This window comes from Cinclus cinclus, chromosome 20, assembly GCF_963662255.1.
Source record: "Cinclus cinclus chromosome 20, bCinCin1.1, whole genome shotgun sequence".
NCBI lineage: Eukaryota > Metazoa > Chordata > Aves > Passeriformes > Cinclidae > Cinclus > Cinclus cinclus.
In genome coordinates, this window is record NC_085065.1 from 8,439,727 (window position 1) to 8,583,557 (window position 143,831).

Consider the following 143,831-nt stretch of genomic DNA (forward strand, 5'->3'; position numbering starts at 1 on the left):
AATGGGCAGCTCTGTGGTGTTTGTTTGCTGGCTGGGGTTAGACCATGACAGCAGTTTGAGTTGGCTGGTCCTCAGTCCTGCTGTACACAATATTCTGCATTAATCCTAAATTAATACTATAGGGCTTGAGAGAGGAAAATAATTGAGAAGGTGGTCTTTCCAGAAAGCAGCATTTAGTGCTATTCTCACCCCTCTTTATCAAATGGGACATGGATTCAATTGCCATAGGCTGGTGCTCAGTCACAGGCCTGAGGCATCTGTTCCTTTTCCTGCTTTGTTTTAGCTTCAGCAGGTTTTGCCGTTGGCAGAGACAGCCTGTGAGGAAAAAAGATGGTGTCAAGAAGGCTGGTGGTAAGGATTTGTTGGTTTTAGGGGCTATGCCAAATCTAAATGTGCTGGAATAAAAACACTTGCCCATGGAGACAGGCTTTTAACTAGGGTTCATTTAAATGCAAACAACAAAGCAGCAATCCAGTTAGGATCAAGGAAGGTTTGATTTATTCCAGTAAAGGCTTGGTCACTGGTGTTTCACAGCTCTAGATCATCACAAAGGTAGGTCACCTGTCCAGCAGATGCTGTGAGAAATCAGTTGCTTTGAAAGGAGTTCAAGTCCCATTGTGTATCTGATTGGTAGTGACATAATTTGTCCACTTTGATTTCATGCACTGTGCCTTTTCCAGATAAGGGCAATCACTTGGCAAATCCATTAGAGTGATTCATTCTAAATATTAATGTAATATTTTACAGATGCTGGATCAGTTATAAGAAAACAGCCCAGTGCTTGTATTTCATCTTCTGCAGCTGGAGGCTCTGATTTCATAGGTGGCCTGACAGCCACTGACTTATTTTGCTCACCATCAGTTAAAGTTAATTTTCACAGAAACAAAACTCTGTTAGAAATCAGTAATTCAGCACTGCTGCTTCAGCATGAACAGTTTTTTCAGCATGAACAGTTTTTGCTTTCTATAACATTCTACCTTTTCCAAGCCAAAGAAAGAGACCTAGAAATTTCTTTCAAATCCACAACAAAAGAAGAATGTCTGTATACTGAGGCAAGATGGAAATCTTGGAGCACTTTTTCATTGTCATGCTGTATCCATTATCTTGTAAATATTCTTATGGATGGCAGTGCAATTTTTATGTTTCAGTTCTAGACTCTGAGACCTATCCATGTTTTTCCAGAAGGGGTTCAGGAATGGAGTAGTAATTTGGCCCACAAACTGATGCAGAAACAGTAAGAACTTGTATAGAGTGGAGTTCACCCTCACAATGTTTCTCTGAACCTGTTTTTAGCATTTGCTGTATGATAGATTTGATAGTTAAGGAGTAGCTATAGGTCTTGTGGAGGAACAGATGATCCACAAATCTGAATGCAAAGTCCACTTGTACTAAGGCAAGGTTTAGGACGTAGGACTTGTCCAAATTTCACTTGGATGTCATGTAGGCAAACACAGCTACAGATTCACAGGGATCTTGAAAAAGTAAGGCCAGAGTGGGTGCTGTATCAATTTTGAAATGCTGTGAATCCTCTAAGAGACAGCTGGAATAATTCTATCTGCAAACTATAGTGCCTAGACTTGATAATGCCTACCACAGTCATTGAAGGCAGCTATAAAGGCTGCTAGAACCAGCCTGGTTAAGCTGCTTTTCTGTTGCTTCTCTAGTCCTGAAGTGTCCTGTTTCTCTACAAGCTGGTTGCAGTGTGTCTTTGAACCAGACTGTGCTCACCAGCATTAGCCCCACTTGGCCCCTGGATGCTCACAGCAATAATGATGCTGCACCTACATTCTCCTGTACAAATAGTTTTGTTCTGTCCTTTATCTCCCATTATCAGCCAGCTTGGACTCATCTCCCACAATCTGTTTGGAGACACAGCAAGTGATGACTGACGTTAGCATCAGTATGGTGTACCATGTTCTAATTTTATTATTCTCTCCCGTTTCTCCTTGCTGAATACAGCAGTATCTGCAAATTACATTCCTGTAGTCAGCTCTACTAAAACTGCAGATGGAACATGTTTATTCAGATGTAGTGTAGTCCATCTTGGATAGGACAAAATAAAACTGTAGAAACTTCATTTGAAGTAGTAAAAAATTATTTTTAACAGTTTATATACTGTGTTATGTGTGATTTAGGCTAAAAAAAATACACTGGCTGGTGCATCCTCAGTCTGTTACAGCTGCTAGATGATTTTCTAGATGATTCATTTATTTTTTAACAAATTGATGAAAGGAGGAAAAAAGTCTGGGAGTCTGGGGCTAGGGTGGTCTTTTAATGTGATTTCCTTGTTAGAGCCACAGAGGAATGTCCTGAGTGTCATTTGACAGCCCTATTTGGGGTAGAAGTTGAAAATAGCTGGACTGCTGCTACTACACTGGGTTCACTTTTCACAGAGCTGTCCCAGAGCTTTAAACATTTTACTGCTTTCAAGAGGTTGCCAGATGCCATTTCATGTTCTAATCTGAGGGAAATATAAACCTACCCAATTACTTGGAGCTGGTCAGAGAAAAGTGGGCGGCTGCTGTCCTTCCCCTGAGGCAGCAGAGAGATTTCAGGAATGTACCGAGAGGCTTGGTCCCAGGGCAGCTGGAGGACTGTGGGATGTGGAAGAGGGAGAAATCTTGTCCATTCACCTCGGCTTTACCTATTGTTCTTCTTGCCAGCCTTGGGATGGTGCCAGACGTGCAGTGGAGTGACCGGCCACTCGGTGGAGTAAGGAGACCTCGGAATGCCAGGGGAACGCGCTGGCATCTGCAGCCCTGGTGCTGTCCCTGGAAACACCAGGGAATATTCGTTTGATGCTGTGAATACACGGTGGAATCGGTTTTAGGTGAACCGCGACAGAGGATTGTTTATTTTAGCAGTAGTTTCGGGACAACAGGTAGTTTGGTCTTTGTGTAGTATACGTGTTGCAAAAAGAAACAAATATGGCATTAATGTATTTGAATTTAGTGCAGTTGCTTTCTAGCTGAGCTCATCTGACAGAGTTTTGCTCATGCCTAATTCATTATCTGGTTAGAATGCTGTTGAAATCAAGCAAGAGCATTCATACTGTGTAAAATTAAACCAGGTAAGGTCCTATATAGCACTTAGAAAATTTCAGAGGAAGATCCTTGCTTGAAGAAACATTTCCCCAAAAACTTCTAAGTTTTGTTCTTGTTAACTTTTCATAATAGAAAAATAGATTAGAGAAAATGCAGTAAAAAAAAATAAAGTATCTTGCTTCTGTTCCAAACTTAATTAAGCTAGTCGGAGAAAACTCTTATTACCTCTTAAGTAATATTTTTAAGTTCTCAGGGCAAGGGTGTTAATAAGCTGACTATTTCTGCCTGTTACCTGTTGCTGGTGACATTGAAAGAGGATATCCAGCTGATATAGCACATTTCTTACATTGTTAATCAGATTAATCAGAGCAGTCAATGGGAAACAGGATTTGATTCAAAATACGGTAAGACTATGAGAAGCCAAATATTCAAGGAGGACTATATTGTGTATACTGTAGAGAGAAATTGTACTGTTAAGCTGTTCTAAGGGGCTGGGTCTCTGGATGTTGCTGGAAACCAAGGAGAATTGTAGACAGGGCCATCAGCCCTGGGGAGTGCCCTCCTCAGAGACTGTTTTGACACCATATCACAATTTGCTATGTGAGTGGAACTGACAGTGATGGAAGAGCAGCTGATTGTTAAGAAATCCTGCAAATGACAGCTATGGCCTGTGGTATGCAATTATGTATTTACTCTTGAACTGTTTATTCTTAGCAGGCAAATAGGGTAGCACCACCACTAGTTGTATTTCAAGTTCTAGAAGGAGAGTGGCAGTACATAAAATATTTATTTCACATAGTTTGAGTCAAATGAAGAAGTTGCCAAATATCTCTAATCTCTAGTTAGATATACCAGTAAGGAAAAATGTCCACTGGTGCATGTCCTACCTAGAAGGGGAGAAGCAAGGATGAGCAAGGATCAGTGCCAGCTCTACCACTGGAAATAAAAAATAACCTCCTGGATTCAGCCTTACAAACTTCACCTTGGCAGAGCAGCTGCCCAGCAAGTGGTGGCATGTGTTTGGTTCACTGTCCTGATTTTAGCCCCCATGGGACACCCCCAGGTTTAAGATCACAGACCTTTACTGACAGCATCTCTCATCCCAATTCTCCTGTGTTCAGTGCTGTCAAATCATTTCCCAGCTGTCAGATATTTGCTCGACATATTCAGCTGTCTGTAATGACAGCTTCTACAACCTCTCCAGCTCTCTTATCAGCTTCACTCCAGTGCTTGCTGGCACTCAGGCTCTGTGGCAGTTCTTGGACTTCAGCACTAATTCCCCAAACCATAGTATCTAAACCCAAATCTTCCCCTTCATCCACCCCTTCCAAATTAGTGCAAGATTGACAGAGATTTTAATGCTGGCAATTTTGGTCTTAATCCATGTTGCCCCTTATTTGCATATCTAGACCAAGCTCCTTCATCTTCCAGCACAAGATAAAGGAGAGTCAGTGGAAATTTCATGAAACTGAGCACAACCCTTCTGAGGTGTGGGAGCTCTTCCTCTGGTCATGACAAACGGGAAAATTCTTTTTTATTTATTTAATTTTTATTTTTTTTTTTCCCTACTGCAATATTTATTGTGACTCCACTTCCTAGTCTGGGCCAGCACAGTTGCTCACCTGCACAGAGGGAGGGGAGTCAGAGCAAGGAGTCACAGAGACAATCTCAGCAAATGAGGTGGGACAGTGACACAGACGTGCTCTGAGCCTTTGAAGAGGCTGAACTCACTTCAGAGCAGTTACACTAACAGGAGTTGATTCCACACAGGTGTCTTTCCACAACTCCAAGGGGTACCAGCTCACAGATTTTTGAATAGGTGTCCCCAAGGGGTGTGCTGAGCTCAATCCCCACATAACCTGAAGAGTTCAAGGGTCTCAAGATAAAAGCTAAATATCCCCACATCTTAAGAATCCTGCTCTAACTAGACAGCTTCAGAGAAGTTTGATGATCAAATATTCTGCTTCCCTTTTCATATCTCTTCAGAAACTCTTTGCTTCCCAAGGTTCATATCTGATCTAGGCACTTTGATTTTTTTTTTTTTTCCCAGACTGGAAAGACCATTTAGTACATCAGTGAGGGAAAGGAGAACTCTTCTACGTTTTTTTTTTGTAAAATTAAAGAAAGATCAAAGTGGCAGAGGCTCTGGAATCGGCTCCTTATCTCTCTGAGGGTAGCTATGGGGGGGAATTGTATTGCTGTCACTGTGTTGTTGATTGACAAGTGACTTACAGGCTACAGGACTCTCAAGCCATCCTCTTTCCAAACTCTGAATTTGCACATAAATGGGATGAGAAACTCATGCTCAAAGAAATAAAACTTCCTGAGAACACACTGGTTTCTACAAAAGAGATAAATTTGAGCAGCTTGCTCTAATCATGGAATTTTCAGGGTTGTTAAGGGCCATATGGACCTCTCTTACTGCAAGAAGCAAATGAATGGATACTGTCTCGATTCAAAACCTGCTGCACTTACATGGTCATTTTAGCTGGGCAGCTTTATCAATCACCTACAGGATGTCACTCAGTGATTGATGGTCACCTGCACTCAGCATCTACAGCAGGAAAGGAGTGCAGGCAGAGGCAGTGGGTACCTGAGCCTGACTCACCCAGAGCTCCTTCCTCCCCAAGAGCTGGACCCATCGTGCCTGGTCTGAAAGCACAGTGCAGAAACCAGAACCATCCCCGGTCTCCTCTCCGGCAGCTCACAGCTGTGGGCTTCAAAGGCAGTCCAAAACACTCTTAAGAGAAAGAAAAGGGGCAGAGCAGAGATCAAATTAAAACCCAGCCGTGGTGCACAGCAGTTGTAGGCGGCTTTAACGAGGAATCCTGCAAAGGCAGAGACATCCTGTCGTTACCCGCTCCGGTTAAAGCGGGGGTGGGCAGTGTCAGTGCCCAGCCAAGCCCAGCCATGACGGGATCCTTCCCACGGCTCTGCCTGCTCGCTTGAGCGCAACGGAGCGCGGGGAGCTCCGCTTGTCCTGCTTTGCCTTAATTACCCTTAACTCTCTACACTCGGCTTTTCCCCCCTAGTTCGGAACTGTTCAGACCAGGCTTTTTCTGAGAAAAAAATATTGCAGTGTGACTGGTGTTTTATTTGGGGTGTCGGACTGAGGTATGGAGCAGTGAAGGGGCTGCAAATGGGTCCGTCCTCTGCCGCAGAGCCCCGGGGATGCCGGGCCGGCTGCGTCCCGTGCTGCTGCCGCTGCTCAGTCCATCCTGCCCCGCTCCCTGCCCGTTCCCTCACTCCTCGGGCAGTTTCCCTGCCATCGCCGCTGTTACCACATCCCGCCTCGCTGTCCCCGGGTCCCGCTGTCCCCTCGGCCCCGCTCTTCCCAGTCTCGCTGTCCCCTCGCTCCCTGTCCCCGGTCGCTGTCCCCCCAGTCCAGCTGTCCCCCCAGTCCGGCTGTCCCCACTGTCCCGCTGTCCCCCCGATCCCGGCTGTCGCCCTGTCCCTGTGTCCCCGGTCCCGCTGTCACTATCCCCGTCCCGCCCCCCTGTCCCCGGTCCCGCTCTCCCTATCCCTGTGTCCCCGGCCCCCCTATCCCTGTCCCTGTGTCCCCCGTCCCCGCTCCCGCCCGGCCCCGTTGGGGTCTCCCTGCTGCCGCGGCGCCCCCTGGCGACGGCCGCGCCTCCCTCAGCGCCATCCTCCAGCTCCGTCCTATTGTTCCCCCGCCCGTCGCTCCCTCCCTCCCTCCGCCGGGGCTCGCGTCCTCCCTGCGCTCTCCTCCATCCCTCCCTCCATCCCATCCCATCCTTTCCCTTCCCTTCCTCCTCCTCCTCGCCGTCGCTCCCGCCCCGCTCCCCGGAGCTGATGTCACGCACCCGCTGAAGGCGCGGGCGATCATGGCTGCTGCGGCCGCGGCCGTGCCGCCGGCCTCCAGCTAATGCCCGCGATGGAGCCGGCCAGCCTGCTGCGGTTCCTGCGGAAGCTCAAGGAGGTTTTCGACGTGTGCGACGAGGATGCGGACGGGTTCATCCGGGTGGAGCACTTCGTCGCCCTGGGGCTGCAGTTCGGCCAAGGGGATGAGGTGAGTGCGGCGCCTCCCGGCCCCCGCGCAACTTTCACCTGCTGTGTCCGGCCAGACCCCGCCCGGGCCCGTCCCCGTCCCCCACCTGTCCTGACCGCGTTCCCGTCCCTTCGGGAGCCCCGGGTTCGTGCCTCAGGGCAGCCCGGTCCCGCTCCTTTCGGGGTGTCTCGGGCTCCCTCCGTTCCTCGGGGGTCCCAGAGCCGTCCCCTTGGCCGCCTGCAGCCCCCTTCCCCCTTTCTCGTGGAGCCCTGCCCAAAGACAGCCCGGCTCCCTCCTTCCCCAGGTGGTCCCGGAGCATCCCCCGTCCCTCGGGTACAGGGACCGGTCGCGGTGCCTTTCGAGGGCTGTTTCTGTTCTGGGTTTTGTCCGTCCTGGCTGAACTGAGCTCTGGCCGGCGTGCCGGGCTCGGCGGGGCACTGGGAGCGGAGCCGGGGCGGTGCCGGCGGTGTCTGAGATCCAGGGAAGCGCCTGTCCAGGCATCCCAAAACCTCCCGGGGATGGGCTGGGAGCGAGGGCTCCCTCCAGCCCTGCCTCCCTCCAGCCCTTCAGTGACACAGCGTAAATCTGGAGCCGCGCCACCGGTCTCGGCAGAGCCGTTGCGTCAGTGGGACCGGTGTAAATCGTGACATCAGTGTGGATGGGAGCGGGATTCGGGCCACAGGCCATGAGGGCAACGCCATGCGCTGGTCGGAAACAGTTCCCTTCAGTGATTCCATCAGGGGCTGCACCTCCAGCGGAATGAGCCAGCAAGAAACGCTTTCCTAGGAGAACTCTTGGGATGTTGCCCTGTTCAATGCTTCACAATGTGCCCCAGCAACTTTGGGTGCCAGGGAGGAGGAGTGAAGCTGGGACTACGATGAGGTTCAGAAAACCAGCGGTCAAATAACCTTTTAAACTACAATAAAACAAATTAATGTGAGGACCTAATAAATATGTGGCTTATAGAGGGATGCCAAAGAGGCAGTAAAGCCAGAGTGAATTCAAATAATTGTTGGAGCAAATCGTTTATTTCTAGCTTGCCACTCGTAATGAAACACATCTTATGAATTAAATCAGGAGATTAGGAGACAGAAGGCTTATTACTTACAGATAGTCTCAGTTCTTAAACATTTTCTTAATGAGAAGCTGCAGTTTGTGGTTTTAACAAGCCAAATAAGAAGGAGAAATGATAATCGTTAACAAGTTTTATTGATTTCGGGTTTGTCTCTTGTACAATTTTATATAAACTAGTAGAAGTATTTTTAAATCCTTATTGCCAGATAAATTTTATCCAGTTTGCTTTTTTGCACTACTGTGTTTATTTGGATGCAGATCAGTGGCTTTCTTGTGCAGCACTGAGGAAGACTGATGAAATTCCTCTGGTTGTTTTGCAGTAGGATGACAGTGATGGTCATAACAATCCTTTTTGGTTTTAGAAATCTTTCAGGTTGTGAGGGTGGAGTGAGTGTTCTCTAAGATGAAAAGGAGGGTTTGGGTGATGATCTCATAAGCTTAGAGTGAATTGGAGTATATTAGTTGAAAAATATTTAAATGAAGAGAAAGAAAAAATTGGAAATCCCAGTAAAGACAGTGCTAGAAAAGTACCAGTTGTCAGTGATAATTTCAGGACAGGCTGCCTCACTGAGCAGGCACAGGAGAGAGTGCCTGTGGTGAGGAATGCTTGCTGTGTGTTTCGTTCAGTTGTAACTGGCAGTGTTTGATAAGATATTTGTAAAACTGGGACACAGAAGTCTTCTCTATATATCTTACCCCTTTATCTATCAGTGTTATAATATAACTTGTTCTGGTTTACTCCCCCGTTCCTGGTAGTTACTGTTGGAAGTCCCTTGACTTCAAAGGAGCAGCTGAGTAAATGGGATTTGTAAATCACCCAAAGAGGTTTGCTAGTGAAATACAGAATCAATTTTCCAAGTGCAGATTTAGTCCAGAACAACCACTGTAGGTGAGCTACTCTAGTTCAAAGGCTTGTTAAAAGTGAACTTTTTTTGTGTTGAATCACAGTTGCTGTTTGAAGATGGTGAGAATCTACTCTCCCAAGTAACACAGTGCTGTCAACCTTGCATCTGCAGGAACCTACCAAGTTCTGTGTGGAAATGCATCTCATGAAATTAACCTGAGGAGACAGTGTTAGGGAACAGTTCCCTTTAACACATTAGAACATATTTACTGTCAATGAAAATTAATTATATTTTTGATTATGCTAAACTTCTTGGGCCTCATCCACCTTGGCTCCCTTTACATTCAAAATAAATCTTTCCATGAGCATCAGTGTAAGGTTGATTTGCCCTTATGTGCAATCTAAACAGAATGTTATTCTGTTTATAGAGTTCACTTGGCCACAGGAAAGATCCTGTTTTGTAGCACTGTGTAATTCTCATACTTATCAACAGTAGCCTGGGGTCATGTCTATGAAATGAGAGAATACCTTCAGATGTGCCTGAAGGGTGCACACAGCTTTCCACCTCTTCTCTACCTCCTCAGAGCCACCACCATCCAAAGTTTGGAGTCTACAAATTCCTAATGCTAACTTCAATAGGGTTTGTAGGGCATTTAACCTCTTCTGTTTTTTTTTTTCTTTCTTTCTGTTTTCTTTTTTCTTTCTTGTGTGTCTGTGTGGGGTGTAGTCAACATGCTGAATTTTATTACTCCTGAAAGATAACAACTCTCTGAAAACTGCCCCAAGGCAAAAACGTTGCAGCAAGGCAGCAGCTTTCCCTTCAAGCAAAGCAGTCCTAACCTGCACAGTCAAAATAATAAACTTTAATGTTTCTGGTTAACTTTTTTTTCTATTTTACTTTTAATGGGCTTTTGAAACCTCTGCTTCTAATAGATTCTAGCAAGTTTGCTTGCAAGCTTTTGCTTTGCCCTGCAGAGTGTGTGGTTCAACTAGAGGAAAAAAGGATTTGGTTGTATTGATTTCGCAGAGCCAGGAACAGAATCTCTAAATTCCTGAATTTAGAGCAGAGTTGACTGGCTGTCAAGCACTGCTTGCAAATACAAACAGTTGTGGAACTCGTACTTTTAGGCAGTTGGGCATTCTGGCCTCTGTTCATCCCATCTGACTGTGGGCATTTAACTGAGTTGTCTCCATCAGTCTTTCTCTGTGGGTATTGATGAGCAATTGAACACTCAGAGGCTGTAACTGGACCAAAGGATGAAATAAATCCCTCAGAGATACTTCTTTGTTTCCAGGACAACAGAGACTCCTAGCTGAGACTTTTGGTTCTGTGCTTGGGCCTGACTTTCCTTGTGAATGGGGTGTTTGCCATTTGTGTAGAAATCTGAAGAAAGACATGAAGGGCTGTTTCCAAAGCGACTTAACCGGATGGCATGTGCTCACTAGCTAAAGAAACACTTCACATAACACTGAGAAATGCCAAGAGTCACTCACCATCTGGTTCCCTTTCACTGGGAAGAGTTGCAGTAGCAGCCAAGTGTCTGGGAGCATTGTGAGTGACATGTTCTGCAAGCCCCAGTTCTGGCAGTGGATTGTGTGAATGTGTATTTCAGGGTAATGCCAGTTGATGTTTCATTATGCCAGATTCTACTTAAACTTCGCACTCAGTTTTTAGCAACAACTGAAGTAAGCTGAGCATGTTGGCAGCTTCTTTCTGAGGCAGGTAAACACCTTTTTGAGGCGTGCAAACCATGCAGGTGTCATGGTTTGTCATGGTGAGATCTGGTCATCAGCTTGAAGGAGTGTCACAACTGAAAGGGAGCTTCAGAAGCTAATAAAATGTATAGGCCAGTATCAATTATTCACATGAGTGGACAGTAATTCACTTAAAGCCAATGGTTTATAAGTGGTGTAGAACAGAAGTAGCTAAAAATTAGTTCATATATTTCTCATGAACAGATGAAAATTTCTGGCCAAAAGAAAAGGTTACAGGGAGATGTTTGTTGCTAATTTCAATCATCAGCCCCATTCAGGGCTGAAGTTAAAGGCATCAACCTCAAGTGCTCCCCCAGCAGTAGATTGTGGTTGTGGTTGTGTTTAATAGCACTCCTGGTGCTTCATTTTGAGTTGCTGTCAGATGTCTCCCAGGACCTGAGGTTGTCATCCTCCAAACAGCCCTTCTATTTTAACCACTCCAGAAGAAGCTTCTCCTGTAGCTTCAGGACTGCGATTTCACTGCCTGACAATCCAGAGTGTTTCTGAGGAGTCTGGGTCAATTTCAGGCTCCTGGCTGTAGTGTTGCAGCTCAGAGCTGCACCCAGAAATTAAAGGAACCAAAATTCCTGTCAGTGTGCACAGTGTCAGAGTAGCTCATACCTTCTTGGTAACACGAGTCTGCAGCCATGAGAAAAAGAGACTTTGGCACTGCAGCGTGGAAACAAAAGGGTGTTACCAAGTGATACTACCATTCTCATAAAGGCATGTTTCTTCTTTGCTTTTCCTGGAAATAATTATTAAAAGAAAAAAATAAAGCATTTGCCTAGACATTAACAAGAATACAAAGAGCAGTCCCATGTGACAGTTTTCTAGGCAGCAGCAAGGCTGCCACGCTTTCAGATTCCTTAGAACTCTATTTGCTAATGACCCAGATGTTTAATATAATTTACAATGACTGAGAAAAAAAAATAGAGTTCTGAAATGGAACAGTGGGGTACTCAGTTTATGGATTAGTCAAGGTACAGCCACTGTAGCCTTCCTAATTCAATATGAACTCACAGTGAATATGTTTAAAATAGCCTTTGGGTATATGCTGAAACTAAGCATGTATTTCTAAACAGCTGACATATAGCAAGCTTGGTACTTAGTGTTAATGAAACGTTTGCCAGAGTGCTGTGGTGGAGAGAGGAACTGTAGGTTTGCTGTGCACTCATGAGTTTAATTCGTTATGTAATGTTTGCATTTCAAAGGTAAGAGCTCTGAGGGGTGCAGCTGAGAATTGATTGTTGCTGTGTTTTGCAGTACAAGTCAGTGAACTGAAACAGTATATTCTTAATGCCTGAAGGAAAGGCAATCAGTTTTGATAGCAATTCTTGTTTTTAAATGACTGCGTTTTATCACTACCTCAGTGTTTGCATTTAGCACAGGTACAGTGATATTGCATTGACTTATCATTAAATGCAAAAGTAAAAAAGCATGAATGAAACATAGAAGACAGTACAGTGTAGAAAGTAGCACATGTAAGTAGTGTGTTAAAGCATTCAGCTGCCAGGCAAGGCCATGTGTTTTCTATGTAATTTTTTCTCCCTCCATGCCTGATTCAGTCCATGGTGTTAAGTTGTAAAATTTGTGCTCTTTGTCTGTGATACGCCTGCATGCTCTCCAGAAATTTGCTTTTGCAAATCCTACGGATGATTTTGGATTTCACACATGTATTGATTTTATTCCTCTAATATGATTAAGCTCTGAAGAGCAAATTAAACAAAATTGCTGGAAGGGAAGGCAAGTCTTGGAGGGAGAACAAGCCATTGCCATCTTACATTGGTGGGGATGATCCCCAGTACAGAATTTCTTTTGGCTTCTAAATTGCATTGTTACCTGCAATTTACTACAATTGACTCATACTCAGCAGCAGTGCTTTGTAGCAACGAAGTGGAAACAAATAAAATGCCTTATAATGTTTTAAGTTTTTATTCTCCCTGCAGTTGACAGTATGGTTTCCTATTAATTTTATCTCATTTTAACGCTGATATTCACAAACATTTTAAAATCCTTTATCTGATTTTTTCTTTTTCATCAGACTGTCTGCTCAGGAGCTCTAACAGTTCTTAAAATATGAGGTATTTGGGGACCCACGTGATCTCAGACCTAGATCCTGGCGCAGGCTGCTGAGTAAACACCCATCCCTGAGCCTGGTTAACTCAGTGCAGGGTGTGATTAAGCACATGAATGATAAAAGAGAGCGTCAGACACAATCACTACTACTCCAGCATATGGTTTTACAACAGCAGTGTGAGTGTCAACCAAGCACTCTATGATACCCTCTACTCAAGATACAATTGAAGGGCCTCACCTGGAGATAATACAAGTGTTTCTGTACAGTTATATGTGCTGGTTTCACATTTTGTGTGCAGTTAAAACCATGAATAGCAGGGCTCCTTCCTAAGCCTTGAATCCATCTCAGTTCTAAAGGATGTTCAGCCTCAGAATGAGAGACAGGACTGAACTGTGGGGTCAAAGTGCAGCAAGGGAGACAGGGTTCATGCACAGGACACAAAATGCAGGCACTTGGAAAAATTCAATGTACTCCTTGGATTTTAAAGCTTCTTTGACAGTTTAGTTTGGGTAAAGCATTATGGTTTTAGGGGGTCAAGTGAAAAGCTTAGAAACAGGTGAGGCTTTTCTCTGTTAGGGTTCCTGAAACTAGAAGGAAAGGTACTGGAATGGTGTGCTCTGGAATGCAGAGGATATTGGCCTGGTGAAATGAGGGGTGTTTCAGAATTATCTACATTTCAGTACTTACATATGTGTTTTTTTCAAGCATTCCATAACATCACATATCCATCTGCATTGTCAAACTTGGTTTTCCCCCGTTGGGGGACATTCTGGTGGTGTTCTATCACCTCCAGATGAGCTGACCCTCCCCAATGGGATCCAGATGGCTTCTGGAACATGGGATATTATTTTCCAGTGACACTTGTATTGTTACAAGTGATAAAATATCCAAACAAACATGCAAACAGCTTTGTCCATGTATTTGCATGGTATTAATAGATCTGAGAAACTGTCCTAAAATATTGGTGACTTTTCTAGTTTAGTAGTAAGTGACTATATGGGCAGTTTTAAACTTAATATATAGGATGTGTATATTGGGATATGTTGCTAAAAGCAGTTTTCTCACTGTTGTAACTTCCTGGGAACAGGAGAAACCTGTAGGAGAATTTTGTTGCACACTTTATGCAGACTCCTTAATGATTGTTTTATGAGTCTGACACATTATTTTTGCCTTAAAGAATTAGGAATGTAATTGACTTCACCTTTTGGGGTTTTCTATAAGTGTGGTATCTTGATGGATTTCATTTGAAGCTAGCTTTTTACTGACAAAATTTAAATTCGAATATTTGGCAAACAAGAAATGAAAATGCTCCAAAACATAAAATTTTGCTCAACACAAAACATTTTTCCATCTTCTTCCGAGAAACATAAAAAAGAATAAAATGGTTTTGATTTCCTTTACTTGGTAAGAAAACTGAAAAATCAGGGTTTTTTACGAAGTTATGTATTGAGTGAGTGACTTTGTGGATTGAGCAGAGACTTTGTGGATGTTGGAGGAAGGGAAAATATGTTTTTCAGTTCTCTGCCTAATTGGATTTGTGTTCAGGTTGCAGTTATCCAGAGCTGTGGGGAAAGTAAAGCAACTGGTAAAGCAAAAACATGAATAATGTCAAGCCATGTAAGAGACTAGACAATGTAATCTGCAGGAAAAGAAAATCGGTGAGTTTATGCAGGAAGCAGGAACAGCTTTAAAGTGTGGTACAAGAGAATTTAGGATTATGATCCGTGAATGTTTCTTTGGCTATGATTCATTTATTGCAGCCAGACATGAGGGAAACTTGTGAATTTTAGCCTGCAGCATGAAGAGTGAATTGTGTGTTTCATTCCTCAGTTGTCTTTGGGATTGCTTGAAAATAAAGAATTGAGGAGTGCTTTGGGACGCATCTTCAAAGGAGCTTTGATAATGCCAGTTTTGCTTTTCCTGCTGAGCAATTACAAGCCATGGAAGTTTCCACCAAGGAAAACTGCATCTTGCCTCCTCACCTGGGAATTGAGTGCTCTTTGCCAAACACAAACTCCTCTACACAGTCAGCTGCATTTCACTGGGCAGTGCTATTTGCTTCCAATCAGACAGTCCAACGTGGCTTCTTTAGGGAGAGAATGAAATGGGTTTGAGCAGTCTGCTATTGACAGCTGTCATTTGGGAAGGTCTAAATTTGAAGGTCAATGCATCTGTAACTGCTAGTGTGACTTCAGGGTGGCAGATTATGATCTTTATCAATAACCTACTGCCTCTCTTGTGCCCTTGTACCTTGACTGATAACTGCTGGTACTCAGAGGATTTCTGGACATCTGTCAGCCAGATTGGAAACTTTGTCTCTAACCAAGCTCAGGATGTCTTTCCAATGGGTGAAAGACAATTTGCTATATAAAGAGAATTTGGCACAGGTCAAGTCACTGCCCTGGTGCAAATGCTGGTAGATGCAGATAATTTGTTTCTTGATTTAGACAGTCACCTAGATAACCTCTGAAAAAGGTCAGATATTCACTAATTGCTTGTATTTTGCCAAAGGTCACAGCACAGATTGCTTTTTGTGTGTTTGTGGTCCCATGTGATTTCTCTTACTGTATTTTTCCTGTATACTTGGCCTGACTACTGCAAACTGCACTTCTTTTCCCAGAAATAATTTTCTTGCTCCTCTGGCATTCTAAGTACATTTTCAGGAGCATGACAACCCTGGTGTGTGGAAGCATCCTCATGGTACTCTTGTCCCATTCTCCCTGAGTGGGTGGTGGATGTTGATGATGCTCTGTATCAGCTGTTTCTTTGGGGTAGGCACTGAATATTCGGTGCACTGGCACTGACTGGGGCCAAATTGCTGCTCTCAGTCTGCTGCCTGGGGCCGTGGAATGGTTTGAGGAGGAGGAGGAGGGCACCAGGCAGCAGGGATATTTAATGCAGGAGGATCGATGGTGCCTCAAGGGAGACATTGTGAACAGACTGCAGTCCCCACTGTCACTCTGCAGCATCACAGCCCTGCCTGGGCACTGCTTTTGCTGGAGACTGTCTGAAGTAATGTGTGATGTTCTGGCCTCACTGTGTTATTCTCTGGATTTATTCCTTCATCTTCAGGGACAGCTTTAGTTCTGGACTCACCATGGCTTGTTACATCAAAATAGCACCTTTTTGGAAGGGAATGGAACTTTGGGGGGATTGGTCTAAGTGGTTGTAAACACAAATGATTTACCCAACATTTCAGGTGAAAAGCTTGCTTGATTGAGTTGGTGGGATAATGTGGCTATAAATTACCTTTGTGTTTATTGCAGTTGGCTGCTGCAGCAGATCTTTAGCAATACAATCTGTTTGGTGGCACTGCTCCTAATTCAGTGCCTGACACTGCTTGCATTTTGTAGATGTTGCACTATTCTGTAGAGCTGCTTCCCTGGATTTATGGTACAGGGTGAAGAGTGTAGGAGGGTAGACTCCTCCCAGAGCAAGAAATCGCTGATGTCTCTATTTTAGGGAAGAAGTGGAAAGAGGCACATTTGAAATATCTTTTTTACAAGGGGAAGGATTGCTATGTATAACAGTTGTGAAACATTAGGTCTGATTTTACACCATACCACACCTACCACCCCCTGCCCTGTTTGACTTTGTACTGGAAAGACCATGAGCATCAGGTTCATCTTCCAGACTTCTGGATGGCACAGGATGGCTGAAGAGACACTGGCATTTACTCATGTTGGCTTCCAGAGATGCTTCCCGAGCCCACAAGGACACCAGGCTGAGCACCCTTTGCAGAGCAAAGCTGCAGAAATGGCCTTTTGAGAGGGGTGGTTTTGGGTAGAGATGTCTGTTCTAGGAGTTCTTTGAAGTGCCTGTGAGGTGGAACCTCACTGAGCTGGTACCTCCCTTCCCTTTTCGCACTGTGTAACTGCTTTACAGCTCACAGTGCCTTAGAAGGTTGTGTCATTCACTGAATAACACGTGTGCCAGTCACAGAAGGTATTTATTTAATTAACCAAGTACTATTTCATCTTTAATTTATCTTCTTTTCCCCCTGTGTTTTCTCTCCCGCTCTTGGTGCTGATAGAAACATACCCATTTTACAATCAGACTGTTAATCATCACTCCTGCTTAACTTTGGTCAGTAGCACTGTGTGCCACCATCAGCTCTCACATGTGGTTTCCCTAAATCAGTAGGGCAGAAGGATCCCCATGGGAATGGGGAAGAAGGATGTTGTCTTCAAAAGGATTGCAAACATATGGACAGCAGTGAATGAATGCAAAGGAAATACTGGTGAAGTGCACCCTGTGAAACAGGGTGTCAGTGTTTGAGGGAGTACATGTGTGTATCTTAATGCCCACATGCAAGATTTGATTTCTAGAAGTAAGCTGCCAGCCTGGAATGGAAATGGATTTTAAGACCCAAAGCATGTGCTCAGTGCACACTGTAATTAGATTGTGATTGCAATTCCAGCACAGGACTGAACTTCAACCTTTTAAGAACTCAATCTTTCTTCAGTAGCTCATGGGGCTGTTTATGATATCAGTGATGGACTCAAGGAATATCACAGCTATCAAATGGGGAGGAAAGGAGAGGCTGTCCAAAGATTACATTTCGATGGCATTTTAAATGTTACCCCCAACACTGTATTTAATGACTCTGTAGCTCTGCTAAAAGTCAGTGGCTCTAAAAAACTCCAGTCATTTTCAAAAATGTGATTTTATTTCCCCAAGTACAGCAGAGGCTTTGGCCCTAGGAAAAGACTCAGGAAGTGCTAGACACAATAACACATTGCTCTCCACAGAGCAATTTCCCCCTCTATCAGAACTGGCTGTTGTGCTTTCTGTTATTAATGAGGGAGTTATAGTTCTCTTTAGGAGAGGTTTCCATGTTATTTGCTGCCTGGCACTTCAGAGACTCTTACTAAAGAGCTGATGTGGTTCCCATGAAGATTTTGTGCACTGTCTGTTAAATGGGTCACTCCATGTCAGATGACATGAGCGATGTCTGCACCACTTCTTGGGACCAGCAAGGAAAGCAGGCTCAGTACAGGCTGTGTGTCAGCACTGCTTGAAAGGAAAACCTCACACAATTTTAAAATATTCATCTTTCCTCAATCAATATGACCAAAAAAAAAGTAATAAAATACACTGTTTTTTTTTTTTTTTTTTGCAGGATTAATAGATTTAGGTCGCAGACTGTAAATGAGTGTGACTCAGCTGTGTGAATAAATCAGTTCACTTGATTGTGGGATGAATTTACACTTTCAAAGCTTTTAATAGGTAATGAATATTCAGGGTCTGCCACATGGAAGGAAGGCTTAGACTGCAGCAGCCCTGGCTCTCAGTCAGCAAGTGTTACAGAAAGAGTGTCTTGGAGTGGTAGAGACCAGTGCTGCTCTCATCCCTGCTTTTTTTCTCTCCTCTTTGCTGTTGCTAATAGGAATGCAACAGTGTGATACACCAAGTGTGCAACTGGTAGCTTTAGAAGACCATGGTTTTAGGTTTTACCATGCTGTATTGATGCTCGGAGCTTGCTGGCCTCTTACCACCATTTGTGGACACCAGATACAGTTGAACAAGGAGGTGGTTGGGGATTTGAAATCTCCTGGTAGCTTGCAGAGCAGTCTGGGAGCAGTTGCTCACCCCAGCCCTGTAGGCAGGGAGGCAGCACCAGGCTCCATTTTAACTTAGGGTAAATGGCTCAAATCTGGCCAGTGACAGAAAGTATTTGATGGAGCACTTATCAGCTAAGTTCATGCTGAGGAATGTGCCTCCCCTGGGTTCTTCTGACCACCACAAGGTTTGAGATGGTAAAAGCCTGTTTCAGTCAGAGTGACTTTCCTGGGCCCTTCTTGAGCAGCTCAGCATCCTCTAATAATTCCTGTTTTCTTAGTTTTTAAAATACTGTTCACAAAAGTGGTGGGAAAGGAAAATAAAGTTGCTGGTGCAAAATTACCCAAGTTAAGAATAGCCTACAACATAACTATGAAGTGTTTTAAGTTCAATATTTTTGCTTGCAATAGAGATTTCTTGCCAGAGTTCTCTGTGGAATTAGTTTGAAAATCTGAGTTCAAGGTAGCTGGATAAGAAGAAAGGATTTGGCAGTACTGTGAAAATCTTTAATCAAAAAGGGTCCATCAGCACCTCAGCAAAGTTCTCCTGGGCACAGCCTTTCACTGCTTTTCATGTGCCAAGACTGAATCACAGCTGATGGGGAAGCAGGAGAGGTGACAGGGCTGATCTGGAACGGGTCTGGTTTAGGTGTAGTGTGTATTAACCTGACACAGAAACTTCGTGTATGGGCAGCCCTGGGGCTGGTCCACACTTCCTGAAGTGGGGAAAAAGGAGCAACACATTTGTTACCATGGCTGAGCTTGTAATCCATGTGCAACTAGGACCTTGTGGTGTTCCACTGATACTACAGCAAGCAGTTCCAGAGCTTGTGATGCTGACAAGCTTGATAAGCTTCCTTACTTCTGCTGAAAATTGATCAACTCAAAGAAAACCAAACCAAAGAAAATAAAAGGTGTTAAGTTTATGAAAGAAGAAGAACTTAAACAGCATTGTTGCCAGGAAGTCCCGTGTAACGTGCACAAATTCTCCTCTGCCTGAGTGGAGCCAGGCACTGATGGATAGTCTGAAACATGTGACAGAATTTATACAACTGGTAAAGACAGTGAAGGAGAGGGAAAAACAGGCTTCAGCTGTGCCAAGCACTGAGATGAGTGCTCCCAGGGATGTTAGTAGGGTTTGGATGTGTGAAGATAAAAGCACTGATGGTTTCTGTTGAATAGGAGTGGGGTTGAGTCAAAGGCTCAAATTGAATGCATGTAGCTGTGATTTGTTGCACTTAAACCTTTCTTTATTTTCCCCTCAAAAAGTCGTGGATGATTTGGGTCATCCCTTTTAACAGGATTGACTGGAAATTAATCTGAAAGCATGAGGGATATAAAATTGTCAGTTTTCTAGGGTGTTAACCATACTATAGAATTCTCCAGCAAAGGTACATTTCAATCTTAACTTCTACAAGCAGACTAAAAATCTGCCATTTCTATTCACTACTACAGGTTTTCTTCAATAGGGTGGTTAATTTATGGTTTGATTTTGTTACCTGTAAGAGCTAAGCAGTGGAAAAAGCTACTGAGAGTAGGTGTAAAATGTTTAAGATACTTGAATCAGTCCTCCCAAGCGATAGCATAATATTACTGATGAGGCAAGGGCCACGTTTTTGAGAGACAGCTCTAAGGGCATAAGGCTAGCAAACAAAACGGAAAACCAAGAAATTTTTTTGGCAGACAGAGGGTTTGAACCTGCAGAATTCTGAACTGGAAGTTCAGCTTTGTGGTTGTGCTGAACTGGGGCTAAACTGCTCAGCATTCCTGCAAGGTGGGAGCCTGAATTGCAGAGCAGGGCTGGGAAGGAAATGAGCTTGCTGATCAAGATGTTCTAAAGTGCATCTTCAAGACAGGTCTGAGTCAACACTTTGAGATAATGCTGTCAGACTAGATGGGAACACAAAATATTCTGACAACCTACTTGGTCTGGAAGCAAACACTGTCTGTTCCTGTGAAGTGATTTCTGATTAAACTGGGAGCTCTAGTTGTGAGCAGCCCAGTGCTAGCCATTGTGACTCAAGCCATTGACTTCTTCTGTTCGGCATAAAATATTCAAATATTGAAATAAAATTGAGTGAATTATGATAATCATATTTTTATTTGGAAAATTAAACTGCTCTGTTGCTTTATTAAGGCTCTCTGAGCCTCTACCTGAGGCACAGACAGCAGTGAGGAAGCTCACATACACGTGCCACAAAATGAACTGTTCAAGAGAAGGTTTTTGATATAGGTACCTCTGTATATACTTCGCAATTGTATCTGACCTTTTAAAATAACCCAGGTGCAGAAAACATGCTGGAATACATCACACCTAAAGTGAGCTTCAAATACACTTACTGGTATCCAGAGAGCCTTTCTCTTTGCCGTGAAGAGCAATCAGGTTAGTCAGAATAACTGAGAAACAGGAAATGATATGCAGGAAATTCTCCAGGTGTACGGATTGTATGCACTACCTATGGAGTAAAGTCTGAATCTTGGTTAATCTGCATTGGGAACAAGAGGACATGTGCAAGTTCATGAACCTGATTTACAGTAGGAGGATTAACAATAAACAAGTTCCTCTTCACTAGGGAAAGTCTGTCAACACATTGTGACAGTTTGGTGCATTAGTCAGCACAGCAGACATCATGTGAAAGTGTCATGTCTGAATCTGTCAGGAAGTAAACCAGATTACTTACAGCTGTCAGGACTCTTGCTGTCTTTAAATGGCATTTTCCTTATATGAATTTTCCCCATCCCATCTTCTTCCTAAATCAAAGGTGGGATGTTGTCAGAAGCTACCACCTGAAATGTGGCATCTCACTTTCTCCTGGTGTAAAAAGACTGAATGTGCATTGATGAAGTGGACATAAATTGCTTTTCCATTTCACTCTCTGCCATTAGTGTTCATGACCAGAGCTTGACCAACTGCCTGAAAACCAATCTGTAAAGTCAGAGAAAGATGCTGTGGTCATCTGCCACAGTCTTTGTGGAGCTTGTCTGACATTAGGAGGGTTCCCTTTGTCCACAGAGCATGCCAGAGCAGAGCTTAATCTATTTGCCATAAGTATCTTGAAGAGGAGGGGAAAAGGATCAGCCATGTATTTAGAAGAGCATCCTTTACCACGGACCATAGTGGTTAGGACAGAGTTAAAAATACATGCAAGGAAAATTAGTAAGTGTCAGAATCATTGGGACAGAGTGGAAGAGAATAAGGTACCTTTCCTGGTGTCTGTTCAGTATGTTTAAATCGTGCTTGGATTTTAAAATTATGGGACAGACTCAACAAACAATCAGTCCTGGCACTTTCAAATCAACTAAAGGGCACTCAGCAGAAATGTTAATGGATGAGCTGTAGTGAATGCAGAAGGGAAAAGGATGGAAATAGTCTCAAAGGGTATCAGCAGATTTCTCTGCATTGCTAAATGCAAAAGACTAATGAGCAGTGGCTGAACACTGTGACCACTGCACTTACTGTACATGTCCTTCTGTAGTGTTTACTTTTTCTTGCTAGTGACAGCTGTATCTGGAACCTCTACTGACTCCTTAAAGATAGATCTTCTTGTTCCTGACTTAATTTCTTGCTCAAGAAGAACAAAATCTTACACCTAGCTCGAGTCTGCATTTTCATAGACAGGCTTGCTGTCTGTGACAATGAAGGAAGGTACAGTTCTGATTGTATGCAAAATTCACAATTTTGTCTGAACTGGGATTAGCCAAACCTGGACTTTTGAATTAAAAGTTTTCAATGCAAGCCGAGCACTTGTTTAAGTATTTTCCATGTCTTTGTCCTTGTGGTAAGATTGATCTTTTCAAACAAAAACAAAGGTGTTTCATCTTAGACTGACTATCTTTGGTCTTTGCTGCTGGAAACCCCAGAAGCCTCATACTCTGTTTTTTTACTGGCATGAAAGAGATAACAAGAGGGAGAACCTATCTGTCCTCTGTCACTCTTAAAAACACTGGAACATGAACAAAAGAAAAAAGAGGCTTTAGTGACCTCGTGGAAAACCACCTAGGAAAAAAAATAATTTCTCCTTTCCTGTTAATAGATGAGGGAATTCTCTTTAGGAATTTTATTCCTTCAGATTGAAGGACATTTCAAGGGTCTAACTCTGTTTTCCATTACTTCAGCATTGTTATAACTAAGCATTAATAAAATGCTGATTGATGGAATCAGATCTGTAATGATTCTCTTACAGAAAAAGCAGCTGTACCAGTTTATACTTAAAACTCAGGAGCCCTATTCCCAAAGCAGTTAAATAGCTTTATACAGAAGAAACAAGGAAGTGATTAATAAAAGCTGTTTTAAATATCTACAGGTCTCTGTCTCGCTTCTTAGAGATGTGGTATGAACAGCTATTGTGGAAAAACTGCCCAATCTCTCTGCCTGACCAGGATTTTCCCTGGTTTTGTGCACAGGATGCAGCCAAAGGGGTGGATGCCAGCCCAGTTGAGCTGTGCAGGAGTCTGTAACCAGTCTGTAATCTGGTCCCAGCCCCACAGCCCTCCACAGGGGAAAGCTGTGTCTGTGTCAGTCATCCTTTGGAGACCTGCAGTGATCCCTCTTGTTCTGGACACATCTGGCTTACCTCCTCCCTAACTGGGAGTTTTACTTCACTCACACTCTTGCTTTTCTGGCTGCACATGAAAATAGCAGTTTTAGGGAACTTCTTCCCAGGTACAGTCAGAGTGATTCCTGCCACTGTTTGTGATCTCTGCCCCTTGGTACTAACCATGGGGTTTGGGCTCCATGCCAGGAGCAAGACTGATTAACTCCCATTCCAGCATCATTCAGACCTTTTCCATGCACATTGCAGCTCCCTGGCTGCCCACAGGCTTCTAGACTTGAATATCATAGTATGCTTCTCAGCACTGCCTGGGAGAGTGGGAATGCTGGTGGGATCAGCTCTTCTGGTGGATGAACAGGAGCAGAAACGTCTGCATAAGGGACAGTGGCAAGCAGGTGTGGTCTGCCCTTGCTCGTTCAGTATTCAGACTGTATCAGCAACCCAGTGCTTTAGAAATATACAGCACTTTCAAAGCTCTATTTGTAATATTTTTCCACTTCTGAGAGTAAATACTTTAGATTAATTCCATTATTTTAGTGTCACTGATCCCTGTATGTGCTTGACTTCAGCAGCTCATCCTTAAAGTGTTTTCCCTCATTCCAAATCTTTATTGGTGAGTTATTTGCACAGGATTCACTGCTGTCTTTTCTCTGTTGTTGGAATCTGAGCTCGCTGGCTGTGTGCTGGATGGTGATTTCTTTGGCATATTTCCTTTCTTTGGCAGGTCCTGAGCTTATTCCATTATCTTTATGAAGTGAAAAATGCCAAGCAGAATTTTCAGTGACTTTCACTTTTATCTAATTAGTGCTTTATCTTGAGATTGTCTAGTGTGTAAATCTTGCCCTTTTAAAGACCAGGAGCAGTTGATGTATGGTGGTTTTGGTGCTGGCTGTAGATACCTCTCTGCTCAGCAATTGGTGTGTGACACAGGCTTATTTCTGGGGTGGGCAGGTGGAACCACGACATATTTGATGTAGCGTTCTGTTCAATAGTAATGCAGAAAGTGATGTCCTATTGCTGCCACTTGGCCCTCTGAGCATTCCAGTCTCCTCGGTTTCTTACACTGCACCCTTCATTACTTGCTTTAAACAGGCCATGAGATTGCAATATCCTGTGCCTCTGCTTCCCTCTCTGAATTCCAAAAGCTGTAAAGGACAAAATCCACACCAGTGCTGAGCCTATATATATTCAGAGCTTGCACTGGGCAGTCCAGACACTGCCTGTGGATGTTGGTCTAATGTTTTGGATAAATGTGGAGCATTAATCTGCCATGCAGTGTGATACTCTGGAGAGCACTGAGTGACATCTAAGCCCAAGGGGACTTTTCAGGAGCCCTTGAAATGACAGCACAGATCTGATCAGCTGCAGCAGCAGAGATTGTGTTTGTAATATCAAATAAGCCAAATTATCTTCATTGAACACCATGGTGAGGTGAGGTAAAACCAAATTTTGTAATGCCAGCATGTGTGACTGCAGGATTCCAAGCTTGGCTGCCTGCTTGAACGTGTTTCATCTTGTGAACGAGTGCAGGAGAACTGTGAGTCTGAGTGGACCATGCACACATTGGATATGGGAGAAGCAGTTTACCCTGCAAGGCTTGGGCTGAAGTGTGTGCAAATGCCACCCACAAAGCAGGACACAGAGCTGCAGCACTAACCACAGTCTGAGGCTGTAGGATAACAACTGATTTTCCATGCAAATCAATGACAATGCAGTGAAGGACTGAGACTAATACTGAGGTAAAAACAGTTGGAGCCATTCCCAGGCTTGAACTGAGAGCACAGTTGTCATGTGTTTGCTGGGAGAAAGAAGAGCCTCCAAGCCCTCTCACTCATGCAGTGCCCTTGCTAGAGAAGAACAAGTTAATTGTACATCTGACGCAGCAGGAGCCTTTCTGGGTGTCTTTCAGATGAGTTGACAACTGATAATTATATGAGAACTACAGGCTGTCTGTCCTCTATTACTTTCACTAGGGGAAAGCAGCACAAGGAATGCTAGAAAACCTTTGATTATAGGGAAGGAAGCAAGATTTGTTTTTGTTGTTGCTTGCTGTTAATCATCTCCAGCCAATCTTAAGTCTTACAGCTGGTACAATTGCACAGTGTTGGGTGTGTTGCTGTTGTGTTTCAGATTTTCCTGTAGTAGGTGGCTGGGGAAGATTTGCACATCTAGGCAGACTTCTCTGTCCGGTTTTAGCTCTATCAGGACACACTTTCAAGTTTGCAAGGGCAGAATTTGGGATGTAGCACATCTGTGCCAGCTTTAGTGGGATCTCATGCCTAATCTCCTGCTCTCACTGTAACTGCCCATCTCTCAGCAGTAACCTGGAGTCAATGTCAGTGATAAAAGTTGTTCAAAGTGTTAGATGAAATCTGGGTGTTACATCTGCTTGCAGATTGTTCCCAGGTACTGTATAAGCTTAGCTCTGTGACTGAATGAAATGGGCTGTATGTGCTGGGACTTGAACCTGCATAAACAATTACAGCCCTTTCACTACTTTTCCCAGCACCAGTTATGCAGCACCAGTTGTGCAAGAATTAGAACATGCTGTAGTCAAATGAGAATGGGATGGGGAAGTGGGGAAGAACAATATTTCTTACAGTTTGCCATAAATTTGTGACAGAATGCTGTGACTCAGATCTGAGCCCTGGAATAGTCCAGCAGAGGAGAAAACTTTACATGCAAAAACATGATTTTGGATTGGCTTGGTGGTCTGTTCTGGGGAACCAGAGGATTTTTTTGGTTTTTTTTAAATGGTTCCAATTTTGCAGCTCATATAAGAGAGCTCAAGCTAACCAGGCTGGGGATTAGATCCCTGTTACTGAATTAGAGCCCTGTGTGTTTGACTTAGCATTAGGGTGATGTCCTACATCAGTTCACTGGCAACTAAATTTTGTCTTATGTCAGAGCTCTCTTTTGGCTGATTTGAGAATTTGCCATTTTCTGGCTTGTCTTCAGACTAAAAAATCCATTCTTGCATGTCCTACGTATGTGTTTGGGCCGTGTTTAAGATTCCAGAAGTGGTCTGCCACTGGGATATTAGGGAGTGCAGGGCTGCTCACAGAGCAGGACTGGAACCAGGTGTTCCTGGGCACTGGGAGCTGCTGCCCACTTTGTCAGCCAGGCCAAAGAAACATTTGCCTCCTCATGCTTCTGTCCCTCTCCCTGCACTGGTTATTTTTAGAATCTCTCCACCTCTGCATGTCAGTTGTGGGGCTGTGTTGCAGTAGATGAGAGCAGAGGCCAAGTAGGTTCAAACCAGCCAGGCTAGGTGTTTCTAATGGTTTTTATATAACACTGCATAAGACATTTGCTTCTTTTCATATGTCTGTGCTACATGCCAGCTCCCCACTGGAGCATTGCTCCAGTGCCTGAAGTGGAATAATATTTTATTTTTCAGTAATGACATTCCTTCACACGGAACTTATTTCAAGAAGAAATCTATGGATAGAGAAGCATTTGCTTGGCCTTTTAGGGTTTTTGGAATGCAATTGCCACAAGTAATTGCTTTAATGTATACAAAGCTGTGTATGCACACAGGTTTGAGTCACTGCTGTGTGTCCCAGTGTCTCAGTGTGTACTTAGTGTCACTGTTATGGGGGTTTGGGTGTGGACAAGGAAAAAAAATGTTGACCTTTCCATGTCTAAAACACTGAATCTGTGGCTGAGTTGGTAATTTAACCCAGGTCTGCTCAAAGCTGAGCTCCTCTTTCAAGAACTGAGACTTATTTTTATGGAAGGTGGTGCTGGGGTGAGTTTTGCATACCATCCAGACCATTTCAGCAGAGATTAGCCTTACTAATTACTTGCCCTCCTTCCTTAATTGAGTATTTACTTACTAGCTGACCTCTTTGAACATACTCAAACAGTCTGAGATGGCTTTCCCAAGGAGTTCAGTCTTCAGCTCTTTATTCCGGCAGAATTGTCACTGTACTAGTTAAGCTCACTATGGAGCAGGACCAGCAGATGCTGCCCAGGCTGAGCCATGGCCTTTCAGACAAGGCACAGATCTTTTCCCATACATACCATTAGATGCTTCAAAAGCACTTGGAGAGTTTTGCTTTCAGTGAGAACAGAATTCAGGAAAAAATGTTCTGTTCCTTAAAAGATGGAGGTTTGTTCTAAGTTCAGCAGGGACTAGAGAAAAACATGTCAGAAACTGAATAGAAAACTCTTATTCTCTAGAGATATTTTTCCAGCATCACAGACAGAAGAATCTTGGAGCACTCTGCTTCATGGACACTTGCTTGATGAGAAGTGAGTATAGATGAGATCTGACTGCACTTTGTGTTGCTGTGTCTTTTAGAACAAGAAATCCCTCTCCTCTTCCCACTTTTATTTCCATCCATTTGCTCTTAAAGCTTCAGAGTCTCACCTTCTCTCCAGAGGCAGCTTCTTGGCATTATGGGCTTGAGTGATGCTTGTCTCTTGTGTGAGAAGTTGCTGGTGTTTGAATGATAAGGAAGGAAGACCCTGGGGCAGTAAATGCCTCAGCTGTGTTTGCAAACTTCCACAGATGAGCAGTCAGTAGATGGGACTTAAAATACCAGGGAAATACAACAGGAAAAGAGTGATTTTTTTTATTATTATTTTCATTATTTTTATTTTAGAATAGCATTGTATTACATTCTTCTTTGAGCATTTAGTTTATTCAAGGAATGACAGATTGCCTGTCTGAGGCACTAGCCTGCAACCCAAATTTAGCTGTGGTTGCCACAGATTCCCTTTGCTGTCAATATGCAGTGTATCCAAGCATAAAATGAGCCATCAGACCACAGGTCAGAGGTTCTGTCTTAGGTTGGAATGGCCAGGGTGAGAAACCTTGAAAAGCTGTTGCCTGCATCTCATTCACCGGTCCTCTTAAGGCTTTGGTCTGCAAGGCTTTAATCCAGCACATTGTATTTGCACTGAATTTATATCTTTATTAGATGTCCAGCAGGATATTAGTAGCCCACATAGCAAGTGTCCGCTGGAGCAAGTGGAGGCTTTCCTGTTTTAATCAGCCAAGTAATTGATCCTGGAATACAGGCGCAGGAAAATGCTTAAAACCAGATGAGAAAGGCTAGAGAGAACTCTGAAAGGTCAAAAATGAAAAACTTGCTTAGAGATGTAGTGCAGAAAGGAAATGTCCTAGAAAAAAAGTATCCCATGTTACAAGGAAAGTTTTTTCCACTGCCAAGAGAAACAACAGAAAATCTCAAACAGAGAAACAATTTTCTAGGAGTCTGACACTTGCAGTTTGCAGCTTCTCCCTGATATGCTTCTAGCAGAGCTCCAAAAAGCTGCTGATCTCTGTCAAATCCCATGGTATTTCTCACTTCTCCTGCTGAATGCTGCTGCTTGTGAGAAGTTTGACCAAGGGTGAGAAGGACTTGATGGTAATTGTCTTCTCCTCACTGCCAGTTCTGCACCTTGACCAGGAGGTGTTTGGGTCAGTGGAAAGGATCCTGTGCACTTCTCTGGGCTTTGGCCCCATGCCACAGTTGGCCTGCTCAGGGTTACACTTGTGTGACTATGACTCTGTCCTGGCTGTTGGCCTCTCATAAAGTCTCAGGACTCAGGGCTGTCCCCAAAATACACCCTGTCTGCTGTAGAACCTCTCAGGAGGGTGGGGATCTCAGCCCACAGGGGGTTTGGCCACCTGACACCACAACACTGGTGAGGTGGGCAGCACCTGATCGTTCCAACCCATGCCAACCTCCCCAGTGAGCCCTTGTGCAGCTTTAGGCTGAGGTCTATTGGTGGAAGGCTGTCAGAGTAAAGCTGCAGCTTTCCCTGAACTCAGCACTTGCTGTTCATCTTCCCAAGTCTTTTGTTCACCCACATTCCATAAAATTGACAGCAACAAGGACAGAAATATCACCTCCTAATATTTCATGCCTTTGTATGAGTGTTGCCTTCTGTTTCCTTGGCAGACTGACCTCTGGCTGGAGCTGATGCTGCCATTCCCTGGTGCACCATTCAATGGGCACCATGCTCTTAGATATCTTTTTGCTTAATTATTATTATTTATTCATTTTCATCCCAGACAAAGCATGTGCAGCCTTTATAAGGTCTTGCCATTGTTATCTGCAAGTGCAGCAATAATTCAGTTATTGTACCTTTCCCTAATTCTCACCAGTGCAGCAGCGTAAATACATAGCGAGCAGAGAGGCACATGGTGGGAGCCAGAAGCAATTTAGCCACAAGAATTTATCATCAAGATACAAAGCACCCTGGAGCAGGGAAATTGCCTCCTTTGCCAGCTCGTGGCCTGACTGTTGGCCAAATACATGGTGCCCTTTTTATTTCTCACTGAAAAAAATACTCCTTTTTGTGGAGCCTTGGTGCTTTCCCTGATCTCTCTGCTGGATGCAAACTACATGAAAGAGCTGTGCTATGCTGTTCAAAGAGACACGGAGCTTCCCTGTAGGCTCCATTCTATAAGAGACCAAGGATATCTGCACAGAGCTGTATCGGGCAGGCTCTGATTTGCTTGCAGTGTTTTGAGAGACATTTTCAAGGTTTTCCTCGTGGTCCCTTTCAAGAGGTTTTCCTATTACAGTGTAGAGAAAAACCATTTTGTAAACTCTGGGCAAGAAGCAGCCTATTCTGTTCTGTGGCTTTTCACGCTATCAAAGTCTGCAAAGAATTGGAAGTGATTAATTCCTGTGATGAATTCCCCACATGAGATGTGTGGAAAGTTGCCCTTTGTATGCAGGTTTGGAACAAGAGTCTGTACCAGCATTTCTGAACTCTATAATGATAGACAGCCCAAACCCAAGAGTGCACTGGCCAAAAACCCACAGCTGCTGAGGCCAGCAGGTATGAAGCAGCAGGTTCAAAACACTTCCTGTTTGAAATCCTCAGCACTTCACATTTGCACTGATCCTGCCTATGAAGAGATTTGTTCTGGACCAGTGAAGGTGGAGGATGTCCTCTGCTGTAGGGAGTCCTGACTGCTGGACCATTTCTGAGTGATGGTGGTTGCTGGAAAGTGACATCCATCTGGAGAAGGTCTTGCTCTGAGATAAGTCTGATTTAAGTCCACATCATAATGATGCCTTCCAGCATCTCTCAAATAAGGGGTAAGTGTTGTTTGCCAAGGTTTAGAAATTTACTGCAAAAGCACCTTCTCGAGTTAAAAATCTTCCAGTGGTTTTGGTGATTTATAGATTTTATGGCCATTAAATTCTTCTAGCGTGACTTTCATTGTGCAATACAGTACAAGTGGCTCCTCTGTCAAGTTCCTTGCTTCTGGCTTTGCTCAAGGTCAGGTTTAGAATGGTGCTAAGGGAGTTGTTTCCCCCTCCTGTCTACTTCCCTTCCCTTTTTAACCCTGACCTGTGAGCTTTTGACAATGTGATGGTTTTTTGGCTTCCTCACTACCTTGATACCCACCTCACTTCTTCTCTCAGGGCTTGGTCATTTAATAAAAATGCATCGACCTTTATTTGTGAGAAATGTGAACACACACCTGGAAGGAACAGCAAGGATGAGCTGTGATCAGGTGTAACATTTCACTGTGACTCAGCTTAGGTGTGTGTACTTGAATGGCAATTGTCCTGTTCCGGGTCACGTTCATCCAGATGGCTCCCAGAGCACCACAGAGCATCTCCAGGATCCTCCATCTTCTCCATCGTTGGCAGGCTGTGCAGCTCCAGCCCACTGCAGTCACACAGTGACCTGCAGAGAGCTGTCCAGCTGAGTGGGATATGGTGCCATCCATCCAGGACATTGTGTTTGTCTTTGGACCATCCCAGAGTTGGTGTTGGCAGGGTGCCCATCTCTATAATAGCTGTACACCTTGCCCACGAGGTTGTTATTCCGAATCTTACAGAATGTGCATGGATCCTGTCCAAACCAGGATGATTAAGAGATATGGGAGCTGCTGGCTTTTCAGGGTGAACAGGGTGAGGTTTGCAGTGGGGAGGGAGCATCTCTTTGCTGCTGCTATGGCACCTGCATTTTGTTTGGCACCAGCTCATTTTTCCTTCAGCATTCCCCCCTATGCACTGACCAAGCTGCAGCCCTGAAGTTCACTGCTTCCCACAGGCAGACTCTTAACAGAGAGATTTTAAGACAACATGGACAAAAAGGTACCTGGTCCATGAACACATTAGGCAGACTCAGTCCATCAGCCCTCTCTGTGGGGAGTCCTCCACACTGAGACTGCAGTCAGCAGTGGCAAAGAGACAGATATAAAAATGGCTGTTCAACTGAAGATGGCTACAAACCATGAAACTGCTTTACTCCATGATGAGTAAACCTCACCATGCCCAGTGAGAATTCCTTTATTGAACTGGTCCAGTGAAAGGTGCTCCGAGAAGGCTCCTTTTGTTATTTTAGGCTCTCAGCCTCATGTTCCACCTCATGTTTCATACATGTGCTTTTGCTACAGAGCTTTGCTGAGCCTTATCACTGAAGGGTAAATTACATCCTTGTTACTGTACCAGGTATGTTCTGAGCATGTAACACAGAGCAGAGACTGGAAAAGCACAAAAACCTGGTTTTTGGAGGGGCTGGTACATGTTCAGCTATTAGCAGTGAACTGGCTCCTTTGATCTGGCACTGAAGTGAAATGAAGCTGAGTGAGGGTCTTGCAGTATAAATCTATTGTGATTTCTGCATGCTCTCACCTCTTGATTGCAACTCCTACAAGGCACCTTTATGCTGGAGGAAAATAGATGCAAGCACAGTTTTGGCAGGCTGGGAAAAGGCAGCAGCAGAAGCTCTGAGAATTTCAGAGAAGTTGCACTGTGGCAGGTCTGACAAACACACAATAATCAATTTATACCTATTTAGGGATTTCACAGGTGATCAGTAAATTGGAGTTTTAGTGGGTGTCAAGGGTGTTTAGACTGGTAACTGAAGTGAAGAAGAGCCTGTGAACTGAAAGAATAAGACTTGGGTCAAAGTTCCTTCTCTGACTTTTAAAGGGATTCAGCTAGTTTAGAAATCATGTTTTACTCTGTATGTTCTACCTGGAATTGGGGTGAGGTGCAATGGGAAGGATAAACTAGTGCACTCACCTCTTGTATAGATGCTCCAAAGCAGAACTGCACATAATCTGACTGCTGTTTGCAGGGGATGTTGTACACCAGAGATAATAATTTGACCTCCAGTGACCATTTCTTACCTTATTTCTAGGGTCCATCTAGGAGAAGCTCTCCTGATTCCCTTAAACAGTGCCTGTTTATTTTTACACTGAAAGGGTTGGTTGGTTTTGCTTTCCAAGCTATTCATTTTCACTGTCTGTGACCCTGTGGTGACATGTTGTCATAATAACTGCAGGGAACTTACATTCACTGGAAAAATCAAAATGACAATTTTTTTGGTCAGGCTGTTTGGTTTGATTTTAATGTGGGAAAAAATGAATTCACATACTGATACACAAAGCATCAACAGACAGCAAAAATAAACCAGCATATACCACTGGGAGATAATAAATATATACACATGTTGACAGGAAAGGCAAGCTACATCCCTACTGAAAGACAGTTGGAAAAGGCAGCTGTAGAAATGAGCAAGATCCAAACAATAACTTCTTAAAAGGCTTTAGAAGGAAGCAATTTCACAGAACAGGAGCAGCCCCGTGGACCTCTGTGCTGTACATACACTCATGAACAGCCCAGTCCCACACACAGGTGGACAGAAATGCCTCTCAGGTGACTATTATGCTGAGTGACAGCTGGACTGGGAACAGTGACCTGCTTACCTGAGCCTGAGAGATGTGATTTTCCAGCTGATGAAAGTCACCACATCATTACCCAAATCTCTTTTAGAAAATCTGCCTTTTCCTACTTAGTCCCCAGGCCCAGCACACTTTGCAGTACATCTGTTTCTGGATAAGAGGAGAAGGTGAAATCGCATGTCAGTTGAGAAAATTACCTTTGTGCCAGATCCTATCTTTCCAATAGTGTGTACAGTGAGCCGAGAATGCTGAGTGCAGTTCCTCACTGAGCTTCTTATAAGATCAAGACTAATTGATAGGAGGTTCACTGGGCACACTGCTAAAACACAGAAGTACAGTCCCATTGTTGCTGTGTACCTTCATCTCTTTTTGGGATTTTTGTATTGCTTTTTGGGTCTTCTTCTGTTCAGCCTTGTATCCATTTAAGAAGTACTAATGTTGACCAGGCTGTGATGGCTAATGAGGATGTACAGTGCAGGCAGTCCTATATAACATGAAGCACCCTTGTACAGCTTCTAAGGCTGTAAAGAGCATTCATTTTCTATGCATTCAGGCTTTGTATTTCTGTCCCTTTCTGCACAAAAATGCTGGCTGATTATCATTCCTTCTAATGGCTTTCCCCAGTGTAGATCAAAGAGCAATGTGGATTTCTAGGTGTGATTTTATACAAAGTTTCCTCCAGTGCAGTTTGAATGGCACACTTCTCTATAGGGGAATTGCTCATGACATGGGAATGTGAGGTCTGAGGGGTCTTCTGGGCTGTTGCATTGCCTGGAGCCGGCACAGGGGGGAATTAGAAAGTATTAACACGGTGTGAGTGCTCTGGTCAGGAATCCACCTGCTTGTGTTTCCCTCAGCCTTGGGTACTTTTGCTGTTGGCTGGGGGGCTCCTTGATACCCCCTCTCAGCCCTGACAGCCCCGGCCCATGCTCATGCCCTGCTGTCACAGCCTGCTTAGCCCTGCTTCCCTTGTCTTAACGTCAGAGGAGTCAGCTGCTGTTCAAACCCATCACCCTCATTCCAGACTTGGTAATTATCCCACTCTAATGAGTGGCACTTACTGCTCATTTCCTTCTCTGGTCCTCCGGGAAGGACATTATCTCCCAACCACACTTTTCTAAAGGTTAAAATCTTTCCCTTCAGCTAACTGGAATATTGTTCCTTTAATCATACCTTTCTGCCTGATGTTTGTCATCTTAACTAATGTGTGTCTCCCTGAGCTGGATTCATCCCATACTCATTCCTCCCAGGATTTGTGTCAAAGCATTAATTTGCCATGAAATTTCTTTCATTCGGTTTAATTTCAGGACTGCTGCTCAGGCTTTTTCATTTGAGATCAGATCTCACGGCCCACATTTCATGCTCTGTATCTGTGAGAGTGCCAAAAGCCAGCGACATTCCCTTTAACAGCAGGGTTCAAAACTGATTTCAGGAGATCAGGCTGAGAGACCTGAGGATGCCCAAATTATGCCGGTCTGGGCAGGTCTCTGGCTGACTTTCAGACCAAAACCTAAATTCTTTCTGAAAGTAGATGTGTGTGAAGCACAGCACTGTGTGCTGGTTGCATATTGCTGGGTTAGCTTTGTGCCTTGAGGAGAGAGTACAGCAATAAAGCACACGGTCAAGAGAAGTGGCTGAAGTGTAACACTTGTTTTGTAACTTTGAGGCTAGAAATGCAGCCTGTGAGGATTTGCTGACAATATCTTATGAGTGCTGTTGGACTTAGCCATGTTTTTGACCTGGGAATCAGAGATGAACAAGTGAAGTGCCGTCGTACAGCAAGCACAAAAGTGCCTTGTTTGGATTTTGTGTCAGCCGTGCAGTTTGGAGCCACGGCCTGGATTTCAGCACTGGCTTTTGGCTCTGGTTTGGTGAATTTTCTGAAGCTCCTGTTTGGCTCTGAGCACTGTGGTTTTTTGCCGGTGCATCCCTGGAGATCCCTTGATGTCTGAGCTGCTCCCTGTAAAACCTGTCTGATTTGCTCTGCTCTCCCCATCCTCTCCAGCTCCTTCCTCCTGGCCCTCGGTATTTTGTTTGTTCTTTGCAAACCATGACACCTCAGTTAAAATGCAGATGTGTCAGCAAGGAAGGCACCCAGGAAGTGTTTTCTGGCACTGTGGGCCCCACCTTTCTCCCCAGTTTTACTACAAAACATGATAATTATTCTGAGAGTAGATCCTCTTTGGCTGATATCTTGCAACTGAAAGCCATGAAAAACATTATTCTATGTAAGTTCCCTTTATGTACCAATGAGAATGATCACGCACACCACAAGCTGCAGAGAGGAAGAATATTTTCACTGAAAATCAATCCATGCTGCAGCACTTGTAGATAAGCCTGATGTTATGCAAACATTTTCCTGCTCCTTGTTTAGAGGAAAGCATTCTGCACCCACATGACCAATTGCCTCATGTGTCTGTTGTGATCTGACTATTTTCTGTTGTATTTGACTTATGCTAATGAAGACGATAATGGGCTGTGCCTCGTTTCAGCTTGTCACAGCTTTTGCTAACAGCCTTGTTTTCCCTGGCAGCCTTGGCTTCAATTCTGATAGCTGTGGAGGAGAAGGCGTTAATGCAGCCCTGCTAATTTTAGCGAGTGAGTGAGTGAGTGAATCAGTGGTTTAGGGAAAACAGTTCAACACATTAACCCTTTGTTTCCAGAACAACACCAAAAAAATCACTGTAGAGTGAACCAACAGATGGCTCGGCATATTTTTAGCCTTGCTCTCTGTTCCCATGGTATTCCAGACTGTGTGGGATTCCCCATAGACTGTTGTAAGATTGGTGGGCCCAGCCAAATGCCTTGTTTTGCAACACAGCATCAGAGGGAAGGAGGGAAATGGAATCCTGTTTAAATCAGCAGTTTAAGTAACTAAATGAAAGGTTCTCAGTTCTCACATATCCATAGATTGTGGGGGAGACTGTAGAGAGAGGTTGGTCTTATGATTCTGGCACTTGATCATTGTCAGCTGCTACATTGCATTAATAGGGACAAAATAAATGTGAATTTCTCTTCCAGGGGTGTTCTGTGTGTAAACAATTGATACATCCCAAGGTGTAGACTGGCAGAGGAAAAGCTCACCAGGATTTTGGTGGTTTCTGGCTTGAAGCTTCTGACTTTGTTGGTTTACCCCATAAAATGGGGGAAGGTAATTTTTGTGAACTGTCTTTTTGGGATGTGTACTCTTGAGGAAGTTCCGAAACAAATCACATTAACATAACTATGCATCAATAAAACTTCTCTTAACGTACATTCATCCATCCCTTAATTGTGAGAGCCAATCATCACATTACCCATCTATAACAATACCTAGAATATTGGGATATGTTATATGGCAATAATTCTATTTGTTGTTACCCCAAATTAGGTTTGTGTCATCGTGTGTTGAAGACTGCAAGTGATTTCTCAATGTGGAACAGAAATCATAGCATCAATTTTCCTAACACTGCCTGTATTTCTGTTATACACAAACATTCATTGAGGTTGGTGGAGTATTATGTTCTCTTAATAGCTCATTTGCATATTAGAATGTTTTGAACAAATCCATTCCTAATGTGTTCTCTCAGCAGCACTGTGTGGCTCAGTCTTTTACCATCAGAAGATAATAAAATGCTGTTAACAAAACAAAATGCTGTAAACAAGGTGATGACAAGGGTCTGCATAGTGGGGCAGATTTCACTGCAGCAGAGCACAGTTTAGAAATACCTGTGTATTGTGTCAGATCATCAGCATGCCTGGTGTTTCATGTCCAGTCGAGCAGATGCATTCAGAGATTACAACACCAGCCGTGGACAAGTGAGACAGGGCAAGAAATGCAGAAAGCTACAGCATGGACCAGCTCCATGCAGGTTTCATTGCTGTCTGCAGCATCACTGCCTTCATGGTGCACTCTGAGTGTGGTGTGAGTATTGCCATCACCATTTTAAAAAGGGGAAGCCGAGGCAGATGAAATAATTTGCTGGTAACATCATGCTACTGGAAGACTTGCCACTCTGTCCCCGTGCCACAGCCCTATAGCCACTGGATACCATGTCCTTCCTCAGCAGCAGGGATCTCCAGGTCAGGATAAACCCTCCTGCCCCGGGGGCTGTGATATGGATCCTACAGTTCCTGCCCTTCTCTGCTCCTTGTCCCTCAGTGCAGCGCTGCCCAGCCCAGCCCAGCCCAGCCCAGCCCAGCTCAGCTCAGCAGGTTGGAGCTGTGTGTCCCTGCCTTTGGGAAGGACATGGTATCCAGTGGCTATAGGGCTCTGCCACTCCCTCTTCAGCAGCTCCACTGCACTCACCATCTGCTGCCCACCTGAGCCCAGGTGATGCTTGCCCAGAGCATTAATAACACATCAACACTAGAAACGTCCTTTTTCCTCAGAATGCACTCAGCCACCTGCAGTGCCTCTGGAGCTACCTTTCTTTCTGTGCCTTTGTGATTCACTGATACATTTCACATACTCCACATGGTGGATGTTTTCTTCATCTGGATGACTGGTGGACATTTTTCTCCCCTTGGACCAAGGCCCCATGGCCTCAGGTCGTATTTGGAAGAATATGCAATTCCGTGTGTTGATGCTAAACCCAGGGAAGACAAGTGAATGGACTCCCTTGAATTTGATTAGACTTTTTGTATTGCAGCCATTAGTAAATGATGGATTTGACAGATTAAGGAATTTGCTCAAAGCTGAGGTCAAGATTACTCAACAGATTTGCTTATGTCATTTAGGACACAATCCCAAGATCTGCCTTCTAGCTAGTAGATTGGTTGTGCACAGTTAAAACAGAAACTGAAACAGTCCTTTCTGTTTAAGGAGAGGTCATGGGGAAGCCAACTTTCAGGCATGAAGCCCACAGATAAAGGGGCAATGAGTGATGCTTGAAATTAAAATTCAAAGCCATTGGTTCCAGCGATGATGTATGTCCCTGCATGCTTTGGGATCACGCCGCAGCTGATGGAAATTCATGATGCTGATGCAGTGGTATGAATTATTTACGATGCTCAGGCTGCCAGGACTGAGTGGGCAGGCTGTTTGTTGGACTCGTGACTCCCAAGCGCCTTCCACTCCTTACATGTGTGTCTGGGAACATGTCCTGTGTGCTGTAGGGTCAGGCTCAGGGAGAGCATCAGGTCATCTGAAATGGAGACAGCTCAGATTTTAACCCACTTATTCTGGGATAGGTAGGTCTTCCAGGTGTGTCTCACCTTCTCAAAAGGCCTCAGATTAGGGACTCCAGTTGCTTTTTATAGTTCTAGACCCTTCCTGATTTATAGTTCTGGTAGGTAAACAATCGTGCTGATAAAACAACTGTGCTTTGCTTTTATTTGGAGTCTGTTCAGTTTTATTTTGCTGATAATGGTTCTTAATGTCTTTCCTCTTCTACAGTCTTTTTGAACCTGTAGTTTCCTGCTTGCAGAAGTCTTTATACCTTGTAAAAAATCATCACTTGATCTCCCTTTTGGCAAATTAAACAGAATAAAACTCTCTTTTTTGTTGGTTGCTTAGGATGTTTTAATTGTATGTCAGTTCTCTGCAACCTGTCTGTGTTTCCAGCATCTCATATGACAGTGGGTACCACAACTGTGTGAGTGCTAGTTTCCCCAATGAAATGTGAAATAATTTCCCTCTTCTTGTGTTGCTTCCCTGAAATGCCACAATATCACAGAGAAATCTCATTACTTTCCTCTCCATCTATAAATCCCAGCTCATCAAAAGACAGCTCTTCTGACTGAAGAGTTCCAACATTTGGGACCACATGAGTGTTACGAACACCTGAACCCCAGGGCCAGTGAAAAGGACAGGGGTGGGTCTCACACACGTGGTGGTCTCACTGTCCAGCCCTGCAGCTGGAGCAGCATTTCAAACTGTCGATTACTGTAAATTTACATCATTTTCAAATGTGGGAAAGGCCAGTCTGTTGAAACCAGGGCAAGTGCAAGTGCTGCTCCTTGTATAAATCGTGTGGGAAGTTCTCTAATTCCACCCTGCAGCATTTACATGTTTAATCTCCTTTTGCTGTTTTTTTGAGGTTTCTCACAAATGCTCCTGCCTCAGGAGATCCTGCCCAAATGTCTCTGCTGCAGCACAGCCTGACCTTTTCCTGCAAGTGCTTGTGTTGCCTTTCTCACAGCTCCCAGGTGTTCCCTGCTTGCACTTCAGGGTGAGACGTGCTCACAGACTTCTGCAGCATGAAGGCAAACTGCTGAGACAAGTTGTTTGTTTCAAATGGCATCTTCTGGCTGTGATTTGGATCCTGCTGCAAGATTTCAGTGAATAGAGCTGGTGTGGGATCCCTCTGAACTCAATTACTTCTAAATCTTACAAATTTTTTTGTGTTAACAAAATCTCTTCTTTTTTTCAAGAAAATTAAGTGAGGTCAGTAGAGGTCTGAGTTTCTTCTTCCCTGCAGATGGAAGCAGGATTCAGTTCCAGTCAGAAAATCTTTGCTGGAAAAAGTACTGATACTGTTTTGGCAGCTTCAGTACAAGAGCTGGCCAGGGCTCCAGAGAGGGTTCCTTGGCTATTCAGTACAGGTGCCCCTGTACTGAGCTCATTTGCAAGAAAAGATCAGTTTCAATATATCTCTTCTGAGGTCTGTCAGTGATTTGTTCTCTTTTCTCCCCTTACTCCACTCCCTCTACTCCCTGCTGCTACAAACATCCTTTCCATTCTGCTTTTTCAAGTGTTCCCAGCCTCTTCTTATGTGTCAGAAAACGGCATGGGGCAAACACCCCTTTGCAGGGCACTCAGGGTGGCTGGGAAACCCAAGGGACAGGAGGCAAACACCTTACCTGAAGTGAGCAGTTAGTGCAATGGAGAAACATGTTTGCATTAAAAGGGCAATCACCCATTCATTCCCTGGCGAGTTAAATAATAGGGACTGAGCTTTGGTTTTCTCCAGTTGTTTCCCAAAGGAAAATTATTTATTTCTTCTCTCTGAGATTTATGTCTTCTCTCTGACTATTGGATGCCTGCTGAAGGATTCATTAGAGACACCCTTGCAGCTGCCAAAAGAACCAGCTGGATTACTGAGCCTGCAGCTCATTTTTTCTTCCCTTGTTTGCTTCCTACAGTGAAGAACTAGTTTGCAATCCTTGTCTGTGCTGTCTGTCCCACATGGTGGGGGACTGCTCTGTGCAGAGAAGTGTGTCTGTCCCCAGCCCAAAACACTGCCCCTACTCATTGTGATGGCTTCTGATCTTAAACTTTGGAGCACATGGTGCTCCCTGAGCTGCTTGTATGTATGACAACAATCACACACTCACTTCACACTGAGTTTTGGCAGCAGTTGGTTTTTATGGTCTTGTGTCCCTTGCCAGGGGATCAGCAGAGCCCAGCACAGCCCAGATGTGTGGGGCCCAGGAGTCTGAGTGTGCCCAGGACTGGCACATCCTGCGTGTCCCACATGTGCAGAATTGGGCTGTGCCACCCATTCCATTATCACAGACAGAGCTGCTTTTCCTCATTCCCTGGCAGAGGTCATGGACTCCCAGGGGGTTGTTGACTGCAAAAAAGACTCCCAGGTAGGCTGAGCAATCCATACGTTTGCCAAGACAATAAAGAAATAAAATAACTTTTGATTCATTGTGGGGAGCTAATCCTTTCTGAGAAGGAGGGGGACTTTATTTCTTTACAAAATGAAGCAGAAGGATGGTTTATATAGTGTAGACAGCAGAGAAGATTTAGGGGTAGCCATAGTTTATTTGGCCACACATTGTAATTTAACTTAAAGCAATGCCTTCAGTCTGGAATTAACTAGGAAGAGCTTCTCACTTTAGTCCAGAAAGCTACTGGTAAAAATGCATGATCAAGTGCACTGCAGGATCTTGAAAACTGTGTGCAAATATGCAGGGATTTATGTAGCAAATATGTGTGTCTATTAATGCACAAACCCTGTGCAAGTATCCACACAAAAGTAGGCCCCATTGATTGAAATCCTTTTATCCCCTGACCTGTGCTTGGAGCTGTGTTTATTCCTGGCTGAAGATGTGAGCACTGCTGGCATTAATTCCATCAGGCTATTCTGTAAATTCTTCATCATCTCCTGCAATGATGTCAGTTATTTGCATTGTAATATCCAATTGAAAACCTGCAAATTACATTTAGGGGAAACTGGACATTGAAGCACTTTGCTCAGGTGATAATTTCATTTACTGTTAAGACATTACTTAGACCTAAATGTGAATGTATCCTCTGTTCCTCCATAATACACACTCCCAGACACATAACATCTCATTTAGTTTGATTTCAAAACTGTAATTTTATATGTCTGAGCAACTGGTAGACTAAAATCATTGCATCAACTTTGAGGAATAAACTTAAAGTGCCAGATTCACTGGGAACACCCAGTGACACCACTGTGTTATAGCACAATATTAAATAGAGTAGAGGCTTCCCAGCTGGCTGCAGGAATCTGGGCATTTAAAATTTAAAACACAGTTGTTGCTTGTGAAGGTGACAGGGATAATAATACCAACCTGGATTTTCCGTATCAAGCGTGTCTCTACTTAATTGGTTTCAGTCAGGATTTTCAGCTAGTCTGGTGTGCATTAACCACATACTATTTTCTGATGGAGCAGCTTGTTTTTTGTTTGTTTTTTTTTTAACACAGATGTGTGTTCTGGTGCTCTAAATTAGTGGGGTTACAGTAGTTCCCTGTGATGCCAGGGTGGGAATTTGATCATGAGTCACACCATAGTTGACATCTGCTGCCCAGCTCCTGCAATATGGAAGTTTTAAGAAAATGTCTAACTTGTCATGAGCTCTGAACTCATCATATAGCTCCTCACTTGCCCTGCCTACATGAGCTGATTTTTTTATTTTCCCTAAGAAAAGGAGAGGGGAAAGGATTCAATTTAATAATCAAATTGTGCCTTTCTCATTCAACATCGAATTTTGCATATGACTAAAAAGTCTGTAATTTTTTTATCCAGATTTGCTTGTTCTAAATGACCCCTTTGGCTTATCAATGGTGGTTATTGGTACTGAGGGAATTTATAGCATTGAGAAGTGCCTGTAAGAAGAAGTGTCATGCACACACGTTAGTGCATTATCTGCAGGGCTTTGGGAAGCTGCTGGGGTTTTGCTAGCACATGGGAAAATAACGCACCAGAAAATTGAGAAACTGGGTCATCTGGATTCATTTGATGTGTCTTTCCAGCTGGGCTTTTGTTGCTGCTCAGGCTGACATCTCTGAGCTCACACAGATTGTGCTGCAGCAGGATTCTGTGGCATCCTCCATGCCTGCTGTCCCTGCACTCAGTTTGTTCATACTCCTGGGTGTCTGGAGGGCCCAGGCCAAGGGCAGGGTTGTGTGGGGCTGGCTGTGAGCTCTTATGAGCAGCAAGAGGCTGCCTCTGCCTCAGTGAGGGTCCCTGCAAGGTTCTACAGGCAAAGGCACAGGAACACATGAGGATGTACACAAGCTCAGCAACATGGTTGTCAGAAAGAACAGCCAGCTGTGTGTCCAGGTGTGCACACAGCTCCCTGGGCTGTTCTGCCTCTCACCTTATTCTTCCTCAGCTGCTTGTTCCTCCATTCCTTTTTTTCTAGACAGCACAAGAGCCTCTCTAGTCTAAGCTGCTTTTCTTCCTCTATCCCTGAAAAAGCCCTCCTGAAGAATTTTCCAGACTGTTTTTGGGGCAAGTGCTAATTTGGTGGCTGTGTTTAAATTCTGTATAATCTCATGATATCGGTGAATAATGATCAGAAAGGCTGAACTGTGAATCTGAGATGATAAGGAGTAAGTACATTGCTTGTTTGCACAGTGTACTAGTGTTAGGGATTGGGTTTCTTTCTTTTTTATTTACACAATTTTTTTCCCATAAGTTGCTAATAAACTAACTACTAGGTGCTTATGAGTACTTAAGAAAAAAACAAAAGAAGTAGTCAAGGTTAGGAGAGGAGTGTAGCATCTGGCTACACTTCTTTTTTCCCTGAGAGTTTCTCTCCAAGGGGGGAGATACCACAAGATCAGCACCAATATCATGCAAGACATCATTTCTCCTTGCAGAACCATTCATTGGCTGGTTCAAGTGAACAGTGTGGGTATTCTTCAACTTGTAGTTTTCTGTAGAAGATACAGAGTGTATCAGAGCAACAGATGATACACCAAGATGAACACATATTTTATCATCTTTTATTTTAGGTGGAAAAACTGGCAAAGTACTTGGACCCAAATGATTTGGGAAGAATCAATTTTAAGGACTTCTGTCATGGAGTTTTTGCTATCAAAGGTATGTGCATATTTCTTAAAAATAATTCTGTTCAGTTCCACTAATGTTTCTCTGGTTGCAGGAAATGTAATGATCAAAGACATCCTCTCTTTTAACTGTGGTTATTTGTAGTGACAGTAGAGCAGCTCTGGGAACAGAGCCAGGATATTTTTCCTTTTTGTGCATCTCATGTATCAATGGTGAGCAGTGCTAGAGCTCCTGCATCCATAGATGCTTGGGCATTGGTTTACTGCTAATTTTTGTCAGAGTAAATGTGTTGTGGTTTGAAGAATACAGCAGAAGAAAGAGCAGCTTTGTGGTAACAGGCAGGGCCCAGGTTTAATACTGCCAGATTTGATCTTGTTCTGCTTCTGATTTACCTCAGGGAGTTAGGGAGCCCTTGGGCTTTCAGTTCTCTACTAGGAAATTTTAGACTATCATATTCCTCTTGAGGTATCTGCAAGATACAATTATTTCATGTTATCAGGGTACTTAGGGTCATGTATTGAAAAGAAATGAGTTAATGACAGGTTGGCCATGCAAACCCTGAAGATTGAGATCAGGTGGATCCAATCACCTCCTTTCCAAGGAAACTCCTTGATGGAAGACACAGATATTGTTATGCTTTAGAGCTTAGCCGAAAGGCAACAGCAAAACAGTGAGGAGAGACTAACTTCCCATAGTGAAATAGTCCATGTCCTGTCCTTTTCTGGACAGTGGTGTGTCCTTTGTAAAGTGTTAGGGTGATGTCATAGCCCAGAGGCTTCAGTTCTGGGCAGGGTGAGTGTGTCAGTGATGGTGGTGTGGTTCCAGGAGAAGCCTCTGGGGAGTCTGCTATGATGAGATTATTATGGAGCCATAATGATGCAAAAACGTAAAACCACCGTACTTTTAATTAAAGTTTATGGCAGCCAAAGACAGGGTACAGTTAGGTAAAATTACAGTGAGAAGCTGCTCTCATCAATGTTCTTGGAGACACTGTCCAAGGTGACACTGATGTGTTTGAAGAGAAGACAAGAGAAAGCCCAGGAGGAAAGTTATTTCATTTGTGCACAGACCCTAAAGTCGCTGCTGGGGGTTTTCCCTAAGCAGAAAATGCTGTAGCAAACTGAGTTCTAGTTTAAGACACAAGCTCTGTAAATCATCTGGTGTCTTCTGTACTTCACAGTCTATAAAGATTGCACAAATGCACAAAATATGATCAGGAGGTGATAGAATTGACCCAAAATCTCTTCTGTGGTAACTGTGCCTTGTCCATGCTCCCTCAGTGATGCAGTGAGCAGCTGCATCTCCTTTACTGTGGGGACAGTGTCAGAATATTGAGTTATCAGAGTCATGAGGCCTTGGGGATTTTCATCCTTGCTCACCTTGTGGGAACTGATTCTTATGTTCATATTCTAAGGTTTAATTCTGCAAAGATGTGACTGGATCAAACTGTCTGGAGTACCTTGCACTCCAATTTTATGAATAGCTTAAAGCCCAGGTGTGGAGCTGTAGGGTCCAAATCGTTTATTTGATGGTTGTTAGGATGTGTCTGTGAACAGATGCAAAGAAATCACCCAATTCTGCAGCATCACCTAGAGCTCCCTTAGCACATCATTAGCATTTCAACTCTTACACAGGCTCAGTAGAAGTGTTTGTCATCGAAGCAGCAGCAGCTGTATCTATTTCTGATAAGACACTGTGCTTCATGTTTTCTCAGCATCTCTTTAGAAAAACTGCTTCAGTTGCACACCTTACAGCATGGAAATTTTATTCATCTTTGGCTACCTGCCTTATTTTCCTTAAAAATTAAATTGTTTATGTTAATGTTCAGAAAGGGCATGTCTGCCTTTCAGAATGGAAAGCCTCCACCGTGTTGTTTTAGTGCAGCCACATCCCAAGGGGTGTAGCAGGCTTATTATCAAGCAAAAGCAATTTGTCTTGGCAGCAACAGATTATAAATGTGATTCTTTGACATCTCAGCCTATTACAGTTGCTTGGGGCAGTCAGATTAATAGAGCAAAATGAGATGCTACTGTAAATCCAGTGGGGTTTTCAGTAATAAGAGTATGAAGTTGTGCTATCCTTAGCACTGATAGCCAGATGTTTAAATTCAAGCTTTACAATCCTAATGCCTTACTATATTTCTTACTTATAAGACTTCAAATTAATTTATCTTATAGCTGCTTGCCTTTATAGTATGGTGACAAAATTGTTTGCTGCACAAAGGGGACATAGTGTCAAGGTTTATTGGTGGATCTCTGTCTTGAATTTATTTAAATGATGAGGTTTGAGACATCTAAGAGCAACAGATTCAAATCAGAGTTGAGATCCGATGCTGTTGGTTTGAGCATTTCATATCCTGGGTTGGATTCCAGTGAACAGCTAAATGTTGGAACTTGAAAAAATCCCGAAGATCTGAGTGTTTAATGTTCTGTAATGGGTTGATAGAGAATCTCCTACCCTGGATCTAAAATCTGCAGCTTGGCCTCTCTCCTTCTTAAACCAGGGCGTTGTTTAATGTCGCATGGTACAAATGAGAAGTGTTGTGTTCCTCTACAAACGGGCATCAAGCCTTGTTTCCTCCTCAGTGCTTCAGAGCTGGATAATCCTCATGACATCTGGATCATGTACCTCTGCAGCAGCTGCTGGTACTGCCAGGTGGAAAACAGTTCATTTCCTTCAGCTGCTGAGTAGCAGGAGCTGTGGGTAAGGATGAGCAATTTCACTGACTGTGGGACCTTGGGAAGTGGTGGAGAGGATTTGTTCAAGTGGAGGTAAATATACTAGAGGGCAGAAGTGTGTTGAAGGAGCTCCTTGTCACTGTGGCTCTGGGGTGGAATACTGGACAGGTATGGTGCTTTCTATTTATAGAAAGCTTTGCTTCTTTTGCTGGTCTTTTGTGGATTAAAGCACTTTGCCTCAGCATCTGTGCTGAGTCCCTGCTGCCTAGGCTGCTTTCCTCATGAAATTGGGCTCTGCCAGAGCCAGGGATAGGCTTGCTGTCAAATTTAAAGCTTTGCAGCAATTTAATTGGAATGCCAGAGTATGAAGGTTTTACTTGTGCTGAAGCTGCCCTCTCTATCTGCTGCCTGCAGGGCTTTAATAACTGTCTGCCTGTAGAGCAATTGCCATGAAATAACACCTGTAGCCTCTTGCCTAAGTGCTCTGTGGCACTGCTCAGAGACACCAAGAGCAGCCAGAATATCACTCAAAGGCTGAATTCCCATGAATTTCAGCAGGGTCAGCATGGGAACCATTACTGTTTGCTCAGCAGAACCAATGGCTGTTTTTGCTGTTCTGAATTCATATTGTACTGATTGAGTAAATATTTTCTGCCACTTGTACTTAATGGCTTGAGTGGAGCTGTTAATTCCCTGTGCTCTGCAGGCTGGTGGGTTCCACAGCCAGATGCATTTGCAGGGCCAGGCTCTAACTGAGTCTGACCTGTTCCCTGTATTTTAAGATTTCTATTGTCTTTCCAGTAGTCTCTTTGCTTTGATATTTTGCTTAAAAGTACCCAAACCCTGAGAAATTAAGGGGGAGCTCCCCCTACTGCCCTCGGTGTTACAGCTCACAGAGATGAGAGGGTACTGTATGAACACAGATTAATACAGAATTAAAATACAAAGGCAGATGTATTCTGACTTTATAGCTTATTTTGACCATGAAAACAGCGCTGACTGCTGTGTAGTGTTTGGAGAGTCATGGCGTTTGTAACAGGAGAGACTGAGCCACATCAGCACAGAGCATTTCTGCAATTATGAATCTGTGTGCTTTAGCAGAATCACTGTTTTTTCAGGTGAAATCATACAGACTGTTGTTCTTCTGGAGTAAGGGAGTGTTTCCCTCATCTTGTAGAAGCTTTAAGGACATTTTAGTTGTGTTCTGGTATGGAACTTGAAAATGGAGAGTTGTTGGAGCTCCTTCATATGCATTAACATTGTGGAAGAAGCACAGTTGTGAATTTATACACTTCCCCCCCTGCAGTAATAGCAACCTTTGAATCTTCAAAATAGTAACACAGACTATTATGTGCCTTCAACAATCCATCTCTGTGCTTCCCTAGATCCTGAGGCATCCAATTACTGCAATTGGTTGGAAAGAAGCAGGCTATAAACAAGCAGCTGAAAGTTAAAAAGTAGATACATTTCTCTGTGAGTTCCTAGCACTTTGTAATGAAAATTCCAATACAGGTTTGCCCAAAGTTTCAAAGAAATGTTCCAAAAGGGATGTTGGCTGTTCTTCTAGGTCAGACAGTGGCAGGTTATTTGGACTATGAAATAATATGAAAATAATATAGTATAAAATTTGATGGTGTTTTTTCATAACAAAGTTTTCTAAAGCAGAGTATTTCTGGCCTTCTGTTTCACTGGCGATTATTTTTTTTTCTTAATAGCTTTTATAGTTTCATTCAGATGCTCCAAGAAAATATATTTCTCACAAAACCAGTGCCAAGTTTTGGCTGTCTCCTTCAACTAATTATAAAATCCATTTGCAGTCCCATAGCTGAGAAAATTGTTGTACCAGCTGTGCCCTGAAGATCCAGCATGGACTAAGAGATGGGTATGTTGCAGTCATTTAAAAGGGACTTTATTTGCATATAATATCTAGGACCAGGACAGCTGCACCAGCATGGGAATTTCAGTAAAGCACATCAGAAAACCCCCAGGTCCACATAAACCCATTTAGTTTCATAGCTATAGATCTCAAATTTCAATGAAGCTGTAACTAGAGATGATCTGATGCATCTGTCTGTCCTGTAAGAATAACTTACTGACAGGGGTGGTGCTTGGGATGGCTCCAGGGACAAGGACTGTCAGTGAATGTGAAGAGCTGAGCTCTCCTGGAATTAATTACCCTATAGCTGCTCAATGAACTGAAGTTGGCTAATCTTAAAACTACTTGAGAGTTTTCTAAGACTTAACTAAATTTCACTAAATAGACCCTGAAACTATAAATGAGTCTAATACACCACTGAAGATGCAAGGGCAGAATAAAGTAGCTATTACTGTTAGGAAAAAATGTCAGAAACCAAGTACATTCAATTAGGTAACCAGACTTTATTTCCTAGAGTATTAAAATTGCTTAATTGCGTGTGAAAATTGTCTGATGTGTTACAGGTTATATCTCTTCTTTGGAGCATTTGTAGGAAACAGCTTTGCTAAAATTGAGTTTATTTGTGGCCAGAATGTCTGTTTGCAAACTGATTGTTTGTTAGGGTGTGAAAACCATTTTTAAAATTAAGCTGATTGTAAATTTTCAAAATTATCTCATAAGGGATATAGTATCTAGCAACCTGAGCGAACTGAAAATGTTAAAGTCTTTTAAAAGTTAAAAGTCTTCCCATTCAGTGACTTCTAAGTGACTTTCATAATCATTACTAGGACTGATGATGACCCTGTTCTGGCAAAATGAATTGTGTTTGTTTTTGCATTTGTAGTATTAGGATAAATATTTTTTAACTCAGATAATTTGACAGACCAGACTAGAGAGTGACTCAGTGCTTTGTTAAACTAGAGCTCCTGTACATCCATGTTTCAGAGAGTCTTTTGAGTGGACAGTGAAGCTGCTTCCGTGCTGGCTCTTCAGGTCTCTTTAGCCAGGGAAGAAAATTCAGCAGCTTCTGGCTGCTCTCATTTTGTGATCTGATTGTTTAGTCCTTTCTCTAGACACAAGTTTACCAGCAATCTGTGTCACAGTGATTTACATCCAGTACAGCCTTTCACAGAGTGTTTCTCCATGAAGGACACCCTTCAGTGGAGCTGCAGCAATGGATGCACAAGGACCTGGAACTATTCCTGGGTTACTCTTTGCTCTCTCTCCTGCCTCACTGTTATTGCAGTGCAGCTAAGTCTTCTTGCCAAGTGCTGCCCAGAAATGTAGATGAAATTTTTCCAACTGCAGCAAAGGAGAGAGAACATGGAGCACATTAGTATCTTATGATACAGGTAGACATCCAAATGAATTATCTCTAATCAGCCATGTAAGTGGCTTTCAGGTCTACCTTTTCCAGGAAAATGAATTTATAGCAATAATAAGACATCTCTAATGCAAGAGGTCCTTAAAGTAGCCAGGAATTATTCCTTTGCTTCATTGCAATGGGTTATTTTTGGACAGATTCTAGCCTTGGGTGCACACTGCTGCACAGCTTGAAATATCCACCACGGCAGTTCTGCAGACCTCAGCACACAGGGTTCTGCTCAGGAGTGGTTCTGCTAGTAAAGAACTAGTCTTTGTCCAGTACCCTCCCATTTCCATATTGAGATTTGCCAGAGTAAACCTTGATTTCTTGTTGTTTTTTTGTGTGGACTGTGAGACACTGATTTAACTCACTGCAGGCACTTTCCAGGCTGCAAGCATGTGTTCTAATAAGAACACATCCTGGGTGATAAGAACACACATGCACAGCATTTGAGACACTCCAGTGTTCCCTCTTTATGTTACATCATTGTGTAACCCTCCTGGAATACCTGAAAAATTCAAATTATATTTAGATGAGAGGACCAAAAGGTGAGATTGTATTGGCACTGTTGCAGAAAAACACTGAATAAGAAAGCTGATGCATCGCCTGACTGTGCATAACCTTCCTGGTAATAAGGGGTGGTCCAAGGAAAAAAACACCATCAGTCCTCCAGAGTGAAGAGATTCTGATTTGTGTCCTCAGGGAAGAGGAGAACAGAGAGAACTTCTTAAAACTCAGTTCTTAAGAGGAATAAAAGAAGTGGCACCATCTTGATATTCTTGAAGCCAGTGGCCATTTTTTTCATTGATTTGCTGAATGTTGAAACAGGGTCAGATGTCTGCAAGGTAGTGATGATGTGTTTTAGTAATCTTGGAGGAAATTGGTCTCTCATTATTTCCTTTTCTCCCCTTTTTAATGGAGTATAATGACATGCAGATCTTCCCAAGAGGATGAAGAGAGCCACGCTGTCATGCCAGCTTGCATGCAGAGCAGTGCACAGGGGATGCTGCCTGCTGCACACCCAGACATCTCCCCACAAAAAGTCACCTTTGCAGAAGGAGACTGGCTCAGATCAACTGATAGCCTGAATCTGCCAGCACTGAAGGGAACCTGGCTTGTGCCTACAATAAAAGCAAGACTTGGCTTTGTTCACCTTTTTAAGCGATGCAGTTTGGTAAACAGATTGGATTAAATGCCTGCTAATATTCTGGAAATGGGTCTGGTGCTTGGGCAAGTTCTGGATCAGGCTGTAAAAGCCTGGGTCAGGTGGCTCTGGTGAAGAAGTGATGAGGGCTGCACTGAGTCAGTTGGATGCAAAGGAGGCAATGCTTTTCTCCCCAGTGTTTTTACTGAATAATTGACAGGCCAAGAGCTATCATGAAGTGGCTCTCCCTAATGGACAAGGGAAATGAAAAAATGTGATTACTCCTAATCTTAGATAAGAAATGAACAGCAAAGAGGGGTCACAGAAGGACTCTACATTTCAGATGCTGGAGATCTGGAAACTGTTTGTGACTCTAGCTCTAACAGACCAGTCTGGCTGGCCTTTTGAAAGGAGGCAAGGTAGAAACATTTCTCACACCGTTGTTTTGGGCAGTTAAATAATTTTTTCAAGACCCACATCTTTTGTGACTTTTCCCCACTGAAAATAAAGAAAACAGGGAGAGGAAGCACTGTTGGTAGCACAACTGCATTAGGAAAGTAAGGCTTGAAATTATGGTGTAAAACTACTGTTGTTGAGAAATTTTAGAGCACTGTAAACATACTCGTTCATTACACTAATCTGCATCCATTGCTGAGTAGCACTTGATATTTATTTTTCCTTTTTGCTGGTGTAACTAACTTAAGAGTAGCTGTTCCATCTCATGCAAAGACTTTTTAGCAAAGCAGTTCATTGTGTGAGGAGTCTCATAGTGGGTGCTGGCACAAGGCAATTTGATGCTTTAGTTATGAATGTCAAAAGGTAGAAAGAATAAAGTGAATTTTCCTCTGTGAGAGGACTAGCGAATAACCTTAGGCATGCACAGAGCAGTTTAAGCTAAAAGCAAGAGGAAGAAAAGGATTATGGCTGGGTGGGAAATGTGACATTACAGGTAGGGCAGGTTATGTAGAAAGATGCTCTGTCCAGGCAAACAAGTTTCCTCTAACATCTTTCCTCTATCAGCCAGTAGATGGTTTTTGATTGTTAGTCCCTTAGTCCCAGATAAACTCCTATTTGGAAAATGACCCTACCACACATTCTTGCCCACTAACTTCTCCAGCAAAGTTGGCATTTAACAGCTTCATTTATACTCATTTATGTGCTAAGTACCACCTGAGACTCTCACTTTGCTGGAGAAGCTGAAAAAGGAAGAAAGTCTTGATGCCTTTTGTGACACTTCTGAGATCTTAATATTGTCTTCATTCAGCATGTGCCTGTGTGGGGCAGAAAGGGAAAACACAGTGATTCCTCCCTATTAGGCTTTCTCCATCTGGTCGTTTTTTTTCTGGTTTCTAAAGTACTTCTTTCCTTTGCAAGGGACTCCTCTCCATAACCACAACATGTCTTTATCCCTACAGATGTTATTCTTTGATGTAAGACCAGGAGAGAAGGTCAGCTAATGGTATAAACCTGTTCAGTTCACACTTCCTTCCATCACCCTGTTTCCTCTTCACCTGCTTTGTAGTGGTATCCATGTGTAATGTTACAGCCAAATATATTGCATTAGTGCTGGGATGGAAGGGAGGAATACCTGCTGGGCAATTGCAGCTTCCAAGTAGGATAGTGCACAACACATGCTGAGAAGGTTTCACACAGTCTGGGCCCAAAGCTTTGAGCTGGGTGCTCTAAAATAACCTGCCCTGACATTACTGCCTTCTGCAGCTCACCCTGCCAAGTGTAGTCACTGGTAATTGATGGGGAACGAGGTATTTGGTGATTTCAGTGTTTCTATATTTGTCTCAGGTTTTCATATGAGAGAAGGACCGAGGGAAACAGACATTGATTTTTCCAGCTCTTAATGTGGTTGTTAACAAAAGCAAACACAGAAGCTTAAAATCTCTGGTTTCAGTGCATAGATATTTGCTTGCCAAACACTCTGTGACAGAGCTTTTTTGAAATGGGATTTGTGTGTGACACTTAGGCATTGCCCCTTTGTCTTTTTGAGCAGAGAAAATTAGAAGCAGCTCCACTGACACTGATGTGCTATAGTTGCTAGCTCATGCCAAGCCTGCAAATCCAGTGTTTGACTCCAGAGCCTGAGCTTGGTTAGAGGTGGGTTTGTACCCCACAGTGTAGTTTACCGAGCCAAGAAATGCTCAGCTTTCATTTTCATTGCAGGCTAGTGGATCCATGCTGAGGTAATTGCACTTATCAAGTTCCACATGCTGAACGTGTGCTGGGCAGAACTCTGAAGGCAGAGTTGTGTTACACCTATTTTAATAAATCCCAAAGCTACCTTCCAAGGTTTTGTGCATATATATTGGCTATAAACCACTGTTCCTTCCTCCATTGTCCGTGTAATAGAAGATAAACTCTTGGCCTGACCATTTCATCTTGTTTCTCTTTGCCAGGCTGTGAAGAATTACTAAAAGATGTCCTGTCTCCTGAAAACTCTGACCCCTACCAGCCACAATATGTTGATTACTATTACCAGGTAAGAGAAGCACTAATTCTGTCTCCTGTTAGTGGGCTGAGGAAGCCTTTGGAGTGATGTGTGGTCAGATCATTGTAAATGTTGTTGTTTACTTGGCCTGTTGACTCTTTCTTTCTAGGTTCATGGCTGTTAGCAATGTCCATACTGTTTTAGCTGCATTTAACACAGGTTAACTGGTGGGAAAGTATTTAGCATTTAGGTAACCTTCCTCTTAGAACCCTCAGTATTCACCTGGCTGTGAAGGGAGATCTCTGTACAAGCTTACTGTTTCGGATCTAATTAAATCATTCAAACTTTGTAGGTGAACAAGTCCTCAGGGACCTTCTGCAGATAATAAACAGGGGCTTAACAGCTGTTGGGAAGCAGAAACAATACACCCGTGTGAAACCTTTGATAGTATTTTTGGCTGGTGGGTGTAGCATATTTTTAAACCATTAAAGGTCTTAATTTGTATCCTTAGTTTCCCAGTGTCTGTGCAGTCTAAGAAGCACTGCTAAGTTTTCCTTTTAGCATATCTTTGTCCCTCCTTCACTTTGGTTTTAATCACCTCCACCCAAGTAAAGATTAAAGGTGCAGTTAGCATCGTGCATTCAGAGGATTATGTGTCAGTGGTGTTAAAGATTGAAAACTATACTGAAATCAACAGGAAACATTTTACCTTCACCATGAGGACAATTCTCAGGTATTGAGGAAGGATGTGCTAAATGTGCTGGTGAGCTGGTGTTACATCACTCTGTGCAGTTACACAGAGGTTTCCACTGTCCATACAAAAAATACAGACATTTCTTGCATCTCAGTATCCATCACCACTCTGCTTGTTTCTAAACCCCTGGTTTTTTGTAACTGATGACACAGATACCCACCATGCTGTTGCTTGGTTACCTTAATGGATGCCATAAACCAAACTCCTTGGTTTGCAGTAGCTGATAGAGGCTATAAAATTAAAACAGGCTCTGCACACACTCGATGTTCCCCTATTGCTAGGCAGACGTTGCAGGCTGGTTCTGACACTCTGAATGGTTGGGTCTGTATTCCTTAAAGATTTCACATCTGCTGTCACACAAAGATGTGCTGGGGAGAGCTCTTGAAGACAAACTGCAAAACTCTGCAAACTGCACCTTTGCCATCTGTCCTCCAGGAGAGCCTGAGGGTGGGAATTGCAGTTGCTAATCCTGGTAGCAGCTGCTGAGTTTCCCATTTGAGTGCTGGATTTGTGCCTCTGGGAGAGGGAGGGGGCAGAAGGTGACCCTCCCTGTTCAGGAAGAGCTGATCTGACAGTGCTGTGCTGGAAGCCTTGCTGGTCACTGCTGATGTCCACCAGCCCCCTGGATGGTCCCTGCAGGGGCTGGCACCAGTGCAGTGCGGTCCTGCAGCAGTGTTTTAACGGAGCTAGCCTGGGAGCAGAACCAGGTCCTTTCACACCTGCCCAGGCCAGGTGAGCTGTCACGGTGGGGAGAGGGCAGGGAATGGTGTGCACGTTGTACATCCCATGCTTATCCCACAGCTCCTCTACACTACTGCCCTCCGGAGGGGCTGGTTCCATCTCCCATCCCCAGGTGCAGTTTGTAAACTGTTCGCTAGATGTCAGCTAAAGACTGGGAAAAGGCGTGAACAGCCTCTGCTCCCCCTTAAGGATCCTCTGCTGTAGCAGGAAGTTGGAATTTTCAAGCTGATGAAGCAGAGAGCTGAGGGTCAGGTGGATTTGAGACTATCACCATTCATTGTGATTGTTCCCTGTTCCCAAGGAAGAGCATACTGAAAATGCATAAGCTATCCTTGCATCTCCCAGACCTTAATGAGTGTGAATTCCTGGTGCTGTAAGCGAATTTTTGAGCAGCTCCCATTGGCACAAATGGTAGTTGCCTGTCCAATCTGATTTTCACCCCAGTGTGCCCTTTGCATGTCTCTCTAATTCTCAGGTGCACTCAAATTCCCAGGCAGCAGATGGACATCACCTGCTGTGATGGTACAAATAGATATTTTAAAAGGGAATGCATCTTTTTTTATTCCACCTAAGGGGCTGTGCTTACACAAAGGCAGGTACTGAACTGGTTCATTGTTATGCTGTCTCTGCATTCACACGATGACTTGAAAGAAAGGGGAGATTTATCCTTGTCACAAGTTATTTTCCCCTGTCCTCTGCTTTCGCTTTTCCTTGCCCTCCCAAGAGCCCCCTCCTTGTATTGTAGCTTTCTGAAGCCCAAAGGCAGCAAACTGAGGAGGTGAAGGTAACTCCAAGATGTGGGATGAAGTGGCAGGAGCCACTGTGAGGTGCTGAACTGATCCAGCTGTTTGCATATGTTGAGTCAAATGGGGAAGAAGAAACTGCCAGGCCTCCAACCTTTAATTACAACTGAGTGCAATTAATTTGAAGGGATATATAAAACCCCCTGATACCAGGAGCTTGGGGCATTTCATTTGACATTTTTTAAATAGCCTGATTCTCCTTTTTGTTTTTCTTCAGTGTAAACAAAGAGCAGAAGCCGACAAGCTTTTAATGTCTGAACTTTGTCAGAAAAGGCAGAAAAAAAATCCTATTGTGCATGCAATTCAAAATAGAAAGGTCTTAAAGGCCTTTATTGAGAGGTTGTGTGAGTGATATCACAGTCAAATGGAGAGCTCTGCTTTGAGCTCAAGGGTGTTAAGGTGTCATACACAGAACATAAAGGGTGTAACTTGGTTACTACAGGATATTCCACTAACTTCCATCAGCATTGATTCAGGCTGCAGAATCTGTTTTCTCTTTGGACAAAGAGATTTAGGAGAATGGAATTGCAGTTAGGAGATAGCAGTTCTAGAGCCCTTCAGCTTTGGGACCTATAAATAAAACTTTTCTGTCTGTGAGTTTGAGTCTGTTGATTTGGTTAAAGTTGGAATTGTGCTCTGTTTGAGGCACTGCTTCAGTCAAGTGATGTTTATTAATACAATTTCTGTCTCTCACAGACTTTTAGACAGGCAATAGAAATACTCAGAATTTGCCAGAAGCTAATTTGTCAATCCCAAATTCCTTTCCCAGTGTTTGCTGCTATGGCCTCAACTCTTGTTTTGGCTTCAATTTGAAGGGAGACAAAAGTTCCCTTAGTCCAGTTTGCTTGGTGGTGGGCATCTGCTAGCACTTCAGAGCCCTTGGATAGCCTTTTGGAGATGGTAACCAACACAAAGTCGCAGCTGAAGTTGGTGTGTGAAAACCCAGGCCCAGATTGAGCCAGCTCAAACAAAGCAGAGTGCCTGTGTCTCCTATTTCCAAATGGCTGGCTCCAGGCCTTCCTGGGCACCCAGCCAGCTGGGAGCACTAGCCACAGGACTCACAGGGAATTAGGCTGGCTGCATCTACAACTCCCTGGCCAAGATTTGCATTGCAAGCCCTGAGAAGCAGTGGTGTGGGTCTAGGTGCTCTTCTGTCAGAGCACCTAAGTTTATGGAATTGGGAATCAGAACAGGAGCTCCTTTGTCAGCTCTTCACCTGGTGTATTTTGGCTGCTCAGATTTGAAGGGAGCCTGAATCTAGATCAGCCCAAGAGATGAGAGAATAGGGGGTTGAATGACAGACCTTAGAGCCTTTCACCATCAGCTAGCAGGGCACTTCTGAGTGTTCCTTGTAAAGGGACAGACTATTTTTACATGTGAGTTGTTACCTTTTCATCTGGAATCAATGGCCAAAAGCCATACATGCAAACCAGTGGAAGAGCATGTTGTAAGGTGCACTAATGGCAGGGTCCTTGTTTTAATCAAAGCTGTTTATTTCTTATTAATTGTTGCTGTATTAAGTTGCCACATACCTTTTTTTCTTCTGTTTCCATCTGTAAATAAGAGTGACTCTCTCTTACTGAAGTACAGGACATTCGCTGCATATCAAAGAATGAGCTGCCTTTCCAGTCCTCTGTGTGTTCCCCTGCCTGCCAAGTGATTAATTACACTGTATGAACAGCAGAAAAATTGTTGAAACATGACAAATAAATTGTGTTTGCCTCTGGGATGGAGCTGGGACTGCTGGCTGATCTGCTGCTTTGAAAATATTTTCAGTAGCAATTAGGAGTCCCTCACCAGCTTCTGAAAGAAGTTTTTCTCTGCACTAGCAGCTTGAGGATACCTGCAGACACCTGTGTCAGAGTAGAGGAGGCCTTCTGCACTGTGAAAACACTGTGAGACAATTGGGTTTTTCACTAGGCTGTGGAAGAAGGTAGCAGGAGAGTCTGTAACCGCAGTATTTTTAATTTTCATCTCATATATTCTGTCTTTAGAAGCAATGACTCCACCTTGACCATCAAGTTGCCAGTGTTCTTGGGCAGAATTGAGTTGTTTTTGCACCCCTGGGGATCACACAGTGCATGTTTGAAAATTGCTCCCTTTGCCAAGCTGCTGGAGGGTTCCTGTGTCCTGCTGCCACCATGAGACCTGTACATCCAAAAGTCTGTGTTATATCCTGTGCTCCTAAATCTGGCAGGTTCTCCTTCCCCTCAGCTTCTGCTGCATCCCCTGAGAAACGAGGATGTTCAGCATCTCCAGAGATGGCCTTTTGGGAGGCTCAGCCCCAGGATTGATCCCAGCCCCTGCTGAAATTGGTATAAACACTTCTTAGACCCTGGCAGGTGTTAAATCAACCACTGAGGTTGTTCCTGAAATCGTTGGAGGGGTAAGGTGGGAGAAAAGCTTGGTAAAGTACAGCCATACAGTTAGAGAAAAAAGTGCCTGTTCCTAGGCAGGATTTGACACAGGGACTGTGCACTGTCTGCACCAGTGAGAAGTTTATAAGTTTACTGTAACCTCTACAGGCAACACTCTCAGCAATTCTTTTTTTTTTTTTTTTTTTTTTTTTTTTTTTTTTTTTTAGTATCAAAAAGCAACATTAACTACAACTGCTGAGAAACCCCCAGTGAGCAATTACCAAAAGCAATGAAGAGCACACTGTGTCCCCATTTGGGATTCATTTACATGGAAACTGTCTGGTTTCACCTGGGGATATTCTGAATTTTATTTTTCAGGTTTGTGCATGCATGCAAAAATAATTGTCCTTGGTCAAAACACCTGCATAAAAATAACCTGCCTCTCTGGCTGAAGTGCTCTGAAATGCTGCCCTGAAGAACTGCTGCACTGAGAATGAGCAGTTCAGCACTTGGGGCAAGGCAGACACCTTTCAACAAAATAAATGCCAACTCCTCCAAACACAGCCATAAAAGCGATTGAGGTTTATTTTCTTTTTTGAAACCAGCTTGCATTTTTGATTTGGCAAAACATCACACACTGACATTTTTAAAGGGGAAATTACTTTGTCCCTGAAGTAATTTTTGCTCAATTGTGATATAAAGAACCCACAAAATAACTCAGAAGAAATGAGACACTCTGGCCTGGTCAAAAATAGTTATTCTCTTTCTCTAAATATGTTTTGGGTTTTCTTTAGAGAGAATTCTGAGGTTTTGACTTTCTCATCCTGGGCTGGGCCAACAAAATACCCTGAGATCTTAGAGCCTGCAGCCTGGAGAAATCTTTTCCCACCCAGTTCTTGGCAAAACACCCCAAATGCAACCATAGTGTCTGAGGCCAGCAGGGCTGGGGGGGTGACCTGGCAAAAAAGCCTCAGGACTCAGAATGGAGTTTCTCAGTGCAAAGTGTTGATTCAGGTAGTGCTCTGTGAGAATCCAGCATCTGGGCTGAATTTGTGACTGGGTCTTGTCTGAGTTAGAATTTGCAGTTTTTTAGGACTAAGTTTAGCTGGATGGTTTGAGACAGGGGGAAGTGTGACTGCCTGGTTCAGACATCACAGCTGTGACTCGGCAACAGAGATGAAGCTCCAACTGAAGCATCCTTCAAGGCATGCATAGGAACATAATTTTGTACACTTATTGTTATCTATGTCTCTTTTTTGCAAGTATTTTTTTTCTGTGGCCCACGTAGAGTTTTGTATAGCATTCAGAGCTTTACTATTTTGAAGCCTGTTACCTCTCTCTTTAGCAGAACCACTGTTTAATAGACATTTTCTGTCTCAACCTTAATTTTCTTTCTGAGGCATTATCTTCAACATTTTAATCTGCTGATTTGCTGGCAGAGCACAGTTTTGGGGGTGTTCCTTCTGAAATTGTCAGTTGCCATGGCAAAATATTCCTCCCATCCTTGGATAAACCAATTTAGGCTGTGGCACAGTATTGTCACCTGCTCCTCATACAGGGCACCAGTTGGCAGTGGACTCAGGACTGATGCAAGTGTCAATGCCTTATTATCTTAAAAATTCTCATACCTTTCTCTCTGTAAACTTCCCATGGGCAGCTCCATGCAACACTGGCTCTTTCTCTTGTCCTTCTGCAGGACTGGCTAATTCCTTTCTGTCCCTAGCACAACCACCTGAGCCTGTCCATCCCTCATACATCTTACCCTTTCAATCCCTTGCACAACAACCTGACCCTTCCACCCTGCAGCACGGCCAGCAGACTCCAACTGACTCTCAGCCAGCTAACCCACTCATATTTTATAACACCCATCCTCACTGGACATAGCTGTGACCTGTTAAGGGCCAAGGCTGTTCCCACTGCTAATTTAAAAAAAAAAAAAAAAACCTGCAATGAGATTGCCATCAGCCCTATCTTTACTCTCTTATAATCCATCCTCCCAGAGTACAGTCCTTAGGTAGAAGCTGTGAAATGAATGAATGAAAGCTAAAAGTTGGTCTCTTTTATTGAGGAAGTCACATCCCTATTGATTTAATCCTTCTGGTAAGTATGGCTTTGTGGTTTAGTGCTTTTGCCTTTTGTTTGATGTACTGAACATCCATCCACTTTAAACTTGTGGCGTGTCTTGAGTACAGCATTCTTAGCAACAAAAGCAAAGAAATGTTATGACAGCACTCACCTTGCTCAGTGCAACTGCTTGGTCAGAGGGTGGTGAACAAGTCCTGACTGATCCACAGCCCTTGGGAATACCAAAATACCTGTAATAAAAGTAGCTGTATGAGGGCAGGGCACAGAGCATTCACTGGGATTCTTGACACTTGTGTGACAAAGAAATCTTTGTCCGCCAGTTCATAAATTGGCACTGGCTCTTTCTTTCTTGATTTTTTAAAAAATTTTTTATTCTACTTTGTATAATTTCTCCTTGCTGCTTGGTGAAATTTCTGCTTCATTTATGGAAGACTGTGGGACAATCACAATTGTCTTTTTTATTTTTTGGAATATTTACAGTGATAAGGCTGTGGAATTGAAATACGGGTTTTTGGGTTTTTTTAGTAAATAACATTGGTTCAAATTGTTTTCTTTTTATTTGTGGGTTTAATTTTTTTTGGAAGAAGAAGTTTCTTTGTAAATGTGTAAAAGCTGGTTGATAAAACCAAAATTCCAGGTTACTATAAAACTGTAAAGAGAAAGTCAACCACAGAGGGATGTTCTAGGTGATTAAACGAGCAAAATCCCTCATTGCACAAGCAAACAAAAAGGATCTGTTTCTTTTCTGCCTTTTAACTTCTCTGACAAACCTGAGAGCAGTGTCATTTTTAAAGGTAGCTTCTTTCATTTTTTAAAATGATAGCTGCACATACTGCAAGAAACTTTCCCACAGAAATAAAAACAGGTGAAATCTCACAGGAGTCATTCTGTCACACAGCTATTGCTGTGTGTATTTCAGGGTTCAAATAAATTATTTCAGGAGCCTCAAGAATTGCCACCAAAGTGACCCAGACAGCTGATGAAATTGCCCAATTTTTTTCCCAGTTATGAAGGCTCCAGGACACCTTTCCTACGTTCTTCACCTCTCATGTCAGTCCCAGCTCTTGGCACATCCAAAGTCCCCACAAAACCACGTGGTGTTTGTCCTGCTCACTCAGGTGTTTCCCCCAGGTTTTCCTGGCAGAGCTGTGACCTGGTCCTGCTGTGGGATTCTGCCACAGCAATGTGTCACAGAAGTGACACGGGGGGACCGTGGCAATGTCCTGCATCAGAGGCAGCAGAACTGTTTTAAAATTAAACCGTAGTACTCAACTGGGCTTACAGAGCTAAAACGAGATCTTGATTATCCTGACTGTTTTTAGAAACTGGAGAAGAATCAAAATGTGATTTTTAAAGTTAGTTGTTTGGGTTTGTTTGTTTTTTTTTACACGCTGCAGTGTAGAATGTCTTTGTCTGGGTGGAGGCAGGCTTTGCCAGCACTGTCCCACATCTGGGCTCAGAGAAGCAATTTGTAACTGAACAGGAAGAAAAAGTAGGCCAGCCTACAAGAGACTATCTAGGAATTACTCCTGAGGGATTTGTGCTACACCGCCTCCAGCAGCTGAAATAACAGCATGAAATTGCGATTAAAAATTAAGAAGAGATATGGGCTATTTGACCTTCTTTCAGTCAGGGACACAGAGGCCCTGACTAGGATGGGGATGCAGAGAAATGCAGCTCCTGTTGAGCAATTACGTGCCAGCAAGAGGCTGCTGAGGTTCATCCTAAGCTCAATGGAACAGGGAGATAATTTCTTTCCTTGCAGCACCTAAACCAGTTTTGGCACTGGTTAAAGTGGGGTGAAACTGTCCTAGCTCCAACAGCTACAGATGAGGAATGGGAAAGAAACTGTCCATTGTTACATTTTCTGAGCTTACGGAAATCTAGGCAAGATTAATTAGGCCCCTGAGAGGCCTTGTTAATTAGGATTTAATTTGCCAAACTTGCTGTTCGGCTCACCTTTTTACCCAGGCTGTTACTGTAAATGCCCAGCTGACTCCAGCATCAGCTGGACACAGGAGACAGGCCTTGAGACAGAGCAGTAGTTTGGGTGGATGTGTGCCCTGGATCCCAGGCTTGTTTTGGAACTCGGTTATGATAAGCTGCTAGGAAGTTGAAGTTGGAATAATAATATAACCATGGCTGTGTTGATACAGAGCTGATGCAAACGCTGATGAACCTTTTGGGCTCACAGTGTGAATCTGGTGGCTCAGTCTGAACCACCAGGGCTAGGAAGGGTTTGGAAAGGGAATGCACAAAGTAGAAAAGGCAAATCAAAAAGGGAGATTCCTTGGAGCTTGTGCCAGCCTGTGTAAATAAGACTGTGATAACAAACAGTTTGACTTTGTAAGAGATTTGGATTTGTCCCCAGCTCTCGAGCCTGAGTGTCAGTGAGGAGACAGCCCTGGTGTGAATCCTGCTCGTTTGTTACCTTTGGGCATCAGTCTCTGGCCACTCCACATATTGTTTGGGGAAAAGGCTTTCTCTGTGTGTGTGCAGCAACACTTAGAGCCAAGCAGGATAATGACTGGAGGGGATAAAGTTTGCAGGCTCCGCACCCTTTGGTAGGTCCAGCAAATACATAGATACGGTGTAAATACATCACAGAGTTTTGGCTACCCATTTGTATAGAATAGTGCCATACTTAGGTAAATTGTATTGCCCATGGTAGAAATTCATTCATAGCCCTCTTGCAAAGCCTGACCTCATTTAAAATGGGGAGAGCTTCTCAACTTGTCTGTGCTGCCACCTTCTTCAACTGGCAGAGAGGATGTTTGTCTTGTTTTGGTGACAGAGCAAGAACCTTGCGTATTTTTGTATATTCTCCACAAGAAGTTTCCTATATCTGTAACTGTTCTGCATTTATTACTGCCATATGCATGTTGAAAAAAATTATTGGTGTTTTGTTATTATTTGTTGCTTTAATAAGCTCTTTATTATTGTTGTGTCCTTGAAGGATGATGCCACTGGGGAACGTTTTTGTGGGTAACTGGGGCACGTGTCTTTGATCAAGAGATGGGCCATATGGTTACAATGCCCTAAGGTACAATCATGGAAAGGTCTAGTGCATGGTAGGTGGGAACCTGTCCAGGATGGAGGGGGGTATTGAAGAACCATGAAGAACTGTTTGTCAGATTCTTAGATGATAAAAATCAACTGAAGAACATGAGAGAAACAAGCTTGTGTTCCTGCTGAGCTGGTTGTAGTTGTTTTCCCACCTTGTAAGCTTTTGAGACTGTTACAGTAGGAACTTTACCCATATATATCTTTCCTTCCAACTCTCACAGCTTCACCTTCAACAGGGTTTCTTTTTGGGTTTTCAGAATTTAAAATGGCTTGTCACTCCTCAGAATATTTCACAGACTAGTTATTATTGTGAAAAAGTGAGGAGTCCTGAATAATGAATGAAGTCAGTATTTCACTCCACTTCTGAGATCTGATTTTTATGGAAATCAGTAATGCAGAGTATTTTATGAGACTAATAGATAAATATTGCCTTTCACAGATATTTGTTTTCCTCTGAACTGTTCAGCACAAGGATCAACAACCATCCCACCATGAATCACACTTTGCAGGGTTATCTGGCTGTGAGAGCTGTCACAGGTTTGTCACCTGGGAAGCTGTCAGTCAAGTGGCAGAGTAATTCACCAGCTTTTTCTTTCCACTGTGTTTTGAAACTGCACTTAAATGTTTCTATTTGTCTCACTGCCAAGCCAATGGTGAGATATTATGGGGAATTATAAAAGGGAGTTTTGTGCAGTAAATTCAGAGTTCAACTTTTCTCTAGTACAATTCCTTGACTATAAAGAAACTCTGAGGAAGCCTTCTCAGATTACTGCACCCTGACTAAACACTGCCATCAGGAGACATCCTGTGTCATGTCGTGGTTCTCAAATCAAAGGGGAAAGAGTTTGGGCTCAGATATTGCAGAAGGTGCCCTGCCAAGAGTGACTGATACCCTGCTGGTTTACAAAGAAGTGTTTTAGCAGTGAGATGTACTGAATAACACTGCCCCATGTGCTTCTTGAAGCAAGATCCTAGAGCTGGGGAAAGTCCTGGAGCACTTTCTCTGCAGTTATTGAAGGTCACTAATTTTCCCCCCCCCCCCCCCAAACAAAATTGTCAGATGTTTCCTTACTTAGAGCCAGGGCATTACTTGCTGTACTGTTGAGGGACATGCTTTTCCTCTAGCTTGTGTGTTGTCTTACAAGATCAAAAACCTTCACAGGAAGAGAGTCTCTCTTGATTGTATTTTTATAGTGCATGTCATGTGTTCCTTTGCCTCTCTCCTGGGAGGACAGGATCACTTCATTTTAGAAGAAAATCATTGAAACGGAAGAAACTACCACTAGTAGGAGTATTTCAAGATTTACTGAATCAAATTGTCATATTTAGTTTGACTTAGATACCTGCATTGTGCCTGGACTCACCTTCCTATGTAATGTCTTTTTTCCTTTGAGGGAACTGATACCCAAGAGAGGAAGGACTCAACTGAATAAGCTCCCAGGAGTTCAGATTGTGTTAGGACATCCCCTCTTACCTCTGTTAGCATGGCTCCCTGGGGCTGGCTTTTACAGGTTTGCTTGGGGAGGCGTCACATCCCACTTTCCAGGAGGCTGGGGCTGCCTTGGTGCTCCTGATGCTTCCACGAGAGCTGTGGGTAACAAGAACCACATGGACCACACGCCTTTCTGCTTCCTGAGGCATTTCACCATCTGGAACTGCTTCTCAGATGACTCAGGGGGTCTCAGAGTTTCCCCTGTGCTGACAGTTTTCCCTGCTCACAAGACATTTTTTCCCATGGCATCCGAACACTTCCATACTGAACATGATTAATTAGAAGGGAGAGGTGAGTGTCAAGGGCAGGGATCAGTGTTTAATTTGAGCAGATTATGGAAACAGAAATGTGAAAGGTAACTGGATGTATTTTGCTCCCTGCTGAAAATAAAGGTCATATTTAGCATAGGGAGGGCCCCTTCCATGACCTATTCTTTACAGAGCATGGGGCACTGCAGGCCCTTGGCTGGACTCACCCCACAGTCATGGGGTGTCTTGGTTTTCAGTGGATATTCCCAGCCTGCACTGCAGGTCATGTTGCAGATACTGAGTGAGCATCTTCTTCATTAGCTTCATTTCCCTCTAATATTGTATATTTAGAAGTATTTGTGCAGCACCAAGACATTGACAATACTGCTGATTACTTCACATCACTATTTAATTAGGGTGAAAGACATGGAATGAGCAAGTGGAGATTTTACACTTGGGAAAGAAATTGATTTATGGAACAATCACACTGTTAGCTCCAGCAGGCTTTTCTTTAAAAAGCAAAAGAAGTATTCTTGTCACTTTGGGGTTGATTTAAATCGGGGAATTTGTACAAAATTATTCTTCTCAGCCTGTGATTGCAGAGACCTAACAATTGGGAGGAAGTGGATCCTCTGTTTCATTCTGTACTGTACCTCAGGGGTGAGGAGCTCAAGCCTTCTACAAGCTTGGACTTAGCAATGCCTCAGTGGGACCCCAACCATACCTGCTCAGTCACAGAGCTCTGCTCTTGCTATAGCAAGGAATTTCAGTCCTTTGGCCAGTGTAGAATCACCTAGGAATTAGCACAGGTCTAATCTAAAGGCAGCTAGGGGATGTACCTAGGTGCTGCCCTTCTTCATGCTTTGTATAAATGCAAACGTCACCCAAAAGGTGCAAGTCAATCTTAAAGGTCTGGATGGTGATAACATTGTCACAGCCTTGCCCACACTTGTGAGCTTTATTGGACATCTGTACATTTTTGCTGAAGCTGGGAGTCCTCCCTGAGGCGTCCTGAGATGAATGTTGTATGAATTGAAGGTGTCTTGCCTCCTACAGCAGATCTGCCTCTGCTGTTCCCTGCTCCAAGCTGAGCCCAGCATCACCCAGTCTGGCATCATCACACCCTGCTCTTGCCAACAGCCCGTGTGCAAGGCCTTGCTGTCTGACACCAAATGTCTCCCTGTTCCTCTTCATAGTGAAGCTGAACCAGAGGTCATGTTTTTCCTGGTATGTTTGTGTTTGTCGAGGAAACCTTGCTCTGGTGATATGTGTAGTCTTAGTGCCTGTGAAGGGACCATAATAGAAACAAAAGGCTGCTTTCTGTCATTCTCTCAGGCTGCTGCAGCACTTGTTGCCTCAGAGTTCCTGGGGGGAGCTGTAGGTTTGGCTGAGCTATAGCTGAGTCTTTTTCTTCCAATTTCTCTAGCTAGGAGAGGGCATATTTCTGTGACCAGGATGGAGAAGTTGATAACAAATACTTGGCTAATGAACGTTTGTCAGCCAAGAAAAATTAATTCGAACTTCCCTGTTAATAAAAGGTGAATTTGGAGAGACTCTAATGCTAAACACAGAACCAGGAAAGAAAACAGCTGAATTAATTTTCCTGTTGCTACAAACCTCCTCTGTTTTTGGGAAGGGCAGCTGAACCACACCCTCCATATACCATGCTGTCCTCCTTATCAGTAAAATAAGGATAAAACTCTAAGTTCTGACTGTCTGGGTGGTATGCTGACTGCCAGGGTGCATTCACCTGACCATAGCTACCAGCTCTACTGAGCAGAGTAGCTCCCTCCTCTTATCCCTTGTCCAACTCCAGAGAACTATCATGGAATTAACATGTCCTGCCCCAAGTCTGAGAACAGCAGCCACATCCCTCAGCAAACAACTCCAAAAGGGTTTGACAGTTAAATAATTGCCTCTGCTGCCTGGCTTTTATGAAATTGAAGTGAAACTTAAATGGAAGTTCTGCAAAGTTTGATAGTCCTTACATTCAGCTGCCATCATTCATGGTGGGCGTTCAAACTTCCAGCCTAATGGGGATTTGTGAGAAGGCATCAACTCAAGAAAAAGTGTCAACAGCACCACAGGTCAGACAAGGACATATTATGCACCTTTGAAAACACAGCCAGACTTCACATCTCAGCCCAGCATGCAGCAATCATTAGTCACCCTGCATAATCCCCTTGACCTGGTTTTTTTTTTTTTTCCTTTCACAGTGGTCATATTTGACCATAATTAGCATAAAAAATATTTACAATACTTATTCCATTATTATACTATCAAAGTGCTTCACAGGCTCTAATGAATTCCTGTTGCAGCTTCTCTGGAAGCTAGAAAATTGTTATTTATCCAAGTCTGAAGATATATTGAGCTGTTCAGAGATAAGCCCCAGGTTGGTGGCAGAGTCAGATTGGTTTCCAGTTAAGCCAGGTGCCTGCATACCACTGAGGTCACAGAGGATGTCCATCATCGGGTGGGAACAGGTACCTGGATCTCAGCTGGTGCCCTGTCTGCTGGGCCAGCTTTTCTATCTGAGCATCTATAACAGCAGTACTTCTGTGCATGTAGGTGGAATTTGATACTGAATTTCAAAGGCTAATAATTTTCCAGAGTGCTTTTCCTTGTTCCTCTGTCTGCAGAGCCTCCCCAAATGAAAGGCAGAGCAAAGCAGGGCTCAGCCAGGGAAAGGATCAAAGCTCTGGATGGTGCTGAAGGCACATGCCTGTGTTGGTCACCTGCACTAGTTAATGAAGCTGCTGGTCTAGGGAGATTGGTAGGTGTCAAATCTACTTTACAAAACTGCACAAGGCTAGCATTATAAGTTTGCTGCACCCTTGTGGAAAAGGCATCTTCAACTGATTAGGTCAGGCTATGTTTTGCTGCAAGCAGGCAGCCAGTTTTGGAAATCTTGCTTCTCCCTATCACATCAGCCTTCCTCCCTTTCCCTGGTGTCTCAGAAGCCACAGGTGCACGTTCTGTTTATCCTCCAGTCCCTACAGGCATGTATAAAATTTACAAGGCTTAAAAATATTTGCAATGCTAAAATTTGGAGCTGATGGTCTTGAAGCATGGTGCCTACACTGCCAAACAGAGGTGGTCAGAAATTGCTTCTCTCTTGCTGTAAGGCTGCACACTTGACGTCAGGAGTGGTGCATTGAGTGCATTTGAGGCATGGTGCAGGTGTCTTTGTGAAGCTGTTTCCTTGTCTGGTTTTGACCTACGGTGACAGGATTGAGCTGTGTCAGTCTGTCCTGCATATTCCTACCTTCATTAAAGCCCTGGGTGCTGAGTGCTACTGTCTGTGCTCTTTTGTTGTTCATTTAGGGATTTAGGGCAGAAGTGCTTTATATTGCCATTATTATCTTATAAGGAGTAAAGAACAAATGCAGTGTATTCCCTACATCCAGGATAATCATATCTTGACAGTATGCTAATTAATCATCTCACAATCAGGTAATTCTTTCCCATGTAGCTGTCTAATTACTGTTTAGTAGCCCAGATTTCAGTGTGCAAGTAAATAATATTTTCAAGCAGGGGTTTCAAGGAGAGGAGCACAGTGGGCCACGACTCCTGGTGTAACTCCTCCATCTTCTTTGAATTACTCCTGATTAAATTTGGTGTGTCAAATCTTTTAGTCTACTGAACCACAGAGCAGCCCTAATTATTGCCATATTGGTCACAAGGAAAGAGTGTGCCCAGCTCCACTGCTCAGTGCAATGGGCTGAGCTGCTGCCCTGCAGCTGATAATGTGGTCAGAGTACATCCATATGTTGGGTCCCCAGGAGCTCTTCCTAACCTAGCAGATTATAAGATAATGATCTTGAGCCATGCTTTGGGGATCAATATACAGGATGCTCTTAAAAGATGGGGTTGTATATTAGAGTATGCTGAACGTCTCTGTCGTAGAGATTTACTTGTAAGCCAGGGAAGACAGCAAAGATAAAAATTACAATTGCTTAACATGTGTACCTTGAAATTGCTTTTTGCCTCCGTGTCCAGCTTATTCCCTTCTGGTTTAGGTGGGTTGCCCGATGTTTGTGATGTGTCCTGTGTGTGTGTGCAGGATGAATCCAAATTCTATCCAGCCAATATTTAGACTCATTCAAAAACTTTAACCAAACTTGGAAGACCATCAGAAACTTTACAATATTAATCTTTATGTTTCTTAAAAATAGCTCTTTTTAAATGGGTTTCATTAAAGTAAGACAGACTTTCATCTGTGAGACTTTACCAGTGTAAAAATGATTTCATACTTCAGCACTGTTCCCATGTGTGAAAGAAATCAGTGAAAGCTGATACAGGCAGTTTCCCACTTGCAGAGCTGCCTCTTAGGCTGGAAACATTATTTAGGTGTGTGTGATTTGGGTTATTGCTAGCTATATCCCATAATATCTGTGTCAACATTATAAAACTAATCCCTAAGACATCAGTGTCCAGCCCAAACAGTGTATGTACACCTACCTTGATGTTGGCTGTGAACCCACTGATAATTTAATATCTCCCATTTTCTCAAAGCTGTGTGACCCTAACAAAGAGGTGGTTTCATGTCTTGGTGTCAGGTTTACCCCAGACATATTGCAGCAATTTTCTCATGTTTTTTATTGCTCACTTGTATGCAGCTGCCTCTGTATTTGCTGCATGATTATGCCTTTAGTGTCCAGATCATCAGACCTTTGCCCAAACCAGCCTGAGAATGGCCTTGCAAACATTCTGAGGAGCTGAAGGGTGTTTGATTTTCCTTGGCTTGTTTGCTTTCCATTATCTGTCTTCATGGTGATAAAAACTGCTGCTGTCAACCTCAGGAGTGCTCTGGGTTTGCTGTGTGGAACACACAAAAGGAGGAATGATGTGCAGGCTCTGCTCCCAAGAGCTGCCTCGTGGAGCTTCTCCCCAGAGGAGACAAGAGGAGGGAAATGTCAACCACATAAATAGCAGGGGCTCTCCAAGAACGTGTGCTGAAATAAAAACAGCTCAAAATAGTCTCTAAGACTAAATGTGAATCACCTGGAGAGCAATTTGCAAAATTTTCTGCAGGAAAATCCTGAAAGGAGGAAGCCATGCTTTCAGAAGCAATCATGCAAGCTGGAAGCAAATAAAGTCTTCCTAGGAAAAACTGCAACTTCCAACATGTGTTCTTGGGGAGAGCTCACACCCTGCCCTGGGTCTGCCTTCTCCAGTTATGCTGGGGCTCAGTCTCATTCTTACTGGTGCAGGTTTTGGTTAAGTCTCCCAGGGGATGGGATATATATTTTTAATTTTTTTTTTTAGGTTTTGATCCTAAAGAGCCAGAACTCCAGCAAGTAGAATCAGGCTTTGTTAAGACAGCCAGTCCAAAGAATTTCTCTCTTCTCCAGGCAGTTTGCAGGTGCCAGAAACATGGGAAGGTGGTAAAACTCTTTTTAAAATAGTGGGTTTGGTTGCACCCCTTCTTCCAGTGCAAACGTTTATCCCCACTGACTTCCTTCAGCCATTCATTTGTTCCTTTTTTCCAGTTGTAATCTGCTGCTGAGGCTTACCAGAGCTATTTCCAATGCAACACATTTAATCCAAAATTGAAAAGTCTTTGTGCTCTGAGGCCTCGGTGTCATGTGGTGAATATCTTAGATGCAGAGAGGGATCAAGGTGGCTTCTTAGTTACCAGTAGTTAACACAACCCATTGTGGTTGATTTAATTGCCATTTATCCGTGTCTTTGTGCGTCCTGCTCGGAAGGAGTGTGAACTGGAAATAAGAAGTGGATAAATAGCCACGGTTTTGCTGTGGCACCAGGCGAAACCTCAGCTATAGTGCAGCCCTAGTGTGCTCTGACAGGCATTGAGGAGCAGCTGAAGCCTTTCTGCTGGACAATGCTGGGCCACAAAAGCAGCATTAGGGCCAGCAGCCCCAGCCAGGCGGGAGTAGCTGATTGCAGAGGGATCCCCAGGCTGTCCAGAGCCACCCAACAGAGCAGCTGGGGACAGGACAGCAGTGCCACTGGTGTGGCACATCCGCTGTGCCAGGAGCGGGCGCTGAGCTGGCACGGGGCAGTGGAGGAGCCCTGGGCACACAGACACTGCACCTGCACCTCTGCTCCTCCAGCTGGGTGGGTTTCTTCTCTGCATGTCTTGCAACTTCTCTTTTTGCATTGGCGTTTCTGGCTGCGATGCTGGATGTGCCTAATTCAATGGTAAAGCTGTTTTCTCTCAGAGTTGAAATGCTGATTTTTACAACATTTTGGCTCAGGAAAAAGGGAATTATTTGTGAATTTCAGAGTTTCTCATTTTGATGTCTTTCAAGTGTAGAAGTTTCAGTTTTTCATTTTGACTTGATTTTTATTTGTTTAATCTTTAAGAACACTTCAAGAAATTGATTGGCACCAGTCTTTACAAAATCCTTCTAGTGAGAACTTTCACATTTTCCTTTAATTCTTTTCGGGGGTATCAAAATTTCTCTTTCAGAATCCCTATTTCCAGCCTGAGGCTTGTGAAAGACAGAGCGGCTACCCAGCAAAGTAATCTAGGAATATAATGGGAACGATATTTCATGAGAAATTGTTCTTTTCCATTCAGGAGAAGAATGAGTAATGTGTAATGCTTTTCTACTAGCTGTTAACAATGCATTTCGTTTTTCCTGACGTGTTTAGAAGAATGCGACAAGAGCCCCGAGGCATCTTCTAACAAAGAAACGTGTCACTTGGCATTTTTACAGCGAGCTGAGGCTTTTCTGGGTTACACACGTCAAAGTGAAGTAGTGGGTGTAGCTTCCATTACCCACCAGAAAGGAAACAGAAGGAAACAGTCTGATAAAACTGTAGTTTTATTAAGCAAATATTTCTATGTAAGGTCAAGACATTGCTGCCTGCTGAATTTATTCCAGACTTCAGGCCTGCTTTTTAAAAAGCTTTAAATGTGAACAGATAAGGAGTTAATTTACCTTTTCAGAATCAGACCTTCTTAGACCTTATGAAAAATTTATGGAAATTGTGAATGGCAGAAGTATATTTTTAAACATGCTTGGTTTACTTAAGTGTAATATTTGCCAGTCTTTGCTGTGCAGTGTGGAGCCCTTCCCTCTCAGTTCACATCACAGGACATCCTAACTCTGCTGGAGAACGGTCTTCACCCTCTGCCCTGTAACCCTTGTCTCTGTATTCCTAAATTTTATGGACATCAGGCCCAACTGTGCAGTGATTTGACCTAGAAACTAAGCCCTGCCTGCCTGAGAGTGATGTGCCTTCATCATCTGTGTGTAAGGAGCTGTCTCAGGTGCCTCACTCCCTGGGGTGTCCAGAACTAGTTCTGTTAACACATGATCATCTTTTTGGCAGAACTGTTCATGCTTAATCTCTTTTTTGGCTGAGTGATGAAGCTGGTTGGAGGCGGAACACTCCAGGGCTCAAGGCAAATGCAGTGCCAGAAGCTGGCAGAAGAGCAGCTTCTTCTTCCAGAATGTGTCTGGGAGGATAGTGAAGTGTGAAAACTCAGATCCAAAACCAGAGCTACCTTCCCATGGTACTTTCTTGGCCTCATTGTCTCCTTTTGCTTCCCACTCTCCTATACAACCCTATTATTCAAAGTCAGGAACTGAGGCCCTGCTGGAAGGGGACATTTAACTGGTTTACTCCAGCCCTACCATACCTGGTCTTGTACAAGGAGTTCATTTTAAATTACACACCCATAATGGTAACTGTAGGAGGAAAGAAGAGGATTCAAATATATCCTTCCTGAAAACTTAAATATTGGGAATGTTTGATCCTTCCCACTTTGAGCAACCCCTATCAGCAAAATTCAGCATTAATCTCTGTTGTTGCATAAATCTAAATTTTAGAAGTTGGTCTAGTTTATGATTAAATGATAGAAAAGGGCAGGAAGTGTGTTTTCTACACCATTAAAATTTGAAAGATACTGAAAAATGTTGCCTACCTTAACTCAAGAAGTAATTTTCTGAACGGTTTGTGAGCAATATGGAAGAAAAGAAAAAACATGTCAGATCAGTTATACTGATAATTTTGAACTGCTTTGATCTGACTTCCATAATGTAAACATTATAGTTGACTTACCTGTAGAAACACAGATTAATGTTGAACAAGGAAGCTGGGGTGCATTTAGGATCAGCTGTAACACTGGAAAATGGGATTCTTAAATGTCTGTTCACCTCTTCGGGTTTTGCACAGGCTTCCATGAACACTGTGAACCTTTTCCATCTTAACCACCACTAAGATAGGGAATAACCGTTAACACAGTGAACACATTATGAAGGGACAACAAATTCAAAAGGGTGAGAGCCCAAAATGACACCTCTAATACTGATTTGAGAGGTAGCAGAGAGGTTGTATTTTTTCAGATAGACAAGTTTGGCATCTGCTGCACTTGAGACTTATGTTTTCCTCTTATCTGACTATTTCTTACTTTCTCAAACTTCATATCTCTTATATTTTGGACTGTGATGTCTTTGAGAAAAACCTTGGCACCATGAGAGCCAGCTGTCCAGGACATGTTGCCATAATGCAAAACTTTAATTGTGTGTTGCTGCAGTAGTTGATTTTATGAGTTCCCTGTATGTCCATTAAGAATCATTTACCTGCAGATCACGAAATTTTGGCATAGCAGATTCTTACAGTTGTTCAGACATAACTGATTCCACTGGAGATTTCAGCATCAAACCTGGGGGCAGACCTCGATCCTGCCATTGTTTCTGTGTTCTCGGAGCAGCTCAAAGCAGGGGGGTGAGGCAGAAAGTTTATTTATTTCAAAAAAACTAAGATAATTTTTAACATCGGTTACAATTCCAGACAGGGAATGTTTCGTTAACAAGCAGTATTCCACACTGATGAGAGCACTTAATGGAAGTTTCTCTTTACCTGAATCACAGAACACGACGCTGTTCGCAGCACTGTGTGGTGCCCGTGTGAAAGGAGCATTTGATTAGGAATGCCTTGGCCAGGGTGAGATCTGGAAGCTTGAGAGTCTGCCTCGGGTGTCTTGGCAACGATACACAGTAGAGAGCCCACATCGGCACAGACACAGAGCGTGTCCCAGGTCTGCCTTCACATCCCACTTGTACAAGGCAAGAGAGGAAACTTTGCTGCTGCCGAGACAGGCTTTAGAGACGCTGCAGTTCCCGTAGAGACTTTCACAGTCACTCTCAGTAAGTACAATTTAAATTAATGAATGTTTTCTTCCCTCTGAAGTCATCTTTTTAAAGTGTGCTGTAGTTCAGGGATGTAAATCAGGCTAAAAGGCACAGTTAAAACATACAGAAGCCTGCTTTCAATTAGTGTGAAGCTGCTTTAACTAGCCATTAGCTGAGTGGAGCGGGACTGAAGGAACCGAGGCTTAGAAAACCTTAGAGACTGGGAAAGCAGAGCCTGACCCTTCCCCCTTTGTCAGCTTGTTCTTTTCGGGGCCGTGGCACTGTGTGTGCAGTGGTACCTACAGCAGAGCAGGGCAGCCCCGTGGGCTCTGCACGTCTCCCCCTGCACGGCTGATGCAACAGGGGCCCTGCAGTGCACAGGGAGCCATTCCCACTCCTTGGGCACTGAAGGCGCAGACTGTGATGAAGCAGCTTGAAGAGAAAAACTCAGCTGAGCTGCTCCCTGTTTTCTAAGGTATCTGTTTTCTTAGGCAGAAGTGGAATGTACTGTGAGGTTTTGTTCCCACTGAGCTTTTCTGCTTTCTGAAGTATTTGTTAAGTGTTAAGCTTTTGGTGGAGTAAGAAGTGATTGTGGAAAACCTGGAGATTTGTCCCAGTTCAGAGAAGATAAGATTGTGGTAGTATGGCTGGTTTAGGATAGGGGTGTCTGCGTCCATCTCTAGCCTCTGTCACAGCCTCAGTGTAGCCTCAGGGAAGGAGCTGATCTCCCTGAGCACTTAAAGCAAGCCCACACAGCCTTTCTCCCTGGCATGTGATGTGCCTGCGTGGGCTGCACTGGGGTGGGTGGGCATGACTGGTGCTTCGGTGCTCATGGCAACCTCTCCCCACGCCTTTGATGCAAACAGCAGTCACTGCAGGGACATCTGCACTCCTGCTTGAAGTGTTTCGGGGCAGAGGTGTGCACAGGTGGTGGCACGTCCCGTGAAGCACGTCCCTATGAGGTACATGTCAGGGTAGAGCTGTGGGACTCAGGCACAGCAGAGGGCTGGGCTGGCCCAGCAGTGGCACAGCTCCTCATGTGCAGTTCTCTCCCAGCTGAGCTGCCTAAAAGGGCTGTATCCTGAGGAACACAGCTCCCATCGGTCCTGGTGGTGACTCAGGCTGCTGCCAGGGAGCTGAGTGTGTCTGCTTGTCCTTCAGCCAGGACAGGGACCCTCTGTGCCACCCGGCCTGAAACAGCAGCACCACACAGCAGCTCCTGGTGTGGGGATGAGGGAAATTAGTCACAGAGTACAGTGAGTGAAGGGTTCAGATCTGATCCTTTGGGAATAGTGAACACTGCAGTGAGAGGAAGGGAAGTCATGATTTATTGATGCTTTTTGATCAGGCAGTTGTACAAATGCTTTCTGTGGGGGGACTGTGAGTTTAAAGGAACTTAGTTCAATGACTTCACACATCTGATGCTCAGGCCAAATCCCTGTAGCTTTGGTTCCCTGTTGGAATGAACGTGTAGTTCAAGTGTAGGCTGTCATACTTGACTGGCAGCCAGATGAGGCTGCTGCACCTCATCAGGTCTCCTTGGCCCAGAACTGCTCATAGCAGTGTCTGTGGGAAGCCAGCTGTGACAGAGCTGAGGACCTCTCAGGCTGAGAGGTGAAAAGGATTTGGCTGGTCCTGCTCTTCTCTAGTTCCAATATCACGTGGGAGTTACCAGAACCTTGCCATTTAAATCAGCAGGGCTCACTGAAGTCAGCACTGGGACTGTGCACCCAATTAAGAGTCTTGCCTGTCATCATTTCAGAAAGAATCTGACAACCCTGGTGAGTGAGAGATGTGTCCTGTGCTCCCTTGGGCAGAGGATGGTTCAGTTCAGGTGGTGTCTGGTGAACTCCTTGGGTGTAGTCTGCTGTTCATTAGATGGTTTGGGTTTTCCTCCTGCCTTGGAAAAGGCCATGCACTCTACAGCAGTATTGTCAGAAATTATGCTCACTTTTAAAAATTCCAAATGTTTATTAAAAACCTTAACAAAATACAACAAAATGACTGAATAAGAAAAAAGGACAACGCTGGAAGTTGGTGACCTGGCAGCCTGTATCAGGTAACCTTGGCCCCTCCCAGAGTGTGCCAGTTAACTCCTCTTTGCCATCCATTGATGGAGACTTATTTTCTTGCAACTCGCCTGGAGGTCAGGTGTTGTCTGTGATGGCCTCAAGGGTTTAGTGTAGCTAAACCTGTAGCTAAACCTCAAGGGTTTAATGTAGCTCTGTTCCTGCAGAGAACCTTTTTGTGTCACCCAAGTATCCTGTGCACATGAGCTGTGCTCTGGCTCAGAGGTGCCAGAGCTGTGCTTCTGCCATGGCTGATGGGGAATCATCGTGGGAAAGATGCAGAATAGATCACATCCTTATCATGTTGTGGCCCAGTTCACTGTAAGACTTGTTTCCTACAAGGCTGCTTAGGGATTCCTAACCCACTTTTTTCCCTTGGAGAAAAATGTGGTATTTTAGTAGCAGAAACCACATGGATATTAGTTAATTCCAAATCCCAACATTTTGTGGTGTGTCCTGTTTCCCTCATTCATCTCAGTGTATAAAATGTGCTTCATGAAGGGACTTTCCATGAGCATGGATCAAGTCTCCTTTCATCTGTGCCTCCCTCCTCCCCCATGGAGTGTTTGTGTATGTTAAATAAAGTGTCGGGTTTGTCAGCTCCATCTTGGCTTCATCTCCTGAGTGTTAGGGTCTCTTTGTCTCTCTCGGCTTAATCTTCCCCCTGCCTTCTTTCTGTTCCTTCCTCTATTCTTCAGTAACAGTGCCACCTCATCAGGTTACAGATTGTTTCATCAGGTCACAGATTGTTTTGTACTCAGAACCTTTCCGGAGGTTTTCCAATACCTCTAGGTTTTGTTACTCAAGGCACTGGTTCTGCTTGCCCAGCTCTCCTGCTTTGTGCCTTTATTAACTGCTCCTAACACTGAAATATTTCTCATTCACATGGCTGCAGCAGTAAAAGCCTTGTTAGTTCCATAACAAGCTGCTACTGACTCCTTGGGGAACTCCCAAAGAAACATTTTACTCTGACATAAATCTGCTTTTCTGCATTCCCTACTGTTTTATTAATAAGGATGTTTTCTTGAGAAGGAGATTCTCATATAAAGCTGCTTGCAGCTTCAGTGGCTGCTCCTCCCTGGAGCCCAAATAATGCCTCTTGCTTGCTCAAGATGTTGGGATCCCCATCTGGGTAACAACACACACGTTGCTGCTTTCAGGGCGAGCAGGGGTCAGCAGCATGGTGAGACATACCTGGGAGTATAGCCTTTAGCTCCTGTGAAGCAGACCTAACCCAAGGTGTGGCTGGCCCCAGATTTTGTTGTATCCAGATTCAAGGACTCATTTACCACAAGGTGTTATTTTTCCCCAAAAACAAAGTTCAGTTAAGCCTTAATGAGTAAATCCAAAGGATGTGTTGGTGAGTATAATCAAGAGTGGCAGAATTGGATTTTTTTTTATATCTGTAACCAAAACCTAGGAAATACTTAATACATCTAAATAATTCTGCAGCCAGAAGTCTGTGACAGGATGAGCTGGGACTAGATGCAGCCCTTACAGTCGGTATTTGTAGCAGATTGCTACTTCCTTCCTGAAAAAAATACCATTTTTCTCCTGTTCTCCAATCCTAGCTTTTAAATAAATTTAATACATGGTGCTAAATTATGGTTGTGAATTATGGTATCCCCAAATATTCTTAATAGCTGTGTAAATATACAGGGGGGAAAAAAGCCCAGCCCAAACAGATGAAAGAAAGGCTGATAATTCAGAAGGATTGAAAAGATTTCTACTTATCTGTAGAGTTAACTGGGAGCAAAGGCTACTGCCCCTTTACTGCACAAATTTCAGTTAGGCTGGTCACAGAAGGCTGAATCTGGCCTATAACAATTTGTCAAGGAAAATCTTTCCTGTTTCAATCAATGAACCTTATTAAATCAATTTCATACAATGTTTTAGTCATTGCCTTTCACTCATGCCCAGATAAAGCTTTTTTATAGCAAGCCGTGACAGCAGAGTTCGCATGCTGGAAATAACAAGACTGGCTTTGCCTGGTCACGTGTGGCATAAGAGACTGTCCAGAAATTTTCATCCTGTTGTCTGTGAGATAAAAAGAGGGATGGGAGGGTCCAGCTCCTTCTCCAAGCAAGGTACCAGTGCATCCAGGTGAGATGGTGGTGTCCAAGCTTTTAGTCTGAGTAAATATTTCACTCAGGATGTTTTGTGACACTTTTTAGAGTGAAGATCACATATGGCTATGGAGGGACCACCTTGACTGGCTTTTTTCCTGTGACATTTTTTGACATTGCTTGCTAAGTGTGGCTTAGCAAAAGAGTGGAGAGATGCTGAAAGACGGGAGTTGGATGAGGGAGGCAAGAAAACTACATATAAAGGAAGTAAGAATTGGAGGGCAGCCTTCAGGGCAGTGAGGATGTCCCAGATCTGAGCACCATTCCCGTCTCCAGAAATCTCATAGGGTAGATTATTCAGTAAACTTCCTGGACTAGTAGATAACATCTCTTTTGCAGGGCATTTCTGCTTAAATTTGTATCCACGGTTTGTTGTGTCACCTCTGATTTCTTTTGAGAGTCACTTCTCATTCCTTAATCACCTCAAGCACTTAAACCCAGTGGGAATTTGGAGTAAGTCTAGAGTTTTGAGCTCAGCCTCTCTGCTGTCTGAAGCTGAGCTATCCTTTATGAGCAGGACGACCTGTCAGGTTTACATGGAAATTACAACTGCCTTGGTAATTTTACTTTTTTTTCTTCATCTCCCTGTCCCAACACATGGGCAATCAGAGATGCAGGCTGACCTCCTGGAGGAAAAGGCATGCTGCCAGGGAAGTAGATCTCAGGTCTTTATAGAGGGAAGTGTCACATTACCAGCTGATTAAACCCGGCTGGCAGAGCCTAAAGCTGTAAGCATTGAGGCAGGAGCAGTAATCCAATAACTGTCTTGAGAGGAGCCTGTGTACCCTTAGGGGTGTTCCCAGGTGAATCCCTGCAGTGTCTGCAGCCTTAAAGGGCAATCCCCTGGGTCTTGTGCATCCCTCTGACTTTCGAGTGGAGAAAGGCAATTTCATTTTGCAGAAGGGACTGAGGGGAAGATTGGTCACACAGCTCAGGGCGTGCTCAGGTGACAGAAAGGCTGATGGCTCTGACTGGAGTATTTTTGCTCCAGCCAGACTGCAAGCAGCAGCTGGGGAGTGAACTGGTGTTAACATCTCAACAAGGAGATGAGGAGCCCAGCTACGGTAGGGGCTGTCTCTTCTCACCCCTCTCCTGGATGCCTGCGTTTGTGGTGCTGCGGTGTGGGCTCCTGGAGGGGCTGTGTCACACCCATGGGAATGCCTTGAATATCTCGAGGTTTTGGAGTGGCATTAAATGTCTGTGTTCAGGCAGCTGAAGGCAATCTTCAGTCACACTGGACCCCAGACAGAAATGACTGATGATTCTGATCCATCCCTGGGCTGTCAGTGCTGCCTCTGCCTGCCTGGGGCTGAGCCACCAGGAATGAAACAGGGAGCAGACATTCCCCATCAGGATAACTGACAGCCGGGCCCTGTGCAGACCCTGCAATTATCTCCTTCTTTTTTCCTTTTTCCTAATTGTAGGATGTGTGATTGTCATAGGGGGGGACCACCTACTGTTATACTGTGGTTTGAGAAAGCCTTTGAACTTATTTCTCTTGAGCCTTGGTCATCCAGATGTAAAACAGAGACAATTAAAGCATGGAAGAAGTGAAAATGTGGGAGATGGATATGAAGTCTGGTGAGAGCTAGCTCTGCAAAAGGGATGGAAGAAAAGGAGGGCAGGTTTATCTCTGGGGTGAAGGGCACTTTTCCCCCAAGACTTGCATGAAGCCTTAAATCACACCTGCAGCATCCGTGCTGTTTCCAGGCAGAGCAGTTGTGTCTGCAGGACAGGTACAAATGCAAACTCTCCTGGCAGAGCTGCCCCTCAGCCACGTATCTGAAGCATTTACTTCATATCAGTTGCGACTTATGAGTGCATGAAAGTGCCAAAATGCAGAGTTTGTTCTCTGTGAGCCTGGAAGATAGAATTTTTTCCTGGTAAGGAGGGGTTAGCAGCATTCGGGATGTTATAGGAGCAGAGCAGTCTGATGGGACACAATTTCTGTCCCCCTTTAAGCTTGGTGGATGAAGGGCACCGGAATTTTCCAGCTTGTCTCCTGGCCTTGGGAAGCCTTGGCCTGCCTTATCGCTTGTCTGAGCTTGGAGAAGTCACTTGTAAATAGTTTTAGGGCTGGAGACCACCGAGGCTGTATTCCTGCTGTTCAGCAAAGCCTGTGTTTCTTTGAGCTTTTATCACACAAATATGGAACAGAAGCAATTAAAGGGTGGGAAGTAGGTGTCTGACCACCTTTTAAGGCACAGCCTCTCTCTGTCAGATTTCTTTGCAGTGAAATCCCGGTAGCCACTCTTTCTTTTCATGCAGGTGTTAGGAAATTACACTGATGGTATCCAAGTTGTGTTGCCCTGGAGCTTTCTTCCTTGTTTGGTGTCTGTCCTTCTGTCCTGCAGCACCCGACAGCACCTCCAAAAGGCCAGTGGGTGAGAAAAGCTTCTCCTGTGCGGCTTGGGGAAATGAGTGCAGCTGTCTGTTCACAAAACAGCAGCACTGCAGGTGAGCAGCACTGAGCCACCTGTGCAGGCTCCCTCTGAAATAACCCCAGGTTTCCTCATGTCCTTTCTGCTGTTCTCTTTCTAGAAATGATCCTCTGTTGAAATAAACTTGTGACATGTAGAAACTATTGCAATGATCCCAGAAGAAACCACAAACTTAAGATGTGAATTTCTGACTGCTTCCAGTTATGCACACACAATGGGTTCATTTTACGTCAGCTGGCATTTGTCAAACTTATCACAGTTGATGTTTACCACGGTGTTCTTTTGGGAACCATTAAGACTGAGTGTGTCACTCAGGGAAAAGGCCACAGGAATCAGATTAAAAATATTTGCATTGCTTGCAGGCAGTGTTCACAGCATAGCAAGGGCAGTTCAGGATGCTGGGGTTTTGGAGGTGTTGGTGTAGCTGTGCTCCAAGTATTGAGCAGGGAATTAAAGACACAGCAATGGCAGAAGGTGACTGGGACCCTGTACATGTGCTGCTAGGACAGATGGCTCACAGCCAGCCCTTCCCTCCTCACTGCTGCCCAGTGTATCCTCTGAAAAATAACAACAACAGAATTGATTTTATGAAAGACATTTGCATTTGTGATGTTTATAGTACAGAACCTGGTCCTCCTACTTAACTGTATCATGAGTTAATCCATTCATTTCAGCAGCAAAGCCTGATGCTGTGTTGATTTACTCTGGATAATTCCAGGTTAACTAAGCTACAGTCATTGAGCAATCCCAGTTACAAGAACATCCTTGAGTGGTGGGAGAGAAATAAGACAAGGTAGAAGCACAGACACACGTGGCAGGCAGAGCAGTGAGTGTTTACAGACCTTACTGTGAAACAGGAAGGTGAGGCTGGAAACAGCTTGTGATTGTGTATGCCTGTATATTCAGGCTCACAGGTGGGGTTTGTGTCAAAGAAGAAAGTTTCACAAAAAGTGCCGATGAAGACAAGGCTACTGTCCCAGTACAGATTAAAAATACATTGCATTTGTCATTGTGAACATTTGCATTTATTAATAACCAATATTAAAAAAACTCTCTGAGTCCATCTGTTAAAGTGTCTGGATCAGGCAATGTGTGTTCAGGGTAAGGTTTTGAAAATTCCTGCCTTGGGAAAGATTTTTTGCTGACTTAAGGATTTTAACAGCATTTTTCTGAAATTTGTTAAAAACATTTTACTTACTCAAATCATGATCAAATTCTCACTGTAACACCACTGTTACTGAGCAGTGGCTGAGGAATATTGAGGTCACAACTGGATACGAGTGATCCAGCCATATATTGGCATGGTCAGGACTGTAGCCACCCCTTGTCAGTACATCAAGGACTTGGATAAAATAGAGAGATCATGTACCAGGTGAATGATTAATAATGGTGGTTTTGGATAGCCACTTATGACAGGATAACATGTGGATACAAGATTTGTGTGCTGGGAAATCTGTAAGAAAAAAGGGCCCTTATGTTTTCCAGCCCGATCACAGGACATCACCATTGTGGGATGTAAATCTAGAAGATAGAAACAATTATCTCCATGTGAGTGCTGGCTCAGTGTGGAATTGAAGGGGCTGAACAATTCCACACTGTGCCAGCCCTGTGGTGTGACAGAGACAAAGGGAATCTCTTCATGAGACCCCTTCAGTCCCTTGCATCGGAGGGACAGGACACCTCCTTCTCCTTTAGCCTGGAGGAGCCTGTTGTGGTGCTAAAGCTTCCCTCTCTTGTGTTGTTCCAGGCAGCAAGTGCATTTGAGGGTGAGCACCCCTTATCAGCCGTTCCTATGCTGGTGACTGGTTCTTCCTGGTGACTGACAGCTGTGATAATGAGGTTATTGTGAGGAGGCAATCAGTGCACAGAAATGTTTTTATGTCTTACGGTCTGGGATCTTGGGGGTTTTGTGCCCTGAGAGGCTCTGTCTCTAGCTGGCTGGGCCAGAGCAAAGGGCAGAACATGAAATGACTATACAAGAAAAATCCCTGTTGCTTTCTTGTCTGCATTAGGGGTTAGTTTGTCAAAGTCATTGTAGGGCTGTTTGCTGTAGTATCAAGACAGTGTTTCTCTAAGCATTTATATGTACCTTTGAAGTGAAAACACCTGGGGAGCAAGACAAGTCCATTAGTCCCTATGAACAACTGGTGGTTCACAGATGCTCTATTTCTAGGTAAATCCCCTCTGCTGCTCACTCTATCAATGCTCACTGAACTCTGTTGATTTAACTCCAGGTTTTTACACAGCTGGCTTATCTCTGTACATTGCTGTGCCTCTGGGAGCCTCAGATCTGGGTCTTGGCTTAGACCAGAACAAAATACTGAGGGATCTGACTGGATCTGGCTGGGCAAGAGTGGCGTGGAGGAAGAGGGTGTAATTCTGGTTGCAAGGTTTGATAAAAAAAATTACCTTTTTTATTCTCTGTTTTTGTCTCACTGGACTTGCAGAAGCTTTTTCCAAAGCACCAGTTTGACCATGCAAAAATCTTGTTTCCGTTCTCTCTCCCCACTGAACTTCTGCTTATTATATATCTGTGAGTTGCAAAAAAAAGCTTCAAACCAGCAGTGGCTACGGCAGCTCCTGTCTCTCAGGGACAAGATTAAAATCCACCAAAATGAGATGTCATGGAAAGCATTGAGTTGCCATTCTCTGGTACCACAGAAAATTGACTTTCTGTCTCTTGCTGCTACAGTACAGAGCTGATGGAAGTACCTGGCTTGCTAGATTTCAATATGAATGGAGATGGGTGATGAATAGGAGCCACGAATCACATAGGTAAAGGAATGTACGAGGGATGGCCCAGGTTGGGAATTGGATGATTTTGATGCCTGTACCGAGTCGTTAAGGCTAGAATTCATGTTCCAGATGATAAGACTGTCCCTGTGTAACTTTTAAATTAAAATTTGTATGTTTCTTACTGAGATTGGACTTGCCTTTATGATATCCAGCCGTGCCTCTGAAATGCATTGTAGGCAATACTTACAGGAAGTAGTGGGGGTTTTCCATCTGTACGTTAATATTTTAGTGGTTGCTATTTTTTAGCCATATCCAAGAATGAGAATTCTGTTTCTGGATAGAACTGGTGATTGATCCCATTCCTGACATTCTGCATGTAATAGATGGGCAATATTATAATTGGCTCTCGCAATTAAGGGATGAATATTGTGTGTATGTTGAGAAGTTGTATTGATGTGTGGTTATTTTATCGTGGTCTTGCTGTTTAGACATCCTCTGTTCTCCCCACAGTCCCTTTCTCCCCTTGGTATTGTTGCCACCAGACAGCCTTGGTTGTCAAAGACTTGTGGAGGGAGTTATGTGCACAAGTGCCCCTTGCACGGGGCAGTTGGGAATAGGAAATGCTTGTTTCTAAGGAGGTGTGGTATGAGAGCACCTGACCTCCAACCCAGAAAATAGTGTCCCCCAGGGGACAGCAAAGAAGAGCTAGCTGACAGACTTCAGGCTGGCTGATACAGCCTCAGGGTATGAAAGGGGGAGCAGCCACTTTGTGGGTGAGCACATGGCAGGTGGGCATACACTCCCAGTGCTGTGTCTCTTTCTTTATTTAGTACTTTGTTGTGATTGTTAATTTGTAATTTGTTAACTTTGAAGTCTAAAGTGAGTGGTTTCTCACAGGCATGATCCGAGATTCTAAACCCAAAAGTAAGCCTGAACCAGGCATGTACAAATTTGCTGCAGCTGCAACATGGACTGAAATGTTTTTATGACCATTACTTACTGAAACAGGTTTATCCTGACAATCCAGCTCCCTGCTCACAACTGTGGCAGTGTCTCTCTGCCAGAGGGAACTGGAAACATCTGGTTCCTCATTTGGTGAAGCAAAGAGCCAGAAGTGAAAGATAAGGGACGCAGCAGCTGAGTGTCCCAATGTCACTGAAGTGCAGAGCCACAGGAACCAGACCAGTTCATGTCTCTCTCGTATCCATGGAGACCCCAGGACTGCAGGGGCTGGGGTCTATCACACTGCTGTCACTACGCCACAGGTGACAGAAGGTGAAGCTCAGCTGGCAGGGAGGGCCCTGCAGGGGTCAGTGCTGGCACTGCCAGAGGTCACAGGTCACTGTGAGACAGCAGAGCCACACCTTGGCCTGGTGGAAATGGCCAAACACAGCAAACAGTTCAGCTCCTGCACTCTGCAACCTTCTCATCCCTCTGACAAACAAGTCTCCACTCAGCCTGGATGGAGAGACCACAGCTGTCAGTGCCAGGGGCTGAGCCAAGCCCACCTCATGCCCACGTGTGTTTTTCCCCTGGTGACAGCCAGTTCCTGTACTGATGGCATGGGCATACATGGCCAGCTGTTTCAAGAGTCCCATTTCTAGGTATGTGCTACATGAAGATGGCACTGGATTGATCAGACAGAAAAGGTTAATGGTCTCAGCTGCAATTTTCTAAACAAATAAAACTTCGATCTGCAATGTAATTTAGATTGTCTAAATCCTACACAGTCTGGGGCCTGAGAAGTATCAGGATTCTCAATTAAAAAGCATTTCCTGTGGCACGGTTTGATGTCTTTCAGGGCTAACAAATGAAAAAGGCTTTCTTTTAACTTCCATGTCTGTCTTCTCTCCAGGTTTTGTTGTCTTTCCTAACCTCATTCATCTGCTAAAAAACAGGGCTGGAAACAGGAGCTTGTATTGGTCAGACCTGTGAACACTTCTGAGACACTCTGGGAAAGAGATCATGAGGTGAAGCAGAAACTAATGTCTATGTTGCATTAAAAGTCAACATTTTGACAGAGAAGTTTTCTTTTGAGATAGACAACTGTCCATTTGAGGGCAGAAGAGGAAGGATCAAACATCCTGCAAGCTGTGATCTATCATCATATGGTGCATGGTCAAGTTATCAGTCTAAACACTGTCCTGGTTTGGAAATCTCCATAAGCACAGATGTGCTTTGGGCACAGTGGGCTCATTGTCCCAAGAAAAATTGAAGGGAGCTTTTGAGTGATATCTTATTATAGAGATGTTGCTGCTAAAAGCAAATTCTCCCAGAGAGTAAGTGCAGATAGTTTCTGTTATTGATTGCCACGGTCTCTGCTTTATTGAGACCACATGGCCCACTTTGTTTTTGTAGCTGTCTTTTATTAAAACTGACAAAGAGGTATCAGCGTTTGAAAAGATGAGTCTTGAGAGTCCCCTGGGCAGCATTTTCATGCTGTAAAGTGATACTGGCACATTTGATCCACAGATGCTTTTAACACAGTGATAAAACAAAAGCTTTCCTTCCCAGGGTGGTCTTCTACACTACAAAGCTTTCTGGATTTTCCATGCTTAATGGGCCAAGAAGAGGAGAGAACCTGCAATTCTTCCTACCTTAAACTGTACTCTCAGGATCTGGTCCTGTGTACTAAACTGCTGAGGACATCCCTATGTGTTTATGTGTTTATTTTTTTAAGGTATACTTTGCTACTTCATCAAAGGCTCATAATGCATTTTACATTCACATGGGTTATCTGTACTGGTGTTCAGTGTTCCTGAAACTGGTGGTCAGAAAGTTTTCATCCTTCCTCCTGGTAACCAACATTTACAGTCCCTAATCCTCTCCTGACTTTGTACCTGACTTTCTAAGGAGCTACTCAGGGTTTTATTTGAACACACAAACATGGTTTGTTTTTATTTTTTTGGCATTATATTTGAAGGTATCTAAAAAAATTTAGATCTGAGACATTTCATACTAGGACCTATCATGAGTGGAAATGTTTGACCTCAATCTGTCTGTGCAGCAGCTCCTGATCTGTAAAATGGGAATACCATCTTCTCTCATTTTGAAGAGACTTTATGAAGATAAATTAATCGTTGCAGAGCACTCAGATGTCAGTGATGAACACCACAGAAAAGCTTGGGGGGGAAATAAATAGTTCTGTCTGCAGAGCAGGCTGTTAGTAGTAGCCATAAATAAGACATGAAGCTGCACTTTGATCAAGAGACTCAAGCAGATATTGAATAGTTGCTGATAAGCCGAGCACCAGCCAGCCAGAGTGCTGAACACATCCAGACCAGTGCAAAGTGGTGTGTAATTGTGTGATTAAAGAGATGTGTTAATGCAAATGAGCAATGGAACCATGTTGCACTCATGAGCTCAGTGCAGGTTTGTCCTTGCTTTTGGATATTCTGTACTGCAGCCTTGCTGTGTGCTGGAAGAGAAATGCTAGCCCCTCTTAGCATGACTTATTCTCATCCTGGCCAACAGATTCTTTTCCTTTCCTCTGCTAACAAGTTGTGTTATGCAGAGAGAGACTAAAAGCTTAAAAACATGTCGTGAAAACATTCTCAGAGCTGAAAGTAGCAAAAAGTTCTGGCAGCAGCCTGTCTTCTACAGAGCATGCAAAACATAATCCAGCAGATTCATGTGTCAGAAGGGTTGTCAGAGCCCCCTGCTCCATCTGCAGCTCCAGGCTCACCTGGAAAAAAGCACTGAAACGTCCTATCCCTACAGCCGCAGTGGAGACAGCTGAGTAAATGTGATTCCATCTTTCTGGTGCAGTATGGAGACACTTGGCTTCACCTTGGTTTAAACTCAGAGGCGGCTGAGGGATGCTCATACTTTCCTTTCCTTTCCTTTCTCTGCTCTTGTCAGCAAAGTGATTGTGTACATGCCGTCCCAGAGTACTCCCAGCTAATTTCTGAAAGAGAGGCTATGTATTTTTCACTTGAATTTGCTCATGTAGCCTGTTTTGTTTTATTATTTTTTATTACTGGGTATTTTGACAAAGGTTAAATAGAAGAGATTTTGTGTCTGGCATATTTTTGTAATGCTTTTGACAAAGGTGCTTTAAAAATGGATTAATAGCTACAATTATGAGATGCCTTTAAAGCTTGACGTGAAAAACCTAATGGTACAGTTGCAGTGATGTATGTACAGGAATGAACAGTGATGAACAAAATATGAACTTCTTTTCAGAGGGGAATATGTATCTTGTGCCATTATCTGGCCTTTGCAATTCATAGCTCTTGACTACTTGTCCCTCATGAGGGGTTTTGGAAAGGAACACAGAAAATCCCTCCAAACGCCTCATTAAGCAGCCAAAGTATTGATGGCGGAGAGGTTACAAGTAGCTCATCTCTGGGGAGAGCAGTGGGTGAGTCCCCTGAAATGTCTTCATGCTGTAATTGCATGTCACAGTCGGGTCCAGCTTCATTACAGGCCCAAGGAATCAATGCTAATGGGCTCTCAGCCAGCCCCGTCCTGCCTTTGGTGCTATCATCTTGCACAGAGACCTTCTCCAGAGCGCCCTGCGCTTGACCGGAGCTGTTTGATGTGCCTGGCTGCCTGCCCTGCTCCTGGGGATGGGACACAGGCAAGCTCTCGGCTCTGAAGGTCATGGGGAGAGCAGACCCCCGTGGTGTAGAGTCTAAATTGCTGCTTCTTTAGTTACTAAAATAAGCCTCTCTGCAGGCACTTGGGGTTTTGTATTTTGGGAGTGGGAGCAGGGGTTGAGCTGTGCCTGCTGCACCCAGAGCAGTGTTCCCCTGCAGCTGTAGTTTGGAGCTGACCTCCTCACCCTGTTCAGGGATGAAGGGATGGGGATGGCAGGGAAGAAACTGCAGAAAGTTCTGGAAAGGCTCTGCCAGTTGTAAATGCAACCTGTTTCTGTCCCCTCTGCAGTCTTCAGCTCACCCTGCTCCACACTGGTCCTGTGTTCGTTCTATCTCAGCCTCCTCCTGACTTCCCTTAAATCATGGGAACAAGTTGTAGTTGGGAACAAGTTCATTCTGTCCTCTTTTCCCTACCTCAAAGTGTCTTTGCCTGTTCTGACTGCAATGTCTTTGGAGCAGGGACTGTACACTCCCTGTGTTTTGGCAGAAACTGCCTTAATTAGGGATGGTTCTTGGTTTGTTCTGTCATAATAAGAGGGATTCATAATAATACTGCAGTAACTCACGCCAGACTTACTGCATTTCCTTCAAAGGAAACACTCCAAAATAAGATGAGAGTAGATGAGATGAAGATCAGACCAGCTGTAATTACAAGTCTGTGATATCTCATTTTGGAGCAGAGCAGTTACATGCAGTAGTAACTTGGCTAGCTCTTATTGTAAGGGAAAAACCCACACAAAAGGTATTTTTACATGTCTCTGTAAAATAGCCACCAATATTCATCAGAGAGAGCATGATTAAAAGCTTTTGAAGCATGATTGGAGTTGCCAGTTTTCATGAGATAATTAAGATGCAGGTTTGGTGTATATATATTCTGGTGATCTCATTATCTTCATTATTAATTAGTCTCTGTTCTTCACATTTCAGCTCCAGTTTCTTGTCATTAGGGTGACTCGCCTGTGAGCGATGCCTTAGTGAGATGCAGAGGAAGGATTCTGCCTCTGGAACAGCAGAGGAGGTGCCAGCCTTTGTTCAGAATTGCTCCAGAGAAATTGCAGTACTTTGTACCAGATCAGCAGGTTTCACTGCCATAAACCCTTTCAATAATGTGCCCTGCTGGGTGTTTGCTGGCCAGGAGCACCTGGTTTCACCAGGCACTCTGGATGCTACTGGAAATCATAGAATCATAGAATCACAGAATGGTTTGGGTTGGAAGGGACCTTAAAGATAATGTCATTCCAACTCCCTGCCATGCCTTACCACCCTCACAGGGAAGGGGACAGCTGTGATTGAGATTTAGGCATTCAGTGATGTATTTAGCAATCTTCTTCTAATCCCAAAATAACGAATGTTTTTCGCAAATTTTCTCTGGCCTGCTTCTGCAAGCACCTTTTTCAGGATGCATAGTGTTTGTTTGGGAGATCTGGGGGATCTGGGAGTGCCTAGCATCCTTCTGGCAATGTACCCATCTCTTTTCTTTCCTGTGGTAATGAGGATATAGGTTTAATCTCCATTGACAGCTACTTGTCACCATCCTCAAACCCTGGATAGGACCTGAGCACAGGTACTTTGCAGGTACACTTAATACAAGTGGCATATGGAGGGTGGGATTTAGGAGAAAACAAGATGAATAAAGGTGGAAACCGAGTGTGGAGGAACGCCCTGCCGTTTTCAGGGTGCAGCTATTATGGCCCTGGATGAGTGTATCTGCATTGATCGGCTTCCCTCTGAAAAGCAGCAAGTGTGCTATTGATGGGGTCACAAATTCCGTGCTCAGGAGCGTCTCAATGTGCAGAGCCTGCTCCTGCAAACCACAGAGCCTGGAGCGTATTTCAGTGTCTGGGTCATCTGAGCAGTCACTAACCTGCACAAATTCCTCAGCTGCCTGAAATCCTGACTGGAGAGTAGACTCCAGTCTCAGATGGGAATAATGTGTCACGCAAGCTCTCCTTCCGTGGAGCTGACTCAGTTGAGCTGCAGCTGCACCAAGCAGAAGCTGCTGTCCCGGGCAGACGTGCAGACACCTTCCTCTGCACCTTTGCTGCTCTTAGGCATGAAGCACTTTAAGGCGTCTGTCACTCCCGAAATAATCCTCATTCTGCATTCTGCCAAGAGAAGCCAGTGATGGTCACCTGCCCGCCCTCAGCCATGACAGTGTGCTCTGCTTTTCCCTTTGTAGGAAACAAATCAGAAGTCATATTAAACAGAAAATTATCACTTCACCAGGAAATGTGAAAAAATAAGATTTTTGTCTCAATGGAGATCAAAGGCACCTTATAACAATCTCTACTTAATCAGGCTTAGCTTTAATGAAGTGAGAAATGGACCTGTATTATAGCTAGGGTTATTACTTAATAAAGATTTTATACAGTCACTCCTTAATGAGGTGTGATTGTCTAAACTCCTCACATTTTCTAGGACCTTTATGAGAAATGCATCTATTAGGGAGAGATTTGTGCCTCCTGAATTATTACTGTGTAATAAATGTCAACGCCCTGGGTAGCAAACTGAGTAGTGCGTTCAGCAGGTGTACCACACAGTTGTGCATATGTTTTTAACATCTCTGTTATAATATTCACTTTAACTATTGCTGCTTTATCTGTTTAATGCTTACTTTATGTTTTTCTCATCACAAGCTGTTGAAAGTAGATCTGTGTCAGGTAATGGTTCTGTAATTGTCAGGTTTCACAATGTCCATAGTAGTGCCTGATCTGTGTAACAATACAAACACTTCTGACTTGCATCTTTCAAGAAACAATTATGAAATGTACCACGCAGGCAATTATTTCATATGGGATTGTTGTTTATTCTGCAGTGAGCCCCTGACATACACCTGTCTCTCTAAAACTGAATACTTAAAGGAAAAGCAGATTTTACAAGTATCCTATTTAAAAGCAATGAAGTTGTCTGTCCCTAAATCTGCCTTGTAGAAATTGCTTTCCCTTTCATTTCGATTAATGAATAGGAGGATGTCAGGGAGGGGTTTTTGATTCCTGTTGTACCTTTCATTACCAGCTTCTCAGCTTCCCGGGAGAGCCCCCGCACAGGAAGGGTCTGGAGCCCCAGTGCCACCGCAGGGAGCCCGAGGTGTGCTGGGTCCCCTGCGTGCAGGGACCTGCCCCGAGCTGTGCCCTGCCGAGTCCCAGTGACCTCCTTGCACACGTGGGGACGGCTGAAGCTGCACTTGGCTTTCATCTGTTGCTGTTTCACTTTGTTACACTAAACCTCAGGCATCCCCCGCCCTTCCAAAACTTCTGTGCTCAGCAGAGATGGAATTCTTTTCATTTTCTTTCAATGAACTGCGAAAAGGGTCAAGTTCAGTGAACTGCTTTAAGCAGTGCATATATATAAGAATTGGGGCTGATTAATTTCTTTCCCTTCTTTCGCTTGTTTTGAACAGCAGTGTTTTACACGTAGGAGTTGCTGGCTGTGGTTAAAATTAGGGTAGGTTCAGGGAATACATGGGACATGAGATGTTATACTGGTAGATGGGTTTATGTCTACCTGCTCTGCTCTGCTTTCTGAGAATTTCCGTATCCCTTGCTTCAAATAAATTTTGAGCCTCTCTGGAAAACACCCTGTCTTTGGACACAGTAAAGTACAAAATATTTTAGAATTATAAAGTACTTAAGTGATATTTCAGTGATTTACGTTTACAGTATCTTTGTAACTCCGTGTAAGAGCACTGTTGCAAAAGTACAGCCCAAAGAGCTTTGCCCCTTCTGAAACACCTGGAGGTAACATTAAAGACAGGCTTTGGAATATGGCCAAATCAAATGGCAGGGATTCTTTCCTTTTCTGAGTCTTTCAGTGCCATTACAGTTGGGAGGGAGGTGTTTGTTTGCTGGCTGAATCCTGCAGGATGGTGTTTCCTTCCATGTGTGACATAGCAGTGACAACTGTGACAGTCAGTAAGGGCAGGGTTTGGCTCCCAGATAGGAATTTTACAGAAAATGTTTGTTTGTTTTTTTTTTTTTTAATTTCCCTTTCTGCCTTGTAGTTTTCTGCTGTAAAGCCACAGAAGCAGATTTTCTTTATTTTTTACTTTCTCTATTTTTTTTCTTTATTAACACAGACAGCACAGTAAACACGGCTTTTATGAGGTGTTGCGAAAAAGGAAGTTACACAACTTCTGAGAAGTGAACATAAAATAACAAAGTCAGTGTGACTGTCCTCAGCCTTTGTGTTTTGCTTCTCATTATCTTGTAACTAAAGGGATTAAAATCAAGGACAAAACAGACATCACTTCCTAACAGGATCTGTTTTGCTTTGAGCACACTGAGGTTGCTTTAGCCTGACACCACCATCCTTGGGAGGTTGTACATGTGTTCAGTTGTGACTCTCTTGTAGGAATGAGGGTACACCAGGCAGGTGAGGTGAACCCTGATGTCCCCAGAGATTGTCCCTGCCTGGGGACCTGATAGCCCCCAGTGCGTGCCACTGCAACCCCCTCACTTATGGGGCATGAGAAACCCAAAATTAGTCTGTAAAAATTCTTCCATTCCATCTCAGATGTGTACCTGCACACTCGCCCTGTCCATCCTGGCCTTGAACTCTTCCAGGGATGGGGCATCCACAGCTTCTCTGGGCAAGCTGTGCCATGTACACACACGTAATTATATATAAACATATAAATTACACATAAATAATACACATATAATTGCATACAATTTTTATATACAATATAAAGTTATATAATATAATATTATATAATATAGATGGAATTAATCGCGTTTTAATCGGGTTTTAAGCCACATTTCATTCCTCAGGAACCCCAGGCATCCTCTCCTCTCACCACCAATTGCGGATAATTTTAATTACAGACAATTTTGAGCAATACCGCATTACTTTGGAGCAAAACCGAGCGACTACGACTGAACCCACGAGCGGGGTCGGGCTCGGGTCACTCCCACCCACCGGAGCACAACGCGCACCCCGTGCGGCGGGGACCTTCCAGCCGCTGTCCGCCCACCGCCCGGACCCCACGCTCGGGTCCCCGGGTACCAAACGCGCGGCCCCGGCCCCTCCGCGTCGCCTGGCAACGGCGGGGCGGGGATGCTCCGAGCGCCGCGCTCCGCCCGCCCTCTCTGCGGGGCGGGGACGGGGCGTGGGGACCGCACCGACCTCCCGGCGCCGAGCCAGGTGCGGGCAGCCCGGCAGCAGCGGCTGGAGGAGGTGGAGGAGAGAAGGCGGGAGCCGGCCGGTGTCTGCTGCGGGGTGAGGAGGAAGTTTTCGGCGGGGTTTTGGGGGTTTTCCCCGGCGCGGGCTCACGCTCTGCTCCTTCCCGGAGCCCGCGGCTTGAGGAGAGGGGGGATCCGTGATCCTTGAGGCCGCTCCGCTGCGGTGGGGATCCAGAAGCGAGGGGGGAAAGCGTCTCTGGGGTTTTTGGTGCGGTATCGGCTTTTCGTGAAAGACGTGATATTGCAGGTAGAGCGAAACCGTGCTGGGGTTTTTTTCTTGCTTGCTAAAGGAGAGGATTTTCGCTCCAGAGTTGTGTGTGCTGGAAGGTTGGGCTCGCTATGGAAGTGAGTGGGTCCTTGGGATATTGTTATATGGGAAAATCTAAAACCGTATGTGTCCGTCAACAGCTGTGTGGAGTGAAAGGTGGGTGAAGGAGAAGAAAGGGATGTCTTCCTGCATTGCCGAGCCTTTTACAGCTCTCAGCTCTGTAACCTGGAGGTGCCCAAATACCTGGGATTTAAACCTTTAAAAGGGGAAGAGGAGAAAAAAAAGTACTTTTAAAGGATGAATGCAAGCAGAGGGTTTGTTCTGTTTTCTATGGCACTGGCGATGTGTTTGAGTTGCCGTTACTTATTGTTGAATGTTTTTAATACCCAAATGTGGTTCTGAATGCATTTGCTGGCTCTGGGATGCTGGTGACATAGACAGAAAAAAATGATTTGTGGTTAGTGTGTGGCTGTCGCGACAGGCTGTGCTGGAACTACAGATGCTGCCTGTAGTCCTGGTGTGGGACCAGCATTGCCCTGATTCGGTGGGCGAAGTGGTTCTGCCCCCATGGGCCTGTGTGAGATGCGTTTGGCAGCATATGAAAGCAGCTTACAGCAGAGATCTTGTAGATGTGAGCAGTTCCTGGCCTGGAGTTTGTCGTGTCCCTGAAATGGAGAACGGCATTTGTGCTTTTCTGTTAGGCAGAAGTGCGATCCTGGGGCAGGCAGGCGCCCTCCTTGCTTTGTGCTGTGCTGATTTTGAGGTGGAATCTTAATGTTGCTGCTTTGGTAGTAGCAATATTTTCACTGCTTGTGGCAGATTTGTAAGGTTTGTGGCTTTGGGGGCAGAGAGAATGGTTTATTCTGATGGTATCCGGCTGATTTCTCGACTTAGGGTAAGGAGGAGAAATAGATGGGAGAAAACTTCTGAAATGGGTTCAGAGTAGACTCCTTAAACGTGAACTCCATGGTACCTGTAGCCAGTATATTATATTATTACCGGTATATCAGTATAACTTGGGGTTATTTTGATCCCTTTTGCTATGTTATCGTAACTGTTTCTGTTGAGAAAATAGTTTTATTCCATTCAGACGACGTGTGAATGGGGGGGCGGGAGGGGCTGTTCCAGTGATGAGATTGGATTGCCCTTTCCCAACATAAGTTATTTTTTCTGCCTATGACCCTTCCAATTTTTGGGTGAGGTGGGCAATAACTTGGTGTCACCACCAAATATGTGCAGTAGTGTGGAATATTATTCTTACAACTGGGCACAGAAGGAGGGTGGAATTTCTATTGGCAGTTTGGCAGCATCTGCCCAAACTGAGAGGAGCTTGAGCTGTACCCAACACAAGATGTGGCAGCCTCCAAGCAGTTTTAAAACCATTTTTAATGGGCTTCTTTTAAGTTTGTTATTTGAAGAATTACTGCAAACAGCAGCAAGTCTCACAGAAGCCACCTGATGTGCAGATGTTTTTCAGCTGTGGTTGTCTTGACAGGGCTCTTAACACCAGGGTCGTTGGGGAATCTTTGCCATGTACAAAACCTGCAAAACAAAACACTTCCCATGCCAAAATAGCAGGGGGAATGGAATTGCTTTGCTCCAGTTATTGATTAACCAGTGCTGTTACATCTGTCGAGCATAGCTTGATCTTAACTTTTTCTTACAAATACAGTGTCTTAGTGAAATATTAAGTGGTTACTAAATTAATCATAGGTTGTTACTGAATTAACCATTATCCAGATATTAGTATCTTCAAATGCTCATCATGTTTATATAGCTGATCCCTGAAAATTCTGAAATGCAGCATAATAATGTCACTCCGTTTGTTTTTTTCTTTAGTCATTTAGGTTGGTTGCTGCACCAAACACAGACAGCATCTGTAAGTGCTTCCTAACAACACAGAACAGTGCTTTGGGGGCAGTGTGTTGCAGCTGATACTGAAAACTGCTGGTTAGTAGTAGGGGGGTCTCTGCATGTAGCTCTGCTTTAAATTGTGTTTCCAGTATGCAGCTTAATCTTATAAATTATTTCTACTTGATTCCCATCTGCTTTGTCTGTGAAAGTTCAAGGGTATCTCCTGCCTATGTGTGTTTTACTATGTAAATCAAAAAACCCCAGCTTATTGACCAAGCCAAGGTTTATGATCAGTGGGTTCTTAGTTCGTGTTTGTCATGTGTGGAGCTCAATGATGTGCTTGGCAGCCCTTCTGCAACTAGGTGCTTTAACTTCACTGTAGAAAATGAATAAAAGAGGAGGTATGTGAGAGCCTTTGTTCAAAAATAAATAAAATGTCTTTTATAAATAGATGGGGAGACTAAATTTTTTTTTAAAAAAATCAGTACTTGCAATCTTTGCTGGGTAAAGGCTGAAATTCCAGTTATTCCTGCAGCAGAAATCCCTTAACCTGTGGTTTGCCCAGCCACCAGCTCAAGAGCAGCCAAGGTCCTGCAGCTTCTTTCTTCTCCTAATGAAGAGCTCTTTAGAGCTACTTCAGTATTGCTTAAACATAAAGTAAATTACCTGTTAGGCTTGTCTGCATTCAAAGTGACCAGTGAGCTCTGGGAAGTATTTCTGCATAAACTGCAGCAAAGCCACATCCTTAATGATTTCCCTCTGCTTGCCAACATAAACTACTCCTCATCAGGCATGGCTGGACTTCTTACTGTGTTGAAGAAACTCGAGATGTTTCTCTACCTCTCGGGGTCTGAAATTGCTCCCATTCCCCAAGCATCCCTCCCTGCTGGAGACTGCAGTGTAATCTAACGCGGGTGGGTGGCAAGACAGAAGTATGAGTTGTGAGGTAACAATCTTTTTTTTCCCTTTGTTTCTCTTTAAATGGGTTTATTTCCTGGTGTTTGCTGGAAACCAGTCTTGCAGTAGTGTAGAAAATAAATGCAAAAAATTGTAGTTTCAAATTCCCTGGGCGAAGGGAGTTTGACCAGTGTTCCTGTGAATAAGTAGCTTAGGCACAGGCAGAACTGTTCCTGCCCGGGACAGCTTCTTCTGTTCTTCACGGTGTTTGTGCCTAATGGTGCTGTGGAGGTGCCAGGAGGTGCCTCCTCCTCCTCCTCAGCTAGTGGCCAGGGCAGCACTAAGTCAGCTCAGGGAGCTCTTCACCCAAGTGCCTGCAGCACCCGCGGGCAAGTGTGATGCAAGGGTTTTGTAATTCGCTGAGTCCCCGCAGGGTGACCTTGAGGCTTGTCAAGGGAAACATGTTGGTGTGTGAGCTCAGCTCTGCCCTGAGCGGCAAACACCCCTGGCAAAGAGCATCTTGTAACTTAGAGTTGGTTAATTAGGGGTCTGAACTGAGAAGTGAGTGCTGAGCTCTGCCTTATGCGTAAGGACATTTTTTTGAAAGCAGCCTCCAGCTTTGTCACAGCATAGGTGTTCACTTCAGAGTAATCTGATCATTCATTCCTGTGACCCTTGGTCTTAAAACTGGTCTGTACTGGGAGGTCTTTGGGGTGCCTTTGACCATGAGCTGCAGCTCTGTGTTGGCTGTGTGAGGAGTGCTCTGACATCTGGCCAGGGCACCCAGGACAGTTTTGCCACCAAGTGTTCCTGCCAAAGGAACGGGGAATGCTGCTGCCCACAGTGTGCCAGAGCTGCCCTCACTGGCCTTGCTGGCAGGTTCAGCAGGGGCTGAGCTTCAGTCCCAGACAACAAACCCTGGTGAGAGTTTGAAGTTTTCTGTCCTCCCTCCCTGTTACTGCTGTTCTGACTATAAAAATAGAATGAGATTGTCTCATCTCAAGGCAAAGGCTTCTCAAGAGGGTTAATTATGTCACATTTATTATCTTCTCTGCAGATCTTTTTAGGCAAATATGAGTATTTTTTTTTAATGTTGTATACCAGCTTTTATAAACCAAGGTTTGCATCACTCCCACACACAGCGGGAAGGTGATGCCGAGTTGCCCACAGCTCACTTCAACATGCTGCTGCCTGACCAAGGTGCCTTGTCTGGGAGAAGGGGGTTGTGGGATGTCCCAGCACTTGACTCTGTGGGAAGGATCCTGTTACCACTCTGAGGAGCTCTGGCAGCTTGCACAGTCACAAGCGTTTCACTTTAGAAATATTACCAGAGACTTTTCAGGTAATTAGATCTTGTTTCTGCTCTTACTGGAGTGGACACCTTGGCAGTTTCCTGAGTGATATTTGTGACATGCTTTTGGTGTATGAACCTAGTGCCACTTTTCCTAGATATTTGAAGAAAAAGGAAACTGTCTTGCAATTCAGAGGTAAAAGAAGTGTCTTAAGCACTGCTGGAACAAGGTGCCAAACGATGTGGTGGGTTTAAAATCTGAACTCTATGATTGATGTGCTGGCCCCATCCACCCTGAAGGTAATGTACTCTTGTTTCAAACACGGCAGATTAGTGTGTTTTTTCATCTGCAGAGGGATTCTCCTTGCTTTCATGACTCTCCAGTGATGGCTGATGAGTGCATGATAGTCCAGTAGAGGGGAGCAGCCCAGGGAGTGATGGGACTCAACTTCAAAGTAAAGGGAAGAGGTTTTTGTTCTTTTACTTTCTTTAGAGGATCAAATTAGCAGTCTGCTAAAGCCTTTTAATGTTAAAACTTTCAGAGCATAAACAATGACCTGTGAAAAGGAGTGCTTGGATCTGGACCCTGCATATGATGAAGTCTGGCATCTCCATTATGGCCAATTAAAGTGACAGCAGAGTGTAAACACTCCTGACTCCTGCCTGGCTCCCAGCTGCACACAGCCTTTCTCCTCTGCCTTAGAAAAGGCAGTGTCACTTTGAACTTCCCAGCCAGAGCACAGAGCAGCCTTTCTGAACCCCTGTGCCCTCTCCTCGTGTGGTTCAGCAGGAACAGCCCAGAAGCTGAAGCTTGGTGTTCCAGTAGAAACCTCTTGTCCTTGAATTGCTCAGTCGTGGAGAGACAGATGTTATCCTGCACAGGGAAGTGAGGCTGGCAGTGCACTGCAGCACAGGCTTGCTCTCTCTCTAGGGACTCTTCACTGCCTTTCCAGGATGCTGTCCAGCACTTGATCCAAGATCTGGATCTTAGGAATAATCTTGCCCCCAGAAGTTCCTTCCAATACCCACAACGTGTGAAGCTTTGCCTTAAACTAAGCTTCAAATATTAGATTTGAGTAACTAAACAACCACAGGAAGCTATTGCATTGACCAAACTAACTTGTGACCCTAAATAGCTTCTTACTTGAACAGCTTAGTAGAAGCTAGCAGTGCTCTGCTGCTGTTCTTGAACTCGGAAAGGTTTTATATTGCCAGTTATACTGGGAAGACTGGGTGTTCTTCCGTGTTCTACAGCAGGAGATGGCAGTGGTTTCTGTGACTTCCTCCCTCCCCCATCAGCCTACCTGTGAGCAGCCTGCTGTCCCCTGTGCACAGCCACAGCAGCCTGGGTGACAGAAAGAGATGTGGGCCAGAGGGAGCCAGCCGTGGGTGAGAGCTCACTCACATCACGGACACAGATGCACATGGGTGGTCTCACTTAGTACTCCTACGTTTTTCTCTTCTGTCTCTTCCTGGTCTCTCCTGTTCCCATCAGATCAAAGGGCAGATCAGCACCTCCCCTCCTCTGCCTGACAACTGTAAAGGAAGGGAAATACGCTGGGGAAAACCTGCTGGGGAAAACCTGCGCTTTAAAAAAAATGTAAAAAATGTTTGTAACCCACTTGGTGTAAATATGCAAATGTTTGTAGAGGAGTGGCTGTTTCTAAAACACATTAGTGAGAAATGCTTCACACCCTTCTTTGTCACTCGGTAATTAAGGGAATACTTGTCTTCCAATGCACTGGCTGCTTAAATAGGGATGAGAGCCTGGATTTTCTCTTATGATGGAGTGCAGCAGTAAGTTTCATCTGAGACCAAGCCTGGCACACCTCCACATGGCACCTCTTCCCTTTCCAGTTGTGGTGAGGTGACTTTTCCTGTGCTTTTGCTGGGAAGAAAGTGGCTGGGGAAGGTGCAGGGACTCAGACTTGTATCTGTCCCACAGCAGATTCAGCTTCTCAGAGGGGTCAGAGGCATGGTCCCGGTGAGGGAAGGGCCATGGCTCATCCGCGTGGGGCGTTTCTTGTTTCTGGTAGTGTGTGATGGGTCCAGCTCTTACTAATCAGATTGCACCGTGGTGGGATACTTGGATTCTCTTTTCTTTCCTGTCTCCTCCAGCATACTGTGAGGCTGTAAATGTCAGAGGTGCTGGTGATTTGGCTCTGATGGGAGTGAATTTTAACGAGGCTTGCTCTTCAGTATGAATGTATTGATGTAGGCATGTCATGTAGCCTGTCTGTCAGCCAAGTTTCAAGCTTTCAGCTGCTTTATATGCATGTTTTGGAGATTGCTTCCAACCTGGGAAAGCCCAGTCAGGTCACTGGAGGGCAAGGCAGAGCTCTATTCCCATACCCACCTAATGCTGATGCTGCTTTCCTGCCCCACAAGGATCAGATGGAATCCATGGGAATCGCTGTCTTCTGGCTCCTGCTTCTGTTTGGGGTGGCTGTTGCAAAGGCAGGCTGGGCTTACTCATCTGCCTTCAATGCAGCCACACAATGCTTCTTTCGAGGAAGGGAATTCATTAGTTTCTGTGAAGTGGCCTTGGATCTGTGGGCAGCAGGTGCTTGTATAGAGCAAACTGTTGCTGAATATTCAACAGTTGCTATACAAGTGTCTGGCCGGCTGCCTGTGAAGCACTTGGAGTTATCTTGAGCATCCGATTAAATAAAGTGCAAACCACTTAGGCCTTTAAAGCTACCCGCAGCTATGTTGTGCTGGTGGTATTTTAACGTTCAGGGTTGGGTTTTCTTTTTATGAGAATCTTCCAAGATCATAAGCAGCAGCTTTATCTCTTTTGACTCAGCCAACAAAGAAGGGAGCTGCCTAGGAGAATGACAACCCCAGTGATTCATAGTTAAGTCGTCAGAACCTTATTCTCTTGCTGGTTTCTGCTAATGGCATGTGCACTGGAAACAAATGACTCAGGCTAGAAGTGTCTATTCATCTTTAAACTTACACTCTCCTCAAGTTAGCTCTCTTAAGGCTACCTGAATAACACTTGTACTTGCCAGCCTCTAATTTTGTACACAAAATACTGTCGATATCTAAACTATGAAGGAATAATTTGAGAGGCTAATATGTGCAATCAGCCTTTTTTTCCATTTTAATTTCCTTAGGTGTGGTTTGTAAGCATCTTGTGCTAGATGTCATAATTGCAAGTACAGTTCTGTGAGAAACCACGATCACTGAACAATTACAGCTTGAAATAACTTACAGCTTTACTCAGTAAGGTGTGGATGCCTGTGTATTGTTTACCAGCGCCATGCCCTGACTCTGTTGTCTTGTAATAGCTTATTTAACCTGTGTTAGTTGTTTTTAAAAATGCTTTGTCTGTGTTCTCCTAGTGGTTATTTAGGCCACAGAAGGAAAAGTTTTAATTAAATGTGTGATTGTGCTAGTTGCACTGGAGGCTGGTTTCACCCAGAGAGCTGAAGAGACACCTGAGTGGTGTTAACCATGCTTTACAGGATCTGGACAAGGGGTCCCCATGTGCCGGGACTATTGCATTACCAGGGTGCAGGGATTCCACATCCCTAAGCTCTCAAAGCTTGGTGGAATGTGTGGTTCCTGCCCCCAGGGAGCAGGCCTGCAGGCTGGAGCACGGTCCTGGCTGCTGTACATCACCTGAAATTGTGTTAGCACCGATTGGATCTCGAGCGCATCAAGTGAATTGACAGCTACTGGTGCTGGGCCCTCCTGCTCCTGGCACGGTTATTCTTGGTGCTGCTGGCTTTGAAAGGGCTGAGGTCTTTAGTGTGTGATTTGGCTGCCAGGGGCTCAGGAGAGCAGCTGAGATGTGATTCCTGAGCATCCGCTTGGTTTGCACCGGGCAACGGGGTCGGGCCAGGTTTGTGAAGAGGGGCCTTGGCCACCTGGGATGTGACATTGCTCTCTCTGTGTGAGGGAGCAGCTGAGGGGGAACTCCTCCAAGGAGCTCAGCTAGCCTGTGTTCTCCATTTATGCAGTGCCCATCAGTCCCTGAGCTCCCCACTGCTCAAGGATGGGATTGCCAGCAGGAAGGACCTTCTTCCAGGAGGGGCTCCTAGTCTTGCAGTGAGGCATTTCAGAAGCTGTAAAGCAGGTGGTGAGGCTTATGATGGATCATTGCCTCCAAAAACTCATTTCTTTCCCTTCCACTCCTTCCTTTTCCTGCTGCTTCTTCTTTTTCTTCCAGGGGGGGCCTTAAAGTGCGGGAATAGAGGAATTACACTTTGGAAAAGAATCCCTGGCACTGAGCAGCCTGGGGACAGTAAATTGTGTGCTCTAGGTGTAGATCAGCTCTCCCATACAAGTAAATGTGTGAAGGTTGCCAGAAAGTGACAGGGAGAAGTGAGCCCTCAGCCCATAGAGATGATGCTGCACATTTAATTGCTAATGGACTCTTCAAAGAGCACCTCAGCTGCTATTATTAGAAAAAGCAAATGTGTGGTGTTACCTACAGGGTGCAAAAAGGGAGTCTTCAGTGATCTTCCTGACCTTTATTTTTTTTTGTGTTAATTTTTTTAATACCAGAGAGATTTTCCTGCTGTAAAAACTTGCTTAAGCAGAGACTTCTCCAAGACCTCTGAAAAAGACGTGCTAATTTGGAGCTTCAGCGATCTACTGTGTACTCCTTGCCCGTCTCTTTCCCTTCTGGATCAAACTTCTACCAGCTGGTGCAATTCCATAATAGCAGTCAGACTTTATTGCATTAAACTTGTTAAGAAAATAATGTCTGTGCCTTTGGGGCTCAGCGTGGGGGAGGAAACTTCGGGAGAAAGTTAGATAAATAAACACTTCTGGGTACTTCTGAAAGATTGTAATTGCTCTTTGCAATCTTTACTTTTTCAACACCTACTAAAAATGACTTACTGCTCGTGCTGTTTGTAGGTCCCTAGGTGCTTTTGCAAAGAGCAGCAGTGGTGCTGTCCCTGCTTGCTTTGGAAGGGTGCAAGGTACAGTCAGGTGTGCTGAAGAACCCGGGGCGAAGGCACGGCAGGTTCCAGGGCTGGTGTCTGACCTGCCAAACCACAGCTCACTGGGGATGGGGGGCTGTGGCTCAGAGCTATGCATTTGATTGCATGAGGCAGCATGGCTTCAGTAAGTACATCATGGCATAGACCATGGATAAATGCTTTGGGACATCTCTCAAACCAGTACCCCGGGAAAGTTTCAGGCATAATAAATCTGACACAGAAAAGTGAGAAAAGGCTTTTTGAATAGTGCTGGGTGTCGCACTGCCTTGTTAATCTGGAAGGTCTGTTGAAAGCTCAGCTAGAAAATCATCCAGGTGTCTGCTCTGAGTGTGTACCTGGAGTTTGAAACACAGCAGGCAGTGCTGTCCTTTTCCCTGCTGGAGTATTCATTAGTTAATGAGGTTTGAGCAGGTGGGGTTGTTTGGAATTTCTTCAGCCTCCATATGCTTGGGGATTTTGCAGTTATATAAATTAGTATTTCAGGGAAAAGGTGGATGGTGAGACCTGCATTCCTAATAGGATTTTCTGCAAATCTTGGAAAGCTGCAGCTTCTGCCTGACTCTTTTCCTGTTGAAGTGGAAAAGACAATTTGTGTCATCAGCACAGAACATGACTGATTCTGCAAAAGGGGGTTTGATCCTCCTTGGCTTCAGCAGAAGAGTGTTCAGCGGCTGTGGGGTGGACTTGAAGCTGAGCTGTGGCAAGGGGTGCCACTGGGCCAGTGTCCCATCAAATGTGCTCACCAGCAGGGCAGGGAGTGCTGATGACAGTGCCAGTGCCTTGGGATTCCTGGGTGGGATGACAGTTGTGCCTAAACATGTGGTATATCCTTCAAGGAAATGCTCCATTCCTTGTTCCAATGAACTCAGCTTTAAAAGCTTCACTTGCTAGCAGTAGCTCAGTGGTCAGGCTGCCTGTGGAGCTTCCAGATGAGCTTTGGAGTGGAGCTCTGAGCCAGGACTTGCTCTGCAGCTCTGAGTTATTTGTGTCATGATGGATGGGAATTGTCAAAGAAGTGTTGTGTGACTGCTTATCAAAGGATAGATTAAAATCCTAGCCTTTATTTTTTGAATTAGGAATATTTATTTGTGCCTCAGGGACGAGCAAATAGAACCCAGCTTTTGGCTATTCTTAATATTCATAGGGGAGGGAGAGGGCAAACAGCAAGAGCAATGTTGCAGTAATGAGAAAGATGTCTTATTTTAGTTGATATTTTTAATCAAGACATGTGGTTCCAGGAAGCAGGAAGAGATGATACTGCCTTTTTTTTCCTGCTCTCATATATCTTTGGTTATCACCAAGACTTACCCTAAACAATTTAATGCCTGCCAATTCTTTCTGCACCTTACAATTTTTTTTCCATCCACAAAGATAGAGTAAACTGTTAGGTTTATCTATTTTGCTTTTGTTTCATCTGTAATATTGATCAGAGGACTAACTCTTGGTGACTAATGTATTATCATCTCTCAAAAGATGCCTAATTTTGTTATTAAACTTTAATTTATTACTTCAAGTACATTTTGTTAGTGAATTAGGGTAAAACTGACTGCATTTTATAGCTGGGTGTTGTGTCCTTCTTTCCTGTGAAGTGCTTGAGCCCTTCTGGAAGGTACAGGCTACTTTATTGGCTTGCAGGAACTGGCTTTGTAAAACAGGTCAGCTTTTTGTTTCATGACTTTTATTCAGTATCACTCTTGCTTACCAGGGTGTCCAGAGACTGCTTCTCCCGTATGTGCTGAGCTGCCTTAAGCGACGATCTGAACTGACTCGTGATTTTCCTTGTAGCAGGGTGGTGAAATCCAGGACTGTGCCTGCTTGGACAGCGAAGGCGCCTACAGCGAGCCGGAGCTGTTTGCTGATGAGGACGCGATGACTCTGGCGCAGCAGGAGGCTCACCATGAGTCTGACATGGACAGTGCCATCGAGAGCGCCCAGAGCTCCGAGGCCTCGGACGTGTGCCGGAGCGAGGACAAGGACGGGGTGCTCGGTGGCCTCTTCTTGCCTGGTGACAAGTGAGTGGTGCCTTTGTACCCTGGCAGCTCTGCTCCAAGGCGTGTGCCAGGGAGGAAGGAGCCTTTATGTGGCTAATCCCTACTGAGGGAGGCTGAGGATGGCTGATGGGTTTAGGAACTTAATATCCATCTGCAGCATAAGGGGGATGGAATGCCCAGGTCCCCTAAGTGGCTTAGATGGTCTCAGTCCTGGGTCCTTCTGGCATGTTCTGTGAGCACTCACAGGACTTGCATGTTGTGTGGTGAAGTGAAAGCCTTGGATCTCTCCAGAACAGATCCCTGCATTAGCATCCCCCAAAACATAGGTTCTTCTCTCTTGCCATAAGCTTTATATGCTGGAATTGAAACAATACTTCCTGCAAAGCAGTTCAGTATGGGGAATACTGCTGTAGTCTTTTGTACATCTGGTCACCTGATGCTGTGGGTTCTGCTGATTTGCTTTGCAACTTCATGTACCAAGTTAATTCTTTGTGTTTCTAATTTTCCATAACCTTTATTGTGCAACGGTAAATTGTGTGTAACACGGGGTGTCGTGGCATGTGCGTGTGTAACCCTAGTTTGCTGTTAACACCTGTGTCTCTGTAACCCTAACTTGACTCTTCCCAGGTGTGTACCTGGGAGTGTTGGTTAAAGATGACTGTGGGGGGAAAAGGACCTAGTTTGGTTTAATCCTACTTTGAACTGAATTAATGCGGTTACCACAGGACAGATCTCAGATGGGCTTGCTTTGTAAGCCTCTGCCTTGTCTTCCCTATTTTTGGCCTGTCATCTTGGTTTGTGCCTCTTGAGCTTTGTTCATTGCTAAGGCAGCCGTTCTTCTCTCTCCTGGGCCTCTTCAGATGCTCCCTGTGCCACCTCATTCCTGCCCTCCTCATGAATTTCTCTGCTAGCTGAGTTCTGGCCTTCTCCCATTTGCCTAAGCAACCTCAGAGACTTTATCAACATAATTACGGTTTCCATCAGCTCTTTATCAAACTTGTCTTCTTTGCTTGCCATTCCCAGTTCTCCAAAGTCCCATCCTTGTGGTGACTGACTTTTTCCCATGCTGTGTTTGAAATGTTTTTCCTCCCAGCTATGCCAGTCATGCTCTTGTGAAAGGAGATGGGCAAGGCATTGTGCCTCCTGTACCCTCCTTCTAGGACAGGCAGGAACTGCCAAGAGCTACTGTACTACTGATAGACCTCGATTTATCCTCTGAGACCTCAACTTGGGTAAATCTGGGCAGGGGGGAGCATGAGAAGCTCCATGCTTTTGTGTTAAAAGAGGCAATAGAGCTATTTACTTTGGTCAATACAGAGATTAATTTTGCTGCTTGCTGAAGAAGCAGGTGGGTTGTGTATCAGGTGTGTCAGCCCTCTGAAATACTTCTCTGAAGGAGATTACCTTCAAAAACAAACCCCAAACAAACAAAAAAGTACCAAACACTTGAAAGTTCCCTTCAGAAAGTGTTAGAATGAGGAAAACAAATCACTTTTAGCAACTCCTTTATAAATGACTGCAATTCCTAGGCCTCTAATCTTGGTGGAAGTGTTACAAGGAGCTTCTTCCCAAACTGCCTTGGTGTAACTGCAGTTGAGATGCAGACAGCAGTAGGATTGTATGGTCTCCCAAAAACTTATCAATACACAGTATGTCTGGCACAGCAGCACTTTATGAATAAATGTTACTGTGATATGTTGAGCTTCTCATTAATCCCTCAGCCAAGGAGCCTTGTTAGATAAGTTTGATCTGTTTCTTGTATGAGTATTCCTATCTTCATCCAATACTGTGCCTGGCTTGACTTGCCCTAATTTCTGCTAATGTGAATTAGATAAATGAGTTGCAGGTTATAAATGGATCTCATCAAAATAGGGGAAACAAAAGAGCATACATCTGAAATGTTGGCAGGCTTCCTCTGCAACTAATTGCTTTTGGAGGGAAGGGATATGCAAATGATGCTTGCACCACCCACCAAAGGAACTCTGGTGCATCTCTTGTTTAGAGCTCACAAGTGGAGTATTACAGGAAGAGAACTCTCCCTGTGGAGAGGTTGAGAGGCTTAAGGTAGACTCAGAAGAAATTGAGGACGAAATACTGTTGATCTGCTGGAGAACAGTGTCACCTGGGAGCTGCTGTCCTGTGGCTCAGCTGATGGAGCTGGAGATACAAGCACTGTGCACTGAGGCAGAGGGAGAGAAAAACTGAACTCTATCTGCATGAAGTGCCAGCAGATCCCATTAGTGCCTGGTCCGTACTGCAGAGGCCTTGGATTCTGCTGTAGAGGGAACAGTTGGGCAATGCCAGGGCCTCACAATTGAAGCATCTATTTCAGGTCTTCCCAGTGTGTTTTCCATAGGGAGAAGTTTGTGAGAACTTTTTTGGGAATTTACTGACTTGTCTGTTTGAATGCCTCACCAAGGTGGGGGCTGAGGAAACCTGTGTAAAACACCTGCACTCTGCAGGTGCACTGCACAGGGCAGTCTGGACGCTGGGCAGGTGAACCCTGTGCACCCTCTGCAGCCGCCTTGCTCTGTTTTATTAACTTTGATGTGCTCAAAACGGCTCTGCCAGATGCTTTCCTGTGGTGCCTGACTCTGCTGATCTGTTTACCTGTGTGCCCTCTTTCTCTGAAGTCACAGGGTCCTGCTGTTGCCTACCCATTTAACATCATTTTAGGTATTTTTCTGGCAGTTAGACAGCCTTTTCTTGTGGTCCATATCTCCTCTGAAAGACAGAATTTATCCTGATGGAAGGGCAGGAACCCAGCCTCCATTAGTCACATCAGTAGCTTTAATGACTCTCTGGTAAGTGGTGAGCTGAGGAACACAGAGGAGAGTGGCTGGAATTACTGGGATGTGGGAGAGAGTGTATTGGGATTTCTGGGAAACTCTCTGATTGTGGAATAGAGTGACAGCCTGTCTTATACATGTTTCTCTCCCTATGCCATGCATTTCAGAGCTGTCTGCATGGTTCCTGCTTTCAGAGCAGAATTCCCCATGTGATCTTCACATGGAAGTGGTGGCTGAGGATCATCAAAGTGTGCTCTTTAAAGCAAAATGGTTTGTGTTGATCCAAACTTGTCACACAGGTGCCTTGTTCAGGTGCTCTTGTCTCTCAAGGCACTCTGTCAGCTGCACATCAGGTACATTTAGCCCTTCAGGGGTTTAGCACAAAGGTGAGTTACACCTTCAAAGAGGGGACAGCCTGTGAAGGTGAAAGGTTCCATATGAGGTGAGGTGCTATCAAAGTCGGCCTTCGAGATGTTTTGACCTCTTGTTTCAGGTCAAGTCCTCACAACCCTTCTGCAGCATCTGACCTCTCCACTTATTCCACCGCCTCCCTGATCAGTAATGAAGAACAGTTTGAAGACTATGGGGAAGGAGATGATGTGGATTTTACTCCCAGTAGCCCATGCCCTGATGATGAGACCAGAACCAACGCCTACTCTGACCTTGGCTCATCTGTATCTTCCAGGTTGCTCCTTATTCATTAACAAACAATGTTTCATTTTTTATTCTTCTCCGACCATAGCAGAGTTCACACTGGTTAGATAGACTCACCTTAAAAGCAAAATGTTATCAGTTCATTTCCTGCCCTCTAATTGATAGGCTGCATTTAATAATAAGAGCTGTAGCAAATACCTTGTTTCTGATAACTTGTCTCGGCTTCTGTTGAAATAACTGGGCTATTTTGCTTATAGAGATTTCTTTCTATTGCAGACAATAATTCCACAGTTCAGGTATTGGAAGGGATCTGCTGTAAAAGAAGCCAACTTAGCATTATGTACCCACCCTGATTTAGGGAAGACTTAAGAGAGCTGTTTCTGTTTAGTGTTCTGATACTACAGATCCTTAGCACTAATCTATGAGTGGAACTGCTGCAACGTGTTCAGGGTTTATTCGAAACGAGCATCCTATTGACTTGGAGTGTCTTGGGAAACATAAGCAAGTAGCTGCTGTCTCTTAGGAGCTAGAAGTGCCACAGCAGTGTACTTGCCTCCTGCATGTGTCCTCAGTCTCTGCAGCTCTTACGTCCTGTGGCCAAGGCAGGTCTGGATTTTACAGTCCTTCCCCAGAGCAAGGGAGTGGGTGAACAGGGTTGGGAAGAGCTGAGCATGAAGATTCTCTAGGATTGGTCTGCTTGGATCAATAGCACATGGAGGCCTTGTCTTCACTGCTCACACAGGACAAGCTCACTGCATCCTTCTGTTCCGCATGCGACCCCCCACGTGCTCCCTCTGTTTCCAGCATTTCTGCAATCCAGCTTGGCCACCTCTCTCATGCATGCAGAGCCAGACCCCTCTCCACAGCCCCTTCATGATGATGGCTCATGTGTTTCATCCTCTCTTTCCTCAGGTTTATGCAGCACTTTCCGTTCTCATTCCTGGGCTTTAGCGCACATCATGCCATGACTGATCTCTTTCATTTGAGTTTATTTTCTCTTTACCATGACAAGAGGTGCTGTTATCTCCCCTATAGCCCTGTGTCCACTTCTCCCTTCCTCCTCATTCCGGGGTTCCTTTCATCCTACCATCTGAGGGGGTTCATGTGAGTTCTTATCAGACCACCCAGTTTTTCATCTTCCTGCGTTTCTCTTGAGAGAAGACTCTTCAGGTTTTATGCCAGGCTCTAGTGGGAAGATGGGCAAGATGAGAGGGGGACACAGCTGAGGTTGAATATACTCCTGTAGCTGCCTTTGCTATGTGCATCACAGTGGACCCCATGTACCTTCTGCTGTTCTTCTGGTCACCCAAACTGATTCTTTTGAGTGGTACCTAGAAACAGCCACATTCTCTGGAAGGCCTCAGCTCAGACAGGTGGACTTGCCCTAAGAGTAGCACTGGCCATCATCAGCTCTAACATAGATGAGCTGTGGTTAGAGATGGTTCTTCAAGTCCCTCATTTGTGATTCTAACACACAGACACACAGTCACAAGGAAAACCTGTTGTGGGTTGGTTATTACAGCCAGTAACATCTCTCCTTTCCTGCAAACAGTGCTGGCCAAACCCCCCGAAAAATGAGACATGTTTATAACAGCGAGTTACTGGATGTTTACTGCTCACAGTGCTGCAAAAAGATAAATCTCCTCAACGATTTGGAAGCCAGGCTGAAAAACCTGAAAGCAAACAGGTAAGCAGCCTATTGCACTGCTTTTGGCAATGGCCCCTTGACATGGGACTGGCTGACAGCAGGAGGAGAGGGAGAGCGAGCTCTCTGCCTTCTGTATCCCATTCCCTCTTACACATGTATTGTTCTTACAAAACAGTAAAGCAAGAAATTTAGACTTGGATATGTAGCCCAAACCACAACGTTGTTCTTCATCAGCTATTAAATATTTTTCTGATTTAAGGTGCGGACATGATTACTAAACTCAAATATTTTAACCAATAAGCTCTTTGATTGCAGAGTGAGAGTGATATTTCAAGGAATTTTTCCCAGGAAGTGGGATCTGCTGTGCTGCTTAGTGCAGATCTACAGTTAGCTACTGCTTTCTCCAGGTGGGAAGGAAGGATCTCCAGATCCTTGGCTAATGCACATAACCTTACATGCACCTCTCCTAAAGCTACTGGTCAGCAGAGGTACTTGGCTCCTGTGGGATCTTTTTGTAATGTCAAGGGAACTTGGAAAAATGATGAATCCTATGGCAGAAGTTACTTCTGGAGTTCTTTGCAATTTCAGCTTTTTCCTTACATTTCTTTTTCTGCCACTCCATCATTCCAAAGGTGTGCTGAGCACCTAGGAAGTGCTTTTAACAATCACCTAGAGTTTTGAAGGGAATTATTTGACGGGATTTTAGCTCCCCCTAGAAACTGGATGCGAGTCCTGCCTGTTGGCGCAATCCTGGGGATGGAGCACGCTGCCCTGCTGCTTCTTGTGACACAGAGCAGTGTAGAACTCGTCATGAGCAATGTTCCTGCCCTAGCAAGGAGTCTGCCAGCGTCCAGCCCATGACCAGCCAGGGCTTTGGGAATTTTCTGAGGCTGGGTATGCCTAAGCAAGAGCTGTGTCTGTGCACACAGAGATGTGACATCCTCTTCCTGAGAGATGCAGCAGGATATTTTGATCTGGTTCCAGTGCTGCTGTCTGCAGCAAGGGGTCTTCATTCAGACAGCACCAGTCTCTGTCTGCATAAGGGAACTGTAAAAGTGGAAAGACCTCAGTTCCTGTGCTGAACTGGGAAGCATTATGGGAAAGGATAAACTAACTGTTCATAAAATCATCTAAAAACTGGAAATCAGAATAAATGTCCATCACTAACTTGGTGTCCCTTTGTGGTGTTTCTAATGTTAGTTTTCGCTCTGATTTACACTGACAAATCTCTGCTACGTGTAACAGTATTTGCAAATTGACTTATTAATGATCACAATAATTTGTGGCTTCGCTCATCTTTGTGTTCTTGGTAATTTCAGCTTTTGATTCAGTTATTAAAGAATATTGTTCATAGAATCATCTTTTGACTTGGCTAAAAAGTCTATTATATTTCATTGTGCAATTAAAATTGAATCAAATAAGTGTTTAATTCCTATATTATTCCTTCTGTATCCATGTAGCCCTAACAGGAAAATATCAAGCACAGCCTTTGGAAGGTAAGAGTTTTCAAGATCTCTATAAATATTTGTAGAATCAAAATATTGGAAACAATTCCGTAAGTTGGAGTGGGAGACCAAAGTAGGAATAATTTTAGAAAAACAACAATCTACCAAGATAAGTTTTTAAGGGAAGGGGTCTGTGTTTAGCTATGAATGTTGCAGAATATAGAAGACCCTGCTACTCTTGGAGCAGGCCCCTGAACTGGGAAGAGCTCTGTTAAAAATGTAGTTTTTGCTTCCTTGTCTGCCAGATGTGGAACAGCAGTATAAAGGAATACCAGTCCAGCTACTGCTTCTTTAACCCTCATTAACCAGCCTTGCTGCTGTTGCCAGAATGTGAAGGAAAGCAAGAGCACCCCTTTAAAAAGGACATAGAGAATTGTCATCTTCTTTGACTGAGTGAAGCTGGGGAGTGCTGTGAGGGTCAAGGACATTTTAAATAATCTCCAGTGTTTCATATTCTGACACTGTTTTGCAGTGGGAGCTGCTTGAGATTTTTTTTTTAAATTTTTTTTAAAGTTCTTACTGTATGAAGTTTTCCAGCTTAATTGTACCAACCAATGTGCAGTGGTGACCTTATTTTAAATTTGTAATAAGACATACAATTCAGTGCTTAGTGTGAATAAGACTTAAGTATTTTTTGAACTGTGTTAATGCTGGTGGCAGATCCTATCAGAAGCAACAAAGAACTCACTCCGTAGAACTAATGTCATTGACTGTGTTCAGTATGACTTCATTTAGCTACCAGTCTCTTGTAAGACTTGGGCTTAAACAGTTTTAATTGTCACTGAAATGATTGCACAGATTTTACCATCGGATGTTCAAAGTCTGAAGCCAGACTCTTTGTCCTGCCTCCTCATCAAGCTAAATAATTATCCTTCTGATCTTTCAGACAACTCTTCCACAACAGTAACTTCAGCAGTAGTAATGGCAGCACAGAAGACTTGTTCAGAGACAGTATAGACTCCTGTGATAATGATATCACTGAAAAGGTGAGATTCTCTGTGCCCTGTGAGTAATGCACCCAACCAAATCCTGCTGGAGCCCTGCATAGGGGATGAAGGTCTTGCTCAGAATTACCCATGATCTGAAGTAGCTTATTCAAAATGTCCTTGATGTTCCATTACTATTACAACTTTGCTTGGCAGTAATGCAAGAACTGAGCAAACACAAATCTAGGCATTGTGTTAGGACTTCTTTAGGGTGTATTTGCAGTGATCACCTTCAAGGAACATGCAGGGTCTGGGGAACTCAGAATTGTGGAGCTTAATTTTGCTGCTGGCTTTGCAGAGAAATATGCCCCCTTTTAAAGTGGTAGAGTAGCTAAATGCCTAATTATGTTCCTAATAAGTAATTAGGAACAGTGAAGGGATGCTTGAAGAGAGATTCAAACTCAGTTTTTGCCACTTGTCCTTCCAGGTCACGTACCTAGAGAAGAAGGTGACAGAACTGGAGAATGATAGCCTGACAAATGGTGACATGAAGAGCAAACTGAAACAAGAGAACACACAGCTGGTTCATAGGTAACAAAGCACAGAGCCACGTCTCTTCAACATGTCAGTGCAACGCTAGAGCATGGTTGTAGGGAAGGAATATTTCCACCTGTAGGGTATGACCAAGGCTTCTTCCTTAATGGTGATGAAATAAGGCTTCATCTGAGAAGTCTGGGTGAAATAGGGCTGCCTTGCTGAATTTTCAGCAAGAAGAGACTTCCAGACAAGTGTTTTTGACAGATGTTACTGACTTCTACAGAGAAAACTCTCCTGCTGTAAGGCAGGTTTCCCTGGGAGGCTGGGGCTTTTTTCCTTGCATGTTTCCTTGCACCTTTCCATGCTATTTTTCCAGCAAGAGCAGAAGGCTTGGTCTTAGTCTCAGCTTAGCGAGACTGAAAGAATAATAGATAAACTGATACTACTTAATTCTGTGTTTATTAATAAATATGAGAGATACGGGGAGAGGTTAAATGCCGAGAGGTGGTGAATTAGAATGCAGCAAAGGAGTAGGCAGGAAAGAGAGAGACAGTGAATTTGCTTCTGAAGCTGTTACTGAAATGAGATCTGATTTCCTTAGGGTTCATGAGCTAGAGGAACTACTGAAAGACCAAGAAACATCAGCAGAACAGACTCTGGAAGAAGAGATAAAGAGACATAGAGAAGCTTACAGCAAGTATGAAAAAGAGAAAGGCACTGAAATTGAACTGCTAAATACAAGGTAACAAACCTCTTGGTGCCCCCCTGAACAGGGCAAAAGGTGGTCTTTTCTTCACTTTTACATTGCTTGTAAATGCAGGCTGTTCACCAGTAGACTGTGCACAGATGGTGGCAGGTTGGCAGCTCTGCAGAGTAGCTCTGCAGTCACATGTCTAATGCCCAGAAGCTTGGAGGATGCTTTACATTAATGCTTTAATCCACATGGCCCATGTAGACAGCTTAGCTGGATATTTGGCGTGGATTCAAGGAGGGAATCATGACCAGTTCTAGCAAACATTTGTGCTTGTGTTTGTTTTTTCCAACTTCTTTTTTTTCCAGCTACCTGTTGTTAGAAGTACAAGAATCTGAGGGTCAACGTAGTATTTTGGGCCCTAAAAATGAAAAGCAAAAGCTCATGTTTAAAAGTGCTATGATTAGAAAGATTTTCCCTATTTGGTCTTTCTATCAAGTGCAAGTGGGATGCCTTTTTACACTGTTTTGCATGTCTACATTCTTGAAGAGGTATTTGCTGTAAGATTTTTGTTATTAACACAGGGTTCAACAACTGGAAGAAGAAAATGGTGATCTGAAAAGCACTGTCACACGGCTGAAATCCCAAACAGAGAGATTGGATGAGGTAACAAAAGCCCTGAGTCCTGGAGCAGTTTAACAGTTTATGTAAGAGCGAACTCTTACAGTGCTTGGCCCAGCTCCTTAAATTTTCCTTTCCTAAACAAGATTATTAATGGAATTGGAACATTGGTCACCTTCAGAGGCAGGAATGTCCTGAGACACAAGCCAGTTTATGGCCAGCTGGGCCTGTAGGTTCATGTTGTGAAGCTGAGGGTGTGTCCTGCTCTTGCCAGCCTGTTCTGAAGTTCCCGGTTCTTTCCAGGAGAGGCAGCGCATGTCAGACAGGTTGGAAGACACAAGTCTGCGACTGAAGGATGAGATGGATTTGTACAAGAGGATGATGGACAAGCTGCGGCAGAACAGGCTGGAATTCAACAAGGAGAGGGAAGCCACACAGGAGGTGAGTGTGAAGGGGATGTAAGACCAGGCAGTCACATATCACCCGCATGGAAACCCTGCTGAGAATGAATGGGCAGGCAGGATGAGCACTGACAGCACCACATCCAGTGAAGCTATTGCTGGATTGTGTTTCTGTGGGAAGGGTGCCCACAGAGCAATTGATGCTGCAAGAATACTTAATAAGTGACAATCCCTGACCTAAAGGATTTACAGCTCTTTCAGAACTGTGTGCCCTAAGGTTTCCTATATTCTGTTTGCAAGGGAAATTACGCTTCTCATGCATGAAGCTCAACAGGCACAGCCATTGCCAGCTCTGGGGCAGTTTAGGGCACCTGTGCTTGCAGAGGAAGAAGAGGAAGAGGCTGTGATGTGAGAACTCAGCCAGGCTCAGGGAGTGCTTTTGCCTGGGTACAGAGGGGGCTATCTGCAGGGAGGGCTGCAGAGACAGGACCTGTTTGCTGCCCACAGCTCATCGAAGACCTGCGGAAGGAACTGGAGCACCTGCAGCTGTACAAGCTGGAGTGTGAACGTCCTGGACGTGGGAGAAGCTCTTCCTCCAGCCTGAGTGAATTCAATGCCAAAACCAGAGAGGTGGAAATGGAGCATGAAATAAAACGGCTGAAGCAGGTGAGCAGGGAAGGGCCTCTCAATCCACATCAAATGTACAGGAATACCTTGGAAAATGCAAGCCCAAGCCCTCTGCCTTCAGATTTTGTCCCTTCCTTCTCACATAAGCACAAGAGCCTTGTTGCATCTGTGCAGGTCTTGTTTGCACTGGTGATGTAAATTGTGCCCCAGGAAAACTCAGGCAGGGAGGCCTTGTCACTGGAGGTAAGAGTTGCTGCCAGCTGCAGCCTCGCTGTATGTCATCCAAGCTACCTGTGATGATAAATTTTCTTTTAATTAAATCTTGTAGGAATAACTCAAAAAAAAAAGTCTTTTCATCCTTAAATAGGAGAACCAGAAACTTCGTGACCAAAATGATGATCTTAATGGACAGATTCTAAGCCTCAGTCTTTATGAAGCTAAAAACCTCTTTGCAACGCAAACAAAAGCTCAGTCACTGGCAGCTGAAATCGATTCTGCATCAAGAGATGAGGTAATGTGCTTTTCTAATCAGGTACTACATGCAAGAATATGCAATTTTCATTGTAATTAACTGTCAAGGTTGAACAATCTGAAGTTGACAAATGAACAGCAGAAAATTCTTCTTTGCTAGGAGTTCAAGGGTGTTAGAAGATTGCCTTAAATCTAACATGTTTTGGTATCCTTATATTGCAACTCTCCCATCTTTCTCTCAAAAGAATTGGAATTATTAGAATCTCAGTGAATGTTTTACAGTTCTAACATCTTGTGTCTTGCAGAGTAATGTGAGAATAGGACATTAATTTCATACAGAAATGGCCACTGCTAGTTACTTTAATTTTTACTTTCTGTTCTAGCTTTAGTTCTAAGTTACTTCAGTAACAAGCCCTCACTTAGACATATATTTGAGCTATATATTCCCTGTAGCAGAGCTGAATTCTTGGAGAAAGTAACTTGTGCGCAAATAATAACTTGGTAGTGCTTTGAAAGATATTCTGGGAGACCCATTTGTATGTGAGCTGAGTCCAGCTGGTGTAGCTTCCTCTGAGCTCCAGGACAGATTGTGAGATTAGGCCAGTGCATACATGAGAGCTAGCAGGGAAGAAGACAAGGTTAGTGGTGAAGATCAAAGGAATTGTTTATCCTTGATGCTCTATCTCTTACAGACAGAACTTCCCATTTCTTCATCAGGAGAAATTGTGAGACAGAAAATTCCTTTTTACCCAGTCTGTACTGGGCTGACCTGTCAGCCTTAGCTCCTGGGCAGGCTCTTGAAGTGAAGGCCCTAGAATTATATACTTGAGAACTTAATTTCTTGCTGAACCAGAGACCTGTGAAGAAAGGCTGTTTACTTGTTGATCTCTAATTAGGTAAAAGCAAACTGGCTTTTGCTATTGGAAAGAAAAATCTGACTTTGTCCCTCTCAAACTCTTGGCTCTGGCTCATGTGAGGAGTATCCAGCAGTCCCCCTTTAAAGGAGGAAAGTGCCTGGAAGCTGTAGCCCAGAGTCAGCAAAACCCCACAGACCTGCACAAACTGTTCCCATTGTGCCATTTTTCCTGTATGATCAGAACAAAGGTAAGAATCTGCAGATTCAGGGTGGGACTTCAATGAAGTCTTATGAAAATGGTCAGGCAAATAACATGAGCTTTAGGAGGATCTGGGGCTCTGACGTGTCTTGGCAGCTTTGTCAGTTTGGCACTAAACATTCAGAATAAAAAGCAAAGCAGTCTTTATCTTTGAAGAGGTTGAGGGGCCTTTTACAGCCCATGTATTTAATGTAGAACTTTAAATAACAAGTGGGTTGTTCTTGTGGAGTATGTAGTGGTTGCTTAGGGGTTTTTCTTGAGAGAGAGTATGCACATGATCCAGAGGAAGCACATACTTTTCCTGGTGCAAAACACTGAAATACTTGTTTTGTTCAGCAGCCTTTAATGGAAGCACCTTTAGATTTCAGTAGTTACAAAAGGAATTGAGTATCGTGAAGTTCTTGCTCTGAGATGGAGCAGTTGATCCGTGGTGTGGATGCAGGATAGATTGGCATGTTAGATGGGGACCTTGTTTCAAATGACCTGCCAGAAGATCCCTGGAGATGACTGCTCACCACCTTCTTTGATAGCAAAGATCTGTAACATACAGATACAGGGAGGAGGTTGAGTTAGAAAACCTGTCACAAAATAAATTGGTGATCCTGAGCAGGCACTGGTCTCTCACTGTCTCAATTTCAGGCTGTTATATAACTGAGAATATTTCACAAATAACCTGGAAATGTTGTGTTTTAGCTCATGGAAGCCCTCAAAGAACAGGAAGAGATAAACTACAGATTGCGACAGTATATGGACAAGATAATTTTGGCTATCCTGGACCACAATCCATCTATCTTGGAAATAAAGAATTGAAGAGAATATGAGAAGGAAAAGCAGCAACTGCCTGATATTTCTGCACATGCCACTGGATCGAAGCAGCACTCTGATACTGTAAATGAATCTATAAATACATATACACACTAGGTGTGAGTGTGGGTGTGCGGGTGTGTTTATATGATGTTTGGTACACTGTTATTTGTCATTGAATTGGCTTGGTTAGACTTTTTCCATGCACTTTCAATACCTGTGATGAGATGGATACTGTATATTAATGTAATAACAATATAACTGGATCATGCTGTTTTAGATACTGGACAAAATGACTCTACCTCTAGTTGTAAAGGTAAAAAAAGACAATGGAAACATATGGATGTGGCCCTAACATAAGAAGAAAGAATTTTTTTCTTTGTTCTTCCAGGAATTTGGATACCACAAACCAATTGACGTACCCAGGTTCAGTGACTGAACTGGTGCTGACTGTGTAATTTCCTATTTGATTTAGCTTTGGTACTTAAACCACACGTCAGATTTAAAAAAAAAAAAAACCACAAAAAGAACACACAACAAAAAACAAACTTTGGGAAGAAGTAAATGGGAAGACAAGGAAGATACTGCAGAATTTTTGCTATTTATGAAAAATCACCATCCACTTGTTTTCCACTGTCAGCACAGTGTTTTTGATGTAAGATCACTTTGGAGCCTGCTTTGGGATGCTCTGAGCCTGCTCTCTAGCATGTGTTCATGTGTGTTTTTATTCCAGGGTCCCTGTAGCATTGAGGCAAAGAGCTTTTCAAATCTATTCCCCTATTTTCAGGGGTCTATCATGGGCCAATTAGATGAATTTTGGGATTCTGCCCCTTCCCCTCACCCTGATTTTAAAGATTTCACTGAAAGAACACATTCCAGTTCTAACCCCCCAAAAAACACACCAACAAATTTGCATGAAATATCTCACTTCAGGGGGAGGAGGAGGATCAGCCCTTGACATGATGTGCTGAGTTGCTTTCCCACCCCAGACAGCTGCACTCCTTTGAGAATGGCATTTTTTGGGCAGGCTGTGCAGAGGAATGGCTGGTTCCTGGCACAGCAGTGGAGGACAGTCTGATAGGGAGTTGCCTTTTATATGTAGGGTAGGAAAAAGAAAAAGAGCTTAATCTTGCAGGAGTTGCCAGTCCAGACTGAGCACACACATGCATATCTAAAGCTCTGAGTAGGGAACACATCCTGATTTAGATGAGCAGTTGTGCAGGTGCTTAACTTTAAGTGTGTGCTGCATCTGCTCATGGGCATCAGTGGGACAGAACATTAAGCTTTAAAGTTGAGCGTATGCTTAAATGCTGCCTTAAATAGGGATGACTTCAACATGTGCCTGTGTTCTCCAGAGCTGGATCTATACTGTAGGGCTAGGATGTTTTTAATTCATAATGTAGCTTATATAAAGAGCTTACGGAATTGTTTGGGTAGTTGAATGCTAAAAACATTTTATTCCATGCACTTTGTTTTTAAAGTAAAAGTTTGACACTTTTGATTCACACCAACTGGCACAGAAAAATCAGCTGGAGTATCTGGCTTTCCCCAGTGCATAGAGATGTTTCCTCTATTGAATACACTCCCCAGAAGAATGTTACAGTAGCAATGACTGTGCTTTTCTGTGTATTTCTTGCTGTTGGCAGTGTCTTGCCCCTAGGATTCTCTTGATGTATCTTGGTGTGTATATGTGATGCATTTTTCCTGAATTTGAATACATAAAACTGTATTCAGTTATGAATGTAAATATATATATATATATATCTATTTTTCTGCAATCTCTGTGCTCTTGCCTTCAGTGATGTGTTACTGGAGTGATGGGAAACAGGGGACATGCTGAAATCAGGCTTTCTTGAAGGCAAGAAAATACAAAACAGTTTGTTTCTATGTATCTGTATAGGCAGGTGTAAAGTAAGTGGAAAGAGAGGGACCAGAGGAATGACTGAGGGACACAACAAAGTGCTCTGGGAGAAATGGGACAGTCTGGTTCAAACAGAGATGTCACAGGGCTGGGTTCCTGAAGCTCTGGGATAATGTGGAGGAAAGGATTTAAAGATCACTCCTTTGGCACCTGGGAATGGTGTAAGATGTAACACTGCAGCAGTTTCTATTGGTGTAGAAGTAGGTGAAACCCCATGGAAACCCCACATATCCACCCTTCCCACCTGCTGCTGCTTCTGGATGTGCCACCCAAAAGGTGAGAGAGAAACAGTTCAGCCAGCTTGGTGCTTCCTGCCTGCAGGACTCTTCACTTGCACTTTACTGATGGCATTTCCCTCTGCCTGGTGCTGTCTGGGGGTAGTCCAGGGACTTTACTCTTTTTGTAGGCCACAGAGAACTCTTCCATACTGTCAGGGGGCTGTTGCAAACCTGCTGTGATCCAGCAGCCCTGCTTCTGGAGATGACTGTGTTTGGGAAGCACTGCTGTCCTGCTCTCATGCAGTGGATTTCAGTAAGAGTGAAGCTGTTGCAGCTTAGGCTGGTGACATTTTTAATAAACTGGACTTAGCTTCAAAATTTCAATGATCTAGAGCCCATTCCCATTAGGGTGGAACATCAGCAAATGTTGAGGACTGTTTATCACTGAAAGCAAAGCCCATGGACTTGAACAGAAGACATGACTATAGTGATAGCCAAGTTTTTGTGCAGATACTTGTATGTAGGAGGTGAATAGCCATTAGGAGAGACAGTCACCAAATCTGTCTGATATCCCAAAAGGGATATTCTAAAGGTATAAGCCAAGGGTACCCAGCAGTGGAAATTTCTTCAAACTTGCAGGACTTCTTGTTTAGCTTTGTACCCAGCTGTGTAAGTATTTAGAAGCTCTTCCTTGCTTCAATGTTTGTATTTGAAGAGATGTCTTACCACCATGTTGGTGGTGTTTGTAGCTGTGTTTTATTGTGTAAAGGAGGTATCCTCCTGCTCCTGTGGGGCCCTCGGTGTGGTACTGCCATCTGTTACTGTGGAAATCATATCCAGATACTTGCTGTGTTTGACCAATAATGGGAGTTGGAGGTGGGAGAGGCATTTCACTGGCAGATATATTTTCCTCTAAGGTATCCACCTCTAAAAATACTAATTGGCAATTGCATTCCTAGACTGAGTAACTACAGTTATTAGACCGACTCATTTTGCAACTCAAGCCCTAGAGAACCCTTTTATTCCAGAAAAGAAGTCATCATGTTTTATGACATGCAGGTAATTTGGGAATAACGGATCACTTGATGGCTCACTGGGGCAGGGAGAAGAGTAATCTGATAGCAGTGGTGCAGAGAGTGCATATTTTGATCAAGTGTCAGACAGACACTGGCAGAACAGACAGGAGATATTGTGAATAGGGAGACACTAATTTTGCTGTTTGTTCTCTGATAAGTTTCTTTCTTCTTTGCTGTGGACATCCTTTGTGTTCTCAGGCTGGCCAGGAAAGTACAGCCTGCCTCTGTCAGTGTTACTGTGGGTGGAACAAGGGGGCCTCCCTTCCCTGGGTGAATCACTTCAGACACAGAAATGTGCTATCATCTCCTGGCAATACACAAATGCAGTAAACACTCCTGTGTCAAACCCTTGGTTCTGTTTAACCCTTGAGGATGCAAACTCAATCCCACGTACTGTGTCGGAATCTGTTCCTTGGTTCATTTGACCTTAGATTCTAGAAAGCTAAATTATATTCTGGTCAAACCTGTTGCAAACCACTACAGGTGTTTCTGGACAGGGGAAAAAAAAAAAAGCAAAGCAAACTGGTTTTTGGCAGAAGCTGCCCTTGGTCAGGCTAGTCCCACCCAAGGTACTGCAGAAAAAATACCTCTTTCAAAACTTGCACTTAAAGAGTACTTGAAATGTAGTCTGTTTTCTGGTATTGGCTGCTTCCCTCTGGACTTCAGTCATCAGCTGCTGCCTAGTTCTGATTTCAGAATGATGCTGATTCAAAACTGCTTTGACGTCAAAAGCAGATTTTTCAGCTTTTTGAATAGCTTCTATTTAAGGCTGAAGCTGTTAAAGAATTTGTCTTGGAGTGCAACACTGATAACTGTAACCATCCCGTCTATTTTTAAGGAATTTTTAATATGCAAATATGTAGCAAGGTTTAAAAAAAACCCAGCAACCAGTGCACTTCTGTTGCCAGCTTTCCTTTCATCGTCTTTGGGAAAAATTCAGGTATTTCTCAGCCAGCTCTGTAGGGAGTTGAACACACCATTATTAATTCTCAAAGATGTGTATCAACAAATATTTTGGTGTCTGAGTGCAGCAATGCTCCATTTACTTTGGTAGAACTGCACTGCTCTCCAGAGAGGATCTAGACCAACAGTATTTAGGCTCCCTAATCTGGTTTGTAAATGAGGGCTTGGAAGCTGATCTATAAACACACATTGTGGGCTGCTACACCAGGCACTGCTCAGTGGTCTGTGCATCATAGTGCCCGTGACATGTGATGAGTCTAAGAACAAGAATTAACAAATAAAATAAAGCTTTTTTTACATTCTTTAATGGAAGTGAGTATACAGTGGTTTTCTCTTAAAACAAATACTGTATGGTGCAGTCTGAGGGATTTTTTTCCAAGGAAGGAAGGAAGTAGCAGCTGATCAAACACTTGCCAGATCAGTGGCTTAGCTTATACTGATTTAAATGAAGACTTGACTCAGATTTTAACTGAACAGTTTCTGGTGTAAGTAGCAATGCTCGTATTCTTGTTATGCTTGTATTTATTGCTCAAGAACCATTGTCAAGAAATCATGACGGGTGATGTAATGCAGCTAGTTGGTTTTAAAGGACATAGTTCCACAGTTCTGACATTTTGTTCCTTTGCATCTCAGTATTTCTGAATTCAAAATATTGATCCTAGGAGCAGTTTGCTGTTAAATCATGCATGGGTTTCTAGTTAATGAAACTCTGCATGTACCTTTAGAGTTTGATGAGGATTGCAGTCAGTGTTGGGTCTGAATCCTGTCATTCTGCATAATGCACTGAGAGTTGCTCCAATGTGCAAGAGAGATATTTCTTTCTAGGACTCTTTCTCAGTGTTCTGTTGACATTTACACTCTTGGTCTTGTCACGAGCCACTGTCAGGTGTGTGTGCTTTGGGGCAGCACTGTGAGCAGATGGGAGGGACAAATTCAATATTCTTGGCTTCGGTGTGACTTTAGCTACCAAGGCAAGAATTTCAGTCCTGTCCTTGCCTTTTTTGTGGTGGTGAAAACTGATTGTGTCCCATGTACGTGACAAAACATAGCTGATTCTCATGGTATACAAGCAGGTAGGGTGAGTGTACCTGAAGGTGATCCAGGTGAGGGATCCCTGGGATGTGCCTCAGTTCTGTCCAGGTGTCCCACTGCACGCTCTGCTGACACACTCTGGGAGGCTCAGCACGGCCAGAACATCGGAGAGGTCACAGCAGCAGCCCGAGAGGATCTGCAGGCACAATCTGCAGGCAGGGCCACGCTACCAGAGTTTGCCACAGCGTGGAGCCAGCTGACAGAACTCCTGGTGCTCTCTGCACCCTGGGTCTCAGCTTGCTGGCTTCAGTCCGGGGCTTTTGTTCAGCTGCGAGAGTAATGCCTGGTCAAACGTTCTGTTAGAGAGATTAGTTTTTACTTAAACTCTAAACCTGATGAAAACATGAACAAACATGGGCTTCTGCAGTGTAATTTGGACGCCTAGCCCTGGAATGGAGGTGCTGTGAGTGGAGCAGCAGTGTCACCAGAGCTGTCAGCTTTGCTGTCACTGTTCTGGGCGCAGTGACACCCTCAGAGCTGCTGTGCCCCAGTGAAGGGTGGCAGGTTCTGGGGAGCACATCTGTGCAGGAGGTAAAAGGGGGGTTGCAGACACTCCTCCCAGTGAGGATCTTACACTCCCCAGCATCACCCCTTATCCATACCTAAATTATTCTGGCTTTGGAGAAAGGACGTCAGAAGGAGAGCCAAGAATTTGGTATCCTGTGAACACCAGTACACTACAGGGCAGTAAATGTTGCACTGATATATATTTAAATACTGAGACATTTTGAGAATGACCGTAAAATTAGTTGTGAGAGCCATTTGTTTTTCTCTGTTACACAGACTAGTCACTTTTTTTGCATGGTTACATATTTTAGTACTTGTGCCTTTTATTTCTCTGTTGTGAGGATACATTTTATTTTCACATTTTATCATCTGGTTTTGGACACTTTTTATATACATTTCTTTAATCATCTGGTTTCTTGTAATGTACATGTGTATATAAAAAATAGATCAGATTTGTATTCATGTGCCTCCGAGATGTAAAAAATACTCATTTTGTACAGGTTTTTTTAGAAGCACTATGTCATGGTCTAAATTACATAGCAAATGAAATTTAACATAATTAGCAGTTTTTTGTCTTTTAGGAATGTTGTGTCAGATGGTTGGTCTCTTGTAAGGCAATGTCACACACTCTACAGATTTATTGTTTTAGTATCATTATGAGACCAATTCTATCCACTTGTTGGCTTCAGTTAATTCAAAATAATAAAACACTTAATTAAATGTTACAGTCCTGACTTGGTGATTATAGTTTTTATTTCCATTAAAGCCAATTTGCTTCCTTTTATACTTGAAATGGGCACCAGACCAAAACCTCATTTGAACACATTGCCCATTTCAGGTTAACTTCCATTCTGGGATTATTTTTGTGGGATCATGCAAGTGATTTACTTTGCCCATTGAAATGGAAAGTGAAATAGCATTACCAATTCATATACTCTCCATCTTAGAGTGCCTAAAATGCTTTAGTTACTCCTCTTCTCTCCCTGGCTTCTGTGGCAGCGTTTCCTAAGGACAGATCCTGGATCTGCATGACTGGAGATCTTCCTCTTGCAGATGTGAGAGATTGGGTGTCTTGCTCTTCACATTTTGGCAAATGCTGAATAAACTTCCCTTGGGGTTTGTAGCACAGCACTCTTCCCCCACAGCATTTGGGAAGCTGTGTAGATGGGTTGTGAGCCTGGACATTTGTAACTCTGGCAACCAGACACCTGGTTCTAGAAGTGTCCTTTCCTCCTCCCTCCAGCCTCTTCTCAAGCTGGTGGTTTCATTTCTGGAGTGTTGACCCTGTTCATCTGATGAGATCCTCAAATTGTTCTGTCTCTCACACCTTGTTTATCAATAACCTACTCACCAGCCTCCAGACACAGTGAGATAATAAACTGTGGTAAGTCTCAAGGAAAAAAAAAAATCATCATTATGCCCCAAATCTTCCAAAAAACAAAGCTTTTCATCTATAAAAAAGTATGTTCCACTCTCACAGAGCAGAATTTTTTTGACTGAATTTGACACCCATTTCACAGAGTATTAAGCTGCCTTAGAAGCAAGGAGGTGGTTTTATGTTTTATTTCAAAGGCTGCTTGATATGAAAATGAGCAAAGTTCACTTGCTCCATTGTTACTGAAAAAAAGCAGCCAGCAAAAGTGGCATATGACTATTTTTAATCTCATTCTGTAATTCATAACATCAGTGAAGTGATGTCAGTACTGTTGCAATGTGCCATTACACTATTTTCTCTGTATTTTCTTGAAATACTTTCTGGGGACAATAAAGCTGTCCTAGCTGATGTGGATCCTTCAGGTAGTTGTAGTGTACAATCAGATATGTAAATAAATTATTTGCTTTCCCTGCATGACTGAACTGTTGTCTGTGGTGGATGACTGATTCAGTGTCCCTCCTTATCTTCCCCCCAGTCCCCCTCTATTTCTGTGCTTCATTTAAAGAAGGATTGCCCAGTTCTGTTCTCACCTGCCCAAACACCAGCTTCATTAACTTTGCATAAGTTGCACAGATGGCACCAGGGAAGGAGTTTGCTCAGTACATGCCTTACCTGACATCCACAGTTATGTTACATTTCCAAGCTGGAGCTTCACAGGACCGACCCATTAATCTCTCCACCCACAGCGTTGCCCTTCTCAATTGATGGGAACTCCAGCTGGGAGCTGTTTGCAGCTTTTTGGCTCCAGCTTTTTAATGTGACATAAATATAATTATTTACTGACCCATGTAGCTAATGAGCACGTGCTGTGGCTCCTTCCTTGAGGAGCAGTGAGCTGTTTGTGGGGAGGGCACAGCCTGGAGCTGGGGCTGTGTGACCTGGCATGGCCAGCAGTGACCACCCCAGGGCATGTGCTGGGGGGAGTTTCACTTTTAAACTGAAGGCAACAGCTTCCCCGGGAGAGCCCTGAGGGAAAACTCTGCCACGGGTGACCCCTGGGAGAGGCTGAGGTTCCCAGGTGTACCTGGAGGGGTCATCCTGGGACCAGCACTGCCAGAGGGACCAGGACAGAGCTGGGACCTGTCCCAGTGTTCAGAGCAGAGGGGACCAGGACAGTGCTGGGACCTGTCCCAGTGTGCAGAGCAGAGGGGACCAGGACAGAGCTGGGACCTGTCCCAGTGTGCAGAGCAGAGGGGACCAGGACAGAGCTGGGACCTGTCCCAGTGTGCAGAGCAGAGGGGACCAGGACAGAGCTGGGACCTGTCCCAGTGTGCAGAGCAGAGGGGACCAGGACAGAGCTGGGACCTGTCCCAGTGTTCAGAGCAGAGGGGACCAGGACAGAGCTGGGACCTGTCCCAGTGTTCAGAGCAGAGGGGACCAGGACAGAGCTGGGACCTGTCCCAGTGTGCAGAGCAGAGGGGACCAGGACAGTGCTGGGACCTGTCCCAGTGTGCAGAGCAGAGGGGACCAGGACAGAGCTGGGACCTGTCCCAATGTGCAGAGCAGAGGGGACCAGGACAGAGCTGGGACCTGTCCCAGTGTGCAGAGCAGAGGGGACCAGGACAGAGCTGGGACCTGTCCCAGTGTGCAGAGCAGAGGGGACCCTCAGCCTGCTGTGGGCTCAGCCAGGACTCACCACATCCCCATGGAACAGGCTCTTTATGAGGTGCAGTGCTGGAGGACACACCCAGGGCCTGCTTGACTGACACTCTGAGGTAATTTTTTCTCTTCATCTCCAGTTTGAGCCACCAGACCTGCTGGCCTCTTCTCCAGGCCTTATTTTAACCACTGGACTCAAAAGAATAAAATGTGAGGAGCAGCTTAGGCTCCAGGCTGCTTTTGCAAGAGGTGTGTGGAGTGAGGGGAGTGCTGTGGACGGGTGCCCTGGGGCTGCCCTCCTGAGCTGGTGTCCATGGGCACGTTGCCCAACAGAGCAGTCAATGCTCTGGGAAAATGCTGCTGGCAGAGGGGCAGACACTCTCAGCCCAGAGAAATACTGGATGCTCCTTACTTGGGAAAAATGGAGACTTTCTGTTACGTGTTGGGGACACTCAGGGTGAGGTGTCCCCTCAAGCAGCCCAGTGCAGTTCCCTGCCCTGTCCTACCTGCCCAGCAGCATCTTGGATGAAACCATCAGAGTTGGCCTGGGAATGTCAGCAAAGCCCAGCCTGACATAGCCACAGGGTACAGGTGGTTCAGGGATGTGTTTCCACGGGGGGTTTAGCGAGTTTGAAGTTTGACTCCTAAAAAGCTGCTGCTCCCACCCCCAGCCTGCATCTTCCATGTCACCTCGTGTCCTAGGGCTAACAAAATATGACCATTTTGCACCTGTGTGAAAGATAGTGAAGGGTGTAAAGCCAGGGAACCAAGCCTGTGGCATGTCATTTAAAATTCAAAGCAGAATTTAAGGTGGTAAGATCTCTGCCTCCAGCTGGGCTTAGAGCAAGGCAGAAGAGGAAAGGGAATTTTGAAAAGATTTCACTAATCAGTTCAAGCCTTGCAGGGCAAATTTTTTCCTTTCAAAAATACTTTGATGGTCTTCAAGTGATCATACTATACCAAACAGCTTTCATTTGACTGACAGTAGTCTCTAAATCTGGTATATATCTTTTACAGTATCATTCCATGAGGTTGTGAGGTAGCTTTTCTCACAGTGGGTACAGATATTTGGGGAGTCACAGCAAAGATGTATGAATAATCCATGGAGCAACATACCTGTGTGTTATCTTCTCAGGCTTCCCCATTCTCAGATTCCTCCCAGCAATGAGATGCTGGATATTCAGATTTATAACAGCAGGCTCAAAGAAAGCTCCCTACTGTGTATGCTAAACCACTTCACCAGAGAGACAGGGAGCAGCTTTGTTCCCAAATCTCAGCAGCTCAGTCTAATGTGCTGTACTAGTGACCCACTTGCAGAGCAGTTACTTGCTGGTACATGAGAAAGGACACAGTAGGAAAGCAAATCACATATTCCTCTGGGGGCAGGAATCATCACCACCACCTATCACAAAATCTGTAATAGTTTCTAGCAAATTATGCTCTTCTTACTGGGCTGGGGTGATGCAAGACCCTTAGGTCATTTTACAGTCAGGAATTAAAGCTCAGAACTCCTGGGAGGTGATTGTTGCCTTACTCTGATCATTTGAGGGAAGAGTGGGTTTGGAGGCAGACAGAGGCTAAATGGGGTAGTAGCAGAGTAGGAAATAGATTCCAGGAGTTCTGACTCCTGAGAACTTGGGGAGTGGCATGGAGAACTGTTACAAAGAGGAAATACATCTCAGGGGATCACCAAGAGAATACAAGAGCCAACTCCTGTAGTATGGGAGCAGACTCTGATCTGCTCAGGTTGTCTTGGCTGACACGTTTTCTTCAGCATAGCAGTCTCAGAGCCCTGACTTTGATGTTTTCCCTTACTCTGTTCACTGTTCATGATGGCCTATGTTTCAGTGTTGTCCTGAATCTCTGATGGCAGACTGGGACCTGGGATGTGTCACTAAATGTCTTTTGACACATGCAATGCAGCAGGGACTCTCCTAGCTTGCGTAACTCAGGGTGAAATTTATCCTTAGACCCAACTGCTTTTTGGATGCAAATAAAGGCTAGAGCATATGACCAGTAAATTGAAGACTGTCCCAGATGTATAACTATAACTATTTGGGTTAATGGTGATTTTTAAATGACTTTGCAATGATCGTATGTCAGCACGTCCTCTGGAATGGTGCTTAAATCTGAATTTCTGTCACACTGAGACCTTTGTGCCTTAGCAGACAGATGATGCAGTTTGTATTTTGATGTGAGAGTGTGTAACAGGGGTTATGACTCCAGTACAGACTGTTGCTGAAAAGACAGAGAAGAACTGGGCTGTGGAACCAACAGAGGTAAATGAACTCAGCTACTGAAAGGCTGTGCTTGCTCTCTCCCTGTTGTACTGGAAAAAATTGTTGGTTGTGTTTTGTGAAACACTGTCTCTCTTGGCACCCTGTGGCTTTTCTTAACGTGCTCAGGCTTTTATTTAAAACCAGAGCAGTCACTGGGCAGGGCTACTCTCAACCCTTCAGGAATCCTCTGGTCAGCTTGAGCACTTGTGCCACATGACAGAGAAATAACCCCTGAGCAAGCCTGTCCTATAGCTCTGGCTGTGCACAGCAATGAATGGGGGGATGCCCTGAAGAAAAGCAGCAGCAGAGGGGTTTGCTTTCATTCTTGGAAATATTTCCGTGTAAATCTGGATTAAAGGTGCAGCCCTGAAGCCCCCTCTCAGTGGCCCCGTTCCAGGGAGCAGCAGGGCTGGGCCATGGGCACGGCAGAGCTCCCCTGCATCAAAAAACAGCCAGGCTCTCCCCATCACTCTGCCAGGGCTGGGGAGGGAGGAGGAGCCTTGCCAGGGCCGTGCTGTGCACAGGGATGTGGCTCAACACTCGCTGCCTGAAATGCAAAGTCCAGGGCCAGAGGGTGCAGGACAGGGTTGAAAAACATCTGTGAGTTCTGCAACCCCAGCAGTTCTTGCCATCCTGCTGTTTTCAGGCTCTAAATATTGCTGGGATGCTGATTTCCCGAATGACTGTAGCCTCAAAAAATAAACCTTATTTTTTTGGATAGATTCAGTGCAGGATTTATATGAAGACCTAAAAATGAGACCCTCAGGAAAGCAACTGCTTCTCTCTGGAATAAGTTGATCAGGCCTCACGTGGTTGGTTTATTTGAGCTCCAAGGAGCACATCGTGAACACAGGATGCATCCCTGTAACAAAGGTTGTGTAACTCAGATCTGGTTCAGCAGAGAATGGAGCCTGGTTACAAATTCATAGCATAAAGTAAAAATAGCCATTCTACTGTGTCAGATTGGTTGTAACTGTGCCTGGATTTTTTTGGTTTTTGTTTGTTTGGTTTGGCTTGAAGTTTCCAGGAGGAGTTTGTAAGCCAAAAAAAATACCAGATTACTTTCTGCTGCCTAACATTGGTTCAAAACTAGAAACCAGGATGAAAAATTTCAATGCAAAGCTAAATAATAATTCCAAACCACAACCTTCAAATTCTTCCCTGCTGCCCTACAGCTAGTGGCGATAAAAATGAGAGCTGATTCATTTCTTGGGTTTAAACCAAGTGTTAGCCATAAGACTAAATATTTAGCTGGGAACCCAAAGGAGGAAATATTAATAATGCAGTATTGTATTTATGATTTATGCTATTATGATTTGACTATGTAAACAGAACATAATAGGTTTGAGGTAAAACGTGAAAATTCAGTTCGAATATCAGGAAACTTAGACTGCCTGATACTGTCCCAAAGGAAGGGGTGGAAACGCCGCTGTTTGGCTCTCAGGGAGGCTGGGGGTGGCCGTGCCGGGCCAGTCCCCGCCGTTCCCGGTGTGCCGTGCCCTGGGGATGTGTCCCAGCGGACCGGAGCGAGCAGGGCTGGCTCCTGCCCCGGGGCATCCTCCCCGGCCCCAGACCGGGAGCAGGTGCCGGAGAATTCCCGAGAGGCAGCGCTGGAGGTGTGAGCTTGGCTCTGCAGGACTTTCCCCGTTCCGAACAGCTGCTGTTTGCTTCCCCAGGCAGCCCTGCGACTTCGCAGCGATGCACCGCGTTCCTCTGCCGTGAGCAACACCGGGAGGAAGGAAAGCAAAGCTTCACCGGGGATTCCGCGGTGTCGGGGCAGCGGCGCTCGGGGACGCGGCGGCAGGGGGAATGGCTTTCAAGGAGCTGCAGGGACACGGGGCAGGGGATGCCGAGTGCTGCAGGTGGGGCAGAGCCCGCCCGCGCTCCCCTTCCTGGCGCTCCGCCCAGCGCCCGCAGGTGCCCGCGGGAGCCCCCGCACGGCGCGGCCGCCCCGATCCCACCGCCCCGTCCCGTCCCGTCCCGTCCCGTCCCGTCCCGTCCCGTCCCGTCCCGTCCCTCCCCTCCCCTCCCCTCCCCTCCCCTCCCGCTCGCTGCCTTCCACTGGCGGCGCGCGGGTGCAGCCAGCCCATCGGGCGCGGTGGCCAAGTGGTAAGGCGTCGGTCTCGTAAACCGAAGATCGCGGGTTCGAACCCCGTCCGTGCCTGCCGAGGCAGCGCGGTGCGCTGGCAACCCCGCCGCGGGGAGGCCGCGGACGCCGCCTCGTATGCGGCTCATTTTTGTTGGTCAGCGTCGCAGATGCCGATCCGCGGGGGAAAGTTCCATTCCACCGTGCGGCCGGCCGGGTGTCCCGGACTCTCCCGGGTGTCTGTGCCCCAGAAGGGGTTGGGAACCCGTGGCTGAGCATCCCCCGGTGTGCCCCCAGCACCCCCACCTAGAAACCCCCTTGCAGAGCACGCTTCTCGCCGTTCTACCTCAGGATCCCTGCTCTGAACTGGGTGAATCACATCCAGAACAGAGCAGATGTTTGTGCCGTGTTTCTGCAGGGGAAGTGCTGGGTGTGAGGAATCCTCTTGCTGGTGCTTTCTCTGTAGGTGCTGGGAGGGCAGCCTGTTCCAATATGTGACCACCCTTGCCGTGACATTGTACCATTTACACCAGAATTTACCCCAGTTGCTTGGTTCTTGATCTGTCAGTCTGTGCAAAGCATGACACACGTGCAAGGGCATTTCTGCTGCCTCTGTAAAACATCACTTTGGTTATTGCTGCTTTCAGACAGCTTAAAATATGTAGAGTCATTGTATTGCAAAATCAGCAATAGCCAGATACCTGGGCAGAGCAGAGGAGCCTCTTCCAAACAACTTGCTGCTTCCTTTGATGCTTAAGAAAAAGCTGGTTCTGCTGTTTCCTGTGCCACACTTGGCCTGGACTTGACTGGGCAGGAGGGTGTTTGCCTTTCTCAGCAGGGGATGGAAGTGTGTGCACATGAGGTGTTTGGGAAGGTCTGTACAAAATGGTTGTGCGGGATGTTATTAGCAAGCCACAAAACAAGCCGTAGTACGTTTTGATATAAAAACAGGAAATACAGTTTAGAACTTGTTTAGAAAAATGCAGACACTATTTTACTTGCAAAATAGTGTGCTGTCAAAATCCCATCACCTTTGTTGGAGGCTTTTGAGGATGAAAGTTCCAGCTTTGAAACGCCCTATTTTCATTTTCTCTTTTCCCCACTACATCATTTCACAGCAGAATGTCAAACCAAAATGTTTTTACTGGTTCAAAAGCCATCTTGCAGCTTTTGCAGAGATTTTCAGAATTCTGTGGGCTTGTTTCTGGTCAAAACCCGTTGTAAAACTGAGTTTCTCCCTGAAGCAGGTTTCCCACCCTGTAAACTCGAGCAGTTAGGTCCTGCCCAAACGTGTGCCACAAACCCAGGACTGTGAACCAGGTATTTTAATAAAGCTCTGGCATTGCTGTTCTCTGTGGCCATAACACATCCAGGCAGCTCACCAGTTGCTTAACTCCAGTCTCTGCAGAACTGGAATATTCCCCTCTAGCTCCTGGGTGTCTGCTAGGAAGGCCCTTCACAGGCTCCATTCTGAATTCCCAGGGAGAGGCCCACGGGAAAGCCTGGTCCCAGCACCACTGTCGTGCATCTTCACTTCTGGAACAGCAACACGACCAGATCCTTTCTCTTCAAGAGCAGGCAGTTCTGTGTGTGCCATCCTGCCCCTGTTGTTGTCTTCAGGGCAGGGTTGTGTTGGGCAGGTCACGTTTGCTCACCTCCCAAATTCCCTCTTCTTATTCACTCAGGCAATAAATTTGATTTTGGCTTTAATTAATAGCTAAAGTCTTAAAGTGGCAGCCAATGAACTTTAATCAAGGCATTTATGATCTGATTGTAGCTGCGCTGGAGATGGGTTTGGCTTGGGGTGTTTTCGTGGATTGAGGAAAGAGTTGTTTGTTTTGGACACAAGTTCTGACTGAAAACATAAAAATTTTTAGGTAGCCCTTTTGAGTTGCATTAAGATCTTGGATTTTTTTTTCCCAGAAAATACTGAGCTGCCTCCCTCTGAATATAACACCGCTATGAAATGAGGAGCTATTAAATGAGGATTAAAATGAGTCCCCTTTTAATTACCTAATAAAAACATAGTGCAATTAATGTACTTAAAAGGTGTGTTACTGCTGAAAATCTTGGCCATATTTAAATACAGAATTCCCTGACCTCTCTGGCTTGACAAACCAGTTATTCAGAATCCACACATTTTCATGACTGCTTTAAAATAAATGTTAACATTTATCAATTTTATCAGTATTTCTTGTAAAATTTCAATTTTAGCAGTATTTCTGAGTTATGTATTTTTGAGGGGCTGACAGAAAATGTTTGCTTTTGAAAGGTAAGATGCGAATGGGGACTAAAAATAATGGGTTTTGTTTGGATTATAATAACATTTTCAGTGCTTTGCAACTTTCCTGGGTATCTGTTGTATCCCCCCTTAGGTCTGACTTCAGCAACCAAGAACCAGTGTGTTGGGAACACGGCAGGAGCTGGGTCTGGGTCAGAAATAGCAGTGAGATCATTGGAAAGCCTTGCTTGGACCTTGCTGTGTGGAGCCAGGCAGGGGGATTGTCCCAAAATCTGGGCAGACCCGTTTCTCCCATTAATAATGTGTTGGATTGGTTTCCCATCTCTCCTGCTTTTTGGGTTATCCTTCCATGGGATGACTGGCACCTAAAAAAAAAAAAAAATAGGGCAGAGAGAGGAAAAAACCAGCCACCCAAGCCCTGAAACCCTGACCTTGTAGAGAAAAGGCCCGTGCTGAGCTGTGCAAACAGAGCAGGGTGTGCCAGGGGGGACCAGGCAGAGCCAGCTGGGCCATGAGCTGGCCACAGTTCCCCTCCCGTTTTGGGGGGCTGTCCCAGCAGCCCAGACCCCTCTCTGTGATGTGAACAACAGGACCAGGGTGGGAGCATGCTCCATGTTCTCAATCTGAAACCACAACAACATTTCCTGCAGGTCGGGCAACTAAACATACAAAGTGTTTTATAAAGCTGCCAGCGCCAGCAGGGCAGGAGGCAGTGAGCTCACAGGAGGCAGCAGAACAGTATTTGCAGCACTGTCCCAAATATAAGGCAGAGTAAATTAACCCATGAGTAAATAAACCCCAAACTGTGGAAATCTTCACATGGCTATAGCAATGTGATTCCCATTTCTATTATGCCTGGAATTTAATGGACTGCTGAAGTTTGACCAAAAGACATTTCTTGTGTCAAAATGAAAAATTACAGATCAAAAGGGTGACTTTGCAGACAAACATATCGATCTAAAGCCTGGGTGACACAGACTTCCTGGAAGAGAGCCCAGAAGCATGTCTGTGTTTAAAGTCAAATGGCTGTAGCCTTTTACCACTGATGAATAAAAAATGTTTTTGTCTGCATGCCGAAGGCTCCAGCAGAAACAGAAATTACTCAATTTGTTCTGCCAGAGGAGCAGGTATGTGTTTGTGAATAGTAATCCATTGAATGTTGCAGAATTCAGTAATTTTAAAAATTACAATGAGATATGAAATAAGAATTATTTTTTCCCCTTGAAAACTCTTCATAGCACTATAGGAAAGGCAGAGTGTGAATCCTTATTCTGTGTTCAAGGTGCAGAGTTATTGGTTATCCTCTTCTCCAGAAATGTGAGGGGAGCGGTTGTGAAGTTCCCCTGTGAAGAACCCAGTTGTATTTTTACTTTGGTACAGGAGTAGCAACTCTTACACAGGTCCCTAAGGTTTCTACTGTCATCTGTAATTAGATATTAATGGACAGTCAGGGTGTTCCTAGCTGGCCAGGATGGATGGAGGGCCCAGCACAGCAATGCTGCTGCTCCTCTGGGAGCCAGGGGTACCAGTGGGAATGACAGCTGCAGGATTTTGTGAATGAGCTCCAAGTGAGAGGGAGTCCTCACTGCTGTGCTGGTGTCGTGCAGAGCAGCGCTCAGCTTCCCGAGAGAGCCTGTGAAACACATTTTAGATCAAAAAAAGTAGTGCTGAATGACAGCTACTGCTTCTGGGGAGCCCAGAAAATGCCAGCTGATACTCCAGGTAGTGTGGCTCAAATGAGCTGCAATTATGCAGGGAAGGAGGAGCAAAATGAATGGGAGATTAATAATCCCTTCTTCACAGCCTGTCTAACCTCAGCAGCACAGGGCCTGCTGCTCACAGAAGCCCTGCACTTTTCCCTGACTCCCTCTCAGGTAGTTTCTCATGTTCCTGGCTGTAAAGTATATGCAAAAGAGTATCAGAGCCTCAGCCTAGTAGGTTTGTGTGCCTGGAAGGGCTCTCCTTATCTGTGTACACTCTTGCCTTTACCACTGAGTGAAGTTCACTGCAGTGAGCAAGCTGTTGCAGGATGAAGAGCAGCAACATGAGTATAGCTTTTATTGTGATGATCTTTCTGTAAATTGGAAAAAAAATCTATTTGAGCTGATGAAATGATATGTTTGTAAATGCAGTGCCATGGGAGCAGAGTCAGGTGTTGGATTAATATAGCAATAGGACAAGAGGAAATGGCCTCAAGTTGCACCAGGGAGGGTTTAGATTGGATAGTAGGAAAAATTTCTTCACTAAAAGGATGCCAAGCCTTGGAAAGAGCTACCCAGGGAAGGGGTTGAGTCACCCTCCCTGAAGGGATTTAAAAGATGTGTTGCTTAGGGACATGGCTTAGTGGTGGACTTAACAGTGCTGGGTTAATGTTGGGCTCTGAAAGGTCTTTTCCAGCCTAAGCAATTCTCTGAATCTCATGGAGAGGAACTGCCTTTGCATTCTGCACAGTGCAGCTGCACAGGCCTGGTGATTACAGTGACAAAACCAGGTTCAGAGGCCAGCCCGAGATATCAGGTCAGTGCAAAAGCTTCAGCAGCAAACAGGACAAGAGACAAAGGACACACACTGAAGCACAGGAGGTTCCATTCAAACATAAGGAAACAGTTTTCCAAGTGAGCGGGACTGATGCTGGAACAGACTGTGGAGTCTCCATCCTTGGGGAAATTCAAAAGCCATCCAGACACAGACCTGGGCAGCTTTCTTCAGGTGACCCTGCTTGAGCAGGGGGTGGCACCAGGTGACCTCCAGAGGTTCAGCCTCAGCTAGTGTGTGAAACTCCTTTTCCTCTGAAGTTTTACTGTTTGCTGTGCCTGAAGGACATGGGGCCAAACCATCCCCTGCAGTAAGAGCAGTGGCTGCCTCAGAGGGTGCTCCTTGGGGCTCTGCCTTGCCAGCTCGCTTGTGGCAGTGGTGCTTCAAACTAGTGCTGAGTTGGTACAATCACCCAGGTTAAAGAATTTAAACTGTATATTAATTCAAGACAAGGACGGCCTAATATAGAATGTAATGTTTACTGTCTTTGAAGAAGCTGTAATAAACTTGGACGGGAAGCTTAAGCAAGAGATGGAGCAATCAGCTGGCCTTGCAAGTATGTCAGAGGGTCCTTGGGAGGCAGAGGTCCTTGAAGGCATTGTGCAGTTTGCATTATCACAGCCTTATTGGGACTGTGAGGATTATGCATCTGGAGTGGTGGAATCCCTATCACTAATTTCACAGGGATTGCTGAACGCAGATTTCATCATAGGGGAAGGAAAGTAGGTGTGTGAGGCTCGACTGGTGTAGCTGGGTTAAAAGCCTCATTTCATACTTCCAGAGTATAGACAGGAGGATGCATACTGTGGCAGCATCTTTAGTTTTAGGAAAGCATCTTGTATGGTCCCGTGGTCACTGTCGCCTCTCAGCAGTCACTGCAATGCCTCAGTGCCTGTGCAAGACCTGCACAGTGAGAAATGAACTCCAAGCCTGAGCCTGGTCCCTCTGAGACTTGCTTGGGCTGAATTCCTGACTCCTGTCCTTTCATCACTCTGGGCCCAACTGAAAGAGTACTTGTGAGCTACCAAATATAGAATGTGCACAGCCTATTTCACAACTGGAACTTGCAAATGCTGGAGTGGATTTCATGGACTGAAGCCCCCCGGGGAGGGAGCACTACAGTAAATAAAGTTAATGCATTTGTTTAATCCCTGGGGATTGTGGAACGTAGGATTAAAATGGGCTAAGGGGATTTCCCCCTTGACAGCTGCTCCACAGTGCACAAATACACACACACACATTTTTTTTTATGTAACTTGTTCAGGCCCAAAGAATTTAAACTGCATATGGTGCTGACCGTTATTTCCACATCTGGTTACACAGAGCTGTCTCCCCCAGTAATTGTCTTTAATAGACACAACTGGGGATGAGGTAGTTGTACTAAGAAGAGACAGAGCTCTGTGTTTTAACAGGAAACCATTATTTCTGAGCTTAATCATAGCTCATTAGTACTGTGATTTTCTCCCTTCTCCAATATACGCACACATGCCTTAAATACGAAAGCCCAGTTTTTGGTAGGGCATTCCTCTTGTATGGATGATTTGGCAGAGGTTCTTTGGACAGGCAGAGCCTTGGCCAGTGAGCAGAGAACCAGAGCATGTCTGAGCAGTGACTGGAGGTTGCAGCTCACTGGTTTTACATTGGTGCTCTGAGGTGAACCACCAGGTTCCAGTAAAGATCTCAGAGGAGGGACTGCAGCTTTCTGTGCATCCTTTATGAACCTGGCTGCTTGTGTTCCTGCACAGGTACATGGGGTCAGGCCAGCTCTTTGCAGTGCGTCGTATTTGAAAAAAAAAAGAAAAGAAAGTAAAAGAGAGAGTGAAAGTTCTGACTCTTGTCTCTGGCATGGATTAACATTCACACGTGAAGACCAGTGAATTTCATCCTGTGCCATCAGTGGGTTTCAAGTATCTTTGACAATCCAGTCTCTTTCTCTACAAGGTCAGATACTGAAATACCCAGTTGCTGGCTATCAGCCGTTCTTGCTCACCTGCTGCTTAGTGCCATGAGCAAGAGTTAAATCAGTGAATCTACTGGCAGGGAAAGGTACTGCATAAGCACAGGCAGGATTGAGAAAGACTCATCTTAATGCATATATTCATTCAACTGGACCAAGCAGTATCCACAAGGTCCATATCCCACTCAGCTGCAGGCAGGGCACTCTCCCACCCACAGAAGATCCCTCCTGACTTTGAAGGTTTCACATCTGGCTTCCACTTTGTGAACACCTCTAAAGAAGCTACTCCATCTCGTTCGTGGGTCTTGTGAAGATACTTTCTTTTCTTCCAAAGAGGGCTATTTTCAGGAGTGACAGAATCTGTTGTTCCATAGTTATTTTTCTGGGCTATTGCTGGTCAAATATTATTAATATATATTAACCTTTTGGCTGCCAAACAGCTTGAAACAAACTCGTTATGTTTATTTTTAGAATTGTGTAAGTTGTGATGCTTTACAACTTGATATGCTAGTGATTACATCTGAACTCTATGTGGAACTAATCCTCTTCCCAGCTCCCATCCAGGCAGGGGGTTTGCTTATGCATTCCCTGTGCATGGACTCTGCACACCATGAAGGGCAGCCAGCAGGTATTTGTGAGAGGAGATGAAGTCCTAAGACCTGACCTTCTCAGGTGTGGATGTACCTCCTGCCAAGTGAAGACTTGCCTGACATATGCCTTGTCCTGTTACTACCACAGGGCTGCCAGGGTCAGCAGTGGAAGTGGGAACAGGTTGCCAGCAGCTGAGCATGTCCTGTGGGATCAGGCTCCCTGCAGAAGAGCTCCTGCTGGGCAAAAATGTTGTGTGAAAGTCTTGCTCTGCTCTCATGAAAATTAAGAGGTGCTTCACATCCATACTAGTGGGGGCCAGGTCCAGACAAGAGGCAACATGTTCTGAGGCTGCTGAAAATAGCAAATTAAGCAGTTGGTCAGGACATCAGAGAAGAAATGTGCCATCAGCTCAATTAGGGAGGAACTCCATTCCCTAGCTTCTGCTCTTTGTTGCATACACACAGGTACATTTTTTGCTGTGAATTTGTTGTTCTCAGAATTGTTCTGTGGTATTTTGAGCAGGTACATGATCGAGACTGAGCAGAAAAAAGTATTTAAAAAAAAAGAAAAAAAATGAGCATATGAGGTTGGCAGATGTAACTTGCATCCTGTAAGAGTAGCAGTCTCTTATTTCTTAAAAGCTGATGAGGCCTTTTCTTGTTCAACCTGTGATTTCTACAGCATCTATTCCCTTCACCAGAGAAAAGGTAAGTGTCATTTACACCTTTATGGGAAGTCTTAATTTCTACCACACTCTCTTCTGCAGAACCCTTCCACATGGTCAAGAAATTCTTCATTTCTCTACCTTCTGTCAGAATGTCTTATTTTCAAAAGGCTCATAGAGCTCTGTCCCTCTTCCAACCTTTTTGCCTATGGTCCATGATTTACTTTGCATTCTACTATCAGTTTTAAACAACATGTTCCTTGGCTCTACATATCCATCAGGCTCCTAGCCAAGGAACAGGTTCTTCTGTGTAGAGGATGGCTTCACAGTGTTGATCAAGAGCAGTTCCGTGGCAGAGCAGTTCAAGTTCTCTCTCTGGCATTCTCTCCACGCAGGCTAGGTAGAGTCACTCGCTGTATCCATAATGATGCATACACAGGGCTGCCATGTGTTCAGTATAGATACAGGAAAAAAATGTGGTGTAGATAACAGAGAGGTGCATTGGGTGCTGAACCCAAAGATTTAAAAGATGAGGCCTCTGGCTGTTAGCTTTGATTTTTTTCATGCATGAACACACAATTATACAATGCATGAACACAAAATTACCATATGCATGAAGGCACAATAATGTCATGCATGTGCACACAATTATTTAATGCATGAACACACAATTATCTCATGCGTGAGCACATAATCACGTCACACGTGAGCTCACAATTACATCACACTCGAGCACAAAATGACATAATTCATGAGCACAGAAGTCATCCCAAAAAGATGCCAAAAACTTTTCAGGTCCTTGTGGCATTTTCTTAAAACACATTTATAACTGAGTGTATTGTAATGAAACTACACAATCTATCTATACGTGGTACAGCTGTGCTTTGTGCCCAGGTTTTTCTGGGTCACAGAGGGGTACTCAGCCAGCTATACAGGAGATGTAAATGAAGAGACTTGGCACACATGGAAATGTCCTCTGTGATACAGACAAGGTCTCTGTGCACACTTCAAGGTGTGCAGGGGAAGGCTGGACATACGGGGGGCAGTGCAGGGTATGAACTGTGCAGGGAGATGCGCGGGGAACAGTGCAGGGAGATGTACGGGGAGAAACGCAGAGAGCAGGGATGGGACATGCTGGGTGAGAGCAGCCTCGGTCCACGGGGGTGTCGCCGCCGGGCGATGCCGGGGTGTCCGCAGGGTTTATCCCCCGGCTTTGTCCCTCGGGTTCGTCCCCCCGGGGTTCGTCCCCCCGGGCCCGGCTCGCCCCGCGCGGCGCAGCGCCGGGAGCGGCCGGCAGGGGGCGCGCCGCCCCCTCGGTGCGCGGGGCCGCGGGGCTGCCCCGGCGGGAGGAGCGCGGGGCAGGGCGGGAGGAGCGGCCGGGGCTGCGCGGGGCGCGGCGGCCGCTCCGGACCGCGGACCTTCCGCATGCCCCGCGCGGGGCCGGCCGCGCCGGCAGGGCGGCCCGGAGGGCAGCGGGTGGGGTAGGGCAGCTCCGGGAGAGCTGCCGGAGCCGCCGGGCCGGGCTGCGGCGGGAGCTGCCCGGCGCAGGGGTGGGGACTGGCCGCTTCCTTAAACGGCGCGGGACCGGCGGAGCGAGCACGCACCGCCCCGGTGTGCCGGGCCGCACCGACCCTCCCGGGACGCGGCCGCAACACGTGGAGCGAACTTTTGAGGGACGCGTGTCTGCGCCGGACGGGAGCCCCGCCGCGCCGGACCGCAACGCTGCACGGAGCAGCTCGTCTCTCTCCGGTTTGATGGCTTTGGGTGTTGGATTTTGGCTTTTTAAAATCAATAGGTTTTTTCCTTCTGCTTTCGGGTGGTTTTGGTATTTTTCCCGTCTTTCCCCTACTCTGGTGCTCTTGTGTCGGGACACTTCAAGCTCGCTGGGGCAAACGCCGCGTTTGAAAAGCCGAGAGAAATGTTGCAATGTCCCTTGTGGCAACGCGTTTTATTTATTTATTTTTATTTTTGCCTTTTGCAAGGGCAAAGAGGAAAGGTAGGAAAAAACCCACCGTGATCAATACCGGCTTAAATACCCATCTGCGAGCTACTGGGCTGCGGGAGGCTGGAGAGGGGAGCGCGGCCGCAGCTCAGCCCGAGCCCTTCCCGGGCGGATTCCCGAGGACCTGCGGCTCTGGGCGGGGAGGCGGCCGCGGGGGCCCGCGAGCCCCTTTCCCGTGCCCCCCCCTACTCAGAGCAGGTAACGGAGGGGCTCGGGATTTTCTGTCCCTTTGCTGTTATCGCTCCCGCCTCTCCGCGCACGAAGTTCCCGCAGGAGCGGGATGGGGATCGGCGGTGCCGAGTCACGATGGGCCCCGAGGTGCGGGGCTGGCTCCGGGTGCCGGGACCGGGACAATTCTCAAGTTCGGGGAGGGGGCGGCGCGGATCGCTGCCTCTCCCGGCCGGGGGAATGATCCCGCTCCGGCGGGGTCCCCGATGGCCCCGGGGCGGGGGCTCCGCGCTGGCGGCGGGCACCGGCCAGAAAAAGAGGTTCGATTAAAGATAGCGGTGAGCACTGGTCGCCTGCGCCTGATGGGCGAGCTGAGGGCTGGGTCTTTGCGGGCGAGATGAGAGGTTCGTGTCTTCAACTGGCCTACAAAGTCCCAGTTCTCGGCTCCCGGGACCTGCCGGGCGCGCAGCGGGCGAAGACGGAGCGCGGCGGCACCGCCGGCGCTGCCCGGGGCCGCTCGGGAGGGACGCGGGGCCCGGCCCGGCCCGGCTCGGCTCGGCTCGGTTCGGCTCGGCTCTTGGGCACGGCGGGCGGTGCTCGGGTGGCCCTCCGGGACCGCGGCTTGCCCGGCGCTGGGGCCGGTGGGTGCCGCGGCTCGCCGCGGGCAGAGGACGGAGCTGGTTCTCCGCGAACCGTAAGTGCATTTTGTATTCTTCTGCCTCGAAAAGGGCCTTAAACGTGTGCGTCCTTCCCGGTGCTGGCGGCCATCCCCGCGGCTTCGCGGCGGCCCGGACCGGCTGTGCCCGGTCCCGCCTTGGCGAGGGGCGAGCGCTCGGTTTCGCTCCCGCAGGACCATGTGCATCCTTCCCTCCGCTTTCACTTTCAAAAAATACATCTGTTTTCTTTTTACTTTCCTTTTTTTAATTTATTTTTTTTTTTTGTTTAATAAATCTAGTTGCATCCGTACAGTCAGTCCATTCTCCCGGGAGAATTCCCGGGAATTCTCCTCTTACTCACCTAAGTATTTTTACCACCCAGCATTCCGGAGTTTCTTATTATTTGTCGGATTTCCATTCGGCACAACTGCATGTCTGCAGACACTGGTTTGTGCTCCTTCTTTGGGCACAGTGTATATACAACTCCGGGTATATATATTACTCTTGGCTTGTATAGAGTCATATTTATAACTTTTGTGCCCTTCTGCATTATGTTACATTACATTTTAAGTTCTTAGAATTATTTTGAGGGTCCTCAGAATTTTTTTATTTATGTAGAGATGTTTTTACTTCTCTCTTGTAAAAAGTCAATTATATTGACCTCCAGTAAAGAAAAAGGCCAAGTGGCAACAGTATTCTCATGGCTAAGGTTTATAAAAGCAAATGGAAAATTGAAATCTTCCCGTGTGTTTTTTGGAGCCACTTAGAATTTCATTTTCTCTCTGATGTAGCATTGCAGGAGTCTACATTCTGTATGTGTGTACACAGACTCACACAACTTTTATGCCCTGTTCCCATTAAATTTTTATGAACAAACTCAGTTTTCAGCACAATTTTCTGTAGCCATTGCCCACGAAAAATAACGATGTTAATTTTTTTCACAATTAGGAGAAATTTACAAATGCTGTTATGGACTTCTGCTATTTTTTTTTTCTCCTTCAGCCCTTTATATCCAAACACTTGTGTGCAGCATGCTTAGGTGTATTAATAGCTATTGGTCTGCCACATGTCAGGACATACAGCCCTTGAGAGATCAGAATTATCTCCTGTGTGTGGTCCCTCAGGTGCTTCTTTTGACTTGGGGGACAGTGGATGCAGTCAGGTCTGACTTGGGCCTGTTCTCTTCATGAACCTATTCTGGTTGGGAGCTTTCTTTGAAACCAGAACTTCAGGGAAAACTTTTTGCACATTTCTTTTCCTTATATGCCTGTTTTTCCAAAGAACTCAGTCTAGTGGCCACAAAAAGGAAAACTAGGTGAAAGTAAGGAGTAAATGCAAAGATACTGTTACCCGTTTAGGGGAGAACCTCCTGGAGCCCACTCTGCCTGTTTGCATCCATCTTCTCCCTGCAGATCTGTAGCCCTTAACGAAATTAATCTGCAGTGAAATCACAGAAATCTGATTCTAATCATCTGCCCTGGAACAAGTCAGTGCTACAAGAAGACAAGCATAGTGTAAAAATACTTCAGGCACGCGGAGCAGTATCATTAACATTAAAACCTGATGGTGTGAAAGGGGGACGGGGAGCAGATTCCTGTGCCTCCTCAGCCTGCTCCTTCCAACTTGTGCAACTTGTTGGGCATCTCTGGCAAGCAGCGATTTTTGTGGAGGTTGGTTGTGTTGCTGGTTGGGCTCCTGGACTTACTGGTGGGCTAAAATGGAAGTTTTCACTTTCATACGAAAGTTTCTTAACTGTGCTGTTCTTTGTTAAGATGGGTAAACAGCTGAGTTTAGCTTTTGTCAGGTTTAACATAATCTGGTTTCTTTATTTTCCCAGCAACAATTGGTTTCTTCCTGCCTTTAAGTAGCTCTGGCAAGTTTTGTCCCCCTGAAACCTATTTTGGAGCATTATACAGCATAATTTGACTTACTGCCTTTTCATTTGAGTGCACCAGTCAAGATTCAGTGGAAGCCTGGCTTCTGTAGAGAGTGAGTGCTCAGCATTTTATGGTCAGCAAGGCTTGTTAAATGTGTACCTTTGAGCTTCCAACTCCCTAGTCGCTTTTAGATTTTTCTTAATGGCATTTGCCAAGGTGAAAGGACACATTTTTAAAGCAATATTCATCTGTTTGCACTAGTGTGGATATAGTTGTCTATAGCTGCAAGAACTCTGTTGACAGACTGGCTGGTTCTAGGAATGTGGGTTTTTCTCCATTCATCTGCATTACTGGGATTATTTAGATTGTAGCCACACACACTGTATTGACAGGCACTTTCCAACTTCTGTCTGTGCCCCAAAGAACATACAGTACAATGCAGATGTACTTCCCAGCATCTGGTTTACACTGTGGAGTTGAAACATTCTCTCTGAATTAAAGTTCAGGCTGGAAGGGAACATTCCCTCATGCCCCAAATGACTTTTTGTGGGTCAAATTACCAAGTAAAAATATTTTATTTTTAAATAATATTGCTCTGAAGCTGGGTTGGGGGTAGACCATGGTTTAGCACTTTCCAAATGCTAAAGAAGATGGTTCAAGCTTCTGCTGCAAGTTGTGGACAAGCTCTTAAATTATTGTTTTAGCTCTGAGGCTTTCATAATGTTCTGTGCTCTCTGGGATGCAGATTCAATTATTCCCCCCTCCCCGGTTAATAATGGGGCTTTGTTTTATTTTCACTTATAAACTTTATGCCTCTCTTGCTAATCTTTCTGTGTGTACAAATATGCTTTCTTTGTCAGTCAGGCTTGGCAAAACTTAGGCCACACTAAACTAGTTCTGGGCAGTACTGCAAGGCTTTCTATTTATCAGGGCCTTTCCGGGGAAGTTTATTACACTGTAGGGGTGACATTTTCAGCCTTCTGAAAGAGTTGGTAAATATTTGGCAGGTTTTACTCCTTCACCAAGAAAAAAAAAAAACAACCTGTATTTTATTTGCGATAAGGCCTGAAAGAAAACTATCTAAGCATTAAGGTTTGAGTTGTCAGGCAGAAGGGTGGGGTTTATGCAGGATATTCTTTGAATTGCCCTGAGTGAAGTCAAATGTTTGCCTGCAGTTTAAGAACCACTGTTCCTCTATGTTTGCAAATAGAGACCTTCGAGCCAGGGCTGTATTTTGAGTTGCAGGAGGGCACAGAGCAGAGCAAGCCTGTGGTGTCTGGGTTACAGAGATGTATAATCAGGGGCAGGTCGGAGTCAGATCCGTGCCTGGGATCCGCTGTATTGTTCAGTACAGACCTTTCACAGAATCCTGGGCGTGCTTGTGTTACAGCCTTGCACCCTTAGAGAGGACTGAACCTCACAGGAGTGGAGCAGGGAGTGTGTGCCCAGCTTGCAGGCACTTTTCCCTCTGCTCTTGGCTCTGTCTGCAGATGGCAAATGCTGAGCTCAGGCTGTGCTCCATGCCAGCTCCTGCTCCAGGCCAGCTCTTCAGCACACAGAGGCAAACCAGACAGGGAAGGGAATGTGCTTCTCTGTTCCCACTGCTGGCCTACTTGAGAAAATCCTTGCAGCTCCTGCTGATTTCATCACTTCCCTTCCTGAGGACCCAAAAGTGCCAGGTCCCATAGGAGAGGAGTGCCTGGAAGAGGCTGCAGGATGGCTGGTGCTGGCCCACAGGTAGGGACACACCTCTGGGGCTTTGGCTCCTTGCCACAGTCT

General features: G+C 44.7%; 1 protein-coding gene and 1 non-coding gene across 2 annotated transcripts; both read left to right on the forward strand.

Moving 5' to 3' along the window:
- The first annotated feature begins 6,930 nt into the window (after positions 1 to 6,930).
- On the forward strand, positions 6,931 to 116,190 carry RAB11FIP4 (RAB11 family interacting protein 4). The gene is made up of 15 exons (XM_062506006.1): positions 6,931 to 7,074; positions 42,730 to 42,817; positions 52,296 to 52,378; positions 103,193 to 103,416; positions 106,678 to 106,869; positions 108,391 to 108,525; positions 109,947 to 109,982; positions 110,878 to 110,977; positions 111,405 to 111,508; positions 112,056 to 112,196; positions 112,730 to 112,811; positions 113,070 to 113,207; positions 113,675 to 113,833; positions 114,162 to 114,305; positions 116,074 to 116,190. Exons 1-15 carry the CDS (start codon positions 6,931 to 6,933, stop codon positions 116,188 to 116,190), a joined length of 1,887 nt encoding a protein of 628 aa, XP_062361990.1.
- Positions 116,191 to 129,366: 13,176 nt separating this feature from the next.
- TRNAT-CGU (transfer RNA threonine (anticodon CGU)) lies at positions 129,367 to 129,438 on the forward strand. The gene has a single exon. It is a non-coding gene; the product is annotated as a tRNA-Thr (tRNA).
- Positions 129,439 to 143,831: the final 14,393 nt, after the last annotated feature.

Coding starts and splice junctions, on each gene's coding strand:
- RAB11FIP4 (XM_062506006.1), top strand. CDS start 6,931: ATGCCCGCGATGGAGCCGGCCAGCCTGCTGCGGTTCCTGCGGAAGCTC. Junction 42,818..52,295: donor TGGAGTTTTTGCTATCAAAG/GTATGTGCATAT, acceptor TCTCTTTGCCAG/GCTGTGAAGAATTACTAAAA. Junction 103,417..106,677: donor CTCTTCTTGCCTGGTGACAA/GTGAGTGGTGCC, acceptor CTCTTGTTTCAG/GTCAAGTCCTCACAACCCTT.